The 134595-nt window shown below is 50.4% G+C and overlaps 1 protein-coding gene across 3 annotated transcripts; it reads left to right on the forward strand.

The window, feature by feature from the left end:
• Positions 1–27240: 27240 nt before the first annotated feature.
• On the forward strand, positions 27241–91241 carry LRRN2 (leucine rich repeat neuronal 2). 3 transcript variants are annotated; one of them, XM_060088445.1, is made up of 3 exons: positions 27241–27502; positions 78124–78221; positions 88248–91241. In XM_060088445.1, the coding sequence occupies exon 3, from the start codon at positions 88485–88487 to the stop codon at positions 90621–90623; it is 2139 nt and encodes a 712-aa protein (XP_059944428.1). In that variant the 5' UTR covers positions 27241–27502; positions 78124–78221; positions 88248–88484; the 3' UTR covers positions 90624–91241. The 3 variants fall into 3 exon arrangements, with proteins under 3 accessions (XP_059944428.1, XP_059944427.1, XP_059944429.1); XM_060088444.1 differs by lacking the exon at positions 78124–78221; XM_060088446.1 differs by lacking the exons at positions 27241–27502; positions 78124–78221 and adding an exon at positions 81765–81812.
• The last annotated feature ends 43354 nt before the right edge of the window (positions 91242–134595 follow it).

Here is a 134595-nt window from a genome sequence, read left to right on the forward strand (position 1 = left end):
TCTCCTCTCCCCATGTTTGGAAAGTGTTCCTAATCACTGGAGAATCTAATTACCACTCCTAAGTGAGTTCTCTGTCTCTGTTATGCAGATGTGGCTGTAATTGTGTCAGGCAGGTTTTGTTGCCCTTTTATCTTTCCTCCGCCATGTCTCCAACCCCTTTCAAACTAGAGTTGCAGTTCCCTTTATTTTTTACTGTGAAGGCCCCTGAGGTCCCCAGCTCCCCAACCACTGAAATCGCCTTGATTACCCACTCCGCATCCCAGGAGCCACAAAAGGTCTGCCTCGGGAAAAACAGAAGGAAAAATAAACAGCATTTAGTGGAATTTATTTTCTTTCTTTGGAGATGCAAATCAGAAGGTTCCAGATGAGCTCTGGGAGCCTCAGTGTGGGGTGGGAGGAAGTTGGCTGTGGGAACAGGAGCAGAGACTGTGGGGAAAACAGGTCCCTCTGCAGCCTCAGGGACTGCACTGATTCTAAGCAGAGCGGGGGGTGGGGGGTGGGGTGGAGGGAAGCAATGCCAAACCCCAAACTGTTACATTTGTTATTTTGTCTTATTGAAAGTTTCTGGGCCCTCTCTGAGCAGAGACTCTTGGGAAACTCTGGCTCATTTCAGCCTTGAAATTATCTATTGGCAGACTTGGCCGTGGAATGTGTGCTTCCTGGGTCCCTAGGAGGGGGCGAGTTCCCTGCCCTTGGGATGGTCCAGGACCACCTCCTCAGCTGCCATCTCCTGGTGACCCTGTCTGAGGTTCCATTTGTTCATTTATTCACTCATTAACTAACACACAGAGTGCCTACTATGTGCCAGGCAATATTCCAGGTGCAGGGAATATAGCAGTGAACAAATTAGACATAAGCTTCCAATCTAATGAAGGGAGATAGACAATACACAAATGGGTGGATATATTATAGCAGGTGGCAAGGAGTATGAAGAAGAAAATCCAGGATGGAGAGGAGAGAGAGTGAGAGGGACGACTGACTCAATTTGGAAAAGGTAGTCAGAGGGCTTCCCTGGTGGCGCAGTGGTTGAGAGTCCACCTGCCGGTGCAGGGGACACGGGTTCGGGCCCTGGTCTGGGAAGATCCCACATGCCGCGGAGCAACTAGGCCCGTGAGCCACAACTGCTGAGCCTGCGTGTCTGGAGCCTGTGCTCCGCAACAAGAGAGGCCGCGATAGTGAGAGGCCCGTGCACCGCGATAAAGAGCGGCCCCCGCTTGCCACAACTGGAGAAAGCCCTCGCACAGAAACAAAGACCCAACACAGCCATAAATTTAAAAAAAAAAAAAAAAAGTCAGGGAAGAACTCTAATAAAGGGACATTTGAGCAGAGCATTTTGCAAAAAGTGAGGCTGGAGGTCCAGGCCTGACTCCCCCTGGCCACCCAGATCTTCTACTTGTCCGGATCCAGGGGTGAAAGTGTTGAAGATCCACAGACCTGCCTGGGGGGAGCTCGGGCTCTACCCCAGATAGCTGCGCGACCTCATGCACGACTGACTCCCAGTAATTCACCTGTTAAATGGGACCTAAAGCGCTACTTGGTGATTAAATGAGATACTGTGTAAGTGTCTCTGGAGTTTAAATCCGTGGGCAGTGTGCTAACTTAAAAGCACCTTCTCAGTGCAGGTCTTACAGAAACTTGTGTTGCTTCCTGTAGGGCATAAGGTTGACCCCCTCCAGGAGGAGGTAACTTTTGAGTTGAGAAGCCAGTTAACCCAGGGGAGCGAAGGGGTTGGCAGCCGTGAAGCTGGGGCAGGTGACCGCAGAGGCAGAGTGACAGAGGAGCTGGAAGGGCTGAGGGTGTTAGAGAACGTGGTCTCGCCCTTTCTCTCCCTGAGCCCCATTTCTCACTTTCTCCCCTGAAGAAAGCATAACGTCAGAGGGGTCACCTTGAATGCAATATTTGTGCATATATAAAAATCATTTGCAAATGTGGATCCTTTATTAGTAGTAGCAGATAATTTGTGTCATACCACCCACTGCCTGGACTATCATGCCCTTTGACGACAGAGACCAGATTTTTATTATTTTTATTATCACTTTTAATTTCTGGCACTTTGGTGCATTATGGGTGATCAGGAAATGTTTAATGGATGACTAACCAGTTTTGACACTCCCTTCCTCCCCACTGCTGTGGCATCCACCAAAGGCAGGGGACTCCTTGAAACCAGACAATGTAGGTCTATAACTGGCATGACTCAGCAAAAGATTAAGGGACTTTGGGGATGTAATCCGCCATATGTGACTTCTGGGCAATGTTAGGATGTTGGAACCAATGTCCCAAGTTTCCAAGAAGAGAGTGAACTGCAAGGGGCCTCTCTAAAAGAGAACAGATTCGTCCCATCCTCACTTCTTATCTGGACTTGAATAGGAGAAGCCTAATTGCTGTGATTGCAAAAATTATTCTTCTTTTACAGGGGTGTATGTGTTTGGGTGTGTGTGTGTGTGTGTGTGCATTTAAGTTGTGGTTATGGAAGTATTTCTGCAAGTCAAGTATTAGCTGAAGCTAAGAGTTTGTGTTCAGCTGGTTTCCATGGTAAACCATCAGCTTCCTTTGCTTCCCTCTCTCCCCTTCCTCTGTTATGGGTATACTCCTTTTCTAAACAGGAGGGCCAAGATTAGTAAAAGAGAGAAGGGACCCTCATCCACTCCGGCCTCAACTGCTCACAGACACTGTAGCTGAGGAGGCATTGCTGGAAACCTGAGGTGTCTGCCTGTGGGGCTCAGAGCTGGTGGAGGGACTGATGGGCTCCCTGCTCCAAGGTCACCAGCCCCCAGATTCCTGCTCAGGCCCAGCCCCACCCTGACAGCTAGGCTGGTGCTGTAGGCACAACTGTGCCCAGGGACTTAATTACATGCTTGGGATTCTGTTCTTTCACAGACCAGGTATTTGTTTTTAAAACAGAAGGACAGCAAAGGATTCAGCCAAAGACAGGAGCTGAGAGAGGCAAAGAGAGGGAGGATGACAGACAGACAGGGTCGGAAAAACAGCACAATAAGCTTTGACCCTTTGATATATTGAACAAACAATAGTCCCCAGAGATTACTAGTGAAGGAATAGTCAGAAGATGAGGTCTCAGACTCAGAACAAATGTAGCCTTAGCCCAAACATTTCCCAATTTGCAGGTTACCTATTTTATAATAAAAGGTATATGAACCCATTAAACCTTCCCCTTCCTCCTGCAATGTACATATAAAGAGGGTGCCATCCTTTTTTCTTAATATTTTCTAATATAGCTAACTTCTTAGAGCAAGGAGGCACATCCAAAGAATCATAGACTTGAAGTTCTATTTAGACTAAATGACCATGTGCCAGGTCATGGCATCACATGTGTTAATTAGTTTATTTCATCCCTACAAAAAGCCTGTGATATAGATGCTCTAAGAGCCTTCAGTTTATAGAGAAGGAAAGAGAGGCACAGAGAGGTTAAGTAAATTGCCCAAGGTTACACAGCAAACAAGTGGCAGAGCCAGGATTCAGACTCCAGGGTCTGTGTTTATAACCTCTCTACTAATGTGGCTAGAAAAGAACTTAGAGAACATCGTGTTTAACCATCTCACTTGACCTGGAGTAAGGAAGTGACTTACCCAAGGTCATACAGCTCCTGAGCAGCAGATGCCAAGGGCAAGTGCTCAGATAATTAAGCTACAGCTGGTCCCTCCCCTTCTGAAAAAGATCTAGGGCAAAGATCTCCCCCAGCCCCACCCGTTCTGCCTCCTGTCCCAAGGTTCATACCCCTTGCTCCCTTGCCTTTGGAGGGTCCCTTGCCAGATGTCCCTATCAGCCCTGCCCGGGTGAAGGGGAGGAGGCTCTGCCCGGCAGTCCTCGGAGAGTGGCAACACCACCCACCACCCTGCCATCTCCGCCTCACTCCTCCCTGTCAGATGCCTCCTGGTTCCCAGCTGTCTGTCAGCAGCTGCTCAGGGATATAAATAGCCAGCCGTTGGCAGAGGCAACCCTGGCAGAGAGGGGCGGGGGGGCGGTGGGGGGAGGAGATGGAGTGGGGGTGGACAGGCAGTGAAGAGACTCGGGGGTCTTCTTTGGGATCTGAGCCGCTCATCAGAGGGGCTGGTTGAGGCCTGATAGAAGAACGGGAATTGGGGTTTAGCAGGAAGCAGCTAAGCAGAGGCGGGGGGCAGGCCAGCTCTGTCATACATCCCCCAGGTGCCTGGTACAACCTGCATGACCCCAGTTCTTCCCTCTTTCACCTGATTCTTGAGGAAATATAAGGGGAACTCCTCTCCCCACAGATTTGTCAGGTGTAAGGAAACTAATAAAGAGAAGACAGTTCTGGAGAGGAGAGGGCTCCTGAGGCCTGATTAAAGCCCAGAGTAAGGGCAGAAATAAGAAGTAAAAGGGAGATCTTGGCAAAATTGGGAGGACAAGAAAATAATTAAAAATTCAACTAACATTTGTCAAGCCTCTACCACACGTTGGGTGCTTCCGCACACATCACCCCATTTCATCGTCTCTGTAATCCCAGGAGTGGGCATTCTCTCTATTTTACAGATAAGGGCAATGGGGAGTGAGAAGGAGAAGCAAGGAAACACAGGGCTGGCAGATCACCGGGTGCAGTCCTCACTTGCTGCTGAGGAGACACAAGGAAGTTAGTGACAAGCCGAAAGACACACAGCCAGGCAGGGGCAGGGCTGACTGGAAAGAGCTTGACAGTCCAGCAGTCACGGCACCCTGTGCCCTCCTCCCCGGGCTGCACGGGATACGGAGTCGGGGGGAGCTTAGGTAAAGCTCAGGAAGGGGTTCCCCGAGAGGGGACATTTAACAGACCTATTTTATGGCTTGACAAAGGCTGCCCCTCTGATATCTCTTGGTGGAGGACCGTCTCACACTTCAGTGTACATCAGGCTCACCTGCAGGAGGTTGAAATGGAATGCTGAGCCCCACCCCACCCCCACCGGAGTTTCTAGATCAGCTAGTGTATGTTTATACGTTTTATTTTCTGTATCTTAAGATGTTTTGAAATCTGAAAAACCCTTCTGGCTGGGGAGAGAGAGTCTCTCCCAGGCTAATCAATTCTTAGAGGTAGCAAAAGGCCCAGCTGGGAACACATCTTCCTTTGATATGCAAACTAACTATTCCAGAGCCAAACCTCTTCTGTTTGGCTGGGACACCCCAAGAGACAATCCTTCTGCCTTAATCATCCAAGGCCAGGTACCAGGCAACTAGGGACACCCTATCGCTTAGAGCCCACCAGAATTATTCAAACTAGCCAGTCCTAAACTGTTTACTCTGCCCTGCCTTGCTTTTCCCACAGAAGCCCCGATGGAGGCCATGGCCTATGCTCTCCCCTCCCTCCTGCCCCTTCTGCTTCCTGACAAGGCTTCCTCATGTGGCCCTATGCAGCATGCTTCCTGTTTCTAGAAGATGTGAGTATAATAAACATGTTTTCCTGAGCCTCTCCTGTGTCTCTTCTTGTGGCTGCACCTGACTCACCATCACATAAAAGAACATAGCTCAATAGGTCTGGGGTGAGCCCTGAGAATTTGTATTTCCAACAAGTTCACAGGTGATGCCCACGCTGCTGGCCCACTTTGAGAAGGTGGGTTCAAAGGTAACTGGGGAAGGAAAAGACACATTTGCATAGGGCCCATGAAACTTCTTGAAAGGAATAGGATCAAGTCGCTGATCTCAAGTTCAGTAAGTTGTGATGGACTGAGATGTAATAACCTTAGACATCACTGGTGAGGATGGACACCAAGGTCTCCAAGGGAGAACTCATCCTGAGGAAAGAAGAGTCTAGACCGGGCTACACAGTATGGTCCCCGTACTGGCATCAGTATCCTGTGGGATGAGATGCAGATTGTTAGGTCCCATCAAAGACCCGCTCATCAGAATCTCTGAGGGTGGGGCCCAAAGTCTGTGCTTGAATAGGCTCTGCAGAATTCTAATACTGTACCCAATAAAATTTGGGAAGCACTAGTCTAGACTGGTCATCTGGCCTTAATGCTGGAGCTCAGGTTATCTTGGTGGCAGAGTGGCTGATTCTGGCACAGAGTGTTACTGTGTCTAACAACTCTTCCCAGTCCAGCTACTTAGCTGGTGACCTTTGGGGACAGTGGCTGATCACACGAGTATACACTCATTTGCGGTATATCAGGGGCCCAAGAGTGGAACATCCCCGTGCTGAGCTATGTAGGAACCTGATCAGCAAGGACATCAAAGCAGCAGTGGAAAAGCACCACTGGACTGTGGGAGACCACTGTCGGAGCATCATGTCATGAGGCAGTGACAGGAGCGTGGACTGGTCAGGCCCTCCAGTTATCTACTCCCACATCCCTTCCCACTTCACAAGCCCTAGGACTTTTCTAACAATTACAAGGGGCAGGAGTTGTGGAGGAAGAAAGGGTCATCAAGAAAGAGATTCCAGACTTCCTGCTAAATTGGGCAGATGGATGCTTAGAGGATTAACTTAAATACTAAAAAATCCGTGACCTGTTTTGTACCCTAAGCTGAGGAAGCACATCACACTGGTTATCTTTTGATAAACTTCATATTTTACTTATGTCTCTAACAGAGACTGGTTACTGGTACTTGCAACTGAGAGTTCTGACTAATGGTAACCCGAGGGCGAGGTAAGGAAGGAGGTCTTCTTGTGTGGTGTGCAACCAGCTTCTTCACCCTGCCCTGAAAGACTGCAGAGTCCATGCACCTGAAGATGATTCCATGAAGGTTTGCTGCAAGGGAGGGTCCAGGCCAGGAGAAGTAAAGACGCCCCTCAGTACGAGGGGCGCCCCCAGCCTCATCCTGCCTTCGGCACCCACACCCACTTACACATTCCAAGCCCCCAGGCTACTTCCCACCTCCTGTCTCTACTACCGTCTTCCACCCTACCCAGATGACAAGTGCCTATGCCTCTTTGAGGACTTGGTTTGGGGACCTTTTCTCAGAGTTTCCAGACCTGCCCTGTGATGCTATGGCCATTGCTTCACAGGCCCCCACTGGACACTATCTGTACTTCTGTCAGAGCACAGACAAGCCTTTTTGCCATACTTTAAATCCTAAAGGCAAAGATTACCTTGCCTTTCTCTTTAGGTTCAGCCCCTTGCAGGGAGAACAAGACCATTACTACCCAGGTGGAGTTTATAATCAGGTACGATTTTTTTTTTTTTTTTGCGGTACGCAGGCCTCTCACTGTTGTGGCCTCTCCCATTGCGGAGCACAGGCTCCGGACGCGCAGGCTCAGCGGCCATGGCTCACGGGCCCAGCCGCTCCGTGGCATGTGGGATCTTCCCAGACCGGGGCACGAACCCGTGTCCCCTGCATTGGCAGGCGGACTCTCAACCACTGCGCCACCAGGGAAGCCCTCAGGTACGATTTTTATAAAGTCATCCAAATAAGGAATTAAACCCTGAATGATGAGCCTTAGATGCCTGATATTTTACCAATTAAACTACCAAGACTTTAGCACCTAATCTGACTAAGAAACACCCCTACCTGGGGAGCTCCCTGTTAGATGGGGGAACCCAGCTCCTGTCCCAGGGAACGCCAATCTGGTAGGAGTAACACATCTCTTGCCCTCAGGAAGTTCCCAGTATAATGGGTAAATATATTCGTCATGACACTGTTGCCTGCCATTTATGGGTTCCTTTTCCTGTGGTGGGAAATGTGGCCCCTAGAGGTCCAAGGCTAAATTGTCCTACAGTTCACAGTCCAGAGGGAGCGTCCCATGTCCTAATATCAAGTCTCAGAGAAGGCACTGTGTGGCCTGGCCAGGTGTCCATCCCTTGGTGGGTGGGGCAGGGTGAGGGGGTGGGCTGGTCAGCCCTACCAATGTACACAGAACAGGTTTGCCATAGGAGAGGGCTCTGGTACAGGGGTGGGAGGATGGACAGGTAAAAACGCTGCCCCCGGCTGCTGAGGAAGCTAGACACACACCCACACCCATCCCAGATCATACATGTGGGCATGTACAGCAGAAGCAAGTGCAGATCAATACTCAGGAGTGCACTTAAATGCTGAGGGGGAGCCTGGCATTTGAGGTCAGGTGGAGTTAAACAGGGAATGCTTGTAGGGGGAGGTGAATCTTGACTGGGAATCTGAAGAAAGAGGGCAACAGGCCTCTGGATCAGAGGTAGCAGAGTGGTCCTTTCAGATGCCTGGGATCTGGGATGGGGTATGTTGGGGGTGTACTCTGAGGAAGGAGAAGACAATCTCTCAGAGGATGCTGGAGACGTGAGGCCCTAGCATTCCCAAAAACTGCGCCCAGGTCCTTTGCCTCGTCCTCCCAGTTATAGCATAGGACACTTTTCCTTCAGAGCTTGGAACCGGCTCTTGGGAATCTACAGTCTTGGAAGGACTGAAGAGAAAAATGCACAGCTTTAATCCTTCCAAAGGGAGAGATGGGGCAGGCAGGGATTTAAGTCCCATGGAAATTAGGAATAGTGGTGGGGGAGGGGGAATTGAGACAGAGAAACAGAGACAGAGAGAGGTGTTTAGCTTGTGAAAGGAGCAGAGTATGGGGTGGGAACAAGAACAGGGGCAAGCCTCACTGTTGTCATGGCAACACAGGCGCATCCAACTGTGCTGTAAACACCACTGTGTTCGAGTCTTTTCCTAAGCCAAAGCCCCAGGACAGAAAGGACCGGGACAGCAGAGCCCGGGGTATGAGGATCACCCCCAGAGAGCCTGTGCCCGTCATGTCTGGACACTGCCCTGGCCAGGGGTGTGGAGTGGGCAGGATCATCTGCCCTCCTTTCAGAGGTCAACTCTCCCCTTGGAACAGAGGGAAGCCCCTCATGCGAACTGCATTCATCTACAGAAAGCCATCAAATGGTGTAGTTTGTGCACCCGGAATTGTGGGGCTGTGGGGAGCAGAAGAGGGGTGTCCCTTCAGGTGGGCACAGATGGTGGCACAGCTCTGCCCACGCATATCCCATGAAGCCCTAGGGCTCATCACCAGGGTGAGGGATCTGGCGAGGCGTGGCCCTGCTCTGTCCTCCCTGGGTTGGGGCCTGCGGCTCCCGGAGGGGGATCCCTTCAGCTGGCCGAAGGAGGGGTGGCCTTGGAGGAAGCTCTGCCGAAGCCCGGGAAGCTGAGTTCCCCCCCCCACAACTCGCTCCCCTATTCTCCCCAACCCTTGTATTTTCTTTTCTTTTTTTTTTGCGGTACGCAGGCCTCTCACTGTTGTGGCCTCTCCCGTTGCGTAGCACAGGCTCCGGACGTGCAGGCTCAGCGGCCATGGCTCACGGGCCCAGCCGCTCCGCGGCATGTGGGATCTTCCTGGACCGGGGCATGAACCCGTGTCCCCTGCCTCGGCAGGCGGACTCTCAACCACTGCGCCACCAGGGAAGCCCCACCTTGTATTTTCTTGCTCCCTGTCCTCTGCTTATCTTCTTGCAGCTCTCATCTTCTTTCCTGCTCCCTCTCCTCCCTCCCCGCCCACCATGCTGCTCTCCCTCTTCCTCTTCCCCTCTCCGCTTTAGTCTGCCTCTTGTTCCCTGGGTCGCACTCTTCCCTCTCCCCACCTGCCTTCTCTCTATTTAAATCAATAGGAAGCCAGAAGAGTAGGTGGAAGAACACTGCGCTGGGATCAGCAGGGAGGAACGCTTTAGTGTCATCTTCCTGCCACAGTAGAAACAGAGCAGAGATCCTGGGAGGCATTATCCCAAGGATGCAGGTCACCTACACACCCCACCCCAAAACCGCGTCGTGGCCTGGGCAGCAGGAGACCAAGACTCAGAGGAGGAGAGAGAGGCCACACCCAGCCCCCTCTTCTGTGTCGCCACCCTGCAGCTAACTGCGATCCCAGACCCATGGGAAAACTGGAACTTTCCTAAACGTGGTTCACCTTGGGACCAGCCCCGCAGAAATCCTAGGTATTCTGCATTTGCAGTTTGGCCAAAGTGGACCGAAAGCCTTGTGGACAGCGTCGTGTATTGATGAACATGGGAGGGGCAGGAGGCCCAGGTCTCTGCTGCGGGTGCTCCCAGAGTTGAAGGAACCCCCATGCCAGGCCTCTGCACCGGAAGGCCCTCCAGCTGGGCCTGGCAGGGAGGATGCGGGTCTGTCTGAACGTCTGATGTGGACAGCTTGGTTGGGAAGACTTTCTCTGGAATTGAAACTAAAGGCCAGTAATGAGGAAGGTCCTTTGATTCCCATTTTGCTAAAATAGAAATACTCCTTAAGTTGTAAACCCACCCAGTGAGATGGGGGCTATTCCTAATGGCCCATAAACACATTTCATGAAGCTTACAGATCCTTATCTTTGAGGGGCAACTACCCACCAAGGAGCCCCCCTGACACTGGAGAGCTACACTAGATATAGGATAGCCAAAGGGTGTCCCAGGGTGTCACCCTGCCCCTCATAGAAACTGTTGGCCCAAGAGACCCCTCCAGATGCCTGCAGACTTGTATCCAGAGTCATCTTTAAGTCTCCAGGGTCCTAGAGTATGTATGAAAGGTAGTGAGGAGAGGGACTGTCATGCAGAGAGCCTTCACTCGTGGTCCAGGGCCCCACACTGTGGGGAAATATGGGATCCTGGGTACGCTGGGCAGCAGAGGTGGCCAAGCATCAATCAACAGCATCTGAGACTTATGTGTGCATGCATGTGTGTGTGTGTGTGTGTGTGTAAAATGACTGGATCACATATACCACATAGAAAGAGAAAAAGAGAAGATCAGGATAGCAAGCACAAGTGATGAGAGCATACTCTCGATAAGGCCTCATGGAGCACTTAGTTTCTTTCTGGCATGCACCACAGTCTATACCTGCTGATCATAACAGTGGTTGTGGTTGTTCTAGAATTCTAGACCTTCTAGAGAACTTTGACCTTCCAGAGCTCTTTCTCATCTATTATCTCATTTGATCCTCAAAGCAATTTCACCAGGATCACTTTCCTAACTTCCAAGATAAAAGCTGAACTCAGAGAGGTTAACTGACTTGCCTAAGGTCACACAGCTTATTAGATTCGATAAAGTACTTCCTGGATGTTTCCAGTGGGTCAGAAATGTCTTATTTCTCGAAAAGAGATGACACATTGCCTGGTAGCTCACTGGTCTAAAACACATTAGGTCTAACGTTGGTGTAATACAGCCCAGGAATTTGCCCCTCAGACCTCCTGGGCTTGGGCCAGGGTGGAATGTGTGGGCAGCTGCCTTGCAGGACAAGAGAGTAAGTGAAAAACTAAAATGCCTAGGAAAAAGCAGCACCTATAAGACTTGTGTACTGTACCTCAATGTCAGTTTATTTGCTTATGTGAGTGCACACACACACACACACACACACGTCACCTGGGCGCCCTCTCCCTGGGTGTCCTGGGTGTCCTCTCCCTCCTACTGGCGTCCTGTGGCCAGGCCTGCTTGAGAGCAGAATCCTCCATCTGAACGAGGGAGCAGCCCCGTTCCTGTTCTCCAGGCTCTCCTCATAAGGGGTGGCTGTACACACACAGTGACTCGACACTGGCAAAGAAAACACATAAACAAATGCAGAGGAATAACCCAGCTGCAGGAGCTTTACACAGCCATGCCAGTGCGCAGATAGCACAAGCAGAGCATAGGACTGGGAGTGCTGAGTCCAGGCAGCTGTGTTTGGGGTTCAGGAGCTAACTTTAAGGGTGAGCTCTAGTCGGTACATAAGTCCTGAGGTCCCTCTACAGACAGTCTGCATTGAGCACATTTGGGTGGTTGCTCAGACACCCCCAGGCTCTGACCCAGGCCCTTAGGCTCTCACTGGGTCTAGGGCAGAAAGGAAAAGCCGCGGAGACCAGATACTGTCCCTGCCAAGGGGTAGAGAGGAGGCACTTCCCTAGAGGGCTGGGCCAGCGACCTCCTGTGGCCAGAGAAGCACGGCTACCTGTCCTGGTCGTGTGGAAAGCCTCACTGAGAGCCCATCCTCAGTTCCGTCGGGGGCTCCCTCTTGGCTAGAGTAACTGGCCTTCTGAACAGGCTGAGAGGCCACTGCACAAAGGAGGACACTTAAAGGACGCAGCAGGTCACTGAACTCCTGGAGGCCGGGCCTCCCTGCCTTCTTCTTGCAGCTCTTCCTCCCCCCAGGCCTCATCTGAGATCTTCTGGAGGTTGATTTAAATCAAGCTTCACAGACAAATTCCTACCTTGTATCCCTTGGTTTATGTTCCCTAGGCTCATTTCCTGCTTGTAATTTGGACCACAGTGAAAAGATATAAACATCTCTGTGTTTGAAGAACCTCTGAGGAGCCACAGCCGCTCCCTGGCCCTTCTGTGATTGGGGAAAACACTGGGGGTGTCAGGCACCAGCCCTCCCCGCTGCCTTGCCCGGGGCCAGGGGTGCTGGGAGAGATGGGGTCCTGTCTTGCTTGGGGAGGGCCAGGAGACCAGTGTGGGGGAAAGCTCCCTGCCCCCTGCACCACAGCTGTTTCTGTGTTTTATAGCAGGGCACCTAATTTATAAGCTGTTTTTACTGCTGTTGTCAAACAGCCACAAACCGAAGAAATAAGTAGCCAGAGGAACAATGTCTCCCCTCTGCCTGGGCCCTCCCAGTGTCTCTGCAGGGTCAGGGTCTCTGTCTGAAGGGCTGGGGAGCTGAGGTGCTCTGTGACAGACCCTCCAAAATGACACCCCCCCCCCCCCCGCAAGCCCCTGTGAGGAGGGAGACACATTCAAGGAGGCTGGTGGGAAACGCATTGAAACCTGGATTCCTGCACTGGACACCTCAGCCTCTCCAGACAAATGAGGATGTGCCTAAACCTTGTTGCCGCCTGGCTGAGCACACCTGGACTGCCCTGCTGCCCTTTCTCCCCGGTGCTGCTGGGCACAGAAGTGCCAAGCATGATGCGTGGCAGAAGGAAGGCCGTGATGACATTGTCACCCGGGGCTCCATGCTGCCTGGGGACAGCCCGGCCATTGCTCTGCCCACCCCCAGCCCTCAGGGCCCATAGTGACAGCACTTGATTATGGGCACTGTGCCCTCATGGGGAACGATGTCTTCTACGAAATGATACCTTAGACTGCTCTGGGGCCCCCTTCTTATCACATCTGTGCTGGGCCCATAGTGGGCAGGGGACTGGTACACACAGGGATTAAACGGTGTGATTCTGGGAGGGGAAGGAGAGAGAGCACGTGAAGGAGGCAGAAGGCAGCCAGGAGGGTGCTGAGTGTGAAGGGTGAGGGACGGCCCAGGGAGGAGCTGGGAGCACTCCTGCTGGACCCTGGGGAGGAAGGCCGGGGAGCTGGCCATGTCTGACAGCCGCCCTTCTGTGGTGGGTCAAACACAGGATGTGTTTGGTGAGATGTTGAAGCCCCAGCCGGTCTCCCCTGCAGAGAGAAGTGTTAAGGCCTGGCCTCTTCTCCTTAATCACGCTGGATGAGCAGAGGAGAAGGATGGTGTCTCCCGGGGCATCCAGGAGGGTGTCACCCAGCTGAGTATTGAAAACTGAGGTTCCCAGCTAGAGAAGGGGAGACAGCTATTCAAGCCACGGAAAGCTGGGCAGGTCATGGTTACTCCGTTGCTGAATCCTGTTTGCCGTGGCTCAGCACAGGTAACCGGGTGCAGCCACGGCTCTGAGTCAGGACCACCCTCGCTCTACAGCCACCCAAACCACAAGCTCACCTAAACCATTCAGAAATCCCTCTCCCTAGAACTGCCAGCCTAAGCAACTCCCCTGTCCCCATCCTTTGACCCAGACCCAGACAGAGGTCAGATCAGAGCCCCTCCTGCCCAGGCCAGGCTCTCTCTGCAACTGCACTGTGTTCCGCCGGCTGCCCTCACCACGGTCCTTCACTCTTAACCAGCATCACCCCCTACTTCCTACCCACCTGCCACAGCCCTAGTTAGTCCTGCTTCCATTCAGGAACCTGTGCGGGCCTTCTCTGAGTAAGGAGAATGAGAGATGCTAGGGAAGGAACCCTGAGGGATACTTCATCCCTGCCCTTGAGGGGCTCACAGGGGAGTAGAAAATCCTGGCGTGATAGCAGGATTGATGTCACAGACCATCTAGCTTGACCACCTCGTTGTGAGGCAACTGGGAAAACTTAGTGACTTGTTCAATATCACGTCACAGAGCAAGCTGGTGGCAGAGTGAGGGCTAGACCTCTGTGCTCTTTCCAGAATGATGTTGTGATATGTATGGATTTGGTGTCAGACAGACCTGGACCTGACTCCCCGTTCTGCCATGTTCTAGTTGTGTGACCTTTGAAGAGTTACCCAACGTGCCTGAATCTTAGGTTCTTCCTGTTTAAAATGAGGGGACGAATGCCTTGCTTACAGGGTTCTCATAACTATCAGGGTACGACGAAGCAAAATGCAAGGCAATGGAATGAACTCAGCAGATGGTAGCGCACGGGAGGCAAACGGCGGAAGAAGGCAGAACAGTAACGGCAGCGAAGGTGATTGTGTGTCAGGGACTCCTGGTGTACTTCCTCCCATCAATCCTCCAGAGTAAACACTTTTACTTTTCAGGACAGTTGAAGAAAATGAGACTCTGAGAGAGAAAGTAAACTGCCCAAGGTGAGCCAGCTAGCAGGTGGGAGAAGCACCACTGTGGGGTCCACCCTCCAGGCCTGCCTGTGGCTCTTCTGATCCCTGCACCTCATATACAATTCCTCTGACTCTCAACCTATGAACATTTATTGAGCCCCGGAGGTTTACAGAACACTCTGGGGATGCAGAGCAGAATAAGGTGGCATCTTTGCCCTCTAGGAACTTATAGTTTGGGGAGGAAGGGCATAAATCTAAAAAGATAACTGATAGTCCAAGTCAATGCCAAATAATTCCCATGTGAATTCTAACCCAGGAGGGATCACAGCGGGTTGGGGTAATCATGGAAGGCTTCACAGAGGAAGTAGGCACTCCAGATGGGCCCTGAAGGAGGGAAATGTTCAAGAAAAACAGAAAGGTAGGAACAGACATTCCAAAAGTTGGAAATGGGATGAGCAAAGACCTGGAGGCAGGCTGTGTCTCAGTATGGAGAGGGCATACTGAGTCCTGAGTTTACATACCATCTGTTCATTCACTCATTCATCCCTTTACTTACCCATTTGTTCAACAAATATTTCTTTTCATTGAAGTACAGTTGATTTACAGTGTTGTGTTAATTTCTGCTGTACAGCAAAGTGACTCAGTTAGACATATATATATTCCTTTTCATATTCTTTTCCACAGGATATCAAACATAGTTCCCTGTGCTACACAGTGGGACCTTGTTGTTTATGCATCCTATATGTACTAGTTTGCATCTGCTAACCCCAAACTCCCAATCCTTCCCTCCCCTCCCCCCTCCCCCTTGGCAACCACAAGTCTGTTCTCTAAGTCTGTGAGTCTGTTTCTGTTTCATAATATGTTCATTTGTGTCATATTTTAGATTTCTCAAATAAGTGATATCATATGGTAGTTGTCTTTCTCTCTCTGACTTACTTCACTTAGTATGATAATCTCTAGGTCCATCCATGTTACTGCAAATGGCATTATTTCATACTTTTTAATGGCTGAGTAATATTCCATTGTATATATGTACCACATCTTCTTCATCCATTCATCTGTCAATGGACATTTATGCTGTTTCCATGTCTTGGCTATTGTAAATAGTGCTGCTATGAACGTTGGGGTTCATGTATCTTTTTTAAAATAAATTTATTTTTTTTTATTTTTTTATTTTTGGCTGTGTTGGGTCTTAGTTGCTGCATGCATGTGGGCTTTCTCTAGCTGCAGTGAGTGTGGGGGTGGCTACTCTTCGTTGCAGTGCACGGGCTTCTCATTGTGGTGGCTTCTCTTGTTGCGGAGCACAGGCTCTAGGTGCATGGGCTTCAGCAGTTGTGGCATGCGGCCTCAGGAGTTGTGGCTGATGGACTCTAGGTGTGCGGGCTTCAGTAGTTGTGGCACACGGGCTCAGTAGTTGTGGTGGACGGGCTTAGCTGCTCCGTGGCATGTGGGATCTTCCCAAACCAGGGATCGAACCCGTGTCCCCTGCACTGGCAGGCGGATTCTTAACCACTGCGCCACCAGGGAAGTTCCCATGTATCTTTTTGAATTATAGTTTTGTCTGGATATATGCCCAGGAGTGGGTTTGCTGGATCATATGGCAACTCTATTTTTAGTTTTTTGAGGAACCTCCATATTGTTTCCCATTGTGGCTGCACCAGCTTACATTCCCATCAACAGCGTAGGAGGGTTCCCTTTTCTCCACACCCTCTCCAGCACAACAAATATTTCTTGAGCACCTACTCTTTGTCAGGCATTGTGCTAAACCTTGGAGATAGAGAAATGAACAGGGTGTGGATGCTATTCTCAAATAACTCAGTCTAGTTGGCAAGACCAACAATACAATGTGAAAATAGTAAGGTAGACAAGTTTGAGTGCTAGGGGACCCAGAGGAGTGGTCTTCCATCCACGCCTGTGGAGTCAGGCAAGATTTCTAGAGGAAGTAGTGTCTAAGCTGAAACATGAGGGACACAAATATAGAATGATTTAAAAAACATTCATACTCACCATTATCATAATCAGCATTGTCAAAATAACTTACATTTATTGAGCCCTCACTAAGTACCAGGGGCTAGATTGAGTACTTTACATATATTCTCTTCCAGTACTTGTGACATCCCTAGATGCTATTCATTACCCCTATTTAGAGATAAAGAAATGCAGGCTAAGAGTTTTTACAAGACTTGCCCGAAGTGACATGGCCAGGAAGTGGCAGAGTCAGGATTCAAACTAGGTCAGGTGGGCCTTAAACTTTATGTCCCTAACCATGTACCATACTAGAGGTCAAGAAGAAGTATGCTTAAATCCCATGGCATGCATGTTTGCATACATGTGTGCATGTGCATGTGTGCATGGGTATTGGTTGGGAAGGGTGTTTGTTTAGCCCATTGGAGGATGTTTTCCAGTCTGCCCACAGTACTCCCCAGCATCACTCCAACTGCTCACACCCTTAAGCTCAGACTTCCTGCCCCTGGCCTGGGCTGATCCTTCAGTGTAAACCTGGTGTTCCAAAAGGCCAGAGCACCAAAAAGCAAAGGAGCCTCCAGAAGAGACAGAGGCAACTCCTCCTTTTTCCTGAGCTTTCCCCATCCCTTCATTCCCTTTTGAAGAACTGGCCCCAGGAAAAGTAGGGGGCGGGGGCACAGAGCCACAGAGCTGGCTCTGAGTTGTTGCCAGAGCAGCTCAGGTGAAGTCCCGCGTCTGTTGTCATCAAACTCCCCCAATTAACAAACCAGAACTGGCAGTCAGAAGTAAATTTATGAAACTCATTCTCCAAAAGAGGTAGCATGGAGTCCCACAGCGGGCTCTAGACCAACTCTGCCATTAACTGCTGCAAGCTCTCAGGGTCTTCACCCACAAAATGAGGGGTTTTGTCCAGACAAGCCTAGACAGGAGACAGGAAAGGGGGGACATGCACTCCTGGATGATTGTCTACCTTCCTGGGAGCCCCACAAGATCAGGATGCAAAAGATGAGGGTGGGCCTAGATGAGCAGTAAGGAGATGGTGTGCGACCAAGGCAGGACAAGCCTGTGTCTCTCCCTCCCAAAGACTTAGGGTGGGGAGAGAGAGCAGAGCTCCTGGGGCTGCTCAGGTGGGGTGGCGTGAGGGTGGTTAAATGAATCAAGTCTTAGGATGGCTCTTTCAGGCCCCCCTACCCTGGACCGCCCCCACCCCCGCCCCAGGGCAAGTCACATTTTGTATCCCATGCCAACGGCAGGGTGGAGCCTCGGCTCACCAGGAGCACACCATGGGTTCAGAAAATGCAGACTTAGCCCCAAAATAAAGTGGCAGAAGAAGCAAGTCCTCTGGAAATTCAATTCAGGATCCTCCTTAAACTTGAAAGTGAAGCTGATTAGGCTTAGAATAATCAAATAAACAAAATATGTTTATACTCCTTCTTCACGGGGTAGATAATCCACTTAGAATACAATACCCCAAGAGGAGGCATAGGTTGGAAATAGGTAGAGCTCCCAAACCAGATTATAATGATTCTGGGGAAAATGGATTCATTATAGGTTAGAAGGAGAACTGAAGTATTTTAGCTATATTCCTAATATTTAAGAGTGCCGGGAGAATCTGGTACTTCCAAACCTATCCTGAACATCATGCTAGAGATCAAAGGCAACCCAGGGGTTGACAAACAGTGGTAACAAAGGGTAGAGGTTTTTTTAAAAACCAAAAACCAAAAAACAGGAATTGAACACTGGTACAATCCTCAGACCTTATTCAGATTTCACCAATTTTACATGCACTCCTGTGTGTGTGTGTGTGTATGTATGTGTGTAATTCTATGCAATTTTATCTATCGCATGTGTAGATTCATGTAACTAGCACCACAGTCAAGATGCAGAATTGTTCCATTCACACAGATCCCTCGTGCTGCCCCTTTATGGTCACATCACACCCCTCTTCTCCTCTTAAACCCCCCCTCCTCCTCATACCCTGGCAACCACTAATCAGTTCTCCATCTGTACAATTTGGTCATTTTGAGAATGTCATATAAACGAAATCATGCAGCATGTGACCTTTTGAAATTGGTTTTTTTCACTCAACACAATGCCCTGAGAGCCATCCAAGTTGTTGTATGTATCACTAGTTCATTCCTTTTTTGTTGCTGAATCATATTCTACAGTGCAGATGTACCAGATTGTCTAACCATTCACCCATTGAATGACATTTTGGCTGTTTCCATTCTGGGGCTATTTATTACAAATAAAACTGCTATGAACATTCGTGTACAAGATTTTATGTGAACCTAAGTTCTCATTTCTTCGGGACACACGTCTGGGAAGATGACTGCAGGATCATATGGTAAGTATATGTTTAATTTTTAAGAAATGGCAACTGGGGCAAATAAACAGGCACACCTGGGAAGTGCAAGCACCTTCAGCTCATGGTCAGAGGTGTCTACTAAGTCCAGGCCAGGCCCAGGTGGGAAAGGAACCGATACTTATCGCCCTACAGAGACTGAGACTGCAGCTGACACAGCGGGAAATGGCCAAAAGCAATTGGAAGGAAGAGCTATCTGGACTCCAAAGCTATCCCAAGCAATCTAGAGAGACCTCAGAAACAAATTTTAAACAGCAAAATAATTCTGGCCTCCAACAAGCCCCTAAACATGCTAGAAAGATGGGCTGCCCAGAATGATTTTCAAGCCATAGCTGTGTTCTGGTAAGTCAGAGCCCTGCACATGAAGAGCACAATCAGAAGAGCTTTTACTTGTTCACTAAGGAGCTGCGTCGTGGTCCAGCCCCAACCATTCCCCTGGCTCTGCCTCCCTTGACCAGAGGGGCTGCCAAGCGGAAGGCACCAGACCATTCAGTCACTCCCTCAACAGGCATTTTTTGAGGCCCTACTATGTGTACAGCACTGTGTTAGGCTTCTGATTCAACCAAAAGAAACCAGTAGGTGGTCACCATTTGGAGAGAATGTTGAGGGCTGTCCCAAGGTACCTTAAGAAAATTAGCATCTCAACCAGCTAGAATTTCTTAACAGAGGGCAGGTTACAGGACATGTGGAGAAGGCAGGGTGTTGGGGACCTAAGGGACAGTGGTTAACTCTTATTGAGTACTTTGTCACTGCCAGGCGCCAACACTGTGCCAAGCACTTGATAATACAAATGGTCCCTGACTTATGATGGTTTGACTTAACGATTTTTCGACTTTGCAGTGGTGCAAAAGCAATACACATTCAGTAGAAGCCATTCTTCAACTTTCGAATTTTGATCTTCTTCTGGGCTAGTGACATGCAGTATGATACTCTCTCATGATGCTGGGCAGCGGCAGTGAGCAGCAGCTCCCAGTCAGCCACAGGATCACAAGGGTAAACAACCCATCCACTTACAACCATTCCTCACCCTGCAAGCATTCTGTATTTCACTTTCAGTACAGTTACAATCAATTACATGAGCTATTCAACACTTTATTATAAAACAGGCTTTGTGTTAGATGATTTTTCCCAACTGTAGGCTAATGTTAAGTGTTCTGAGCACATTTAAGATAGGCTAGGCTAAGCTATGCTGTTCGGTAGGTTATGTTAAATGCATTTTTGACTTTAGATATTTTCAACCTATGATGGGTTTATTGGGATGTAACCCCACTGTAAGTCAAGGAAGATCTGTACTTTAATAGTGTAAGATTCATGCAATATATACTTAATGAATTTCCTACTATGTGCCCAAATGACCGAAGAAGACATTGATTTCACGAGATGGGGGGGAGTGACTTGGACAAGAGGCAAAAGTGCCCTTGAATAGTCCCAGCCTGGCATGGCTGATGCTTTTCTGCTTATCCTGTGCTGGATATTAGGGCAGTGATTCAGTGACTCTCCAATGCAGAGGGGTGGGGAAGTTTGATCTCCAATTTGGGACTTACATACAGATTGAAAGAACATATTCAAAATGATACTACAATTTTACGTTTGGAAATTAAAATTATTTTATTTTTATAATAAAAATTAGAGTACGTAAGGCTTGATAAAATGATCTTAGCTAGTACAGATACACAGAAAAATAATAATTCTCAAAGAGGGCAAAGTTCTGGGGCAAGATGCTAGAGAATCTCTGAAGGTGTGTGTGCTATTTTTATGCTCATCACAAAGAGAATTTGAGTAAAAAGAAAAAAATGTATTAGTGGGTTATCATATTCACCTTGACCCTGCCTACTTTCTCAAATAGACCCTCTTCCAACCAAAGTCCGAAAGCACAAGCTTTGGACCACCAATCAGGGGACCTTTGATGCCTCCTGTCCCATTTTTCTTTCACTGACACTGTCCCCTTCCTCCACGAAGCCCTTTGCAATGTCAAGTTGTTCCCCTTTTCTCTGAAGGTTCTACAAAGAGAAAAGCACCTCACATTTTGGAAACGAACTGGAGCCGGCCCTGGCTGAAAAATCCCCTCTTTTGGTGAACTTGTCAGAGGGTCTGTCTGGGTGGTAAGGGTCCTGCCGCATCAAGCATTCCCTTTGGCAAATCTGGTAGCAGAAGGACAGGAAGGCTGGGTAGTGGGAGACCGTAGGGCCTCCATCCTGAAGTACCCACTAAACAGCATCTGGCAGCCCCTAGAATGTTCTAAACCTCAATCAGTGGAAAAGGAGCAAGATCAGCTTCTTTTCTTTGTCCTTAAGAAAAAAAGATACATTCCAGATATTTTCACCGTGATGAAAGAGGAAGAACTGCTGAAGTAGCAAAGGAAATAAATTAACACCATCTCAGCTAAAATCACACACAATTAAAACCTGGATCTGAATGTACTTTCCTGTGCAGAGAGAGCATCTTGAAAATGACATGCATTAGTCATCCACTCCAGCCACCCTACTCAGTGTGTGGGGAGATCATCTCTGACACTGCAGGGGGACAGGGAAGGAGAACGGCTGGGTGCCCGACCCGGGGCCTCAGCTTTCTGTTCTCCCATCTGGAGTCCGAAAGTCCCACTCCTCTCTGACGGGGGCATCCAGGTGAGCCAGGTGCAACTTCTTCCAGTAGCCGTTTCATCCATCTTCCCTTCCAGGGTGGGACCCATCCAGCAGAGGCAAGGGCCTGGGGTCTGTGAAGGGATGTGGACCATTAGCCATTCGTGCAGACATACACAGATGCGGCCCAAGGCTCTAGGCTCTCTGCCAGGGTCCTGGCCTCCAAGGAGCCCAGCATTTTGGTCACCTCCTCGGGTCCTGCCTTCAGGCAGATCAGTCTCCCTCAGCTCAGGAAGAGGTGGCCCTAATTTACATCCTCAACTCTCTTCTTTCTCCTACTTTTCTCCTCCTTCCTCTCCTTATAATTTTTCTTCTCCCAGAAAAGAAAAGAAACCCCCCAGCAAAGAAGATGAGTTTACAGTGCCTGAGGAAAAGAAGATAGAAAAGACTTCACAAAGCCAAAGGACCCGGGATTCCCACATACAGAGGCTGGTGACCAGTGTGACAGGCTGTTCTTCATCCCCGCTGAGGTTGAAACAGGAAGAAATGTGGTTTGTGGCAGGAGGAGCCATAAGGATAAAACATAAGGATGAGTTTTCTGACAGTGAAGATTTTAATCCCTTTGACAAGTGGCTCTCGGGGATTGTGGGATGTCTTCCACGAGAGGCAGAGGAGTTGTAGAGGGGGAAGAAAAGGAAAGAACAACAACAACAAAAGCCAGTGGACTTCGACCAGAGGACATGGGACTGAGTCGGGTCTGAGCTTCTTCCTAGCTGGAGACTAGCTGCTGTGGAGCTCATAAGGACCAAGTGAGACCACACACTGACCACTCCCTGCGCAGAATCAGGAGCTTAGAGTCAATTTTATCCAAGTTGCTTATCATGCAGGACAATGCCTTGGGACAGGAGAATGGACCAAGCTGACCTCTGCCGGAAGAACCATTTAATCTAGGAATAAGACAGTGTCCAGGCCACGCCTTCCTCAGCCCCCTTTCCTTCCGTCCATTTTAAGGCTTAAGTGTCAAGACTTGGGGCCCAGGATACTTGCTTTAGGCTGCTTAGCAGGGCTGGCACTAGGGTGAGGAAAGGTGCCTAGAGCTGAAATTTAAGGAGGTGTCCACTCTTAGGGTCCTGCATGTGTAGGGTCAGCACCCGAGAGTAAGTGCTGCCTTAAATCTTGCTCCCTAGGCAGCTAGCTTGCCTCATTCTGGTTCTAGTCTTGCTGCTCAGCCCTCTGCCTTTGCTGTTCAATGTGTTTTTGGGTGGGGAGCATATAATAGCCTTTGATGAAGCTACTATCCCAGGGGGGTCATCTGGACTCATTAGTTTTTACTGATTCACTTCTCTCTAAACCTATGGAGGTCAGATGGAAAGGACAAAGTCAGACAGAGCTGAAATCACCCAATCAATAACACTGTTTGATCCAGGGAACAACTCAGACACTTACCCCTGCCCTGAGCACTCCAGGGTAGAGACTACCACCCAGGGCGCTAGGGGCTGAGAGGGGCAGGGGGATATATGGGAGGATTTTGTCCTACGCACAGAGAGCACATGAGAAATTTGCCATGAGCAAGGTCCTCTGCTGGGTACTCTGGGGACATAGTAATGAATGATACAGTTCCTTGGGGGAGCTAATAATTTAAGTAGGAAGGCGGGATGCCCAGATAAAATAACTTTTCAGACAAAGTGCAAATGATTGCAAATAAACATAAAGTGGCATAAACAAGACTGTTCCTGCAGAAGGGAAACAGTGGCGTGATCAGAACCGGGAGTGAATGGGAGAAAGCTTCCTGGAAGGAGCTGAATTTTCTCCATGGTTTATAAATTGTGTTTCTCAAAGTGTGGTCCTCAGAATCACTTAAAGAACTGGTCGAAATTGCAGTTCAGGAGCCCCACTTCAGACCTATGGATGGGATCCAGGAAAGTGCATTTTAATCAGTTCCCCAGGTAATTCTTTTGCTCACACAGTTTCAGAAGCTTGAGTTTACAAAGCAAAAATAGACCCAGGTGCTGGCTGCTGGGACAGACCTTAGGAATGATCTCTGGAGAGCCCTGTGAGCTCTAAGATCTATGTTGGAACTAATTCAAATATTGGCAATAAGACCATAAAGACTTCCTTCTCTGAGAGAAAATAAGAAAGAAAATATAGGGGTCAGAGACAGTGCAAAGATAAAAGTACAGGATTAAGATACATGGAGTCCCAGTTTCTTTGCCCTGTCAACCATTTCTGAAATAAAATGTTCAGAAATGAACAGAGTCTGATTGGAAAAGAAGAAAATCACAGAAGTAATGCCATGTGAAAAGGCTGGATTTGAGAAATACTTTACTCTTAACATGTGAGATACCTCATAAGTATCTTATTTGCAGACTTTGGGAATAAATAACCAAGGTTTTATGGAGATCCATGGTAAGAAATACATTGAACACCATGACATAGTACACACATAAGATTTCATGAAACTGGAACAAAAGTATTAATGAAATATGTTCTATCCTATTCTATTTCATTTTTTTTTAAAGTTCTTATTGTAACTCACTAATGGGTCTCCACCTGCAGTTTGAGAAACACTGAACTAGATGGGAGGTGAGAGACGGGCACCTTGGGACAAAGTCTTCTTGGCAGCCTATGGGTTACACAATGAGGTGGGTTAAGAGTCAAATGAAAAGGTCTTTGAGGGTCCCTGGCACTGACCTCTCAGGAAGCCTAACCATTCTCCCTCCTGCCTTCAAGTATCTTCTCAAAAATTTCCTCCTCCAGAAAGCCATCCCAGATCACCCTCATCCAACTTCATGTACTCAAATCCCTCGCAAATGTCCCCCATTTGGGCTGTGCATGTAGGCAGCCCTTAATTTGTCTTAAGAGACATATGCACTTCAGAGTTGGCCAGGTGTACCCACAAATGATGCTGCCTGGTTGGGCTGTTTTCAGATTGCCATGGGGCACAAAACACTTGTCCCCCAGCTTCAGACCTCTGAGAGTCTCCCTCTTGCCTAAACAGATTCCGTATGAAGGGAAGGGGGAGTCTCTCCAGTCTTCTCCATGGCTCCCTCCTTCCCTCCACAAGAGCATTTCTCCCAGGAATCTTTTGAATACGTTACGTTAAACAGAATGGGTATAAAGCAGAAACTAATAAAAAAAATGGAAAAAAAAAAAAAAAACAGAATGGGATTTGGTTACCATATTGCCCAGTTTAGCTGTTTTATGTATTCAAATTCAATTTAACAAATACATAGTGCAGGTGTATCATTTACAGTTGATTAAATATGGTATTTATACTTATTCCTATAAAAAGTTGGGCACCAGGACCTTGGTGAGGATTGTAATCTCCATTATCACATTGTTTCTGGGCAAAACCAGATTCAACTTACATCATTTTACCTTCAGTACCTTTTCCAGGACTATAACCCAAGATAAATTTGAGGACTCCCTGCAGTTCCACACAGCTCTGCCATCTGCAGTATCCTCCTGCCTTTCTGGTTCTCTGTGCTCCAAGGGTGTCTGTGGATCCTGGGAGCTCCCTGAAGGCAGGGGCCAGGGTAAGAGCTAGGTTTTGTGGGGCCCTCTTAAGAAAAAGAACAAATACAAAATTAGGCCCAATGGTGATATTTCTTTAGAACTAGAAAGACCACAATAATTTATGTAAGCCTTGGAAATTCAGATCCCTTCCTTATGACACCTCTTCATTCAGTTCACCAGAAATGCTTGCATAAAAATGCTTCCTGTTTGCACACTGGCCTCCCCTCCTCCCCGCAAGTGAACAACCATAAAGCTTAAGCTTCACCAGCTTCACTGTGAACCTGCCTCTGGCAGGGACCCTGTGTTCTCCTTTCACTGTGGTTCCCCAATATCCAGAATACAGGGCTCTGTATTTGCTGAGCCCAGGCAGGAGAGATCAGAGAGTGATGGGCACACCAGGCCAGTGTGTCTCAAAGCAGGGTTCATCTAGCCACTTGAATCAGAATTACATAGAGAGTTTGTCAAACTGTAGATTCCTGCAGAATCTGACTTTGGGGTAGGACCTGTGAGTCTGCATTTGTTCCCACGCTCTAGATGATGCTTAAGCCTGAGGACCACTGCTCTGGGGCCACACTCCCTACCTAGTTCTCTGCCCAAAGATGATACAATTCCCTTATCCCTTATGTGTCTTACAGGGTCTGCCACTTAGGAACCAGCAGGGTTCAGATTATGCCTGTAGATCTTAAACTCTCTGAGCCTCCATTCTCCTGTCTGTTAAATGGGGTAAGAGTCAACTCAGAGGATAAAATGAGGGAGATGTGGGAAAAGGCCTGGCATCCAATCGTAGCTCTATAAATTCCCTCCCTTGCCCCCTACCTACCAGGCAATCCGTTCTGCTCTGCTGGTCTCCACTTTCCTGCTTTCTGCATTTGCTAGTCCCTGTTTTCTCTGCCAGTTTTACCTGTCCCTCCATCTGGGCTCAGCCTGAAGCTCAACTCCTCCGTAAAAGCTTTCATGAATAACCCTAACCTATAACAGCCTTTTCTTTCTGTATTTCTACGGCACTTCCTTTGCCTTGAAATGTTAAAATGTGTTTCATATAGTTCCAACTTGTCCCTCTAAGCTCCTTGAGGCCATTACACCCCACAGCAGGGGTGGAGGGTGGGGGCATGGGAGTGGTTTAGGAGGTACAATGAGAACTTAATATGTGCTTATTGAATACATGAAGGTGAGAACCCCCTCTGTGCATACAGAACACACAGACCTTCAAGCCGATTTGATAAAAGCCTCCAAGCATGGAGTTACCACCGGCTGTGCCCTTGGAGAAGACAGAGCCAGAAAGCTCTGTCCCTGTTCTCTCTGAAGCTCAGCTCACAGGAGGCATTGAGCGAAAGCCCTGGATGAAGGAAGGCAGACCAGATGCCACTCCTGGCAGGACTCCCCATCCCTTGGGCTCCACCCCCACCTACTCCCCTATGGTTGCTTCTGCAGGCTCTGGTCAGAACCAGAACCAGTAGGGTGTGGCCTGTCATGGACCTGAGCTTGTCACGTCCATTTTGAGTGGTCCAGGTTCAAGGCTCCACGAAGGCATGGGCCTCAGGCAGTTGGCTCCAGCAGGAGACGCACTCTCCTAAGCACCGACCAGTGGCGGTGTCCTAGCCTTTCTAAGCCACCAGGTAGCAGCCCAGCACCTGCCTTCAGCATCCTGCTCTCCTTTCCCAGCGTTCACAACGTCCAGCCTGCAAGAGGGGCATCCCCCAAAGCCAAGCCCCTGAGTGGGCTTGCCAGTTCCTGCCTAACACCTATGGAGATTGATATCTTTGCCAAGAGCCAGGGTGGAATCTTCCAGAAAGCCAGAGCTGCCCATTTCAGGGGGCAATGCTGGAAGGGCATGAGAACTGGTGGGGGTGGGGTGGATATTCCATACCATTCTTTAGGATGCGTGGTACCCGTACCCATGGACAAATTCTAACCCACTCTGCATTCCTTAGTCCGCTGTTAACTTGGGGGAGGATAACACCACGCAAAGCAAAAATGCTATGCTTATGAGTTGCACCTGTGCTCTAAAAGCTGCTGAATTTCTCCTCCGTCCTCCTGGCCTTTACAAGGGAGTAAGAAGCAATATCAGAAGAGCCGTTCCCTTTCCCCTCTCAGATCCACGCGCTGTGCTCCCTTCCTCTTTCAGCCTTGCGTGTAAAAGCACAAGAACACCACGGCCCCAGACGCTCAAGCCTCAGCATCTGGCCCCACCCAACCCCTCCCTCTGGTGTGTGTGTGTTAGGGAAAGGGGCCTCTGGGCACTCTGGAGTTAAAATGGCAGCGGGACTGGAGGGGGTGGGGGATGGCGTGGCAGGCAGACTAGGAGAAGGCGACCGGAGTGGGCTGGGGAGGTTGGGAGAGCGGCGGAGCAGCGAGCGAGAAGCCGGGGGGAGGGGCGCGAGGCGCCGCGGAGGCCTGCTCGCTGCACTAGCGAACGGGCGGCGAGCGGAAGGAGCGCTCGATCTCGGTCGCCAGCCTCCCGCCGAACGCGCGGGCGCGGCGCGGGTGGGAAGGTGGTTGATCTGCCCCGGGACCACTCCCAGGAAAACTCCGCGGCAGGGAAACGCCCGCGACCCCACCCCGGCCTGCGCGAGCGGCGCGCGGAGGGAGGGGCGGACTGGTCTTCCTCAGCCCAGCCCGGGCCGGAGCGGAGCGGTGCGCGGAGGCGCAGGCGGCGGCCGGCGGCCGGGGGTGAGTGTGCGGCTCGCGACCCCGGGCGCGCAGGCGGGGGGCCGCTTGGGCCGGGCGGGCGCTAGGGGAGGGGCGGGCTTCTGCCGCGACGCCCGTAAGGGAGCCGGGGAGTCGGGCGGGGAGGCGGCCGCGAGGGCAGAGGGAAGGAGGGCTGGAGACTGGAAAGACGGTTGCCGACTGCGCAGGCTGGACCCGAGGAGGGGGCGTCCGGGCCTGAATCCACCGGAGAGGCCCGAACCGCCCCAAACTGTTGCTGGGCAGAGCGGGGCCCTGAGATGTCGCGGAGCCGCGAGGTGGCAGAGGTTAGGGAGGGCGTGACAGGGGCGGACTCGCCAGGGGAAGCGCTCCAGAGCCCGGGGACTTTCCCTTCCTTGGAGCTTGGGTGTCCAAGGTGGCCTTGGCGTCCGTCCGAAGTATCTGGAACCCGGAGCCTGCTTCTTCCCGGGCGGCAGGGGTCTGTGCACAGCCTGGGCTGGGACATTCGGAGTGGGGGATGGGCTGGCCTAGGGTTCAGCCTGCGGGCCCCGGGCTCAGCCTGCGAGCCCCGGGAGTGGAAGGCCAGCTCGGGGCCCACCGCGGCACCCAGCCGACGGGAGGGGTTGGCCAGCCACAGGTGGTGCGTCTGTCCTGCAGGCGAAGGGCGGCGCTGGCTCCGGCGGCCCAGCCAGCGGGGAGCCGCCGGGTGAGGGGAACCTGAGCCCCATTAGGGCTGAGCTGAGAAGCTAATAAAGAGGTGCGGGAGACCTGGACCCAGAGGGTGGGCCCTAGGGTTATTGCGGCGCTCCCCCTCTGTCCTTGTCCTTCCTTCCCCATCAAAGGAACAGGAAGGAGGGTGTCAGCTGGGCTTTGTGCTCTGTTCTTCAGGCTGCCGCAGCTCCGGTCTGCTGGAACCAACGCAGCTTCTAATAGGGCACCTTGCAGGGTCTGGAGGGGGTGGGCTGGGCGCAGCGCTCAGTTGCCAGAAATGGACCCGTCGGGCCCTCTACTTGAAGACCCCAGAAGGGGAGTAGAGGCGGCTCCCTGCCAGCTTGGTCATCATCATGGGGCGATCTGGGTCTTATCATGCACCCTGGCAGACGGCAGGCTCCCCCTTCCCTGCCAGCTTGGGGTGGGCTCTGGCCCATGTCCTCTTCCTGAATGAGAAGGCAGGGATCCCCTCCCACTGCCCACTGCTCCTTAAAGGTCCCTCCAACAAGAGCACTGGGCACGGGATGGGCAGGGCTGTGTACAGAGCACTGGGGCCCCCTTGCCTGTGGGCCCTGCTGTTATTAGAAAAAAGTCACATGTGGGTGGCCTGACCCACTTTCCTGGCTGGCCAGGTGTCCTTATGGGGAGAAGACGGAAAGAGAACACAGCTAGGGGTCTGAGCCTTCTAGACCACTTTCCTTCCCCTGGGCTTGGCTCACAGAGTCTCCTCCTTCCCATGCGGGGTGGGAAGGGGTTGTCCCTCTAGACCTGGGATGAGACCTCATTATTTGGAAAGGATGGAACTAAAGGCCTCAGGCTTCAGGGATTGAGACCTGCCCAGAGTCTGGCAGACACCTGGCATCTAGGAGCACCCCCAAATCTACAGCCTCCCCCTGCACAGCCCAACCCAGAGAAGACACTGAATGGCAGGGGGAACTCAGAGGTGTGCTAAGACGAATTCCACCCAGGCTGTAACTCTCCACCATTCCTCTCCACTCCCCATTCTTTATTTCCTGTGCCTCCCCCCCTCCTTCCTCCTCCTCTCTTTCTCCTTCACTCTTCACGTCCCCCTCAAGCATCTCTTCCTCTCCTTTTCCCTCAGACTGCTCTCACTCTTCTCTCACCCTCGTCCTCTCCCCAGACTTCTCCCTCCCTCCTTTGCAGGTCTGTCTCCACCTTTGCCCCGTCTCTTCTATAAACTGCCGCTTCAACCTCAAGCCAGGCGTGTGCACTTGGCTCCTGGCTCCCGAGCATCCTGATGGTGGGAACACATGCACTGTTAGCTTTGCTGTACCCCCTTTGCAGAGGAGGAGCCTGGGTGGAGGGCCTGGCAGCTGCATTCCCCCTGCATGACTCCTGTACCTTACCACTTGCCCCTCCTACCTACCCTCTTTTTTTAATTATTATTATTAGAAAGGGGAAAGGAAATCCATTGCTTTTAAAAAAAATTCATTCATTCAACAACTTATTGAGCATCTGCTCTGTGCTTAGCACTATTTTAGGAGCTGAGGATACAGCAATTAAACAAACCTTTATATCTCAGGGAAGAGCCAAAGTTGTATCTGGACTTCCCAGCTGATTAGGTCTGTGCTCACCAGGGTGTTTCAAAGACCCACTACTTGTGGGGTCAGTGGGGGATGCGTGTGAACAATCCTAGTAAATTGTCATCTTTATCATACTGAGTGGCCTCTTACATGACAGGCCCATCTTCTTACAGTAAACCAGGTACTGCAAAGCTTACAGACCCAGGGTCATCCTGTCCTTAAGACATTTCTGACCTCAAAGGATGGACCAGTTCATATCTTACCATTTATCTGGGAGGGCTGAGTAGAAGGCCAGTGCTTTAGATGGAGAAGGGAGAAAGAAACATATTTGTTTTTGAGTACCTATAAGCACCAGTCTGTCAGGAGCTTTACAGAAATTATCTCATTCAATCCTCCTAATAACCTTCTAAATTCTGGATTATCATCTGCTTTATAGCTGAGGAAATTGAGGACCAGAGAAGGTAAACCACTTGTCCCAGGTCACAGAGGTCTCCGTATTGAAATCACTGATTATCTGCAGTTTACTTGGCCCCTATGTCTGTGACATCTGGTAACTTATACAGTTATCTGAAGGTTACATTTTAACCAAATTTTTCAGGAGCATGCCTTGTCTCCTCAGAATATTAAAATATATAAGGATTTGATGAATGATTGCATGAATAAGCTTTCTCATGGGATCCGGGAAGGCTTCCTGGAGGAGTTGGGACCTTGGGAGAGGAGGCAGGGAGGGCAGTGGATCTTCCTGATCCCACACAGGTCTGTGACAAACTAGGCAAGCAGTCTCTCACACACACACACAGCATCTAAGTAGAGTTGATGAGAAATTGCCATTTCCATTCAAGGTCAGTGTGTAGGAGCTTGGTCCATGGCCAGTCTAATGAGTCAACGTTATTGGTGTTCTCAGCCTCCTTGGGCAAGTCTGGATTCTAGAAAAGCTCCAAGGCAAAGAATGGGGGTGGGAGGCTTTCAAGCCTGCAAGAACTACAGAGAAGGACAGGGACAATGGATGGAGGCTGGGTGGGACAGGAAAGGGGGAGAGTGACCTAGGAACAGAAAAAGGCAGGAGATAAACAGAAACAAAAACCAGAAGGCAGGAGACATGCACAAAAAGACACAACGGGCAGGACAGACAGCAGTGTGCGGTGGGATTGCTAAGAGAGGGTGAATAAGAAGGATGCCTTTATCTGATGCTTTCCGGAGGGCCTTGGTCTCTCTGTCCCGCAGCACAGAGGCTGGAACATTCACCATGTTAGCCTTATGCAGGCGCGTGCTTACTCAGTCAGCCTATCTTTTCTAAGTACCTATTGTGCGTTCAGCCCTGTGCTAGGTGCTAGGGACAGAGAGAAATCAGGTGTTGCCCCTGCCTTCTAGGAGTCGACAGTAAGAGTACAGATTCTAGAGCCACACAGCTGCGGCTCAAATCCACCACTTCTAGCCGGGTGACGTTGGGCAGGTTATGTAACGTCTCTGTGCCTCGGTTTCCTCATCTATGAATGGAATAATACTAGTACCTACTTCATAGAGTTGTTGTGACGATTAAATGAGTTAATACATGCACTGAGTTTAGTAAGTGCCAGATAAATATTATTCTTAAAAGGGGGAGTCAGTCTTAAAATAATGAAACAAGTGCTATAATATAGGGATAAGCAGATAAAGAGGTGACTGTCTCTGTCGGCAGATTAGGAAATGGTCATCAAAGGACATGATATTGGGGCAAGCCTTGAAAAGGAGTCAACCAGGCAGAGGTGGTGGGCCTGGAATCCCTGGGGCCCAGGAATCGTGTGTGGAAAGAGGCTGTGTTGTGTGTGTGTTGCCTTCTATAGATACCAGGAGCATCTCGGACACATCCTACCTCAGCCTCTTTGTTCCTGGTGCTCAGAGCTGAGCTTCCAGTGGGGCTGGCAGGTTGCCCAGAACATCCCCACACTCTACAGCCTAAAGCATTTGGCCTTTGGGCAGGGGACCTGGTACATCCCTGCTGGGATTGGTCTCATGACCTTGGCCTCCTAAATGTTCTAAGCCAGCATTGAGCAGTCTCTGCTCCAAACCCAGAGCTGCCATGGCCCTTGTTCTCTGGCTTCTTGCGCTTCCTGGGGACCCAGGAGAAACCTTGGCCTGAGGGACCTGCCTTTTAGGAGGTGAGTTGACCCAGGCTTGGTTTAGAATTCAGTTTCTCTCTGTACATTTCTTCCACCCACACCTTCCCTGCTGCTCAGCATTCGATGGTCTTGAAGTGAATTACAAGACGAAGAGCAGGCAGAGGGTTCCTGGGGCACTAACTGTTATTCAGCCTCCACCTGGCACATTGTAATGGCACTAATTATAGCAGCTGGCATTTATTGAGCACTTACCATGTGCCAGGCACTGTCTATGTGCTTTACCTACATTTTCCCATTAAGTCCTCAAAAAATACCCCATTAGGGGCTTCCCTGGTGGTGCAGTGGTTGAGAGTCCACTTGCCGATGCAGGAGACATGGGTTCGTGCCCCGGTCTGGGAAGATCCCACATGCTGCGGAGCGGCTGGGCCCATGAGCCATGGCTGCTGAGCCTGTGCGTCCGGAGCCTGTGCTCTGCAACGGGAGAGGCCCGCGTAGCGCAAAAAAATAAATAAATAAATAAATAATGAAAAATAAAAAAATACCCCATTAGGTAGGTCCTCTTATTATCTCTAATTTAAACATGAGGAAACTGAGGCTCAGAGAGGTTCAATAACTTGCTCAAGGACATGTAGCTAGAAAAAAACCGAGGGAGGACTTAACCTTCTTTCTGACCGGTGGGCTCCTCTCCTTCATGCCCCCAGAATCCAGTGTCCCTTGGGCCTGGAGTGTGCTCTGGGGGCATCCTGCCCATTCTCCCACCCCCCTACAGTAAGAAGCTCACCAAGTCCTGTCCAAGCCAGGGGCTGCCTGTTCCACTTTTGGGACCTTCAGAGAGGGTTTCCCTTCTTTTTCCTCCCAGAGGCCACAGCTCCTGGAGAACCAACATTGTTTCCTCTGCCTCAGCTAAATGCCTCGGAAGCCACATGGAGCTAGTGGCCTCAGAGAAGCTGGACCCTAAGAGTCAGTCTGCAGGGCCACAGTAGTGGAACCAATGCACAAGTGACTTATGGGAGATGTCTTCTCCCAGTGACTGATGTCCCAGTGACTTCTGGGAGGGTGGACTGCAGACCCCAGATGAGGCGGAGGGAGGTGGGGAAAGCTTGAGATTAGCATTGTCAGTGGGGTGTCTCTAACAAGGGAGAATCCTGTGTCTTGGGAAGAACAAGTACAATTGTTCCTATTTACAAACATCTCACGGGACAGATTCTTCAGGAGCAAACATGTGGAAGAAGGGGCAGCAATTATTAGGCAACCAGCATAGGTCCCCCAGGAAAGGCGGGTCTGTCTTCCCTCATGCTACCGCGGGGCGGGGGTGGGGCATGGGGAAGAAAGGGGCGAGCAGAGAAGAAAGTCAGGGAAGGTCGTGTTCCTTTACAAAGCGTTCTCAGAATGAGCATCAGAGGCAGGTGACGAAAGTATCTGTCTTTGGCCTGGGAGGGCAGGGGTTGTGATGCCCAGGAGACGGAGAGACCACAGAATGCTGGCTGTCCGGCACGCTAGGAACCTAAAAGCTGTGCACACGGAGGGGAGGGACTTGACATTTTACCTTGCCTGGCAGTCACCCCTGCCCCCTCACCTCCTACTTCTTGGACAGACCTCCCAATGGGATGAAGGTCACTGGGGCTCACACAGCTCCAGGCCTCCGAACCTCAAAGTGTTTCCCCAGAGCTGGCCCAGGGGTGAAATGGTGGAATCCCACATCTAGGGGGAACCTACAGAATTTCCTGTCCATTGCCCATCTGTGAGCACAACTGTGCCGTGGCCATCTCAGACCCAGGGTGGGGCTGGGGTCTCTTCATTCAACAAGTATTTATGAAGCATCTGTGCCAGGCACTGGGCGTATAGATAACAATGAGCAACCAGAGATCTCTAGAGCTTATACTTTATTGTCTGAGGACAGAGTAAATAGTACAGTTGACCCTTGAACAACACGGGTTTCAACTGCGTGGGTTTTTTTTCCAATAGTAAATACTGCAGCACTACATGACACTTGGTTTAATCTGTGGATACGGAGGAACCGCAAATATAGTGGGCCGACTGTAAATTATATGCAGATTTTCAGCTGTGCAGAGAGAGGGTCAGTGCCCCGATCCCCAACCTCGTTCAAGTGTCAACTGTGCATTAGAAAGTGGCAAGTGCTAAAAAGAAAAATAAAGCCAGGAAGGGGGATAAGTGTGTATTGTTAGGAAGAGGATACTTTGTAGCTTTGTACAGGGAAACCTCGCTGAGAAGATGACATGAGCAAAGATGAAGTGGAGGCAGATGGTAAGGGCACGCCTGGCAGAGGAAACTGCAGGTGCAAGGGGTCAGAGGCAGGGCTGTGCCTGGTGGGTTTGAGGAGGCCAGATCTTGGAGAGCCTGGAGCTGGGGTGAGGAGTTTGTTTCCTCAGAGTAAGATGAGGCTTTGCAGGGTTTAGGGCAGGGGAGATATGATCTGACCTTTTAAAACCCCAGGGTTTGGGCCATCCATTTCTGCGTTTTACTTAGGTGGCTGGTCAAGAAGTTTTCCAGGCATTGAAGCTAATTTAGTCAATCAGTATTGACCCACCAAGTCCTCACATGATGGGCACTGCCTCCTAGGCAGTGGGGGTGGGGGGTTGGGGTGGATAGGGGGGAATAAAAAGAAGCATAAGACGCACTCGTTACTGGTAAGGAAACCTACCAATCAGCTGGAAAGGCAAAACTTATACTCACAAGAAATAAGGAGGGAATAATACCAGACAGTATTTAAAACCAAGTGCTAAACTGTGTGATTTAGACTATAAATGTTATCAGAACTGTGAGCTCTGTGTGGGAGTATATAGGGAACGTTTCCCCGAGGAGGTGCAGCTGATTTGGGCCTTGAAAACCGGGTGGGGTTTGGATCTGCAGAGGGGAGGATTCTCAGAAGGGGAGCTTGTGGGTGTGGGGAAGAGTGGCCAGGCCAGGGGAGGGCACGTTGGTGGGAGTAAGGCAGCAGGTGAGTAAGCTGCCGAGGGCAGGCACTTTGTCTCTGGAGCAGCCCCTTCCCCATCACCCAGGTTTCTCGTGTCCCCTTTATTCTCCCAGGAAACAGGAGAGCAGCCCTTTAGAGAATGGAAACCGTTGGCCAGTACTCTGGGCCTCTCCTTTGCAGAGCTAGCTGATCTCTGTCCTTTGAAGCCCTCTTGCTCTTCTCAGGTCCCATTTCCAGCTCTCGAGTTGTTTTCATAGATGTGCTCTCTTCTAATCTGGTGCCATCCACCAGCCCCCACTCAGCCCCCTGTTGTCTGGGGCCCAGTTCTCTGGAATTCCCTTGAGCTCCATTTCTCTACCCTGTCTGCAGCCAGGTTCTCTTCTCCCTTCCTCTCACTGCCTGAGCTCCTCTTTGGTAGGTTACTCCTAGAACATTCCAATTAGTTTCGTGTATGGCAAAATGGAAATGAAATTCTGTCCAAAAGAGCATCCATCCCCCATGAGGGGTGAGTCTCTCTTTCCCCTAGAGAGGCCGCCTGGGTCCTGGGGGTTGGGCTTCCTTCTGGAGTGTGGAGAGAGACTGCCCTGAGGTGGAGTGGGAGCGTTGGTGGGGCCGTCCCGGCCCCCAGCCAGAGAGCCGGAGCCGAGAGTCACAAGGGCTAAGTGTTCTGCTCCACGGTCTGCGCTCCCTCTGCTGGGCCCTCAGCAGCCTGAGGAAGGAAGGCCCACCAGCTCTATCCCCCGAGGCTCCCCGGCACAGCCACCTCCACGATGCAGGCCTGAGCCTGGGCTCGCCTGCAATCCAGAGGAGCTAGAATCAGAGCTGGTTAGAGTCCCTCCTGTAACCTTACGCCCTTGGGCGGTTTCTTAGGTTCTCTGAGCCTCAGTTTCCTCACCTATACATCTGGGTTAATAGCACTCACTTCATAGGGTTGCTAATGATAAGAGCTAAGTTGTTGAGTGTTTATGATGTGCCAAAAGCGTTACTGCATTTATCTCACTTAATCCACAGAACGCTGTGCAGTAGATATTATTTTCCCCCATTTTACCATTGAGGAAACCAAAGCTGAGAAACATTAAGTAACTTGCCCGAGGCCAGCAAGTGGCAGAGCCAGAATTCAGCCCCACATCTTTCTGACTCCAGAGCCCTGGTTCTCAACCACCCCATTAAATGAGCTAATCTGCGTACAGTGCCTGCTACAAAGTAGAAGCTCAGTAAATATTAGTTCCTTTTCTCCTCAATCTCCCCAGGGCCGTACCTCCAAAGAATAGCTTTCCCCTCCTGCATCACATTTCTTCTCCAGGATCCCTTGGGACATATGATAGAAGTAGGAATGGGAATGGTTTATACCAAGGGGGAAAAAAGGGCTGAGAGAGGGTGAGTAATTTGCATAAAATCATAAAACACTAGGGCTGTGATTAATACTTAGGGCACCTTTCTCATAAGAATCTGGTTATTCAACCCCACTGGGTTCCAGGCAGTCAGCAGAGAGTATCTTGCAGAGGTGAGAACAGAGGTTATGCTATGTGGGAGGAGAACGCGAGGCCACTATCTCCCCCAGGGGCAAGTGTTGATCACTGTGGGCCTAGAAATGTGCTAGCAGGAAGATTCTAAAACCTGTGCCTTCTGAACTTGGGTACTGTTTCTGGAGTTTATTACAAATAATCTGGGGGCTCCTCTGGATGGATTTAGGAAGGGACAGTGTTGAAGGTCATGATGTGGGAAGAAGGGCCACTGTCTCAGTTTTTTTACTGTCAAATCAGTACACCTTTTGCACCAGGTGCAGTGCCAATGGATGGGGACAGGTAATGGGGAGCAAAGGAAAACAAGGACATGGCCTCAGGGATCACCCACTCTGATGGGGGAAGCTCATTCACATGCATGCATGGATGCACATGCACACACAGCTAGCTCCATCTGACCTTACCTGGAAGTAAAAACAAGAACAGATGACTGCAGGGTAATCTGAATATATGGGTACAGAGGGAGGGGAGAGGAGAAAATTGAGACTGGTGGGGTCTCCACAACAGCCCTCATGCTTTCCTCCCTGGAGACCTCTTTTCTGGTGGACACAGAGACCCACCTCTCTGCACACCGCACCAGGACAGCCTAAGCCTGCGAGCATTCACACTCAGTGGGCAGACCCCAGAGTTCCTCTGAATTTCCTTGTAAGGATCCTCCAGGGAGGGAAGGAGGAGTCCAGGCCAAAGCATTTAAAACTGATGGCAACTGAGTCCTCTGGTCATGTGGCTTTCAAACATTTCTAGAAATTGATCCATATTTCAAGACAAAGCTATAGGTGTGGTAGGCAGAATAATGGCCTCCCAAAGATGCTCACCTCCTAATCCCCAGAACTTGTAAATTTATTATGTTACAGGGCAAAGGGAATTAAGGTTGCGAATCAGCTGACCTTAAAATAAAGAGATTATCCTGGATTATCCACCTGGGCCCAATGTAATCACAAGAGTCCTTTAAATGTAGAAGAGGGAGGCAGAAGTCAGTGTCGGAGTGATGAGAAAGACTTGACTGGCCGTTGCTGGCTTTGAAGATGGAAGGGGCTGCGAGCCAAGGAGTGCGGCAGCCTCTAGAAGCTGGAAGAGGCAGGGAAACAGATTCTCCCTTGGAGTCTCCACGGAGGAACACACACCTGCGAACACCTTGATTTTAGCCCAGTGAGACCCATTTTGGACTTCTGACCTTTCAAACTGTAGGTAATAAATTTATGTTGCTTTAAGCCACTAAATTTGTGGAAGTATGTTACCTCAACAACAGGAAATTAATACAGGGTGCTGTAGTTGAAGCAAAGCCAGTGGACCAGAACCCCACTACTTGGCCTCCTCCTGCCCGTGACCCTGGAGGAATCGCTTTCAGAACTCCGAGGCTCTGAAGAACCAGGTTGAAATACACTGTGTCTGAAACACAATCTGTTTATTTTCGCCACGATGAAACCGAGGCCCAGAGAGAAGTGGCTTTGTCAGAGGTCACACTGAACTGGTAGACTTAGTCCAGGGCCTGCTCCTGTCCTGTCAGATCTCGGGTGCTTACCCGCGTTCGTCCTCTCATCCGCTTATCCATCTGCAGCAAATACGTGTGTGCTTTTACCTACAAAGAGCTGGGTGCTATGCTCAGCACTGGTCAGAAGCACAAGTGAGTTCGACGTTCAAGAATATGGGAGAAAGTGGTTGAGTGCTGGTCCTGCCCTCAGCCCCTAACTTAGGGGCTTCTTCCTCTAGACATAGGCCAGCAGCTCAGGTTGCTCAAGGCTGTCAGCCTCCCTCACCCTGGGGCTGGTCCCCAGGTGGGCTTGGTCACAGCCACCTCCTCTGGACAGAGATGCAGTTCTATGAAGGGAGGGGGCTTGGCCCGCTGGCCCTGCTGCACCTGCCCTCTTGTAGCACACAGGGCCTTGGGGGAGGGGGAAGCAGAGGTGGCAGAGCCTGGTGCCCCACCTGAAGTCAGCACTCCGCTAGTGCCTTACCTCCCCTCTGCCAGGCGTTTTGGCCTACCCAGCTCTCCCCCACAGCACACCTGAGCCACTGGCCGGCCCCCAGGGCTGCCATCTCCCGGTGTTGGTCTCCATGGCAACCACACATTTGCCGTTCTGGTTTCTAATGACTTATTGGCATGTGTGGTAATTTGCAGAGCTTGGCAGGCAGAGCTAGGGGAGCTAGTCGGTGGCAGGGGGAGTGAGGGGGGCTTGACAGTGGGGAGGACGTTCAAGTTTGGGATGGTGATAGAGGCACACTTTTCTTCCCTCCCCACCCTTCCTATTCCCTGCTGATTAATATCTGCAGTAAAGGAGCTGCTTCAGGTCCAGGGCCTCCCCTCTCTGAGAAGCATCAGCTCTCTCCAGGCCCCTAAGTTGGAGACAGATGGACAGACAGATGCCGAGCACAGCTGCTCACCTGTCAGGCAGCAGCGGGCAGGCGTGGGGGGCTGACAGCCGTGTTCATCCGTGCAGTTCAGACCACTCGTGTTTTCTGACGTCTCCTGCCGGCTCCCTGGGCCCTGAGAACAAGGGTCTCTGCTGGGACCTGTAGTCTCCTCACCTTGTGGGGAGGGGACAGGGGTGGTATATCCACAGGACAGGTCTTTGCCACGTCTTGACCTCTCACACGCTCAGAGAACCAAGCTAGGCGGTGGCTGAGCGGGATGCCAGATTGCATAGGCAGTGGGTGAACCAGCCAAGCAATCAAAGGCAGAGAGATGAGCGAGGCCCTGACCCTCTCCACTTCTCTTCAGCAAAGCTTACCCAACCTCAAAACCACTTTCCCAGGGCAAGGCAGCAGGGAGCCTCACCTGTGTGCCACACAGTCTTCCACACTTCGCTGCCTCCTTCTTCGCTTCTGTCTCCATCCTGGTCTCTGTTTAGGCAGAGAGGCAGCCCGGTGTGCTGAAAAAGAGCACCATCTTTTAAAGTTAGATACATCTCGGTTAGAATCCTGGGGCCGCTGTCTACCACTTCTATGACCTTGGACATGTCTCTTAACCTCTTTTTGAGCCTCAGTTTGCTTATTGTAAAATGGGATTTACATACCCATTTCACAGGGTTGTGGAAGTGAAACCAGCTCACACTTCAATACTTGGCATATAGTAGGCACCAATAAATATTAAAGAATTTAAAAAGTAATCTTTTATCTACTCCAATAAATAGGAGCAAAGTGATCAATAATTTAAAAAATTCTGGTGGGCTTGGTAGGGTTTTCTTTTTGTTAGTATTCGAGAATAGTCTTCATTTATTCAGTAAATATTTGCTGAGTATCTACTGTGTACAAAGTTCTGGGCCAGGTGCTGGTCTTTCCTAATATTTTATGATTAGGGTGCAGTTAGGTTGCCTGTGCATTCTCTAAGCATATAGCATCTGATGGGAGGTGGAGGGGGAGGCCAGGGAGGGCTAGTGGCAGAGAGAGGGTGGCCCAAGGTCAGCCACATAGTGGATCTTCCATGGATCTCTGAGAAGTGGCTGGCCCCAAGAGAAAGGTCAGCATTGTGAAGGCTCTGTCTGGGTCATGTGCAATGAGACATTCTGCCTGACTCCTCAGAAATGGTGAGTCTGTTTTTAGAACTGGAAAGTGGATGAAGTGCTCCTCCATTTTCATAAGCTGCTGCTGAGGCTTGAGGGGGCTGCCAGCGACCACCCAGCCACCAGACAGAAGAGGGACACCTGCCCCTCACCTGGGCAGCTCAGCGGATCACAGCTCGCTCAGCTGGTGCTGGGAGGGAGGCGAGGAGAGCAAGAGGGAGCTGGGAACTTGGCTTCCATCTCTGCCAGCAGATGGACTTCTGCCTGCAGCAGGAGTCTGTCTGTTCTTCTATCAGCCTCCCCGCAGCCTCTTCCAAGACTGAGTGCCAGAGATGCGCAAACAGAACGTCAGAGACGGCTGGGGCCCTGGAGAGTATCTGGCCCACGCTACCCCGCCCTCTTGTTCACAATATAGCACACAGACACAGTGATAGCGGTTCAGGGACTCTGACTGACCCGAGGGCTAAGGGGGGGGTCAATGTCTCAGCACACCTGTAACCCATCTGTGGCACCCTAACATCGATTGGGGAGCTTTAGGTTAGCCAGTTCCCCCAACCTATCTTTACTGATGCAAAATCTGAAGCCCAGGGAGGGGAAAGGACTTGCCCAAGGTCACACAGCATGTAAGTGTCATTAGGACTAGGTATACATCTCCTAACTTCTGACCGTGCGCCATATCTATTCCCTCTTCTCAAGACTCCTTCCACTTTCTTTTCTGACCTTTCACTCTGGAGAACATACTTAAGGTACAAGGGAATGTAATTTCTCTAAGAGACCATTGTTCCCCTAATCTCATAAAAGTCAGGCTGCATTTCTGCTTCCCCCTTATCATCACCAACCACCCTCTTGTTCAGTGAAGCCTTTGGCATCTGCCCATAGACATCCTTCCCTTTCCAAGTCTGTCCATTGTTTTGGGGGAGATCAATGACTAGATGGGCAACTCAGTCTACCCCGAGACCCATCAGCCCCTTCACCAGCTTCCCGGCCTCAGCCACTCACTCCCAAGGTCACAACCTATATCTTGCCATCACCTGGAAATCACCTAATAAAGCACCCTGCTTTCTGGTCGCCACGTCCTGGTTCCCCAGCTTGTTATCTCAGACTCCCACACAGCTGTTTTTTAACCTCTTTGAGACCTTTGGTCCATATGGACGTAGGTCCATTGGGACCTATGTTCTAGATCCTTTGGTCCATTGGCACCTCCACTTTCTTGCCGTCCGTGACCTTCCTCTGACTTGTCTGAGTCCAGATAAATTCCATGTTCCATCACTTTGAGAACTCTCCTGCCAATATCCTAAACTCTCCTGACCCTCTGTCTTTATTGCCCTGGTCTGGCAAAATCCCAGTTCCAGATTAATCACTCTATCTGCTGCTTTCTGCCTGCATCCAGACAACACACCTGGTAGACAAAGACAAAATGAGGCAGGTTGGGACCTCTAAAAATTCACCATTACCAACCCAACTTACTCTTCAGAAGTGCCTGGTGTTCCTACCACATTCCTGTGGTTATCTCCCTCCTGACTCTCCACCATGACTGTTTCGCACCTCCCTCCCCAAAACTCTACCTACGCCCTCACTCTCAGCCGAGGACCTCACCTCCTACTTCACAGAGAAATCGAAGCCATCGGGAAAACACCCTCAACTCGTTTCGCCAAAGCCTCAGACCCAGCTGCCTGTGCACCAGTCGTCTCCCCCTTCCCTCCTGTCTGAGCAGAGGAGGCAGCACTTCCATTGCAGCCCAGTTCTTCCTCCACTTGTGTCCCAGGTCCTGTCCTCTCGTCTTCTCAGGAACATCCTTCCCGCCACGCTCAAGCTTCTCCCATCTTCAACAACAACAGAAACCTTCCTCAAGTCCAACTGCACCGCCTGCCGCCTTAGCTCCTTTCTTCTTAGGGGCCAGATTTCTTGAAAGAGCTGGCTCTACTAGCTGTCTTCGCTTCTGCACCTCCCACTCCTTCCTCTGCCCCACTTCAGTCTGGCCTCCTCCCCCATCGCTCTACTGAAACAGCTTTCCATATCACTAAGTGCAGGAAACAGTTTTTAGTTCTCAGAAGCATTTTTTACTCCTTTCTGACACTTCTTTTCCCTCGGCTTCTCTGACCCCATATTCCTGGCTTTTCTGGTTATTCCAAGTCTTCTTTGCTGACTCATCCTTCCCTTCTCTATCTTTAAACATTGGCATTGCTTATGGTCTGGCTCAAGGAATTCTCTTCTGACTGCATAGCCGTCCCTAAGCCATCTCATGAAAGGCTTCTGTTATCAGCCACGTGCAGGTGACACCCAAAAGTACACCTCTAGCCTGCATCTTTCCCTCTGAGTTCCATATCCTTATGTCCACCTGCCTAGTTGACTAAGTTGGGAGTCTCAAGAAACTTCAGACTTGGCATATATAAAGACACAGTCATGATTCTCCTAATCTTCCACTGCCTCTCCACCTGCTGCCTGATCCCCCTTCAGCATTGCCTGATGTTTGAATGGTACCACCTCAAGCTAGTTCTGTGTACTGGAGTCATTGTCAACTCTTCCCCTTACCCCCTTATAACCAGTCCATGCCCAGGTCCTGTCTGATCTCTGGAACAGCATCCATGTCCATCCACTCCTTCCCATCCTCACAGCCTCCACTTCAGGCTGCCCTTACCTCTCGCCTGCTCCCTGGAATCCCCTTCTGATTTGGGTGTCTACATCTGCCCTTGCCAATTCAGTCTCCAAATAGCTGCTAGAATGCTCTTTTTTTTTTTTAAGTGTTTTTATTATTTATTTTTTTGGCTGCATTGGGTCTTCATTGCTGTGTGCGGGCTTTCTCTAGTTGTGGTGAGCAGGGGCTACTCTTTGTTGTGGTGCACGGGCTTCTTGTGGTGGCTTCTCTTGTTGCGGAGCATGGGCGTGCGGGCTTCAGTAGTTGCAGCACGCAGACTCAGTAGTTGTGGCGCGGGCTTCAGTCGTTGCAGCATGCGGGCTCAGTAGTTGTGTCACATGGGCTTAGTTGGTCCGTGGCATGTGGGATCTTCCCAGACCAAGGATGGAACCCATGTCCCCTGCATTGGCAAGTGGATTCTTAACCACTGCACCACCAGGGAAGTCCCTAGAATGATCTTTTAAGGACACAAGTCTGATCTGGTCACAGTCTCCCATACTCTCAAAACTCTTCAATGATTCCCAGTGCGCCCACCACTCTCATGCTCTACACTCTACACATTGGCTTCTTACCATGGTTTGCTAAGCTCTTTGCCTCATGGTTTTCACACATGCTGTTCCCTGTCCCTTAATCACTCTTCGTATTCCATATTTCTCCCTCAATTCTAGTTAGCTTTCAGATCTCAACTCAAATAACCCTTCTTTAAAAAAGCTTCCCCAGGGTACCTCCAGAATTTTATCAGCCCCCTGTTAAACACTCTCATAATGCCCTACATGCTTTCTTCATAACACACATCATGATATCTAATTATATAATTGGGTGTGCTTATTAGATAAATGTGCGTCTCTGCCACTAGGCTGTGATCCCATGAGGGCAGAGACACTGTCTGTTTAGTTCACTGTTGTAACACCGGCACAGATTAGGCATTCAAAAAATATTTGGGGAGTGAATTAATTAGTGAAAGGTCTTTAAATACAAAAAGGATCTCGGGCTTCCCTGGTGGTGCAGTGGTTGAGAGTCCGCCTGCCGATGCAGGGGACGTGGGTTCGTGCTCCGGTCCGGGAAGATCCCACATGCCGCGGAGCGGCTGGGCCCGTGAGCCATGGCCGCTGAGCCTGCGCGTCCAGAGCCTGTGCTCCGCAACGGGAGAGACCACAGCAGTGAGAGGCCTGTGTACCGCAAAAAAAAAAAAAAAAGGATCTCATGGAAAAAGCTGAGAGTGTGACCAGATGACCACTGCCTTGCCTGTGTTCTGCAGTAGAAGGAAGCAGGGCTGCTTCTCCTCTCCCCTTTCCTTTCCCTTCACTGTCCTTCCCCAGCTAAGGACTTTGCCCAGCTTCAAAGGAGATTTACTCTGATTTTCCAATCAGAGGTGTAGACTCCTCTTTACCAATAGTTCTTTCAGAAACAATAGCAATAATTTTTAACAACCTACAAAACTCTTTCACATATATCATGGTGTTTTGATTTTTTTTAATGTCCTTTGAGCCACCCTTATGAGGAAGCTGGGGTATGTGTTACGATCACTCGTTTCACAGTGGGGGAAACTACTGCTCAGAAAGGTTTAGTGGCTTGCTTGCAGCCACGGGACTGGTCAACAAAGAGTTAAGCTCAAACCTGGTGCTTGTGGCCCCACTTCTGTGCTTCTCTGCACCATTGCATATACATGCTTGTAGAAAAGAGGCTGCCCCAAGTTCTGGATTATCCACAGTAGTGGAAGGAGGAGTGGTACCAAAAAAAAAAAAAGCAAAAAAACCCTACATGGAGTGGGAAGGAGGAGGTGGGTGGAACGTGATGTGCAGTTTGGTTTGTGTAGATATACCTCCTGTGCCGTTAAGGCCAGTCTACGTGGGCTCTGCAGAGCCTGTACTGGGCCTCTCACTTTTCTCAGATACTTAGAGTCCCTCATTCAGTGCCAGGACAGAGTGACAGATCAGGCTCTCTGGGTCCCAGGAGCAGGAGGGCCTGGAGAATCCAGAGGAGAGAACGAGGGTGGTTGAGGAGGGTGTCGGACAGTGGCCCCCTCACCCTCACCTCCAGAGGGAGGATGCCTGGGCTCTTGGGGCATACACAGCCTCCCTGGAGTGGCTTCTGCCTATTTTGCAGCCTCTCACCCTGCCACTCTCTGCCTTCTAAATGCCCAAGTAGAATCAACTGCCTCTTGGCCTTCCCATGCTGCTCCACACCGGTAAGCTTTGCTCGACTGTTCCTTCTGCCTGGGTGCCCTTCATACACTCCTCACCTGGTTGACTCTCCCTGTACTTCAACACTCAGCTCTGGTGACATCTTTCCCGGGAAACCTTCCCCAAAGCCCAGAGACCTCCTCCCATGTACTGAGCACACTCAGCATGCCGTATTAAACATGTCTTTGCTGCGTCTTCCTATCATGCTGGATTGGAAGCTCCTTGAGAACACAGACCGTGACTTACTCACATTGGTGCTCCCAGCGCCTGGCAGGTAGTAGTAACAGCAACAACAGCATGTAATGAAGGCTTGCTGTGTGCTAGATATGTTAAGTGCTTTATATTAATTCACTGAACCTTAAGAATAAACTCATCTTGTGGGTACTATATACCCTATTTTTAGAAAAACGTTTTGTTTCAAAATAAGTATAGATTCACTGGAAGTGCAAAGAAATGTAAAGGGAAGTCCCGAGTACCCTTCATCCAGCCTCCCCCAACATTCACATCTTATGAAGCTATGGTTCAATATCAAAACCAGGAAACTGATGTTGATAAAATTCATAGAGCTTATCCAAATTTCATTTGTGTGCGTGTAGCTTTGTGTAACCACCACCACAATCAAGATACTTAACTGCACCATCACAAGGCTCCCTGGTGCTAACTTTCATAGCTACTCACCCCCATCCCTAACTCCTGGCAACCTCTAATCTGCCCTCCATCTCTATGATCATGCTATTTCACAGATGTTATATAAATGGGATCATACAATCTATGTCTTTTGCTATTGGCTTCTTTTCTATCAGCATAGTTTCCTTGAGATTCATTCAAGCTGTCCCCTGTATCAGTAGTTTGTTCCCCTTTGTTGATGAGTAGTGTTCCCTGATAGGGGTGTGCTACAGTTTAACTACTTACCCACTGAAGTACGTTTGCATTACTTTATTTTCAAGTGAGAAAACTAACTTACCCAAGGTCACACAACTAGTTAAGTGGCATTTAGTAAGTGTTTAGTAATAGGCACCTAATCGATTTGTTTGTTGTACTGAGCTCAACTGATGGCTCTTCATGCTCTTAGTGCCCAGCCTAGTGTTTTACACACAGTAGGTGCTCAGTAATGTTTGCCAGAGGGGATGTGGATGAAATAGCATCTGTGTTTACATAGGTAGCAGTAATGTCTAGCTTGTCCCTGTGCCTAGACATTCACAAGAGAGAAACACATCCCTCTCGATATCTTATGTAACTGCACTTTCAGTTTTACTTGGAATATCAGAAAAGGAAAATCGAGGCAGTAAATATGATCACATACAGTGCTGGCATTTTATTGCCTAAAATGCCCAAAGCTATTGGTTCCAAATTACTATATGCCATATTTGCATGGTGTTTTGCATCTGATTTGCAGGTTGCTCATTTTAGCACAATGCAGAGAAGTCCTTCCAGCCCCTGCTTCTTGTCACCACCGCCCTCTCAGCTGCTCCAGGCAGGCTGTGCTGCTGCAGGCTGCAGAGACCATGGGTTGGGTCCAGAAAGTGCCCGCCCTAAGCCAAGAAGGCCACCAGGGCGTTTTTGCCTGTAGAAGAGGAGCTGAGTTATTGCCACTCGGCAGGGGCCTCAGGAGGTTTAATTAAGGAGGATTTGTGGAGCAGTTGGAATCCTCAACCTCAGGTGTGGAGCCAAATGCAATTAAGTGACTGGAAAGGCCCCACGAGCTAACTGGTTTCGATCCCGGGCACCGCACCCCGGGGACAGCTTGCTGGAACCCCTGTGCCATCCTTCTGTCTGTAGAGGTGAGGGGGCAAGAGAGCTAACCTCAGCCTCCAGGGACACAGTGGGGACAAGTGGGGTCTCCAGGGCGGGACTTTCTTGGAGGGAGTTTGGAAATGTGTCCCATGACCTCAGAGGGAACCTGTGATTTTAGTCCAGTCAAGGCCTTAGCAAGGGCCCTGTGCCGGAGGGACAGACAAAAAGGGTGGGACCGTGGGCTCTGCCCTCAAGGAACTGCTAACGGTGTTGACCCAGCCTCAAAGCAATTAATTAAACACCAAACTAAATGGTATAGGCCCTAAAGCCAGTGGTAGTTGGTGGAAAGAGAGACGGTGTTTCCTGGGGAAGGTGTCCTAGAGGAGGTGCGACTCAGCTGGACACGGAAGAACAGGCCTGGGACCTGCCTCTCGGGAGCGGTACCTCCTTGACTCCCGGGCTCAGGGAGGAAACACTAGAGGAAAGCAAATACAGTCTGGCAGAAGTTCACAGAGGTTTAACCAAGACTCCAGAGTCATTTTGACCTTTCTGCAGGCCATTTGGGACTATGTCCTCAGACCCCTGGGAATGTATGACCACTCTCTTGTCATCAGGGCCACTTCAAAGGAAGAGTTGACTCCTCTCCCTAAAGAGAGCGGAGTCATGGGTGGGGAGGCAGAATGGACTGTTGAGAGGATGGGCTTGTTAGGAGGTGCAGCCAATACTGGGGTAGAGGGTGTGGCGTGTCTGATTTAGGACCACTGTTCTAAGGACTCAAGTTGAAGTTTGGTAGCTTAGGGACTGAATGGAGAGAAAGGACTTGATGGTCACTGTGATGGTGCTGCCAGTGGGACAAGAGAGTACCGGGGAGGCGGCCAAGGAAGCGGGGGGATGAGCCTGCAGGAGAGGCTGGTCCCGGAGGGAGGGTGAGCACCGAAGACAGGGAGAGAGTTCCGAGAAGGAAGGACTTCTAGCGGTGCTGGATGAGTCCATCAAGAGCTCCCGGAGGCTGAAAGTGGAGAAAATGCTGCTGGGTTGAGAAGAGCTGTGAGATTGAAAAGCGGCTCACAGGTGGCTAAGCAAGAAGGCTCTGCTTAGGAGGAGGACCAGACAAAAGTGGCATTTTTATTGTTGGTTTTAAAGGCAGAGAGAGGGTAAGTGAGGGACTGAGTTTCCTGAGCAAGTGGGAAGGGACGAGGTTGGTTTTTAAAAGGAGAAAACCTCTTTCCTTAAGACAGAGGGAAGAGAGGACTAACTAGCAGCTGGGCAGAGGTGTGTGTGGGGAGGGAGGCACAGTGCCGGAGGGCACAGGAGGTCATGCCTGCCCATCCCATCAGCCCCACGAGTCGGCAAGGCCACCGGTCCAGAGGACAGGGTGCAGACGGGGGCACAATGAGAAGCAGGTCTAGGAAAGGGCTCTGCAGAGTGTGCCAGGGCGGCAGCAAGAGAAGAATAAAAGGATTGCAGCAGAGAGGGCCTGGTGAGGCTGGTATCGTGGGTCTACTGTATGGCTGGTCTGTAGGCTTCTCTATTTTCTTCCTACAGTGCTTTGGAAGGGGAGGACCGGAGTGGGATAGGGAGAATAGCTAATCTTTTAATTGAGGTAGGGGCAGCATTGATGTCAGTAACCTTTGCCTCACTTCCTCGGGCCTGGGCTCCTAGGAGGCCCAGCCTTCTACAGAGGCCCTCCCAGCCTGGCCTCCTCCTGTGAACAGCCCAGCCAGGAGGTCCACTCACCTGGCCTTGCCATCTGGGGAGCTCTCTCCACTTCTCAAAGCTTAAGGCTATTTCTCCTTGTCCTGACTTATCAATGGATCCGGTTCTAAAAGAGTCCCATTTGCCCTCGCTGCTCTCTGTGCACTGTTTTCATTTTTCTCCCCTCCTCGATCTTGCAACAGCAGCTTAATAGCCTGCAAGAGGGTCAGACCGGGAAGATGAATGCTGGCCTGTGGGGGACTGCGTCCCGCCTCTCCATTAGGGAGGTGATGGAAGGCGGTAAGCAGAGAATGGATAATCCAGGGAAACACAACAGACACAACAAGCACCTTGCAGGATAATCCAAACAGCATTTCCCCTTGTGCTTGGAGTGTGCTGTGATGACTTGAGTACACCGATTTGCTGGTCTCATTCGGTCTGCTTTGGAGAGCACTGGTTGCATCGCCTAGAGGAAAGGCAGCAGCAAGGAGAAACCAGGATGGGCAAAGAGTGATTGCTGGAGTCGTGGGGAGAAGCCACCCAGCGCATAATCCCCAAGCGCACGCACAAGCAGAATGGAGGGGCCGTGATGGCTGCCCCTATGTGAACACTCAGCACCTCAGAGCCGTCCAGATAGTGCAGGGCACCCCAGAACACTGTACTCTTCGTGTGTTGTGTGTTGACCTCTGATGACCAGGTGTACCAGGGAGAATGCCTGGGAAAACCCCTGTGGGTGGAGTCAGGGCAGATGTCCAAGGTGACACATCCCTGTGCCTACCTGCCCCTCACTGACATGCCCCCAGTCTTCAAGCTGATGCCTCCGGACACTCTTTGCCAGAGGAACTTTGAAGACTCCCAGGGCTGCTGCCCTGCCCTCCCAACCCCACCGTCAGGGATGGTTAATGCTTCTTTTGCACCTGTGGCATCACTTCATGGTTCAAGTGAAGGATGGAGGGGAGGGCCCCTGAGGCAAAGAATATGAATGAGATTGAAGGAATATCCCAAAAGGCATCTGGAAATGATCTGTTTGAGGAAACATGGGTTCTAGTCTCAGCTCCGGCCTCAGTGTCCTGTATAATCTTGAGTTCTCTGGGCCTCCATTTCTCTGCTAGGACATTTTTCTATCTCAGTTCCTAAAGGGCTTTAGCAAAACCAGTCGTCATGAAACCAAGCTGTGCTCTAAGCAGTGGTGTCCCCAGATTCTCTGAGACTCGTGACAGGGCTGGACTGTGTTTCTCAGTGTCCAGACAAGGGATTGTGGCAAATTTAGAGCCATATGACTTGTGCTTAAGGCCCGAGTTCCCAGCTGCTTACCAACTGTTTGATCTTGGGCAGGTTATTCTTTACCTGAAGGTCAATTTTTCATCCATGAAGTGGGACTTATACATGCCTGACACAAGGTGTTTGTGAAAAATCAAACAAGATAACGTGTGAGAAAGCGTTTTGCAACTTCTTAAATGTCTGACCGCTGTTGGAGGTTGAGAGGGAGAGGTAGCAGGGAATATGGAAAGGTCGTGGGGCTCGAGTCATACGGACCCGAGTTCAGATTCCAACTGTTTGTAAGTCTGTGGCCTTGAACAAGCTGGTGAACATCTCAGTCTTGGTTTCATCATCGTAAAGTGGACATGAGTAAGCCAGTCAGAATATCATGACAATCAAATGACGTGGTGTTTGGAAAGGGCCCGACATGTGGTAGATGCTCCCCAAACGTTGCACCCTTCACTTTCCCCACACCCCTGTCTATCAATAGCTCCCCTCCCAGGCCTTCAAATCAAGGACGGCTCAGAAGACATAATTTACACACATTTCCAGACACTCCTGCCCTGCGTCTGTCTGCAGAAATGCCACGTTGTCTGCACCCTCTCCAGGGTCTCCTCTTTAGCTGCATGTCTCAGTCTTGGGTTTCTGCTTCCTGTCCAACAGCAGGTGCTTGCTGAGGAATGCATGGCTCATCGAACACAGTCTCTGGTCCTTATGGAGTCATTAGGCCATTCTGTGGAGCTCCATCTCTGCTGGGGACCAGCTCTCCCCACCACTGCATCTCCATGACGTTTGCCTGGCCATCCTGGGGCAGGGTGCGCAGGGGACAGGAGTGCTGGAGAGGGCTCTCTGCTCAGAGTAATTCCCTCCCCTGATGAGGGGGCCTACTCCCTGTCCTGATTTGAGTTAGCTCATGGAGCTGCCCCTCATTTCCCACCACCATTTCTGTCTGACAGCGCTTCCTCTGTGCCGCAGCACGGCAGCCCCTAACCCTTCCTGCCAAGGGTGTCTGGGAGCCCTTAACCACGCAGCTGCCCCTCATGGCTCCCAGCAGGATGGCACTTAGGTCATGACTGGACAGACGTCCAAGCCCCATGTGGTCTTGTCTGTGGACCATTGTCTCAGAATCACTCTTGGTGGGGGAGAGGGATGTTAACAATGCAGATTCCCAGACAGCACTCCAGTGTCCAGAAATCTGCATTATTTATATTAATTTTTATTGGAGTATAGTTGCTTTACAATGTTCTGTTAGTTTCTGCTGTACAGCAAAGTGAATCAGCTATACATATACATACATCCCCTCTTTTTTGGATTTCCTTCCCATTTGGGTCACCACAGAGCATTGAGTAGAGTTCCCTGTGCTATACAGTAGGTTCTCATTAGTTATGTATCTTATACGTAGTATCAGTAGTGTATGTATGTCAATCCCAATCAACCAGTTCATCCCACCACCATTCCTTTCCCCTTGGTATCCATTCATTTGTTCTCTACGTCTGTGTCTGTTTTTCTGCTTTGCAAATAAGATCATCTATACCATTTTTCCAGATTCCACATATATGCATTAATACACGATATTTGTTTTTCTCTTTCTGACTTACTTCACTCTGTATGACAGTCTCTAGGTCCATCCACGTCTCTACAAGTGACCCAACTTCGTTCCTTTTTATAGCTGAGTAATATTCCATTGTATATATGTACCACATCTTCTTTATCCATTCCTCTGTTGATGGGCATTTAGGTTGCTTCCATGTCCTGGCTATCGTAAATAGAGCTGCAGTGAACATTGGGGTGCATATGTCTTTTTGAATTATGGTTTTCTCAGGGTATATGCCCAGTAGTGGGATCTGCATTTTAAATAAGCTCCCATGTAATTCTTATGCATTGTAAAGTTGGAAAACCCTTGGTGTGACTTTTTTTTTCTCATTTTTATTGATGTAGAACTCATACAGTGAAGCACACAGACCATAAGTGGGCAAATTGATGAATTGTCAGGGTGTACCATACCCCCCCCACGTTACCATAGCCCAGATCAAGATGTAGAACACTTCCAGCCCCCCAGAAGCCTACCTCATGCCCCTGACACTCTGACACTGTTCAGAGTTCTAGCAACATACTTTAGTTTTGCCAGTTTTTGAATTTATATGATGGGATTTCTTGGCTTCTTTCGCTTAACATCGTGCCTATGCTGCCCACTTTTAAAGGCCCAAACAACGTATCTTCCATTCCCTGCACTTTACTCTCTCCCTCAAGATAGGTAGGTAGATAGGAACAAAGAAAAAAAGGGAAAAAAGAAAACAAATTTTTCCAGGGCCTAACCCTAACCCTGCTCATTGCAGTTTCCTCCCTGTCCCTGCCCCACCCCAGGCCTTGGAGAAATCACTCTTGGTCACCATCCTTCAAGCATTAGCACTTCTGGAGGCTCAGGACCCAGGGCTGTGCCACCGTGGAGGACCTGAGCCTGTTCCCCTGCCAGACTCCCTGTCACAGCTACAGGGGACGCACATTTGTTGTGTGCGGATTGCCAGAGTCCAGGCACATTCCAGATGAAATTCGCCAACTTAAGCTACAAATGAAAAGACAAATGAGATGGAAATTGCACAGCACAAGCCTACTCCTCATCAATAGGGATCAGTTCTGACACACTGAGCTATGCAACCTGTTCAGGCCTTTCTCTGCAGCTGAGGTCAGCAGGGCTCTTCCGGCGCTGGGAACACTAGCTCCGTTGCACCCAGCCCAGCAGAGGGGCGACCCGAGAGGCTTTGAGAGGAAGCCAGCCAGGGTGTGAGTGGGGTGGGATGGGGTGAGGGTTTACAGATAGAGGACGCAAAGCAGATACAGAAACAGGGCAATACAGAAAGAAGATTCCATCATTCCAAAAAGAAAAAAAAATATTTTGAACATCTCCTATGTGCCCGGCCCCATGCTAGGTGTTCAGACTGTAAAGGTAGAGAAGATCTGCTTTTAAGGGGCTCCCAGCCCAGGGGATGAAAAGAGAGAAAGTGAGATGATGGGGACAGTGAGTGAAAAAGCAAGAAGACACATCTGGAAATGGGGGGGAGGCGCTGGAAGGGAGAAGTAGGGATGGGCAGGAGAGCCGAACAGAGGAGCCAGAGCCCTACGGCCAGCCAAGGCCGGTTCAAGACCAGGGATGTACTGGAGCCATAGGTACAAAGCAGGGAGGAGGGGGCTTCCCTGGTGGCGCAGTGGTTGAGAGTCTGCCTGCCGATGCAGGGGATGCGGGTTTGTGCCCCGGTCCAGGAAGATCCCACATGCCACGGAGCGGCTGGGCCCGTGAGCCATGGCCGCTGAGCCTGCGCGTCCGGAGCCTGTGCGCCGCACCGGGAGAGGCCACAACAGTGAGAGGCCCGCGTACCGCAAAACAAACAAACAAACAAAATGGCAGGGAGGAGGGAACTGGGAGGAGGAGGAGCTGGGCCTGCCTGTCCCGCCTGGACCAGGAAGGGGCAGCCATGAGGACAGCCTGGAGAGGGAGCACTCACAAATGGCTTTACAGACATCAACTAATTGGTTCTTGGTAAAGCGTCAAGGAGTAGGACTGACGGAATGAGCTCACCAATCTCGTGAATGGGGAGAACTAATAAGCAGAATATTTGGATGATGGTTTACTTGCTCTCGTGTGAAGAGGGGTCAAACACCCAGGAGTTCTCCATCCCTGGGTCTCTATCTTATGCATTTTCTGAGTTGAGGGAGTTACAGAGAAGCAGGCAGTGCAAATTTGTTTTCATACGGATTCAAGCTAAATACAATTTTTGTAATAATAATAGCAAACACTTATAAAGCACTTACCAGGAGCCAGGCTGTTCGAAGCACTTAACTGTATTAATTCATTTGCATAGTAAATACGCTGGGGACGGGGGAGTAGTTCAAAGCGGAACACTAGTGACTTTTTTTTTTGCGGTACGCGGGCCTCTCACTGTTGTGGCCTCTCCCGTCGCAGAGCACAGGCTCCGGACGCACAGGCTCAGCGGCCATGGCTCACGGGCCCAGCCGCTCCACGGGATGTGGGATCGTCCCGGACCGGGGCACAAACCCCTGTCCCCTGCATAGGCAGGCGGACTCTCAACCACTGCACCACCAGGAAAGTCCATTAGTGACTTTTTAAAATTATCCATCTCTTTCCTTCCTCCCCACTCTGAAAGTTGATTAAGAACTGTTGGCCAGGGGCTTCCCTGGTGGTGCAGTGGTTAAGAATCCACCTGCCAGTGTAGGGGACACGGGTTCGAGCCCTGGTCTGGGAAGATCCCACATGCCGCGGAGCAACTAAGCCCGTGCGCCACAACTACTGAGCATGTGCTCCAGAGCCCGTGAGCCACAACTACTGAGCCCGCGTGCCACAACTACTGAAGCCCATGCGCCTAAAGCCCGTGCTCTGCAACAAGAGAAGCCACCGCAATGAGAAGCCTGCACACTGCAACAAAGAGTAGCCTCCACTTGCCACAACTAGAGAAAAGCCCGCGCACAGCAAGGAAAACCCAATGCAGCCAAAAATAAATAAATAAATAAAATAGATACAACATTAAAGAAATAAAAAAATGTTAAAAAAAAAAGAAAGAAAAAGAACTGTTGGCCCCTGAAAGAACTCTGAGCCAACTCCCCCTCGCTTGGGTGAGCATGAAGCAGAAGTCCCGGGGGGCTGGATTCGGGAGCAGTTCCAGGAGTACTTGAACGATTCCAGATCTTGGTGGGTCAGACAGGCTCACCCTCTGCCTCCTCTTTCTCTGAGCTGAAGTGCTTCGAGCCAGGCCCCACGCTAGGTGCTCAGGAAGAGAGGAGACATCTTGAAGGATGTAGGTGGTCATTAGGGTGAGTGTAGCCAACTCTCCAGGGACTGCTCTCTGCCTGTTACCAGAGCCAGAATCCATGTGCATCCCACCACTGTGATGCCTCTAAGCCTGGTTGTCACCAGGGAACTAGTTTCCATAGCGATAGAAATACACTAGACCCTTGACATTCTCAAGAGAGACATCATAGCCTGTCATGAATCCATGGATTAGAGACTACCCTATAATTTCCCCCATAAAATGTAGTAAAGTATGGCTGAGAAATGTAATGAGGATGGCTAGTGAGGGCAAAGTCACCTTACTGTCAGCTTGCCAGGAGGTTTTCCTGAATCAGACTCACAGTCTGCAAGTCAGCACTGTGCACTATTTCATGTCAGATCGGGGTGGGTTGGTGCAGTGGAAACCACCTTATGGTAAACTTGAGAATGCCAAGTGTCTGCTGCTTTTCGAATGACAGGAAGCAGAAAGGGACTGCGATTGAACGTGGTAGACTGAACACACTCTCCACTACCACACGTAAACAAGAGTAAAGGAGAAGAGGTGCCAGCCCATAAGGGCAAAGGAGAGGAGACCAAAGTGAATCAGTGATGTCTGTGCAGCTTTGGAAGTCGAGAAGCTAACCGACTTGGCTTGATAGAGAAAATAAAACCTAAAGGTCCGCAGTGGAGAAGCCAATGAGAAATGGACAGACTCCTGCCATTGAACGACACATAGGCTCAGAACTCAGTGACGTCTGAGGATAGAATGTGGAGTAGGGCCAAAAACAGGAGAGTGATTCCTCACCCCTTTTCACCACAGAACTGTCCCTGCTGTACCCTAGCAGCATCTTGGAGAGAACTTTATTCTCCAGAGAGACTGAACCCAAGAAAAGCTGGCTTGGGAACATGGGTACAAAGTATGGGTGGAGATGAGGCAATATATTGAAAAATGGGGATTTTCTGAATGTTTGCAAGCCAGATGGGGGAGCCCCTTGACCTTTTCCTCCAATTGGCTCTAGGAAATGTTGGTAGCTGGGCAAATAGTGACATTTGGGGGACTCCACTGAAACCTCCCATGGCGAGACCCACACATGCACACAGAGCTTCCAGTCAGCTTCTAAATGCCTCACTTGTAAATACGAGCCATCAGCCAAGCACTACAAGATTTTTAAGGAAGGCATCCAATATGAAAAAGCATTAGCCAAGGGAGGGTGGGAGGAAGACACAAGAGGGAGGGGATATGGGGATATATGTATACATATAGCTGATTCACTTTGTTATACAGCAGAAACTAACACAACATTGTAAAGCAATTATACTCCAATAAAGATGTTAAAAAAAAAGCATTAGCCAAAATAAGACAAATTGAAGAAGGTAAATATATGCAGGGAGCAAAAGAAAATGTAGACACCACCACCATCACAACTGATATCCTCAGAGAAATAAGGGAGGATTTTATACTCACAGAGCAAGGGGCCTTTTTAAAAAAAATGAGATATCAGGAAGTCCCTGGAGGTCTAGTGGTTAGGACTCGGTGCTTTCACTGTTGAGGGCGCAGGTTCAATCCCTGGTCAGGGAACTAAGATCCCGCAAGCCACATGGCATGGCCAAAAATGGAAAAAATTTGAGGTATAACTCACATACCATAAAATTAGCCCTTTCAAGATGAACAATTTAGTGGGTTTTTTAAAAAATTATTTATTTTTGGCTGAGTTGGGTCTTTGTTGCTGTGCGCGGGCTTTCTCTAGTTGCGGCGAGCGGGGGCTACTCTTCGTTGCGGTGCACGGGCTTCTCACTGTAGTGGCTTCTCTTGTTGCGGAGCACGAGCTCTAGGCATGCCGGCTTCAGTAGTTGAGGCTCACGGGCTCTAGAGCGCAGGCTTAGTAGTTGTGGCGCATGGGCTTAGTTGCTCCACGGTATGTGGGATCTTCCTGGACCAGGGTTCAAACCCCTGTCCCCTGCATTGGCAGGCGGATTCTTTACCGCTGCATCACCACGGAAGCCCTTTAGTGGTTTTTAGTATATTCACAAGGTTGTGCAACCATCATCACTATGTAATTCTAGTTACATCATCTGTTCAGTCTACTGCATTCAAAAAGAAACCCCATACCCATAAGCAATCACTCTTCATTCTTTCTCCCCAGACCCTGGCAACTACTCATCTACCCTCTGTCTCTATGCATTTACCTATTCTGGAAATTTCCTAAGTGGAATCGTATAATATGTGGCCTTTGTGTCTGGCTTCTATCCTTTAGCATAATGTTTTCAAGGTTCATCCGTGTTGCAGCATTATCAGTACTTCATTCCTTTTTATGGCTGGATAATATTGCATGTATGGATATTTCACATTCATCCATTTATCACTTGATGGACATTTGGGTGATTTGCAGACAGTGAAAATGCAGAGAACAAGAATGAACTCTTAGATATTTAAAATATATTCCATTTCCTTAAACGAAAATGATTACATACTTTCCAGATCGCAGGGATCCATTAGGCACCCAGCACAATTAATGACAAAAGAGCCTCACAAAGACACATTTTAAAATTTCAAAATGTTGGGGATAAACTGAAGATTCTACAAGTATCTGAAAGAAAAAGACAGGCTTTAGGATAACAGCAGACTTCTCAATAGAACTCTGGCAGCAAGTAGGTAATGGAAAAATTCCTCCAAACATATAAGGGAAGGTTTTTTTAATCTGAAATGATATTTTCAGTCAGTCTATCAATTAATTACAGAGATTAAATGAGGACGTTTTCAAACATGCACATTTTCAAGAAACTCACCTCTCTTTCAAAAGTAACTTGACAGTGTGCTCCACCTAAACGAGCAAGATGATGTGAAACCCAGTCAGAGGGACATAACAGTAAGAATATTTACTACCGTAAGAAAAAGCTTGAAAGGACATGCACCAAAATGTTAATAGCAGTTAGTTAGAATTGGGAGGTGGGAAAGGGGATTATTTAAATTTTTTCCATGTGTTTTTCTCATTTTTCAGTAACAGTGCTGCATTGTACCTCAATGACTATATATTTGTTGGCAAATGCAGAGAGCCAAAGGCAGGAGAGAGGTACAAAGGACAGGGAGGGAGGATATGGCTCTCCGAGGGCCCTTTTGGCTCTCACCTCCGCCACCCCCCACTGTGGGGGCCCCTGTCTAACACATCTCACAGCCCCTGGGCCTACATGAGACCTATGTCTGTCTGTCTGCCCTGCTAGGCTGAGAGCTTCCCCAGGGCAGAGCTGAGTCTTGTTCATCTCGTGTATCCCCAGTGCTAACAGCGAGCAGGCACAGAATCAAAGCTTGAATGAATATGTAGAAAGAGAAAGGGAGGAGGAAAACAGAAAAATAGGAAAGAGAGAATTCCCACCAAACACAGACCATAAAGTGAAGGAGACCTGGGAGTTGGGATGCAATCAAAGTTTTACAGACCGCCTGACCTGGAAATCAGAGAGGTTGATTAGAGATCAAAGAAGGCAATCAGCCCTGGGCGTCCTCAACCTGGGGCGAGTGGAGCCAACTCCTGGAGTAAATAATCCCCTAAACATTAGAGTTGAAAGGGACCGGTGGTCCCATAGCCAAGGACTTTTATCTTGCAGATCAGATTCAGAAGCCGAGTTCTGGTGAGTACTCTTGCATAAGTCCCTTGGGCCTCAGTTTCTTCCATTGAAAAGCAAGGAGGCAAAATGAAGTGGCTGAGGTGAGCTCTGACCACCTGAGGCTCTTAGAACATACATCCCAGGAGGTAGAGGACCAACTCACCTTGCTTAGGTGTGGAGGCTGCCTAAGGCACACACCTCCACGCGAGGGTAGAGGGTGGGGGGAAAGGCTCTACCTCCCAGCCAGCTCTTTTCATCTGCGGAGGCAGCTTCTGAAATGGATATGGTGCCGGACAGTTTGGGGCCAGCGCTTTCCCCCCCAGGAGGCAGACACTGGCCTGGGACTGTAAGTGCAGACCCAGGCACCTACATCAGATTCACCTGCTTGGAAGTGAGTCAATCTTCAGGTTTCTGGGCTCCACACCCAGGCCTGCAGAATCAGGGACCAGAGGAGTGGGATGGATATTTGCATGTGAACAAGCACTCCAGCTGATTCTTGGGCACACTCTGATTTGAGATCTGTTGGATTCAGGGGACTGGGATTCGGGATGGGAAGTTCAGTGCTCATAATGGAAATAGCTACCATGTATCCAGTACCTACTCCATGTGGGGCACTTTTCGACATCTCTAATCTTCACAACAACCACCCTGCAAAGTAGGTATTATTACTCTAATTGTACAGAAGAGAAAACTGAGACCCAGAACTTGCCAGACATCACACAGCTAACGAGACAAAGAGCCAAAATTTTACCTGGGGTCCTTCTTTACTCTCACACTACGCAACTCTCGCTCCTTGCTTAGGCCAACAGCTGCCTCTTGCATGCCTCCCATGTTGGAGGTGACCTGCACTGAGAAGGGGACGGGTTCGTGTAAAGGTGGGGCTGCCGTGGGACAGCAGGACAGAGGGAATAGAGGAGCCCCGTGCCCATCTCTGCTTTTCCCTTTCCCTCTACTTCTCAGGCTTCCTCAGGCTCCCAGGCACGTCTTGATGGGGCATGAAGCCATCCATGACCTCTGTCTTCCCTTCTTTCCAGCCTCCTGTTGTCTCACTAACTACAGACATCTCAGATAATTCCCCCTGCTGTGAGCCACGTGTGGTGCACCAGCATCCCACTAGGGAAAGCAGCAGTAAGCACCTGCTATCCTGGCACTGAGGAGACACCTGGGCGCTGGCAGAGGCCAGCTGGGGAAGGGGGCAGAGCAGGGGAGAGAGGAAGTAGCCCAGGGACAGGACTGGAAAGGCAGTGGTAGTTAAGCCCCGCAGCTGGAAGGAGAGGGTTCTGGAAGGAGCCAGTGCCCCACCTCTGGGCAGGCCCCCACCTTCGCTAGAACTGCTCAGTCCCCATTCTGAGCGAGAGTCCCCACAGCTCCATCACCTGCTCCTGGATTTGACAGCACTTCCCCCAGGATGCTTTTAGTGGTGACTCACTAAAAGCCCCCCAAAGCCCCCCACCTCAGAGCCTTTGCCCTGCTATCCCCTCTGCCTTACAGTGACCGACCATTTGGTTTGCTTGGGACTGAGGGCTTTTTGAGATTCAGGACTTCAGAGTTAAAGCTGAGATATGGGGACAAATGGATCATCGTATTCTGCCTCCGCCTCCTCATTCAGGTCTCAGGACAGGTCCCTCCTCAGAGAGGCCTTCCCGGCCACCCAGGGTACAGCAGCACCAAGTCACTATCCTATACGTTTAGTTCCTGAATTCGTTTTTTATTGCTGCTGTAACAAATCACCAGAAATTTGACCGCTTAAAACAACACGTATTTGTTGTCTCAGCTCTGTAGGTCAGAAGTCCATGGCTCTCCTGGTCTCTCGGCCCCAGGTTCCAAAAGGCCAAAATCAAGGTGTCAGCCAGCCTGGACGCTTCGTCTGGAGGCTCTAGGGAGAATCCACTTCCAAGCTCATGCAGGTGGCAGGCGGAACCCAGTTCCTTGCGGTTGTAGGACTGAGGCCCTGCTTCCTCGCTGGCCGTCAGCTCCCGGAGGCCTCTCTTCAGTCCTTGTGCGTAGCCCCTATATCTCAGAACCAGCAACAGGACGCCAAATCCTTGCATGCTTGGACTCCCTTTATGCTTCCAGCTGGACAAAGTCCTCTGTGTTTAAGGACTCCTGTGATTAGATGTGCTCCACCCAGGTAATCCGGGACACTCCCCCTTAAAGTCCACAACCTTAGTTACATCTGCACTGTCCCTTTTGCTATGTAAGGTAACAGATTCCACAGATTCCAGGGATTAGTGTGTGAAGGTCATTGGAGGGCCGTTCTGCTTACCCTGTTCCTTCAGACCCTGTCACTATCGGGTGTTCTATTTACCTACGTATCTATTCTCCATTTATTGTCTATCCCTCTCCTCCCCATGTAAGCTCCACGAGAGAGGGGGTGGTATCTGTACTGTTCACTGCAGTGTCCCTTGTCCTTTTTTAGTGCTTGGCACATTGGTGTTTGTTGAATGAATGTTCTAATGACTATTGGATATGGCAACTTCTGGCAAATCCAAAGAGGCTTCTTAGAGCCCACCCCTCAGCTGGGCAGATGGCAGGAGGTCAGGCAGGGAGACTCCTGCAGCTACAGTGGGCCCTCCTGGCAGCTGGGCTGGAAGCCCCTAGCACTGCTGGCTTCTGACCGGCTGCACCTTCTGCGCAGCTGCTTCCCCAGCCCAGCCTCTCTGCCAGTGTTCCCCCCTCCGCCTACCCAGGACCCCCAGACCCTCAGTCTGTCCCTGCCTGAGGATCCCAAAGGGCAGAAGCCTGAGGCTAGGTGGCTGCCCTGAGGGGTGGTGAAGAGGGGGAGGACCAGTCCAGGAGGAGGCAGGGACTGCTTGCCTCAGGTGGGTTCAAAGCCAATCCACCTGGGACTTCAAACAATTAATTTCCCCAGTCTGCAAAACGATCCGCTTCTGAGGGAAAAGTTAGCCCACTGCAAATTGCAATTGTCGTCTTACTCCTGATTTTAAGTTGGACTAATGGAGGGCTAAGTGATTCTGGCTCCCTCCCCCTTCCACTGTCCCATGGCCCTGGGCCCTCCCCTGCCAGTGGGCATTTAACCCTTGGCTGCCCACCTTGCACCAGAGACTGAGGGACATTTGGTGGCTGGTACAGGCCGGGGTTGGGCTGAGCCGGTGCTGGCAGGAGGGAGAAGGAAAGAGAGTGCCTCGGGCCCACAGGGGAGCTGCCTGTTTACGAGGCTCCTAGGCAATCAACGTTTTATTGATGGAATTGACTACTGACTCGCTCCTCTGTCACAGCCAGTTACCTCTGGCTGCGCAATCTCTGGGGACCCAAATTCCAGGAGCGTCTGCCTCCCTTGGGCCGGGGCGTCTCTGCGTGGCCTTGCCCTTCTCCACCCCCTCAGTGCCCCCGCTGTGGTGAAGCTGTGATTCTCTGCAGCTGGGAGAGGATCCAGTGCCCACCACCTGCTATTCATGGGGTCGGTGTGAGTGACTTTGCATCATTTAGTTCAGCCCCGCTCCTACGAAACAAACTAAGGCCTGGAGAAGGAAGGGACTTGCTCAAGGTCACACAGGGGTCCGGCCTCAGGAGGAACACGCAGCCCATCATGCTTATTGCTTACTTGTCTCTCCTCTCCTTGGGTGCTTCTTTGCTCTCTTGCCCATGGCTTACCCCCAGCACAATGCCGGGCATCCTCCCAGAGGCAGGAAATGAGGCACATGCAGAGTCCTGAGTCTACCAAGCCCCTCTCCCGACTTAGCCTCACACATTAGGCTGGTTTGATGCATTCATTCACACATCCCTTCATTCATCCATCACTGCCACTGGGAACCATGCTACGTGCTGGGATCCAAAGACAAGACCCATCCCTGCCCTCCAGGACTTCACAGCCTCGTAGTTGTGCTGTGTGGAGCTGTTCAGTCCTGGGTCCCAGCCTCCAGTAGGTCACTCTTCAGTGAGAACTGACTAATCCTGAGCAGCAGCGGGTGAGGGAATAGCTGCTGGCCCCTGGCCCCTGCCTCTGGCTGTGGAGCGACCCCGAGCTCAACCATGTCGTCGCGTTGCTGCTGCTTGAGGAGCTAGGTTTGGAACCAGGAATTCAGGATCCTCATCCTGGCTTTGCCACTGGCTCTCTCTGTGACCTTCCACAAATCCCCTCCTCCTTCCTGAAGCCAGGGCCTTGGCTCTGGTGCCTCCACCGCCGCCTTTGGGGACTCTGGCAGGAGCTCACCCGGCTCCATGCTAGTGGAAGACTCCCGTCTGGTCAGGGGCAGCCTGGGTTAGGGCTGCCACCACCACCGGGTAACCTGAGTCTGTGAGCCTCCCGTTCCTCGTAGGTAAAGCAGGGCGGATGGTATGAGGCCGGCAGGTGAAGGTCTGCACGTCAGCAGGCAAGCATGGAGCACCTTGCATGACCCCTGGAACAAAGCCTGCGGTGCTGCACGAGAGGGCGTCTTTGGTGTGCCCTGGGGGGTGCCACCGCATCTGAGTGCCATCCTTTAGTTTGGTGGGAGCACTAACTGGAGGCTCGTGGGGAGGTGGAAAGCGCATGGAAGTGGGAATCAGGAGGGGAAGGGATTTCCTCTCAGAGCCTCAGCTTCCAGGCCAGTGGGTCACGTCCTCTCCCAGGCTTCCACTGTTAACAGGCGGGTCAGCAGCTGAGATTTATCCCCCAGTGAGGGCAGCCTTGGGAGAGGCCACAGCTTCATCTGGGTTCCACCCAGGCCCCTCTGTCACCACCTCCTGAGGGACACACAGACGGCAGCCCTCTCCAGCATTCTCTCTGCACCTTCCCCATTGCCTGCCCCTCCCGTCCCCCCTCCCCTCCCCTCCCCTCCCCCTCCCCTCTCCCCCTCCCCTCCCCTCTCCCCCTCCCCCTCCCCCCCCCAACCAACCAGCTCCAGCCCTGTGTTGTTTCCCCACTGCTCCTCTTGGCTTTAGCTGGGCCACCTGCCTGAGTTCCTCCTCTCCCTCCCCCACCCGTGTCTGCCTCCACCTGCTGCCAGATCTCCCTCCTTGGCCTGACCTGAGGAAAAGGCGTGGGAAGGTTGGGTCCACAGCCTCAGGACCCCTTCCCCTTGGAGGGCACTTAGAGCTCATCCCCATAGGCCTGTCTGTTGTCACTAAAGAAAAGCCAGATGCTCCAGTGTGGCTGGCTCCTCATGGCAGGACATTCCTATTGCAGCCCCTGCTGCTGCAGCTTGACCCATTTTCCTCAGGTGCCTGGGAACCGTCTTTGATGTATAGGGCTGCACAGATGCGAGAAGAGGGGTGCATTGACCCCAGCCTTCCCTTCCCCTTGCAATGCGTACCTAGTCTTTCACTTTCTGCTCGAACATCTCCCGCTCGCCTGCTGATGGGGTTGACAGAAATGCAGCCTGCTCCGGGCTGGGGGTAGGGAGGGTTCTCCCCCTCCCGAAGTCATTACACTAACCCTCACTGGGATCTCCCATCAGTGCTTACCAAAGACCACCTCCAGAGTGTGTTAAGCAGGCAGGTTCCTGGGTCTCACCTCCAGAGAATCCAATTCCAGAAGTCTGGGTGGATTCCAGGAATCTGCAGGATTAACAAGCACCCTGTATGGTTGTTCTGAACCTAATTCTGGTTTAAGGGGACAATGGACCACCCTCTGTGAAAGGTTGTTTGATCTGGATGTGACAAGAAGAGCTCTGTCCCCTGCTCTTTAAGGCCTTGAAGTTCAGAGTCTGAGAGAGAAGCCATCAGCCCCCAGCCGGACTTGGTCAGAGGCCTGGAGCACCGGCTAACTAGGTCTTCAGGTTGCTGTCAGCACCCTCTTCCTACCTTGGTCCCCCTGGTAATCCTGATCTTCGTCCCTACCCCTGCCCTGGCCTGGGGAGGTGGGAGCCTTAGGAGAGGAGAGGGGCTGGTTGTGGGCAGCAGCTGGGAGCCCGGGCTGGCTCTGTAGGAAGGATATTTACTTCCCCAGGGATTAGGCAATGCCGTGATGCTCCTGGGTAAAGATTTTAAGGCCTCGCCCACCTTCTTTAGACACACTTCATGACCAGAGCACTTTGAATTCCTCACTTGGGCTTGCTCGGCTGGTCACAGCCCCAGGCTCCACACCCTGGTGGCGTGGGGGCTTCGGCACAGCACCCCATGGCCCAGATCCCAGCCCGGAGGGCATTGGTGTCTGCCGTAAGGCACAAGCACATCGAGTCACCCTAGGAGGTCAGGAGCATCACTACTGCACTTCCTTTAGCCCATAGCCCACTGCTGCTGCTTGCCCCTCACAGAGACTCACGTGAGGAAACAGGTGCGCCGAGGTTGGATAATTCATACTGTGGGTCATAGAGCTTTGGGGGGCACTCAGAAGTCATCTGCCCTAATCCCTTCATTTTACACTTGGGAAAACCAAGGTGCCAAGGGGTAATAGTTTCCCAGATTCTCATGGAGGGCCAGTGGAAAAGCTGAGCGTGCAGCTAATAATTGATGAGGCTAGGAGAGTGTTCAGTCCTGGCTCCCAGGAATGGGACGGGGGAGCCTTGAGTAAGTGGTGGAGGTGGGATTGAACCTACATCTTTCTGATCCACAGTCTGTGCTAGTACTGTTCAATAGAAATGTAATGTAAACCACACTTTAACATACGGAGTAGCCACATTAAAAAAGTAAAAAGAAACAGGTGAAGTTAATAACATATTATTTAACCCAATATATCCCCCCAGATTATCATTTCAAAATGTAATCAGCGTAACAAAATTATTAATGAGATATTTTGCATTCTTTTTGCACGTTAAATCTGTACAAGCTGGTGTGCATTTACATGTACAGCACTTCTCAGATTGGACTAGCCACATTTCAAATGTTCAGTGGCCACATGTGGGGCTGCCACATTGGACAGTGCAGGCCTGTGTTCTTGCTGCTGCTCCTTTCTGCTGAGTCACAGAGTGACTCGGCATAGAAATCAGAGCCATCTCCCTGGCCTCTGCTGCCCCTGACTTCCTACTGTTCCCAGGGGGCAGTCCTCCTCTTCCTCTGGGCTCTTTCAGGATCGTGCTGTTCCCTTCCCTCTCCCCTGCCCATCTTCCAGTCCACCTCTCTCACTCCATAGCTCTCTCCTGAGGACTTGTTGTCAGACAAGAAACTTTAAATAGTTGAGACAAAGGTGACAAATGTTCCTCATTTACATTCAGGTTCTCTCTGGCTTTTTGGGCCCTGTTGAATGGCACCTCTATCAAAACATCTCATTTGGAAATGTCAGTGTGGCTCTTGATAAGTCATCAGTCACTGTGATGGCGACTGACAGAGAACAGTGTGGTGGTATCTAATATGCTGCGGGACGGCTCTTTTGCAAATGCGTAGTTATTTCGTTTATTCAATGGGGCATGAAATCTCTCTTGAAGGAAACTATTAACCCTGCCACACCAGGTTCCTCAAGGCCTTCCTTTCCCCTTAACTTTCTAGCCTCTTTTATTGCCTTCCTGCTCCTTGGCTACCTGGAGTCAGAGTCTTGCTCCTTCTCCCACTCCAGCAGGAGGCAAGCCAGCTGCCCTCCAGGCACCGGTACGGGAGCTGGAAAAGCTGCTCAGCTGCTGCAGGGCCCTGGCTCTGAATCCAGGTGCGGGGGTTGCCTGTGAAGCTCACCTGGACCTGAAACAGTTCCTGTGTGCAAGGAACGCCAGCCTTCTTCACAGCCACTGTTCACTCCTGGCTGTGATTGCTGGTCCTCCCTCCCTTTACCCCTCTCTCCTTCCTGCCCTCCCCAGCTCCTCCAGAGTCCCCAGCAGACTGTGCTGCTCCCCGGCTACGCACTAACCCAGGTGCTTACAATCCCAATTTTCTCTCAATTTCAGTGGAAACGAGTAGATTTTTGAAAAGGAGCACTAAAAATTTAAGAGAAACAATAACACATGCCAAAAACAAAACCCCAAAAAGCATAGAAGTCCCAAGATTTTCCAGATCATATATTTCTGATAAAAAATAAAGGTACTTAAATCTCTGAGATGGGCTGGTTCAGTCCAAGCAGCTTGTTCCCGGCTCCTTCCCCTCATTTCACCCTTGTGTCTGGACTCCCCTCTTTTCTCACGGTGGAGGGCTTCCTCCCCATCCCTGCATTTCCTTCCCATGCTTTTGGGGTTGAGACTTTGGCCAAGTAGTGCAAGTAACCAAGCATGTGGCATAGAAACAGGGATGGGCTGAAGCCCCCTGAGTTGTTTATTGCTGTGCTAAGAGAGCCGTTCCCCACCTGTACCTGGAGACTGTGACGCCTGCTCAGAGGCTTGCCTTGTGAACCTGAACCCCAGTGTGGAATCCTCTGACCCGCATCCAGACACGTGGGAGGAAAGGCTGTCCAAACCTTCCTCCATCCATTCTCTCTGTCTTTGTCGTTGGTGAAGAAGTATCACGCACGCACACATGCATACACACAATCTTTCAGTGTGAGCCTTTCTCCATTCCTGTTCCCTCTGGATGCTGTTATGATTTCTGCAGAAGACAGTATCTTGTGAAGAAAAGAGATCTCGTTCTAGAGCTGGACCAACCTGGCTCCAGTTTCAGCTCTGTGCAGCTTCTTGCCTTGCTCTGGGCCAGTGAGTCACCTCTGAGCCTCAGTGTCCTCATCTGTGAAATGTCGAGGACGCCAGCCTCACAGAGCTCACCCTAACACTGCCAGTGCTCACGATGGTTAATTCCCCTCCTCCTCCCCTTGAGTAGCAGGTGCACCTGCAGGTGCAAGGTAGAGAAGGTTCTGGGGTGATTGGCAGGAGCCCTCTGCCCTGACCCCGTGGCTTGAAATAGACAAGTGCAGAATCCAAATGGAATGGGCACATCTGCCTTCTCATTGTCACCTGCTACTCATCTAGTCTAGGCACAGGGTTAGGCCTTCTCCAGCAGGACCCAAGCTCGCCACCTTTTACAGATGGGGTGGGTCTGCCCCCTTTACAGGAAGCCTCCTGTTAAGGACAACCCCACTGCCAGCCATGGGCCATCACACCATTTGTTCTTTTACCCCAACTGGCATTTGTTGAGCACCAACCATGTGCCGACCCCTGTGTGAGGCAAAGGGGAACCAGGCTAGAGCAGGCCCAGCCCCCTGCTCTGGAGAAACTCAGGCTAGGGAGGCAGACACTCCACAGCTTCTGCTAAACTAGGGTAGGTTCTTGGAGGAGCAAGAGGGGGGAGGGCAGGGATTGTCACCACGAGGTGACAGTTGAGCTGGCACTGGAGGGTAATTAAGAGCTCCCCAAGCAGAGAGTGGAAGGGCATTCCAGAACAACAAGTTCAAAGGCCTTGCAAGCACAAAAGAGAACAGCCAGTTGCTATACAGTTCAGGGAAAGAGAAGAGGAGGGGAGGCCCTGGAGAGGTGGGTGGGGATGGATGAGTGGGGGGCTGCTGCTAAAGCAGGCAAGGGGTGTGCCCTTTGGTCAAGGAGAGCCAGTGGCCTCCCTCATCACAAGGAGAGAGAAGGAGAGGAGAGGCTGCACGATACAGATGGAAAACATAGATGGCAATTATGGGATGTCAGGAAAGAGCACTGTACAGAGGAGAAGGGGGTCTTCTGGCGACCCATGAAGGATTGGGAGATTCGGGTCAGTGTGGGCAGATGTGGCTTCTGACTGCCATTCACGTGTTACCAAGAAGCCCTTCTCCCCTGGGGCCCCTTTTCTCTGATATTGCAGTAGTGCAGCAGGAGGGTGTAGGTGTGCACGTCCCTATCCATGCCTGCTGTGAAAAAGAACTCATTTATTGAGCTCCTGCTGTGTGCCAGCACTGTGCCACATTCTTTGTCAGTATTACCTCATTGAGTCCTCAAGATACCCCTTGAGGTGTTATTCCCATTTTACAGATATAGGAACTGACTCTCAGAGAGGTTATGTAATTTGTTCAAGGTCACACAGCTAGTTAGAAGCAGAAGTAGGACTTGAACTCAAGTCCTTCCTATTCTGAAGACTTCATTCTCTCCACTCTGCTGTGTAGAGCATTTGGCTCCCAGCTTCCTGAACCTGATCTCCTTCTAGCCCCTGGGGTTCTGGAGGGATTTTTATGACATTGATGCTGCCTTCATCATTAGAAGGCTGTCACTGGGGTGACAGAGAACAGCAGATATGGAGCTGTCACAACGGGAAAAATGAGGTGACGAGGAAGGCACTTCAGCACTGCAGCTAGATTAGAGGCGACCACAGCTCCACCTGGCAAAAGACTCCCTGTCATAGTTCTGCTTCAGCTGTGTCCCCAGACTCGTCCTATCCCCTCTCTTCAAGCAGGTAGAATCCAGGCCTCAAAATCCACTGCTGGGGCTTCCCTGGTGGCGCAGTGGTTGAGAGTCCGCCTGCCGATGCAGGGGACACGGGTTCGTGCCCCGGTCTGGGAAGATCCCACATGCCGCGGAGCGGCTGGGCCCATGAGCCATGGCCGCTGAGTCTGCGTGTCCGGAGCCTGTGCTCCGCAAAGGGAGAGGCCACAACAGTGAGAGGCCTGCGTACTGCAAAAAAAAAAAAAAAAAAATCCACTGCTGTTTCTGAAGGATGAAGAGACCTTTATGGAAAGGGGCCAACCCATCATCTTTAGAACTGACCAAGGAATCAGTAGAGCAGTGCTCCTTAGCATTTGGGGGTCATAGACCCCACTGAGGATCTGATAGAAGCTATGGACCTTCTCTCCAGAAAAACGCACCCATACGCTCACGCTCACATATGTGCACACAAACACAATTTCAGGTGTTTTCTAGGCTCTTCAGTCCATCTGTGGACTGAAGATTAAGTAGGCTTTTTCTCTCTGGAGATGCCGGGGGAATATGTTTATGATAAGCACAGTTGCTGACTGTGTTTACCCTTCTGACCCTTTCCTTGTCCTGCAGCTCCTGGAGGAAGCAAAGGAAATGTATCAATAACTCAGATCCAGTAATTGCTTTTCAAGAATGTCTTTGGGGAGGTTGAAGCCACAGGCCACAGGAGAGCTTTGGCTTCTCTGAATTTAAATTGCTCAGAGTCCTTCATGTCTATCAGGGCGTGGGTGGGCTGCCTGGACACTGAGGAGTGGGCTCTGTGTCTAAAAATCTGCCAGGGTGCTGGCTCCCGGAACCCTGGGAGCTCCTCCTTGCACTGGGTTCACTGGAGAATGCTTTGGAGGAGAAAGCCCATTGCTGCAAGGCCCTGAGGTCCTCCGCCTCCTCTGGAAGTTCCTGTCCCTCCCTGGCGGGAAGCACGTGGGCTCTTAATAAAGCTGCCTAATCACTTGTTTAAACTAGACATTTGGTGCGTAATGACTCCTGGCTGGGATCAGAAAAAGCCATCAGCCATCCTCTGCAGGGACCAGACCTGCCAGACTTGGTTCCATTGGCTGGAGGAGCAGGGGGTCGTTCTCCCTAAGGCAGTGCCCACTGTGTGGGAGCCCAGAGATGGGGGAACTTCTTAAGGTTGGGCAAACACAGCTGACACCTTGCTCCCTTCCTTACCTGTTCTCCTGCTCCGGGACACAGGGTGATCCCAGAACGTGATGGAGTGAGAAGGTGGAGAGCCAGAGCACCTGGGGTGGTTTCCCAGATCTGCTAGGGGCACGCAAAGGGCAGCTTCTGGGACCAGTCTCCTGTGCACCTGACTTGCCACCCAGCTGGAGGAGACAGAAAATCTGCCAGTACCTAAGGCTTCCCAGGCTCTTGGGTATGGCTAGAAAGCCAGCAGATTTGCTATTTGCCCAGAGTTTTGAGATCTGGGGAGAGAGATGCTGGAGAAATATAAGCTACAGCTCAGTTAATTATTATTATTTTTATCATTATTACAGACGAGAATGTTCTCCTGTTAATTCCCTGGGAAAATGACTGAAAACGAGCTGGCACCACCCAGGCCTTGAGCCCAGGAGAGCAGGCAATGGCAAAATACAGCCTCCAAATCTGCTCCCCTCTTAGCTGGCTCACCTGGCCGGGCAGCGCGCCTCTCCCCAACACACAAGTGCACACACGCAGACACACAGACACATGCACACAAACACGTGCAGCCCAAGCTGCTCCAGCAGAAGGGAGGGTACGTAGCCCCTGGAGCACTTGTTCTTATCTCGGTGGAAGAAAACTGGCCAGGCTATATAGCAGAGCCCTGTGAGAGTTGGGGGAAAGACCCTCTGCTTTAGTTGTTCTGGAGATTTCTGTTGATAAGCACTTTTGCACACATCCATCCCGTAGGCTCCCTCACAGCCTGGCAGTTGGTGTGCTGAAGAGTGAGGGCTCAGCATCACACAATGCTGGACCTGGATCATGGCTCCTACATGTACTAGCTGTGGGACCTGGGCAAGTTGCTTAACTTCTCTGAGCCTCCATTTCCTCTTCAGTAAATATAACTGCCACTCTCAGGGGGTTGTTATGGGGGTTAGATAAGAATTAAGCTTCGTGAAAGGCCCAGTACAGAGTAAGTATTCAATGAATTTTACCTACGAAAATACAGAGCAGATATTCTTATCCCCATTTTACAAGTGAGAAGAAACGGGGGCTCGGTGAGATAGTCCCATAGTTGGTAAGTGGTGGAGCTGGGATTAGAATGCTGCTGTTTCCCTGGGAGATTTACATGGTGGCAGTATGGACTTGGGCATCCGTCGAGTTGGCCCTTTGCCCTCCTGCTGCTGCCAGCTCTGTCCTCCCTGGCCTGCCTGCACACTTGGCCACCCCTCTGGGGACTTCTCAAAGGGGTCACCTGGACAGCACCTGCAGCTGTGGCTCAGTCTCTGCCAGGTGGGGGTGAGGGAGTGGGGATAGGTAGAGGAGACCCGGAAGCCAGAAGGAAGCATCAGGGCCTGGTGGGGGCGGGGAGACGATGGTGATGGATGAAGAGCAAAGTGGGGGAGGGGTGAGAAGAGGGGGGAGCATTAAGAAAAGAGGTGGAGGCTGGGAGAAGACACAGGCCCCACAGCTGGCTCCTGAGGAGCCCCATGGCTGGACTCGTGTGGCGCCGTTTGCTGAGACTACTGAATGCACCTTCCAAGAGGAGCTTCCTGTTGGGTAACAGTAAAACATCCTTAAGCTTGGTGGCAAATCCGGCCATTAAATTTATTTTTCAAATATAATGTGATTGAATTTATGGTACATGAATTATATCTCAATGCTGTTAGTTATATATAATTATGTAATAATTATACATGTATATACATATATATACCTACATATGCATATACATGCATATGTATAAGTTTATATATATATAAAATGGGGTTGTTAAGAACACTGGTTCTTGCCCCTTCCTAGTTGTATGAGCTTGGGCCCGAGGCTTAACTTCTTTTAGTCTCAGTTCCCACATCTAAGGATTAAAAGAGGTGATGAGTGGCAAGTCCCTGGCAGAGAAAAAGCCCTTAATGAAATTAGCTAATTGTTTTGTATCTGTTTTAGCGGGACGAGGTGTATGCCGTTGCCCCTAGTTTAGGATTAAGGAAACTGAGCCCAAGAGAACTGTCTACAGGTCTGGAGGGCAGGGAGTGGGTGGAGCTCGGTGAATGTTTGCAGAGTGAAAGGCGTTTCGCCCCTCGCTGGCACAGCTCCGGGCACCTGAAGAGGCTGAGGAGGGAGGCCCTGTGGCCCAGGGGCCAGCTGGATCCCAGGGGGACAGTGGGCCTCCCCAGAACTGCTGGGGCTGGGCTGGACTCCCCTAGGCTTGCTCACACAGGAAGGACTCTTACAAGCCAGGAGCTGAGAGGGCTGCCAGGGAAGGGAGGCCTCAGGGTGGGATCCTTGGCAGGCATGCGAGCCCCAGACATGCTTCCGCAGCCGGGAGGCAGGAGCCTGGGTGGGCTCCCTCTTGGGGCAAATGAGCTAAAATGCAGTTTCTTGGCAAGACATGCCTTTTTTATTTCAACCTCTCTCTCACCCAGGAGATTCTTCCCCACATCCAGCCACAGCAGCCTATGGTCTTTCATCTGGTTTCCTGACCTCTGGTCCTTAGAGGAGATGGACTTGGCTTCAGGTCCCAGCCAGACACTCTCCCTGAGGCGGCCAGGAGGACAGGTTGGACTCCCTGAACGTGCCAGCATGTTTTTAGCGCTTGGGTGTGACCTTTCGCGAGGCACATTCACACATTCTAGGTGTGGTGGGTTAGGAGGTCAGGGTCCTGGAGAATGCCTAGTTCCACCCCAGCTTCACACTGGAATTTAGTTTCCTAGCTGGTCACCTGGAGTAGAACCCATTCCGAAGGTTGAAACAGGAAAAAAATCACCAACCTTAAGAGGTAACAGGGAGCAGTGTTGTGAACCCTGGCCTCTGCAGTCAGCCTGTCTGGGCTTGCTCCTCTGCTACATACTACTTACAAGATCCTGGGCAGGCTTCGTAACATCTGTAAGCCTCACTTTCCTTATCTGTAGAATGGGGCTGCCAGAAGTTCCTACTCCGAGGGTGTGGGGGGATTCAGTGAGACCCTGCATGGGAAACACTGAGCTTGGTGCCGAGTGGATACAGAAGCTCGGGTTGGAGGCCTGGCCCTGAGATAACGCGCTGAGAGTGCCCTGTGAATGGTGATACACACACGGGGTCACTGCTGGCGATCATACTGCCCAGACTGCAGCCAGCAGACCTTATGCCAGGGCCTGACGCTTGGGCTGGGGGGAGCAGGCAGTCACAGTTGGGGTCCCCCTACGTTCAGTGAATGCATTCATGAAGCAGAAAGGAGGCCAGAAAAAAGCAAAGAAGACAAAAGAAACCCCAGCAAATTCTCCTCTGTCCTCCCCCAGCTCTGCAGCTCCTGGGGGAACTGAGCTGCATAATACAACGGGATTTAATAAAATGCCTTTAACTCACAAAGTTTGTCTGCTGCCAGCTCCTTAATTAAATTGCCTAATGCCGCTTTGCGATGGCAGCACAAACTCCTGTGTTTAAAGAGCACGGTGTTGCCATGGCACTCCCCCGCCAGGACGAGCCAGCTGTGGAGGAGCATACAGATGAGACGCGGAGCCTGGCCCCTGCCCGCAGTATCCAACGCACACACACACTCTGCAATAGACTCTGGTCTGGTTTTCCTGGGAAAGGATTTAATCCTTGCTAAGAATGCTGAGCCGAGGCTTTAGAAAGAGGAGACTTGGGGCCATCTGAGCAGTGCAGAGCTGGCCAACTGGTATGGCAGTGGGTCCCAGGCCCAGCCCTGCGAGGCCTGGGCAGCCAGGTGTCTCCCTAGCCGCCCACTCCTACAGCAAGCAGCTGCCTCCGTTTCCCCTGGTGCACCATCCAAATCCACTTGTCTACGTGTGATGAGACCCAAGAAGGGTGGGTAATGCTGGACAAGAGTCTGATTGGTTTGATGAGAAAGGGGTATGTTTTTTCACACATGGAGGGTGGAGGAAAGAGAAACTCACTTGCTTATGGATTTTTCCTTTAGATGCAGTGTTTCTCAGCTCTAGCTTCACAGTAACACCAATTGGATATTTTTCCCAATATTTTATTATGAAAAATTTCAAATATACAGCAAAGTTGAAGGAATTTTACTGTGAGCAATAATATACCCACTACCTAGATTCTACCATTAACCTTTTACGAGACTTGCTTTATCACATCTCTTTCCATCTATCCATCAATCCATCTTATTTTTGGTGCATTTTAGTAAATTGCAGACATTAGTACACTTTTCCCTAAATACTTTAACAACTATGGAGTTCAACTCTTATTTTACTGTTTTGTTTTTCTTTTCATGTAAAATTTACATACAAAGAAATCCTGGGGAGTTTTAATTCCATGCCTGCGTTGTACCCCCAGAGATTGATTTTAACTGGTCTGGAGTGGGATGTAGGCATCAGTATATTTTAAAAGATCCCCATATGAATCTATGGTGCAGCCAGAGTTGGAAAACAGAGATAATAGGAGACAAAGGATTGTAATTTTTTTCTCCTAAGGAGAATGTGGAGCTCTGGTTGACCTATCCCCTGCCTGTCCTTCCAACCCCACTCCCCTTCCCCCCGGTGCTCTCAGTGTGTACATCACATGTCCATGTTTTTGCTTATGTTAGGATGGATCTCTGTGTACATGTGAATCCACCCATTCTCACGTTAGCCTTGTAAGGTCTCATATGTCCCAATGGCAAAATCCATATATGTTTCAGATACTGAATAAGTCACAGAGATGAAACCAAACAAGTTCTCTACCCATATCTGTTTCAGATATTGAATAAGTCACAGAGATGAAACCAAACAAGTTCTCTACCCATATCTGTTTCAGATATTGAATAAGTCAAAGAGATGAAACCAAACAAGTTCTCTACCCATATCTGTTTCAGATATTGAATAAGTCACAGAGATGAAGCCAAACAAGTTCTCTGACGATGATCAGGGTTCTCTGATGACCAGGATTGTGGCAGAGGTGGATGGAGGGATAATGATGCTGGTGGAGGGTGTTCAGAGTGATGTGTGGTGATGACAGTGAGCGTGGGGGTCCTAGTGATCACGGCTGAGGACAATGATGACAATGGGGTGGTGATATTGATAGAGATGGTGTGCTGCAGGTGGGGTGACCCCCGTGCTGGTAAATCTCAGGTGACAGCATCGTGGTGGTTATGTTGATGCTGATGTTTCCCTTCCTGTGAGGGCGGCGTGCAAACAGACGCTCATTTGCCACACGGATACACATCTGGGAAGAATGTTGGTTGTCATATGGCAGGAAGCTAGCTTGGTCCCCACATTTGAGAACCCCACTGCTGCAAGGTGCAGCTCCTTCCAAAATTTTGAGAGGCCACCTGAGAACCTTATCCCCCCTGGAGCCCTGGAAGAGGCCCCGGCAGAGAGTCAGCAGCCCCACATTTGGCCACCCTGTCCCGTTGCACTTTAACAAGACAGCCCCAGCATTCAGTGTGAGCGCATCATTAGGAACGTTTATCGAAGATGAACAGCCCTGAGCCAGCCGGACGTGGGATGCCAGCCATCCCATGATCGATAGAGATTTTATCTGCTGCCTGCGTGGTTTCCTGTTCCTTTCACGCCCGGTAAGCTTGAGGGAGGAGAGAGGAAAGTGCTCTGGTTCCTCTCTTAACCCAGGCAGTGGAGGGCAAAGGGATGCAAAACCCCAGCACTCCTATCTCTCACCACAGTACTTAGCTGGCACCCCTCTGCATTGTCCTGGGCTACTGGGATGAGAATGAGGTTGGGAGGCTAAGATATACTACTTTAAGTATATATATCAAATATATATTAATATGTATGTAGGAATAAGCCCAGGAATTGATGCTGAAAAATACCTTAATAATGTTGTCCAACCCTTTCATTTTACAGATGAGAAAGCTAGGGCCAAGTGGGCAACAAATAAAATCTCTGTTGAGAACGACAATAAAAATACTCCTCATGTATATAATATCTCTAATGAGGCAAAGACGCCTCACACCTGTGATCTGATTGGATCACAGCCCTGTGAGCTGGCAAGGAACTTCCTGCCCCTCTGACAGCTCCTGAGTCGTTCCCAGATTGTCTCCACTAGCAGTGAGCCTAGGTGGTATTTGTGTAGCACTCACAGCTCATAGCATATTTCACACTCATGTTTTCATTAGATCGGAACCAGATCTCTGGACAGAAAAGATGGAAGGGACTAGTCTTATCCCCATTTTTCAGAGGCGAAAACTGAGGTTCACGGAGGTTAAGCATTTTGCCAACCTTGCACAGTTAGTAAGTGGTAGAGTGGGAACCAGAATCCAGGATCCCGGCATGAGTTTACTGGGGCTGCCGTATCAAAGTACTACAAACTGGACTGGATGGCTTAAATAACAGAAACTTAATTGTCTCGGGTTCTGGAGTCTAGACGTCTGAAATCAGTGTGTCAGAAGGGCAGCAGGACCAGGCCGTGGTCTTTCTGAAACCTGTAGGGGAGACTCCCTCTTTGCCTCTCCCAGGCTCTGGTCCTGGCTTCCCTGGCTCGCAGCTGCAGCACTTCAGTCGCGATCTCCATCACCACATTGAATTCTTCCTGTGTCTCTGTGTCTGTGTCCAAATTCCTCTCTTCTTATAAGAACACCAGTCATTGGATTAGGGCCCACCCTAACCCAGTATAACCTCATCTTTACTTGATTACATCTGCAAAGACCCTGTTTCCAAATTAAGGTCACGTTCACAGGTTCTGGGAGTGGGACTTCACTGTATCTTTGGGAGGGGGCACAATTCAATCCGTAACGATCCCTGACCTAAGCCAGTGGCTTTCCACAATGCAGTTTGCGTCCTGTGCTCCATCCCATTCATCTTCTCCTCCTCGTCTTCTGCTACCAAGGACGAGGTGCTCCCCTCTCCTGCAATGCAGAAAGTGGGGCTGGCTGGGAGCGCTTTTCATCTTCTGCTCTTCCAAATGATTACAAGCTACTAAGGTGGACTCATGAAATATGGGCAGGCTTTTTGTCCTTTTTATTCCCAGGCAGTAAAAATCATTAAGGCTTGCTCTTAATTAGTTTCATTTCGAAGCTTTTAAATATTGATTTAACCTACACTCCTTTGTACTTGCTGCAGTCACTGAATTATGCCTGTTATTGATCATGAGATGGAAGTGCTTCTATCCACTGGGCTCCGGGTCCTGGAAGGCACTGGTCCCCCAGCGGGTGTGTGGGGCTCAGAAGGCATTGATGGGCTTGGAGGAAAGAAGGCCCTGCCAGATTGGAAAGGGCCTTCCCTTAAAGAAGGGCTGTTCAGCTTAGGTTGGGGGCCATTTTCTTTCTCTTGGGTTGGCCCAGGCTCAAGAGAAGTTGAATAAGAAGTCAGCTGGAAATCTCCCATTCCATCCTGGGCCTGAAGAGAGCTGGGCAGTGGGAGCTGGAGGAGGGTGATGTGGGGTCGGAGTGTAGAGCATGGGCTTTGGCAGCCAGCCAGACCTTGTCTGAGTCCTGGCTTTACCAGCTGGATGTTCTTGTGCAAGGTACCTACCTGTCCTCCCCATCTGTGAAATGGGGCTATTAATCCCCATATCTTACTGTGGTTTTGAGCATTGAGTGCAACCACTCATTTCAGAGCCCAGCCCAAGGCCTGGCTCATAGGCAGTCCTTGGTCAATGTCTACCATTATTAACATTGCCATCCCACCGAGAAAGTAAGTCTGGACTTGGAAGCATACTGTCTTTTAGCCCTGGCTCCATTACTTGTTTGCTGTATGATCTTGAGCAAGTCACTTAATATCTTTTCCATTAAAATGGGGATAATGGCATCTATGACCTTGCAAGGCTATTGTGAATATCACACAGGATCGTGGAGATGGAAGAATTTAAATTGCAAGGTGGTGCATCCAGTCATAATAGATATTATTGATGGCTATAGTAGTCACTGCCTTAGATGCCCTCTTGTCTGCCCTCTACCTCCAATATCATGTCCAGACTGTTCTGGCTCCAGCCTCTTCACCTCACCTACACTCTTGGAAACTAAGGGGGACCACTCAGTTCTTAGAGTTCACTTCATCATTTTTATCCCAGCACCTTTGCTCTTGGTGTCCCCAGTATGTATAGAATGGTCTTCTACCATCTGTGCATCTGCTGACCTAGGCAACACTTCCCTGGGAGGTTTTTTTAAAAAACAACTTTATTGAAGTACATTGCATACCAACAAATCTACCCATTTTTAGTGTATAATTCAATGACTTCTAGAAATTTCCTCACAGAATTGTGTTCTCTCCTCCAGACTATGCCCCTGTTGCCCTTGGTAAGTACTTCTGTGACAACTCTTATCATACTTTAGTAGAGTGTTTTGTTTTGTTTTGTTTTTAAATTTGTGACTCCCGCCTGCCCTCCCCATGACCTTGTATCCCTATCCCCTCACAGCGCCAGCATACAGTCAGGGCTCTATTAATGCTCACTGGGTAGAGAGCTTCCTTGTGGCCGGGACAGAGAAGGTGAGAGGGGTCTGGAAAACTCAACTCTTACCTATCAGGATAATGATAAGGAGTTCATCATACACATAGGTTTTGGGGTTTTTTTTTAATAGCTTTTAATTAATTAATTAATTAATTAATTAATTAATTAATTAATTTTTGGCTACATTGGGTCTTCATTGCTGCATGCAGGCTTTCTCTAGTTGTGGTGGGCGGGCTTCTCACTGCAGTGGCTTCCCTTGTTGCAGAGCACAGGCTCTAGGCGTGTGGGCTCAGTAGTTGTGGCACACGGGCTTCAGTAGTTGTGGCTCCCGGGCTCTAGTGCACAGGCTCAGTAGTTGTGGCTCATGGGCTCTAGAGTGCCGGCTCAGTAGTTGTGGTGCATGGGCTTTGTTGCTCTGCAGCATGTGGGATCTTCCCAGACCAGGGCTCAAACCTGTGTCCCCTGCATTGGCAGGTGGATTCTTAACCACTGTGCCACCAGGGAAGTCCCCACATAGTTTTTTTTTTTTTTTTTTGGCAGTACGCGGGCCTCTCACAGTTGTGGCCTCTCCCATTGCGGAGCACAGGCTCCGGACGCGCAGGCTCAGCGGCCATGGCTCACGGGCCCAGCCGCTCCGCGGCATGTGGGATCTTCCCGGACCGGGGCACAAACCCGTGTCCCCTGCATCGGCATCGGCAGGCGGACTCCCAACCACTGCGCCACCAGGGAAGCCCCCCACTTAGTTTTAACTGAGCGTTCCTAGCGGGCACTGTTCTCGTTTACAGAATTCTAATCTCATCTGGAGGGTCCTTGGAGGTTATCTAGCCCAGTGATTCTCCATGCGCATACATCAGATTCACCTGGATGGTTTCCTCAAACACAGGTAACTAGGCCCCACTCTCTGAGTTCCTGATTCTGGAGGTCTGGGGTGGGCTTGAGAGTCTGCATGTCTAACAAGTTTCCAAGTGATGCTGATACTGCTGGTCCAGGGACCTCAGCTTTAGAACCACTGCTCTAGCCCAACCTCCTCATTTCACAGATGAGGAGCCCAAGGGCTAGAGAAGTAAGAGGACACACTCCAAGGTCTGTCCCAGGCCAGAACTAGAACCCAGTCCTGTCCTGTCCCATGTCCTCTACCACCAGTTCTCATGCCCTGACCTCTCCTTCCCACCCTGACTTCAGAGAAGCTGGATAGGGGCACAGAAGGTTGGACAGGGCTTCTGACAAATGCTCTCCACAGGCCTGACCCCGAGCTGGGGAGGGATGATGGGGGGGCTGCTGAGGGAGAGGCCAGTGGCGCTGAGGAGGGGAGCAGGGGAAGAGGAGGGCCACGGGAGGGGAGCGCGTGAAGGCGTGGGCAGGACGGGCCTGGAGGAGGCGATGACGACTGACAGGCCATTCTTACTGCGGTTGGGGATGGAAAAAAACCCACTGCAGGGCCTCAGCTGCAGCCATTTATCTCTCAGGCTTGCCCGAGACAGCTGACAGAAGGAGAAGGCAGTGAGCCACACCGAGACCAGGGCTCCTTCCGCCTCGTGATTTATCTCTGAGCTTCATCTGGCAAACCTGCTGATGAAACGAGTCTCCTTTTCTCTCCGCCTCATCAATTTTCATTCTGATTTCATTTTCTTTTTCCGCTAGAAGAGCTTTGGCCTTTCTCCTTGTTTAACTGGTCTGTTCCCCATTTGCTCAGCCTCTTTCTCCTCAGCCACCCAGGCCCCAAGCCCTCTCCCCAGGCATTCCTCCCACCCCCACCCTGCCTTGGTGCTTCTCTCACTGTTAGTTCTGGGCTCATGAGTCACAGAGTTGCCCTCGAGGGGCTCACAGTCTGAGAGAGGAGTTGAGCATCACAGTGGATATGGGTTCTTCAAGGATGGGAGAAGGAGAAAGGGATTGATTAATGGGGTGTGGGCGGTGGTCAGGAAAGACTTCAGAGGGGGCCAGTGTGAACTGAGACTTCAGAGATGGGAACACACAAGCGGTGACAGGGACTTCTGGGCAAGGCCCCTGCATGTGCAAAGGCACGGGGGCAGGAAAGAGCACTGCTTGCATCTATCTGAAGCCTTCCCTCTCCTTCCGCTGCACCTAACTCCCAGGGATCCACTGTGTCTGAAGGGCTACAGGAGGTAGCCTTTCAAGAATGCTGCAGGGTCTGCCCAGTACCCCTGGCTAATTCTAGGAAGGGTAGGGAGAATTATAGGGAGAGAGGTGAGAGAGGCTGGAGGTCAGTAGCTGGGCTTGGCTGCCCCTCTGGCTTGCGCCTGTGGCCAGTGTGGAATGTCCGCAGGCTGCGGTCAAGCTGGGACATTTAGAGCTCTGCTAGGAGGGGCCCTCTCGACCCTTCCAAGGAGCACCTGGGCAAATAGAGGAGCTGCTCACCTAAGGCAGGAAGAGTGAGCTGTTGGGTGAGAGTGTGTCAGACATTGGTGACCTGTAAATGAACTGAGTTCTAGAGCCTTCCCGAGTCCTAAAGACTAGAACTGGACCCTGGTTGGAGGCCCCGGGGAGTGCTTAAAGTTGACCCAGGAGAGGGCAGCTCCGTCAGGAAGGAGTGTCAGGCTGAGATGGAAGGGTTCCTAGGAGAGGCTGCCTGTGTTACAGGCCACATGACCATGGACAGGCCATCTGGTGCGGGCCAGGTGGCCTGGAAGCCAGGGACTGTGCCTCAGACAAACCGAGGTAGATGAAAAGGGCAGAGCGCTCCAGTGAGCGCCAGGCACTTAGCAGGCCTCATTCTTGCAGATTTCCCCCCATGAGGTAGGCTTTCTCCCCGCATTAGAGAGGAGGAATCTGAGTAAGGATGCTCGAGGTCACATAGCCAGCACCAGGATTCGACTCCAAAGCCCTCCTTTGAACCGCTAACCTAAGATCTCAGGGTGTCCACAGGGTTTCCAGAGGGGGCGCCTGAGGGAGCTCCAGAGGGGGAGGATCATCGTAGGGTGGAATCCAGAGGCAGAAAGTTAAGTCAGAAGTGCGTTCTCCATCAGGGGAAGGGCTACAGTGGCCGTGCAGTGGCCAGAGCCAGGGCAGGGGAGCCCGGGTGTGTGCCTACAGGAGGTGCGCTCTGGATCTCCTTCACGAGGCCAGACTCAGGTCCACCTGCTCTTCAGGAGCTCTGAAGCAACCAGCCCCCTTCTGTTCTCGTGCCCTGCCCTTCCTTGCCTTTCTCTCTCTCCTTCCGCAGGTGTCTTCTGAGCTCCTACTGTGTGCCAGACTGTTGGAGGAACTGGCAACTTGGAGCACAGTTCTTCCCCCGAGGGCCTCACAGTCTGGAGGGAGAGGCAGACAGACAAGTAAACAGCCAGTGTATGATGGAGGGGAGGGACGCTGAGGCACCAGAGGAGCCCAGGAGAGGCATGGAGGGGTCAGAGAAGGTTTCCTGAGGATGGGCAGAGAAGTCAGCAGAAGGCTGGCGGCGGGTGGCGGTGGAGCTCAGCCTGGCGCTGCTCTCCAGGCCCCTGCAAAGCTGGCTCCACTCCCCTGAAGCCTCTTTGGTGCAGTGCAACCAGACAAAAATGACTGTGGGCTACCTACTGGCGCCCTCCACTCCTACTTAAGAAATAACGAGGCAGGCTCCCTTCCAGGCAGTAGAATTGCAACACCCTCTGTCCAGGGCCAGTCCAGAGACCTGGGAATGTAGATATTTCTTCCTGGGAACAAGTCCCTTCCCTCTCGGGCCAGGAAAGGGTTTTTACTGGAACTGACTCTTCTCACTCCAGAGGGAAGGGGAGGGCAAGGGTAGACAAGAGAAACCTCATCCTTTCACCAGGAGATGCCCTCTCATTTTCCTCCCTTCTCTCCTCCAGTCTCCCCAGTATCCTCCACTCTTGGAATTCAGCTTCTGGCACCAGAATCATGGAAGTAGAAAGGGCTGGTGTGTGAGACACAGCTGGGTTCGCACTCAGGCTCTTCCACATTCTAGCTGTGGGACCTGGGTCTCATCCCTTGTCTCCACTGAGCTTGAGGTTGCTCTTCTAAAAAGCACCTACTTACAGGGTTGTTGGGAGGATAGGATGAGGTATCTCTAGAGTGGCGAGCAAATAGAAATCCTGCACATAGAAGGCACTCGGGGGCGTCGTATCTTCCCTCTGACACTTTGATTTATGTCATCCTTCCAGCGGCATCAACTAGAGTTGAAGGGACTCACCTCACTCAGAGAGAGGCTCTGCAGACTCATCATTTTCAAGCTTTTTTTTTTTTTTTTTTTTGTGGTACGCGGGCCTCTCACTGTTGTGGCCTCTCCCGTTGCGGAGCACAGGCTCCGGATGCGCAGGCCCAGCGGCCATGGCTCACGGGCCCAGCTGCTCCGCGGCATATGGGATCCTCCCAGACCGGGGCACGAACCCGTATCCCCTGCATCGGCAGGCGGACTCTTAACCACTGCGCCACCAGGGAGGCCCCCATTTTCAAGCTTTTATAGCTGCGACTCAAGGGCAAAAATGCATGATTTTGCATCACATCCGTCTGTACACAGGTGTGTGTGTGTGCATGTGTGTGTAAAGCAGAGGGGAAAAATTTCTCAAAACAACACTTAGTCTAGCTACATACTATGCACTCTATTTTCTATTTCATTTTTTTTAATGTACATTGTTATCCACTTTAAACTGTTTTCATGACCTACTAATGGGTTGCGATTCATAGTTCATGGCTGTAGAACACCTCCCACCCTTACCAGGAAATTCTGCACTGCACTAGGCTCTGAGAAGACAAAAATAAATAACAAACCATCCTTTCCTCCAGGAGCTCACAGCCTGGTTGAGAACACAGGCTCTCAGAATGACAATAAGGAAGGTGCTGTTACCGTGGAGGTCTGTTCAGAGTCTCCGGGACTGCGGTGGGTGTAACCACCCTTCTAGGAGGCCCTCTGGGAACATGTCACAGAGGAGGTGGCATTTGGGATGGGTTTTTACGGCTGAAGAGGAGTTTGATAGCTGAAGTTGGGGAGAGGTTTTGCTGGTTGAGTGAGAGGCCCGCAGAGGAGAAGGAAATAGCAAGTCTAGTCTAGGAGGAGCATGAGGTGCCTGGGAATGAGAGGGTCACTCAAGGGTGAGGAGGCCGCTGTCACAGTCAAGACAAGAAATGAAAAGGGAGCGTTAGCGTGAGCACTGTGGTGGGTGTGTGGGAGGTGGGAGGGACGCGTCACCATGGCGGAGATCTCCAGTCTTGGAGACTGGTGGACGGCAGTGCCTCCTGAGCAGGTTTGGTGGGAGATGTTGGGCTTGGGACAAGTTGAGTGCAAGGAGCCTCTGAAATGGGCGAGTGGAGAGGGCTGGGGCAGTTACAAGTGCGTCTGGGTCTCTCCTTCCTGGTCACTCCCCCATTTGTCCTCTGCCTGGTGCCCCAGATTCTGTAATCAGAATACCGAGGGGTCTGGCAACAAAAAGGGCCAGGCAATGCTGCCCCAGGAGGTGGCCAAGACCCAGCAGGGCTTTGAGGAAGGGCTGCCAGGAGGTTATCCTGCCATCTTCTTGCCTCAAGGCAGCATGACGCTCACAGGCCCAAGTCATAGGATTCCAACCAGAGAGGGGACCCTAGGGCATAGAGCAATTTCTAGATATGGGAATTGTAAAACAAGAAAGAGGAATAAGAGGAATCAGTCTCCCTTCCTGGAGATCGCGGATGAAGTGTGAGACCCTGAGAAGCTATAGCCACTATGAAGCAGGAGGATGAATTAAGTGAATTTCAGCTCTGAGGTTCTGGCGTTCCCTAAAGCCAGAGTCAACTGTTTCCAAAGACCCTGGTTCCAAGTTGTGATGGAGAAGGAAGGGGAATTCTGGGTTTAAAAGATGAAACTGATTGATGATGATAGAAGTCAGGACAATGGTTAACTCCAGGTGGGGGCTGGACATTGACTGGGAAGGGCCACATAGGAACCTCGGGAGGGCTGGAAATGCTTATATCTTGCTATGGGTGGTGGTTATACTGGTATCTACTAAGTAGATATCTACTGGTATCTACTAGGTATCTACTGGTATCTACTGGTTTCTACTAAGGTAGAAATCCATCAAGCTGTGCACTTGGGATTTGTGCCATTTATATACTCTCCTGTACATAAATTATACCATAATAGAAAGGAAAGGTTTATGACGAAAGGTGACAGATGAGAAGTAGGGGCTAAGATGGGAGGACAGGCAATGGTGAAGGGGGCAATGAAGGCAACTAACAGGCACGTCATAGACCTTGCATCCTAGCTCCGCACAGCAGTTCTGTGAGAGGGTCTCATCCTCACTTCCCAGCTTGGGTCGTCTAACTTTGTCCAAGGTCACACAGTGAGCGGCAGAGCCAGACTCATACTCTGATCACAGCGCCCAGGCTCCTTCCGCTCCACCACTTCTCCTTTGCATAAGTTATTTATGGAATTCAGACTCTGGAAGACTAGATAAATGCCGAGGTCTCCTCCAGCTCTGAGGTCCTGGCTGTCTGTGATTAAATGAGAGGTGGGAGTGAGGGGCCATGCTCACCTCTCAGGAGGAGTGGAGGCCAGGTGTACAGATGGAGCGATGCCCCCCCCACCTCTGCATCCCCCAACCCAGCGCTTAGCTGCTGGTGAGGAGGCCAGAGTTTATCAATGCTACACTCAATTATGCTGCCCATCTGTCTCCGCAGCTCAGGGGGACCTGGCACTGAAGCAGCAGCGAAGGCCAGGCAATTGATCACTGCCGCTGGCTGTTCCTCCCTCCGGAGGGCTCCCAGCTCAGAGGGGCTGGGCAGAGGCTGTGGGGACGGGAGAGGAGTTGGGGGAGGGAGAGGCTCTGGATCCACCAGCCACCTGGAGGAGCAACTTGCTGTCAGTGCCGCCAGGAGGGCCAGAGATGGAGGAAAGGGAGGCGAGCAGCTCCGGCTGCTGACGTCAGCTTCTCCAAAATTCTTCATCTGGGGCTTTGCCAAGGGTTGGAGTTTAATGGGGAGTGTACGGGATCAATTCCATACTTTCTGCTAAATCCAGAGCCGCTGCCGGGAGGAGGTGGGTCCGCTGGGGCTTGCAGAGCCAGCCCTTCCAAGAGAAACTTTGCTCCTGCAGTGGGCAACCCTGCTTCCCCTGTCACTGACGGTCATGGCTCCAGCTGTCCCTGAACAAAGAGGAGCACCCAGCCCCCAGTCCGAAGGCAGGCTGAGGTCTCTGTGCAGCCTGCTGGCTGTGTCTGTCCCTGTGCTTCCAGGCCCAGCCACACACTCAGAGGAACAGGGTCTTCCCCATGTGTCCCCCAAGGAAGTCACTCTAGCCAGAAATGAAGGAATGGTGTCTGAGGGGCCCCCTCAGGTAGCGTTGGGGAGGGGCAGGGGACCCATTCATTTCTGAAAGGACAGGCACCTGAAGTAGGCATTCTGGGCCACCAGCCCTGCACTCTGCTTCTGTTAAGGCGGGCGTTGAGCTGCCAGGCAGTGAACCTTGCCTGGGCTGGTGGGGCAGGTTACAGAGCCAAAGACCTGGGTTTGAATTCTGACCCCACCACGTCAGAAGCTGTGCAAGCTCTGACGTGTCAATTAACCTCTCCTTGCTTCAGTTGCTTCCCCTGTAAAATGAGACTAAACAATCCCTTCTCTGTCTGCACACAGGGTTGATGGGAGAGTTACACACTTCACAATTTGTATCCACTCACCAGTACCCTCTGCATGCTCAATCCTACACTTGGCTCACCGGGAACACAAAAAGCATGCAAGACATAGCCCCTACTGCAAAGAGCTTGAAATCCAGTTGGGGAAAATGTACGCGTGGTAGTCTGAACTCCTGCTCACCCCGGGAGATTATAGATAAAAGACAATTAGCTTTCTCTACAGCTCTGGCTCCCAGCAGAAATTGCTAATCAAGCCTGCATGAGTGGGCCATGTGCAAGACAGCCTTAAGTGGTGATGGCAGGTGAGTGGGCAGCTCTGAGTTCTATCTTGGAAGGGGCTGTGTGCTCAGCAGTGAGGGGGAGGACTTGTCTGGGCCTTTGCCAAGCCTTGGGACCAGAGGTGCGTACAGACATGAGTCATCGTCTCTGGGCCTCTGGATGCCGAGCCCCAGCCCGAGGCTCCTGGCTGAGGGGCTGGAGCTCTGGCTCACCACCCGCCCCCCAGCCCAGCCACAGGGGCAAGGAGGAGGGTGAGCCTGGAGTGGAGGGAAAGGCGAATCTCTGGACGTTTTGAATGAACTTTTAAATGGCTTCTCGATCCCATCCATACAGTTGAGCATCTGTAGGACAAAGGTGCCAGGACAGAGATGTTGGAGGAGGAACCTGGGGCTCGGGCAAGGTCTGAAGGCACTCTCCACCCACTGCAGCCTCCTCTCCCCTTAACGAACTGTCTTGGGCTCTCCTAATCATTTTACATTTTTGGTCCTGCCAGAGTGGCACTCTTAAAGACGTGACGTTTTATCTAGTCCTGCTCACAGCTCCCCATCCCACCTGGGGGCGACACTGGGCCCACGGTGGGCAAGCTTAATAAGGGCTTGTTGAGTCCTGGGATCCAACTTCTATCCCCCACTAAGAAGTCCTGTAGCTGGGGAGCTTCCCAACCCTGGGAGATGAAAGAGAACTAAGCCTTGCTGAGCTCTCTGTGTGCACCGCACCCAGTTCCTTTAATCCTAATGACAAGCTCATTTTACACATAAGGAACAGATGCTCAGAGCAGTGAACTTTTCCCAGGGTGCTCTGGTAGGAAGTGGTAATAGTAAGATCTCTTTGCTGGTGGGTTCACCTTTCTTGGGTGAGGCCTGGGCAGGAGACAGGAGCCTCTGGTGTGCACGTGTGGCAGGACCACAGCCCTAGTTCCGTGACAGGGCCATCCCAGGGCTCAGCTTGTCCCCGCTGCCTCTCCACTCACATAGCACACGGCAGAATCCCCACCACTCTTCCTGACCACCGCTCACCGGCCTGGGTGGCTGAGTACTCCAGGCTCCCCTCTGCACGTGGATGCGGGTGTGCACGTGTGTTTGCCCTGAGTTTTATGTGTCAGTGTACACACACCTCCACTCAAAACCTCTGTGCATTTTAAGTCATGTTGTTTTTCCCACCTTCCGAAATAGCTGCAGAGGAAGGTGGGAAGTAGTCAAATGTAAATAGGCATGCCGCTCCCTTGCTCAAGGGAGGCCTCCAACTGCTCCCCTCCCCGGGCCCAGCATCCTGGAAGTGGGATGAGGTGGGCAAAGAGCCCCGCTGGCCAGCTGAGAGGCACTTGCCTGGAAGGTGGTGGAAGACACAGCTCCCAGCTTCCTGCAGCTCCCTGATAAGGAGTCATCTCCTCAGGGGACAAGAATGGGCACGCAGCCTGCTGCTTCAGCAGCCAGTACAGCTCAGGGTATCCAGGGCAGGGTCGGGCCAGATCTGGGGGCAGAGAAGTACAGTGTAAACGGCACAACCTCTGAATTCGTGTCTCCTGACATTTACCAGCTGTATGGCTTGAGCCAAATTCTTTAACCTCTTCCAAACCTCAGTTTCTTCATCTGCAAACTGGAGGTATTAATGCTTATCTTGTAGACTCTTTATGAGGGTTAAGTGAAATAAGACATAGTCTTTGAAAGGTCCTGGCAAATAGCAGGCATTCAATAACTGTGCACTCCACTGATGTCTGCAGCTGGAAAACTACCCAGTCAGACCTCCACTCAGGAGTCAGACCAGGCCCAGGGGCCCCCTTTGGTTCGCCCATCTCGGTTCTAGGCCAAGGCTGGACTTTCGTCTAGGGCGAAGCATCCTGGCCATGGGTTCTTCTAGAGAACCCAGATTGATTGTTCATACCCAGGAGGAAGGAACAGCAGGGGCTTGGATTCTAGACTGGAGTGGGGGTAGGGACCCAACCTCCTGGAGGAAGGGGCCCTGGGACCATAGAGATTGATTTATACGATCAACCCTCACTGGGCACCTGTCCTGGGCTACAAGCATGATGATGAGTGAGACAGGTCCCCAGTTGGGGAGACATTTCCGAAACATGATGTGATCAGGGCTGTGACAGAAGAAAGCATGGGGTACTGTGAAAGCACAAGGCAGGCCCCTTAGCCACCCAGAGGTGGGGAGGGTTAGAAGCAGCTTTCTGTAGGAGGTGACTGACCTTAGGTTGAGTCTTGAAGAACAACTGGGAGTTGTCTGGGAGACAGGGGTTGGGGGGGGGTGTTGGGTAAATCTGACCTGAAAGGTTGGTCACAGTGAGTCAATAGGATGGCAAAAGCCAGGAGAATTGGCTGAGGCCAGATCACATATGGTCAGGACTGAGGTGCTCAGACCCAGGCTTCTTAAACCCACCACCTCCTCCTGGCAGTTCGGCTAGGCTACAGGGGAAGGGAAAGCCCCTGCCTCCAGGTAGGGAAGTTGGCAAAAGCCAAAGCTGTCCCCTATCCCAGGAGAGCCTAAGCAGACCCCAGGTGACCACCCCACGCCCCCAGCCTGTCTGGGTGTGGGGTCAGGGTCCACTGCCTTTCAACTTTCAAAGTCCTGGGAGCGCACCCTGGCATTTAGAAGCCGCATTTGTTTCTACCACCCTCTACCCACACTGCTCAGAGGGATGTCTGAAAACTGTCGCTTTATTTCCCATTTACTCAGTGAGGAGAGATGTAAGGAAGGTTGGAGAATCTACTCCAGATCTCTCTGGGCTCAGAAGGACTCTGAAGATGACAATTTCAGCCATCCCCTCACATGCACGCGCACACACACACACACGCACACACACACACACACACCTTCTGCGAGTTATCCTGGAAGCTTCCAAGGCTCAATCTCTTGCGCCTTCCTTGAAGACTCCCAGTCACTCCCCCAGCAGATTAAAAAAAGGACAACAAATCCTGAGGACTGTAGGACAGAATCCAGGAGCCCTGGCTCTGATCTTGTCCACCCCCCTCAGCTCCTTTGACCTCTTGAGTCAAACGGGGGAGACACAGGAGGAGGGAGTAGATTCTGCTTCTCTGCAACCTCCTTAACTCTGCATCCTCTTCTTCCAGGGCTGCCCCGATGGGGCACGGCAATGAGTGAGCAGACCGAGCGCCAGTGGACAAGGATGGAGAGCCGCACCCGGGAGGGCAGGAAGTGATGTCCACCCATCCCCGCATAGAATGACTGCCCAGGGAGAGTGGTTCCCCGGGCCCTGGCAGGGCTGCTGACCCTCAGCCTGCAAACCGCTAAGAGCACAAGGACTCCAGACTCGTCTTGTGGATGGTCCCCTGCCCTGCAGCTCCACCATGAGGCTGCTTGTGGCCCCCCTCTTGCTAGCTTGGGTGGCTGGTGCCACTGCCACTGTGCCCGTGGTACCTTGGCACGTGCCCTGCCCCCCTCGGTGTGCCTGCCAGATCCGGCCCTGGTATACACCCTTATCGTCCTACCGCGAGGCCACCACCGTGGACTGCAATGACCTATTCCTGACAGCCGTGCCCCCGGCGCTGCCCGCAGGCACGCAGACCCTGCTGCTACAGAGCAACGGCATCGTCCGCGTGGACCAGAGTGAGCTCGGCTACCTGGCCAATCTCACAGAGCTGGACCTGTCCCAGAATAGCTTTTCAGACACCCGAGACTGTGATTTCCGTGCCCTGCCCCAGCTGCTGAGCCTGCACCTGGAGGAGAACCAGCTGACCCGGCTGGAGGACCACAGCTTTGCAGGGCTGGCCAGCCTTCAGGAACTCTATCTCAACCACAACCAGCTCTACCGCATCGCCCCAAGGGCCTTCGCCGGCCTCAGCAACCTGCTGCGGCTGCACCTCAACTCCAACCTGCTGAGGGCCGTGGACAGCCGCTGGTTCGAGATGCTGCCCAGCCTGGAGATCCTCATGATCGGCGGCAACAAAGTGGACGCCATCTTGGACATGAACTTCCGGCCCCTGGCCAACCTGCGCAGCCTGGTGCTCGCAGGCATGAACCTGCGCGAGATCTCTGACTACGCCCTGGAGGGGCTTCAAAGCCTGGAGAGCCTCTCCTTCTATGACAACCTGCTGGCCCGGGTACCCCGGCGGGCGCTGGAGCAGGTGCCTGGGCTCAAGTTCCTAGACCTGAACAAGAACCCGCTCCAGCGGGTGGGGCCCGGGGACTTTGCCAACATGTTGCACCTCAAGGAGCTGGGGCTGAACAACATGGAGGAACTGGTTTCCATTGACAAGTTTGCCCTGGTCAACCTCCCTGAGCTGACCAAGCTGGACATCACCAACAACCCCCGGCTGTCCTTCATCCACCCCCGCGCCTTCCATCACCTGCCCCAGATGGAGACCCTCATGCTCAACAACAATGCTCTCAGTGCCTTGCACCAGCAGACGGTGGAGTCCCTGCCCAACCTGCAGGAGGTGGGTCTCCATGGCAACCCCATCCGCTGTGACTGTGTCATCCGCTGGGCCAATGCCACGGGCACCCATGTCCGCTTCATCGAGCCTCAGTCCACCCTGTGCGCCGAGCCACCAGACCTCCAGCGCCGCCCAGTGCGGGAGGTGCCCTTCCGGGAGATGACGGACCACTGCCTGCCCCTCATCTCCCCCCGCAGCTTCCCCCCCAGCCTCCAGGTGGCCAGTGGAGAGAGCCTGGTGCTGCACTGCCGGGCGCTGGCTGAACCAGAACCTGAGATCTACTGGGTCACTCCAGCTGGGGTTCGACTGACGGCTGCCCGGGCAGGCAGGAAGTACCGGGTGTACCCTGAGGGGACCCTGGAGCTGCGGAGGGTGACGGCGGAAGAGGCAGGGCTGTACACCTGTGTGGCCCAGAACCTGGTAGGGGCTGACACTAAGACGGTTAGTGTGGTTGTTGGCCGGGCTCCCCTGCAGCCAGGCAGAGGCAAGGGATGGGGTCTGGAACTCCAGGTGCAGGAGACTCACCCCTATCACATCCTGCTGTCTTGGGTCTCCCCACCCAACACGGTCTCCACCAACCTCACCTGGTCCAGTGCCTCCGCCCTCCAGGGCCACAGGGCCACTGCTCTGGCCCGCCTGCCACGGGGTACCCACAGCTACAACATCACCCGCCTCCTTCAGGCCACGGAGTACTGGGCCTGCCTGCAAGTGGCCTTTGCTGATGCCCACACCCAGTTGGCATGTGTATGGGCCAGGACGAAAGAGGCCACTCCTTGTCACAGAGCCTTAGGGGACCATCCTGGGCTCATAGCCATCCTGGCTCTCACCATCCTCCTGCTGGCAGCCGGGCTGGCAGCCCACCTTGGCACTGGCCAGCCCAGGCAGGGAGTGGCTGGGCGGCCTCTCCTTCCAGCCTGGGCTTTCTGGGGCAGGAGCACCCCCTCAGCCCGGGTGGTATCTGCACCCCTTGTCCTGCATTGGAATCCGGGGAGGAAGCTGCCCAGGTCCTCAGAAGGGGAGACACTGTCACCACCATTGTCACAAAACTCCTGAAGCTCAGCCTGTTCTCAGCAGTAGAGAAATAACTAGGACTACTTTTTACCAAAAGGGAAGCAATCTGGGCCAGGTTCCCTGCCAGGAAGGTAACATGGATCCACGTGCTTGAGGCCTGGCAGCTGGACCAAGACAGCCAGCTTTGTGGCCCTAGGGGGTGCTCCTGCAGCCTCCAGAAACTGCCCTCACCTTCTGGGGGCTCCTCCGATGCCATTCTGAAGAGCATCTCCAAGGAACAGGAAGGACTCTGGCTAAAGCTGCCCACCTCCCCAGTTGTCTGTGTGCCCAGAGGCTCCTGGGCCTGGATGTCCCCTGCCTGTGTCCTCAGGCCCTTGGCCCACAGGATGCGCCCCCTCCTCTTCTCTGTCTCTGTACAGTCTCAGTTGCTTGCTCTTTCCCCTTCTGGGCAAGAGCTGAAGGAGGCCTCTCCTCCCCACCTCGGGGGACTGCTCCCAAAGTGGGGCCCCCGTTGGAGCAGAAGGACATGTGGGAGGGGGATGCCCAGGAACCCTCTTCTCGGCACCTTTCCGGTCTGCACTCTGAGGCTGACTTTCTATAGGCAATTTTGTACCTTTGTGGAGAAATGTGTCACCTCCCCCCAACCCAATTCATTCTTTTCTCCTGTTTTGTAAAAAATAAAAATAAATAAGAAGAACAATAATAAGGGGAGGGGAAGGAAACAAAAGAAAAAGAATCCTTTGAATACTGAGTATAATGAAAGAGCTCTCTGCTCTGAATCTCTTCAAAGCCTGAGGGTGACAGAAAGAGGGGCTGGAATGGGAGAGGAGGGAGGAGAGAGAGAGGAACGTGGTGCGAGAGAGCACAGCTTTTCCCTTTAGGTTTGAATTCTGACCTGCCAGGTGCCTCTGGGCCTGCTCCCCAAAGGGCCTGGAGATCTGGAGAAGAGGGACAAAGAGCAGGAGAGGCTGACACGAGAGGCAAGAAGAGACAAGGAGAGGGCGGGAGAGGAAAATGGAGGAAAACCTGGAGATGGAGAGTGGAAATTTCCATCACCAAATGTTGTCACCCCTTCTCCTTCTGTGATAAGCAATTAACATGCCAGTGCATGGGAAGCACTTCCCATCCTATTTCTAATTAAACAAACCCAAGAGGCAGAGTCATGCAGAGAATTGCAGATCATCAGGACGGCAAGAACTTGGGCTCACTGGGGCAGGAGCGGGTTGTGGGGTGATGGAGGATTTGGGGAGGGGAGGGCTGTGGGACAAGAAAATTGCTGCATTTATCTTTCTGGTCCATTTCAGTATAATCTGCAATGAGCCTGGTTTGCTTTTGCAGTGTTTTTTTTTTTCATGGATTGACTTCTTAGGACCAAATGTGAAGAGAACCATCTTTGGAAAAGCAGAAGAGCCAAGGGGAGGGGCTGCTGTGGCCAGCCGAAGGGCGGTTCCAGAGCAAAAGGCCGCTGGGCCACAGCTCTTGTTTCTGAGATGGGTCTCTTGAGACCGAAAAGAAGCAACACGTGAACCTGACGTCTCCTGCACTACAGACACGTTTAGCAGACTCGTAGGAAGCGGCGTCTAAGTCACCCTAAGGTTGCAAATGTAGACACAGGTGGAAGCCAGACCAATAGAGCATCAGGCCCCATGGAACCTAGAAAGAGAACACTCACCCCAAGCCAGAGGATGATGCTTCTCTCTCGGCAAGCACAAAGAGAGCAGGGTTCTCTGAAGACCTTCAGCAAACAGCCACTTTAGAAGCCTTTTCCTCTTGGGCAGAAGGGTTCTCACACATCAGCCTGCATCAGAATCACCTGAGGGCTGGCTGAACACAGCGGGCCGGTCCTACCCGCAGAGTTTCTGATCTAGATTTGGGTGGGATCTGAGAATTGCATTTCTAACAAGTTTTCGGCTGATGCCAATGCTGCTGGTCTGGGGACCACACTTGGAGAACCATGGAGCTCCAGCCTGTGGTGGCTAGAATGTTTCACTTCCTCTGCTCAGGGTCCCAGCTTTTTTATACACAGCAGTACAGGTTATGGTCCCGTGAGAGAGTTGGGGAGGGGCTGGAGGATGGCCCCTCAGCTCCTGCCCCCTCTACTGCTGGGCTACTCGGCCCCATTTCAAATGACAGCCCACTGCCCTGAATCACCAGGCTCCATCCACATGTGCTCTTTCCCATGGGCAACTTACCTGTTCTTTAGGGGAGGGAGCTGGGAAAGCTTTGGGACCATCATAGCCAAGTTCCGGGCAGCCGCGCCAACTAACTGGGGCTGGCCTGTGGGATCCAGCCTATTTGCCATTGGTGAGGGTTCATCCTCTGTGATCCAGAGGCTCTGTGGGGAAGAGGCAGGCCAGGGCCTGTGCTGATCATGGAAAACAAGTTAGAAATCAACGCCTCTCCTGTCTAGGATGAAGGGGAGGTGCTGCCTTTCTTGATGGGCCCACATGGCAAGGAGAATCCTGGTGCTGGTCCCTTAAGTACCCTGAGCCCTGTAAAGCCTGTGAGCCCTGCAACCCTCTCCCATCAACTCCTCCCCTACCAACCCAGAACTCCTCTAAGACCTCAGGGCTCGGTCATAGCAACCCAAAAAGTGACCCCGGCACACATTAGATCCTGCAAGCACGAAATACTTGTAAAGGTACCTGCGGTTGGAGGATGGAAAGGCTGGAAGTTGAAAGACATCCTTGCTACCCTCCTTTCCCGAAGACTCCTCGGTTATAGGCAGGAAGCCCTGAGGGAACCGTGGAAGCTGTGAGCCCTGAGGAAAAGGGGTGCAGCCCTGGCTCCCAGTTTCCATGTCCTCAGGGGCTCCCTGCACTGAGCCCTTAAAAATGAATCCCTTCTTGGCGGGGAAAGGCAGTTATGATGATTTAGCCTTTCTCTCAGCTGAATTCCCTGGTCCTGAGCATGTCGCTGCCCCAGAGAAGTGAGGTGAGCTAGAGAAAGGATGTGAGTGGCCTCTATTCTCCTGGAAAGAGAGCTGAGCTGCAGTTAGCTTTTAAACTAGTCTGAGTGCGTGGGCAACTAAACACGCTGGGTTTAAAACAAACAAGACAGCTATTTAGCCTGGTCTCTTCTGGACATTTAAGGTAGCTTTTTTTAAACCCTAAATAGAAAGGAATATTTATCACTTTGAATTTTAAGTTGTTACAGAGAGCCTGTCATTTCCATCTATTGAGATGATTTCAAAATGCAGCTCAATTGTTGACTGTATATGTCCCTGGCGGGAGCACACCACTGCAGGATCCTATCCTGCCTTTCTGTCCTCAGCCGCAGCCCAGACAGACTGTGGAGCAGACTCGGGCCAGGACACAGTTCTGTGGCTCACCACAGCAGCCTTCCTACCAGCCCCACACGGGCCCATCAATCAACCCATCTGCGGTGGCCGCTCAGCCAGCTGTCAATACAAGCCACTTAAATACACTCTCTTGCAGCCCACATTCCTGCATTCTCCCAGGAGGCGGACTTCCTGGAGGGCTGTGCCAATAGGAGGAGAGAGTGAGCGTGAGCCAGTCCCGGCGGCTCTCGTACGGGTCCCTGTATCGCAGACGTCAACGAGGCCGGCCGATCTCGTGTAGGGTGACCAACTGGAACTTCCCTGGTCTCGGCACTGAAAGTCCCTTGTTTCAGGACCTCTCTCAGTGCTGGGAAAACCAGGATGGTTGGTCACCCTGGTCTAGTGACCTCTTTCTAAGTGTACCCGGTCACCTTCCTTCTTCCCATTTTCCCTTCTGCCTCCCAGTCAACAAATATTTAATGAACGTGACTATGCGGTTGGCACAGTTCTAAGAACTAGGGATGCAGATAAAAATCTCTGAACCCAAGAACCTTGTATTTTAGTGAGGGAAGGAAGTTGATGAACAGGACAAATAAGTAAGACTATATAGCATGTTGGGCGGTAGTGAGTACTATGGAGAAAAACATAAGGAAGAGGATGAGTCGGGATAGGGGGCGTTACATGCAGGGGGTTCAGGAAAGACCTTGTTGAGAAGCTGACATTTGAGCAATGCTGTGGGGGAGGGAACCAACCAGTTATCTGGGGGAAGAGTGGTCCAGAAAGAGAGGAAAGTAAGGGAGGATGCCAAGAGCAAGGACGCTGTGTCCGGAGCAAGGGGGAGGGGGGCAGGGAGAGGACCTGTGAGACCTGAGGGCAGAGAAGTAGCCGGGCGATCATGCTGGGCCTCATAGGCCGCTGGAAGGACTTGGACTCTTCCTTCCAGTAAGAGGGGAGACACTGGAGGGTGCTGAGCAGACGTGGCATGATTTGGCTCAAGCAGATCCCTCTGGCTGCTAGACTGAGAACAGAGCATGCACGTGTGGGGTGGCCGAGGGCAGAAGCGGAGAGGTCACTTAGGAGACCACTGCAATAATCATCTCCATTTAACCATCGCTTCTAGAACTTTGCTGGGGATGGACACGAAGTGTACCTCTCTTTCCTGAATCTATCTTTTCCCCTCTTTTTGAAAATCAAAGCCACATTTACTCTTCCGCAGGATCCTGACGGCTCTCTCTCTCCCCCCATGGTTCTTCAAGGCAGCTCATGCAGATCAAGGCTCCTCCGTCACATCTGCTACTTCTGTCAGTGCCTCATAACAGAGACGGGAACTTATGTAAGGTAGTGAGGGATGATCCTCACTGGCTTTAATTTCCATCTTCATTGTGTTTGTCGTTCAAGCAGTCAGTCATTCCAAGGGAGAAACAGCAGTGGCAGGAGTCCTTATCCTGCCTCTTCCCTGACAGCACATTGCCGTGGACACTGCAAATGCAATGTGCTGACAACGCATTGGCTGTACCAGGCCTGACGTCTACCTTCCTGCTTGATGATTTTACCAAAAGAACGCTTGTGTGTTCCTCATAAGTTTCACACATGTCAGATCAACCTGTCCTTAGCCTTCCCAGTACGATGGTTACCCATTTGGGCTCTCCTTTTACAGATGCCCTTTGGTTAAGAGTATCTCCTTGTAATTTTTATAGAATGGTAATAATGCCTAAAGTCAAGCATTTACTATGTGCTAGCCCCTCTAGTAAGGATTTCACACGCACCACTTCATTTCAATCACAGCTACCTTATAAAGTGGTTACAATTACCCCCATTTTACAAATTTAGATATCAGAGCCCAGAAAGGCTAAAGGACTTATCCAAGGTCACAGAGCTAGTAGGTGGCAGAGTCAGGATTCAAACGCTGTCTGATTCCAAAAGCTCTTTTCTAACTACCGCTCTGCTATATTCAAATTTATACGCTTTAAAAGTATGTCAGTAGTTTTCGAGAACATGAGAACTTCTAAAATCTGTGTGCAGATTTTAGAGCACTCTCTGTGCAGCCACACATATTTTTAGATGCTGTCCTCTTTTTTTAAACTCAGGATAATTTGTGGCTTTATTGTCAGGACTTCAATTTTAAAACCTCTTGAACTATATTCCCTTGAGAATCATAGCTTATAATTCTTTTCTCTGAATTTTTGGAACATGCATTTTAGAAGCCTGGGTGTCTGATTTTGCCCCCTCATCCTTTCCTTCCTTAGATACTGTGAACTCTAAACTTCCACAGCGGCTTCCTCTGGAGGTTCTGATCTCTCTCCTCACCAACTGGTTCTTCTTTGTTGATCAGAACTGCATCCAGAGCAGCCCTTACCCACGGGCTTCCTTTTTTTTCTGAGCTCAGACGTCGGCTGGCCAAGTCAGGAGCTCATCGGAGGCTCAACATTGAGCCAAGCAACGCACCAAGCAAGTATCTAGGTGGCAGGAGTCCTGTCACTGCTTCCTCTGGCCTCTGTGCCCATTTTATAGCATCAGTTAGAAAACACGGTCCCCATGGCCTCCTTCTGACCCAGTGACCCGTATCATTCTCATACCACAGGGCCCTCCTGAGCCATTCTCCTTTCATCTGCATCCAAAATCTGGTTTTGCTTCTTGTGAACGTCCATTGCCTTGCTACAGCTATGAATCAGCATCCCCACTCTCCACCTCCACCACACACTCCAAATCTTTGTGCCCCTCCATGTTCCCTTTCCTATAGTCCCCAGCCAGGGAACCAAGAGCTCCCCTCTGCCTTGTTTGTAGAAATTTCCAATTGCCATAGTTCCCACCCCTACTGTGCACAAAAAGAGACCTGGTTGTCTTGCTTGTGGATGTCTTAGAGCACGAAGGGCCAGTGTTGGAAATGGCAGCTCCCTTGGCAACAAGAGAACACAAGTAGGTTGAGGAAGTGCTAAGGCACTATTCCTCATTCCTTCATTGCTACCCTCAGAAATAAAAAATGATCTGGCTATCAGCCTGTGAGAAGGGAAGAAAGAACCTAGGCTCAACCTACATGATAAGAATAAGTGGCAGCATGTGGTGGCACATTACTAAGCTCATTGATATTTACTCTCTCTTGCTCTTAGTAATAACTCAGTGAGTTATGCTGTATGGATATGATTTTTATTCCCATTTTACAGGTAAGGAGATCGAGGCTTGGAAAATTTAAGTAACCAAGGTCACACAACCAATAAAGGTAGAACTGGAATTTGAACCCAAGTCTTCTAATTCTGAATTCCCATGCTCTGCTCACCTACCCACACCATGTTCTCCATCAAAAACAAGGAGTGAGTGGCGTGCACTCCTCTCAGGGTGGGGGGACGCAGTGTGAAGCTGGATGGAAATAACCAGGTACTGACGACAGAGAATAGAGAGGAGATGGAATCACTTGTACTGACAAGGATCACAGAAGCTGGGTGGGCAGGAGCCAGAGCCCACAGATGGACTCCAGGACCGTGGAGGCGGCACTGGCCCAGGCAGAGGAGCCACAGCTGAGAAGGGTAAGCGGCGGCAGTGCCTGGCTCCAGGGCTCAGAGGCCACTGCTTGGTGAAGTCCCACCTCTCACAGCTGAAGCCAGCCTCACAGAGTCATCTGGTTTAGGCCCCTGCCTTCTAATGGCCTGGATATCATTATCTCTGTTGATTTCACAGTGAGAAGAGGAGGGGAACCAGAATCTCAACCTTTTGGCTCAGGGCAGGGCTGGACTAGGGCTCTCCATTAGAGCCAGTCATTCAAAGATGGAGAGTCCATGGGCTGCTGTGAAGGCTAGCAAATTTTTCTGTGCACATGCATACGTAACGTTTTCTGGAGAGAGGGCACCTTGGATTTAATAAGACTCTGAAATGGGTCAAAACCCCCAGAAAGATCAAGAATTACTGCATTAGAGGGTACTACAGTCCCACTCACAGCTGTAGAACTCGAGACTCCAGTTGGGAGTTGCCAAGGGAAACAGAGCCACCCACAACAATTTGCAGGTCTGTCAGGGAGGATTCGGTTGATGAACATTCGCCATCTCTGCACCTAAATGGATTCAGATTTGCTTACATAGACATTTCCTTTAAAATAAGGAAGATGAAGTGAAGTCTCAGTGTTGTCATTTGCAAAGCAGGGGCTCCTATGTCTGCTCCTAACGTTCAATCAAAGCTTCAAGCTTTTAGCCCATCAAAACCTACAAGCTCGGGCTTCCCTGGTGGCGCAGTGGTTGAGAGTCTGCCTGCCGATGCAGGGGACATGGGTTTGTGCCCCGGTCCGGGAGGATCCCACATGCCGCGGAGCGGCTGGGCCCGTGAGCCATGGCCTCTGAGCCTGCGCTTCCGGAGCCTGTGCTCCGCAACGGGAGAGGCCGCAATAGTGAGAGGCCCGCGTACCGCAAAAAAAAAGAAACCTACAAGCTCCCTAGAACTCCACTGCCCCTCCCACATCAGCCCCATGGGTCCCCCAGCCCCGAGAGCCACAGGAGAGCTCGCTCAGCCACTTAACAACATCCGTCTGACAAGCATGTGCCCAGGGAGGGCACAGGATTCACCCAAGTGCCTTGGGAAACCCAGGCTCAAGCCCTTCTCTTTAATCTTGAGTAGATTAGAATCATCCATCATGTTCTATTTCTCCTTTACTCCCCTTCCCCAATTCCTCAACTTCTCTGACCACCCCCCCACGCACACACATGAGCTGTGTGCACACGTGCGTCCATGTGTTTGCACAAACACACACAACTTTGTAAATGTCATTTGCAGCTCTGTTCCAGTCCCCATTCTACACGCCATTTGCCAGAAGCTATTTTAAGCACCTAATAAGACTGTTTTAGAATGAATCCCGGGATGTTCTGCCCTTTGCTTCCCCAGGGCAAAAGCATTTGGACTCCAGGTGGAGCGACGTGTTGGCACCAAGTGAAGAGAAGGAGAAAGAATCGACCCAGGATCAGCAAGATATCTCAGTCTCCTGCCCAAAAGCAGTGTGGTGTTTCTACACAGAGACATACACCTGGATTTAAATCCCTGCCATGATCTTTACTATCCCTGAGACCCTGGGGTGCTGACTACCCCTGTCTGCCTCATCTGTGAATGAGAGCTGCTCGTACCTCCACGGTTCTCAGCCTGGAGCACACATCAGAATCACCTGGAGGGCGGTCAAAACGCAAATTGCTGGGCTCAACCTCGAATCTGGAGTGAGGCTTGAAAATCTGCATTTCTAACACAAGCTCCCAAGAGGGTGCTGCTGCTCCAGGACCACTCTATGAGAAGCAATGACCTAACTCATGAGTTCCCGTGAGGATTAAATGAGAAAATAGATGTAAATCACCTGGCACTTAGTCAGGTAGCAGTTCTCAACCTTGGCTGTGCATTAGAATCACCTGGGGAGCTTTGAAAACTAGGTGCCCAGCAACTGCAGACCAATTAAATCAGTCTCTAGAGGCTAGATACAGACATTACTACTTTTTAAAAAAGCCTCCCGGTGACTTAAATGTACAGTCAAGGTTGAGAGCCACTGTAGCAGGAGCTCAATGCATTTGAAACACACTGTATGAGCTGCCCGGCTGCGCCTCTTTCCAGGACCTCTAATCTTTCCTCAGAGCCCCATTGCCCACTCTGCTTCCCCTGGGAAGGACTGGGGGAAACTTAACCTTGGCTTTGGCTGCTGGAGTGGCCAGGTGCTGAGGACCATTTGGAAGATGAGAACTGGTTCATTCATTCAATCCACCCGGTCAGTCATACGTTCCCTAACACTCAACCAAGCTGCTATGACTGTATTTATGAGGTGCTTGGGGACATGGGGATGAAAAGAATCCAGTCCTGTCCACAGGAGTTTGTGCCCTAGCACAAAAGATGTAGAATAATCGCCTCTCAGGTTTGGAAGTGTTCTCTAGCCTCAGCTCCCACCCACCACAGGAGTTCTCTCCACGAAGGCCCCATCATCTCATCCCAGATTTAATACTTTAAGTGACAGAGAGCTCGTTACCTCGCAAGGCGGCCCATCAAGTTTAACGATTCTACGTTTTAAAAAGTTTTTCCTTAGACTGAACTGAAACCACAGCCCCGTGACTCCCACTCATTAGCTCTAAACTCTGGAAGACACTCACCCCTTCCACATGCAGGCTGAGCTGTGTAGAGATGCCTTCCATGGTCGGGAAATTACAACTGCAAACTCAGAGTATGTTCCTAATTACCATCAAAGTGTCAGAAGGGCAATACAGAGGTTCTTGTTAACTGAGTATTAGCTCGCGGGTTCTCACAGGTGGTGCTGGGACACAAAAGTCAACATAACACAAAAATACTTACTAACGAACCTACCACCCTCTAACCTTAACCCCTCACTCAATTTTGTTCTTTCCCGTTTAACTGCAGTCTCAGCCTGACCTAACACCTGTGGCAGAGGTCTTTGTCAGCCTCTGCTGGCTGTGGGCAGTTACTACCACACAAAACAAATAGAGACAAAGCAATTGCAAAGTGAAATTGCGTATCTTGCCTCCCAAAATGCAGGTTTTAATGATGTTGACCAAATCAATGTTAGAGAAGTATTTAAATCACCCACAAAGCTATTGAAAAAATAAGACTGGGGTGGGGAGACCAATTAACAACTGAAGAAGAGAAAATCAACAAGGATCATACACAGCAGTCACCTCAAAAGTAAATGATTTGGGGCTTCCCTGGTGGCGCAGTGGTTGAGAGTCCGTCTGCCGATGCAGGGGATGAAGGTTCGTGCCCCGGTCCGGCAAGATCCCACATGCCGTGGAGCGGCTGGGCCCGTGAGCCATGGCCGCTGGGCCTGCGCGTCCGGAGCCTGTGCTCCGCAACGGGAGAGGCCACAGCAGTGAGAGGCCCACGTACCCCACCCCACCCCCCCAAAAAAAAGATGTAATGTGGCTCCTGATGCACAGAAGAGAACGAGGGTGAGAGGTCTTGGACACTCTATCTGACCCTCCCAAGTCCCCAAATGGGTAGGGGTCGGGGAGCCAAAGGTGCCCACAGGACGAGGAAGGGCGGTGTGGCCTCTGCTTGCCCTCACCTACCACAGCGCCGTTCGTGAGTGAGGGCGGGCGTCTTGGGCATTTGACCCGACGTTGCCCTTGGCTAGCTGTGTGACAAACGAAGGGCCACATTTCACCCACCTGCCACACAAGAGGATGGCACTGGAGAGCAGAAATGGCGTGGGCTCTGTGATAATGACAGTGGTATGTACACAAACTTCCCTAATGCTAGTGTTCCCAGGGTGGCAGCTCTGGGGGCTCTGGGGAGAGCACGGGCATAGGGGGTGGACCCCCTTCTGTGCTCCTCTCCCCTGAATCACTGCTCTTCTCTTTTGATTGTTCCCAGGTCTGGGACTTGCTGTTTATCAGCTACAGGGGGAAGATTCAGGATGCTGTAGGGGAGAATTTTGTCTTGCTAAATCTCTACACTTCATGGGGAATGGCCAGTTAGAGCTTAGCTCTAAGAGTTGCATCACTTTTGTACCCTGGGGCCTTGGGTCCCTCAGCCAGGCTGGCTCCCTGGGCGAATGGCCATAGATCATAGCCGTCTCCTAGCAATGGGGGGAGGACCAGAGCGGGGCAGGAGGTGATGACTGGGCAGAAGCTGGGAAGCCAGGGAGGGTGGAAGAAAGCACAAACTCTTCATTACTCGGTGTCACGGAGTAGGGGACAGCCAGATAAATTCAAATATCCTGATAATCCAGGGTTTTGGAACAGCTTCCCAAGGAACTCCAGGGTTTGTGCTTCACTTGCATGGTCCCTGCCCCCTTTTGGGCCTATCCTCATTTCCCTATAACTTTGGGGACACTAAAGGCCATAAGACAAGAAAGAGGTCAAAAGGTGGAAGGTGGAAGGTGGAAATTGCCAGCCCCCTGTACCTCCCAGGTCTCATCAGCCTCAGGAATCAAGCCTTCATGCCTTCATTCACACATTCATTCACTCATCAAAAACTTGTAACGAGCACCTACACTGAGCCATGCTGTGTTCTAGGTGCTGGGAGGCCAGGTTGCAGGCCGTTGCACAGAACCTAGTGTCAGGAACACGGGCGAGTCTCCAGGGAACACACCAGTGGCAGAGTCCTGCCATGACCCCCATGGTAACACTGAGACTCAGAATCCGGGAGGTAGTGGGAGCCTTCCTGGAGGAAGCGACATCTAGGTTGGGACCCAAAGGATGCCTAGAACTACTTAGAGGAAGAGAGGAAGGAGGGTGATGTGAGGGAGAATGTTCCAAGCTGAGAGAACATTGTGTACAAAGGCCCTATAGAGGCAGCGAGTGTGGTATGTTCTAGCGGTTGGAATGCATTTGTGCGGCTAAATCTCGGAGTAGGAGGGAGTGACACAGCAGATGTACCGAGAGCTCGGCAGGGCTGGGTCGTGAAGGGCAGTGGCTTTGTGTCAAGGAGTTTAGTCTGAGGGCAGTGGGAGCCATGAGACATTTTAAGTAGGGAAGTGAGAGGACCGGATTTGAATTTTTTTTTTTTTTTTGCGGTACGCGGGCCTCTCACTGCTGTGGCCCCTCTCCCATTGCGGAGCACAGGCTCCGGACGCGCAGGCTCAGCGGCCATGGCTCACGGGCCCAGCTGCTCCACGGCATGTGCGATCTTCCCGGACCGGGGCACGAACCCATGTCCCCTGCATCGGCAGGCAGACTCTCAACCACTGCGCCACCAGGGAAGCCCCCGGATTTGAATTTTTGAAGGAGCCCTTTGGAGGCTACGTTGCAGGCCATTGCGGTGGTTCAGAGGAAAGTTGACGGCGGCCTGGACTTCCATGTTCACTGAGAATAAGGCGCTCCCCAGCCAGCCTCTCCCCCGTCGCCCCTTGCCCTGTGCTCTGTTTGCCGGTGCAGCGAGCTCAGGGTAGGGGTAGCAGCTCACTCTTGTCCTCACCCAGATCTGTCCCATTGCTGAGTGCTCCGGTTACTTGAGCGCTAGTGTTCTTGGGCGTTTGCTCGCTACCTTGGAAGACTTTGTTTTCTTTGTTCTTCCCTGGCCTGCTGGAGAGCAGGGCTCCTCAGGGGCTGAGGGATGACCATGAGACCTCTGAGAAGGCCAGGAAGGGTAGGATCGCAGGCATTCTGAGGTCCTGGATTCTCATTTCAAGTCCAGAGATTCTGGGGAGCCCCTCATTCTCAGCAACTCCTTAAGAGCAAAGCAGGGTGGAGAAATTGGAACCCTTGTGTGCTCTTGGTGGGCATGTAAAATGGTGCAGCTGCTGTGGAAAACAGCACAGCAATTCCTCAAAAAAATTAAAAATAGAATTGCCATATGATCCAGTAATCCCACTTCTGGGTATATATAGAAAAGAATTGAAAGCAGGATCTCAAAGAGACATTTGCACACCCATGTTCACAGCGGCATCATTCACAATAACCAAGAGGCGGAAGCAACACAAGTGTCCATCAACAGATGAATGGATAAACAAAATGTGGCGTATACATACAGTGGAATATTATTCAGCCTTCAAAAGGAGGGAAGTTCTGACGTGTGCTACACATGGATGAACTCTGAGGACACTATGCTAAATGAAGTGAGCCCGTCACAAAAGACTGTCTTGTTGTGGTATCTAGAATAGTCAAATTCATAGAAGCAAAAAGTAGAATGGTGGCTCCCAGGGCCTGCGGGGAGGGGGAAATGGGGAGTTGTTGCTGAAAGGGGATAGAGTTTCCATTTTGCAAGATGAGGAAGCTGTGGAGGCGGTTGTACAACAGTGTGAGCACCTCGGGCACTTCCGAGCTGTACGCTTAGAACTGTGCACAATGCTACATTTTGTGTTGTGTGTTTTAAACCACAATTTCAAATGAAAATTTTAAAAATCAGGTCATTTAAGTTTAACAAAAGGCAAAGCAGGGACAAGTGGGTGGCGGTGGTATAAGCAGCTCTCCCTTTCTGAGGGCGGTAGGAAGTGAGAGGTCAACCCAGATTCTGACTCTCCTCCCCTGAGCAGCCCCAGGTAAGGACATTTGATTCCCAGGTGTCCCCTTGCCCTCACGGGATTGGTGAGGACAACGGGCAGCTGTAGGGGCAGCAGGAGGAGAAGTACTGAGCTTTAGCTGGTACCCAAATGGCCAAGGTCACAGCTGCTATTTCCCCTAATGCACCACACACACACACACACACACACACACACACACACACACACGAGTCTCTCCTCTGAGCACATATTTTCAACTTACTCTCTCCTTGATATTAGTAAAAATAGTGGGGAGGTTGAGAGGTGGGACACGAAGTTGCCTTGGTTCCACACTCATCTAGGGGTGTCTCCACCTCCCTGTTTCTCCTACTTTCCAGAAAACTGTAGCTGAGGTCCAGCTGGAGGCCAGGGATGGCTGGGATGATGAATAGGAAACCCTTTTCACCCATATGGGGAAAAAGCAGCACGGAGGGGAAGGTTGCCACTGATTTCCCCTTTGCTCAGTTGCGCTGTTGCCTTCCTCACGTCCCCCTCGGGCTAAAGCAGCCAGACCCACTGGGGTCTTGGGCATGGGCCTACTGGCAGAACACACAGGTGGGCTGGACTGAGGTCACCCAGGGGCTCGAGTGTTTTCTCCGCCACCTCAGGGGTTCCTCAGCCTTCCTCTGCCATTTGGTGTGGTCCATTACATGTTTATGTTCCCGGGCTCTTGACCTTAAACACTGCGGTGTGCTGGGTAGGTTAGATGTACTCGTCTTTCCTAAGCTGTTGGGCCTCTTGGCTAGGACATGGTGAGTATCCAGAGGACTCAGGAAGGAAGACAGGTTGTGTGTGTGTGTCTTTCTTGAAAAAGAAGCTTTTTCTTGGCAGCCGCTCCACAGCATGTGGGATCTTCCCGGACCGGGGCACAAACCCGTGTCTCCTGCATCGGCAGGCGGACTCTCAACCACTGCGCCACCAGGGAAGCCCCTGACATTACATCTTAATTAGGAGGAAATCCGAGGCAATTAGTATGGGGTCCCCTGCAAGAAGCACGTTAGCTGAGAGCGACAACCACCCCCACACATGCAGGGGCCCCAGAGCACTCCACCTGGGCTTGCATGAAGCTGCTGCCAGCCGATGCCTGCAGCCTTGGCCCAGGTTACAAGAGCCAGGCTTTGGGGCCCCCTGAGTTCCACGCAAACGCAGCCTCCTTGGTTATCTATTTGCACTGGGGGCTGGAGGGATGGGGGAAGAGTCCAAAGGCCATCTCATGTGCAGAGCTCAGCTCAGCCTGGAAGAGGGTTTTTCCAGTGAAATGAGATTCAGTTACACCCCAAGTGAGAAAGAAAAGGCCCAGATAGATGAGGTTACGACAGGTGCTCAACAGCTGTTCTAAAAGATTACTCTGCTACCTCACACACAAACACATGCACGCACACACACACACACACACACCCCATAGCTCCACTACAGAAAGTGTCGCTTAGCATCATCTCACAAACCAGGACCAGCCAGCTTGTGTGCGACCTCTCCTCCCTCCCTCTCTGCCCAATACATAGACCCAGAGACCGGAGTCGCAGATGGCTCAGGCCAGACCCGAGGGGGCTTGCGGTTCTTGCCCTCTCATAATAATTCCTGCTTTGAGCTAAGCTTCACAGTCATTCAGCCACGCAGGCCAGAGCCGTGGAAGAATCTGTCTTGCCAAACAAAAAGCTAATGGGAGGTGAAATGGCATTAAAGACAGTATAGTGTCCAGACAGGCGGCAGTGGTCCGGAGCTCTCTGCCCTGGTCAGGCCTCTCCTTGCCCAGCCTGAGAGCCACACACAAAGGGCATTGGTAACTTGGGCCCCCTTCAGCAAGGGCTCCGGAGATCAGGGTGAGGGTCTAGAGGAGAGCTTCCCCCAGTTGCAGCTGGGAGAGCCATCTTCAGATGGCTGGGGGCAGAAGAGAATGGTTCTCAGAAGGGCCTGTGAGCTATAGGGAGGTAGGTTTCCACTCAAAGGGAGAAAATTGTCTAAGAGTCAAAGCGGGCTAACGATAACACAGTCTTCTTGTAAGGCGGTGAGGACTCTGTCACAGTACGTATTCAAACAGTACAGCATAGTGTTTGGGAGCTTAAGCCATGGATACATCTGGCTTCAATTCCTGACTGTCATTTACTCATTGTGTGATTTTGAGAATGTAACTTGAAACTGTTTGTTCACTGGTACATAAGCATAATACTTACCTCCTCAAATTTTGAGGCATATGTGAGGGAGGTTGGTGCATGTAAAGTAGAGTACCTCACAATAGTAAGCACTTGATAAATTTCAGCCAGAACTATTCTTATATGTAATAACAAGCAAAAACTAGGTGGCTACCAGTTGGGGGATGCCAACAAAGAGAGTCTCAGAATGGTTGGGGATGGAGTAGATAATCTCTGAGATCCCTTCCAACTCAAAGGATATACAGATCCACTCATTCATTTCTTTTCTTTTCCTTTTTCTCATTCAACAAATGAAACTACTCTGTGACAGAAACTATACTAGACCCTGAAAAGACAAAGATCAGAGGATGCCTCACCCTCTTCCTTCCCTCTGAGAGCTCTTTAATCATTTCTTGCCTTAAAGCCCTCCCCAGCTGGTCAGAAGGATGAGATGTTGGCATGCAACACACACACACACACACACACACACACACACACACACACACCCCACCACCACCACCACCACCACCACACTGCTTTGCCCTCACCAACCTGACAAACACTGAGTCCTACACAAAGCACAGATGTTTCTACACTTGGCTTTTCATTCCTGTAGCTAGCTCTGGCTCATGTGCCACCTCACAGGCTGTCTCTGGACCCTCCTGATGGCCCAGCCATGGCAGTAAGAACCCTCTGCCACAAACTGGTTCACCAGATACCTATTCCTTGGGTAAACAAACAAACAAAGGGCTGCAGACCTCCACCATTACAAATGTGACCCTAGTTTGCAGGGACTCTCATTCCACTAGGAATAAGCATCTGTTCCAAGAGAACAAACCGTAGCCCCTCCATGGATCAGGAGCTACATTATATCTTAATTAGGAGGAAATCTGAGGCAATTATCTGAATTAACCAACGTGGTCTAAAGCAGCCGACAGGTCCCCCTAGATTATGGTACAAGTCAGGAGCTCAGGGTTGGTTCCTGCTTTTGGAATGCTGGGCATTTAACAATGGCAGTAACCAGCTTGGTTTTGGTGAGAGGATGTGGCTGAGCTATGCCAAGCCTTCAGCCTGGCCACCACGGCCACTCTGTTCACAAGTCCACTGAGCAAACCCTGGGGGTGCTGAGGGAGAACCCTAACTAACATCCACAAAGTGGACCACCTTGTCCACCTGGCTACCAGTAGGAGCTTGGTAAAATCCACACGGAACACAAATAGTTTCATATTCTGCGCCCATTCTAAGAGGCCTGTCCACACATCTTTTTTCTAAACTTCCTTGTCACGAATTCTTGAATCTTATCCCTTCCGAGTTTGCGACCATCTGGCCAAACCATTAGTAAAGCACATGAATCGGTGAGAGACTTACCTCCGGCCATCTCTCTTTCCAAGTAAACTAGTCAACAAGTTGTCCTGCTCAAAGCACTCCCACTGGGCCGCATCTGTTCCCCACTTCAGGGGCACTCCAGAAAGAGCTCCAGCGCCAGGGGAGTTCCCTTCGGGTGGGTGTCAGTGTATCAGGCAGAGTTCTGAAGAGCAGTCTGGGCTGTTCTCCCCCTCAGTCACCGCCTCTTGAGGCCACAGCTGTCGACTGAGGAAGGGGTGGCAGAGCGGCAGTGGGCACCCTCAGAGCGTGAGTGACGTGTGACGAGAACTTAGATGCGCCACTGGTATTGGCGCAGTCCCGCCATTACCACCTGTACCTGATTACGTGCGGAGCGCCTCTGGGAAGCCTGAATTTATGACTTGTCAACCGTGATGAGTAGCTTTGGTTGCAAGGTCATGTGGTACCCAGTGGTCGGAGATGTAGTCTATCAGGGCTGACAACAAGCCAAAACTATTTCTCAAAAGAATAGTGAGCTGACAGAGTGTGCTTGTTCCCAAAGCCTCAGGACCTCCACTGGGATTGTGCTACTGAGTTTGCCACAGGTTCCACAGAGCATCCCAAAACTGGTCCCCAAAATCCAGAGACCGGCTCCGAGTCAAGATGGAGTAACAGAGTCAGGATTTACCCTCCCACCTTAAACAACCAAAAACCAGAAAAAATATAGGAAACAAGTGTTTATAAGACATGACAGGGCTTCCCTGGTGGTGCAGTGGTTAAGAATCCGCCTGCCAATGCAGGGGACACGGGTTCGAGCCCTGGTCCGGGAAGATCCCACATGCCATGGAGCAACTAAGCCCGTGTGCCACAACTACTGAGCCCACGTGCCGAGAGCCCGTGCTCTGCAACAAGAGAAGCCACCGCAATGAGAAGCCCGTGCACCGCAACAAAGAGTAGCCCCTACTCGCCACAACTAGAGAAAGCCCGCGCACAGAAACAAAGACCCAAACACAGCCAAAAATAAATAAACAAAATAAATTAATTTATAAATAAATAATAAATTTTAAAAATTAAAAAAAAAAAGACATGGCATACCAGGCAATGAAGGGCAATGATCTCTTTGAAATGGGAAATAAATACGGTCATCCCTATAATTGCCCCAGCTCACTACCTTAAGCGAATCTCCAGGCCACAAGTGGGGAGAGGGAACCCAGATGGATCCTGATGGGCTTCCTGAGTTAAGGAACTGATGCTGAGAGTACAAGGCAGGTAGAATTCATAGGAGAGAAAAGAGCTGCACAGAGGGAGAACTCTGGAGATCTAAAGCAAATCCCCTTCAGGTACTCAGCTGAGTGCTGATCAGCACGTACATATGAGGAACCTCTTCAAGGCTGGGGGAAGAATAAACCGAGGATTAAAGGGAACAGTGCTGAGCCCTCCCACAAGCTGGGAATAGTGCTCGTTCCTACAGGCCAGACCGGAAAAGCCCATGATTCATGAGCACTGAAGAGAGTACATAAAAGCATCTTGCCTCAGTATCTAGAGATGATTGCTTAGCTTTCTCAGTTGACATTTTGGGCTGTATTGCTTTATTGTATACAAAGCAATATACAATATTGTGCTTTATTGTACAATAATTCTAAATATTATATATCTTATAACAGAGCCTCAAATACATGAAGCAAAAACTAACAGAACTGTAAGGAGAAATTGACAAGCTCACAATTAGAGATTTTCATACCCCCTCTTAATAACTGATAGAACAAGTCAGATAATTAGCAAGGATATAGAAGATTTGAACAACCCTATCAGCCAACTTGACCTAATCCACAATTACAGAACACTCCACCCAACCACAACCAAGCATTGATCAAGTAAACAGGAAACTGTTATCGAGAGAGATTATCTTCTGGGCCATAAATAAAACTCAATACATTTAAAAGGATTTAAGTCATGCCAAGTATGTTCTCTGACCTCAATAGAAATAAATTAGAAATCAATACAGAAAAATTCCTAGAAAATCCCTAAATATTTGAGAACGAAACAACACACCTCTAAATAATCCTTGTGCCAAAGAAAAAGAAAACTAGGAAGTATTTTGAATTGAATGAATATAAAAACACAACTTATCAAAATCATTGGTTTCAGGATAGTGGGACTTACATGATTTTTATTATTAATCATAACAACTAAAATTTGTTGAATAGTTACCATTATGTGCCAGGCATATGTAAGACCTTTACATATATTATCTCATTTAATCCCTATAAAATTTTCATATTACTAGGGTACTATTATTATTCCCATTTTATACATGAAGAAACAAAGGCTTAGAGAAACTAAAAATAATCATTGAGGTGCTGCTAAAGCAGTATTACGGGGGAATATACAGCACTAAACACATAGCTCAAAAAAGAAGAAAGGTTGGGGACTTACCCGCATGGTACACTGGTTAAGACTCCAAGCTTCCACTGCAGGGGGCGCAGGTTTGATCTCTGGTCAGGGAACTAAGATCCCACATGCCTCACGATGCGGCCTAAAAAATAAAAAAATAAAAAACTCAGAATGAAAAAAAAAATAGAAGAAGAAAGGTTTTACATCCATGCTCCAAGCTTACTTCTATCACATGATCTGCCTGTATCTGCCCCACAAGAGTAGGTGCTCTGAGGACTGCATCATGGATTGTATCCATCCTTAGTCTACAGACCCTAACACGGCGCCTGGTCCACCACATGCCTCCAGAAACATGACTTGACCAAAATTCCACCCTCACTGGTCTCCCTATCGCAGGAGCTAGGAGAATGCCTCTGGACCTAGGCCTTCTATTCTGTTCCATCTGGAATAAACAAAATTCTGGCCCCATAACGTGGCCCAGGGAGCCTCTGAGGACTGGCGATGGGCCCGTTCCCAAGCCAAGTCTGTGAGGGAAGACAGAGCCAGCCACCCTGACCCTTGAAAATCCACCGAGCTTTCCCACCACAGGGCTTTTGCACCTGCTGTTCCCTCTTCCCCTGGCTCTTCCTGTGTCTGGCTCTTTCTCACCGTTTTGGTTTCAGTTCATATCCTCAGAAGGGCCTTCTGTGCCCGTTACCTATAACCCCATCTTTTAGTATCATCACTGGGATTTTGTTTTGGATAACCACCCCTCCCCCAGTGGATCCAGTCCTGGTGAAGCTATCAATCAAGGTGGCTTGATCTCCCTTGGCCAAAGAGTTGAGGACTTTCTGTCCCTGGACTCACAACAAGAGAACACTGTTGGGGGACCTCTCTCCCAAAGGCTACCCCTGAAGAGACTGTCTATTGGTGCCACAAAATAACCCTGGTTCCTGTGCCTTCCCTTATTCTTTCTCTCTTTTACTCTTTCCCTTGATCCTGTGAATTCCCCTTATCCTTCCAGAAATTTCCTTTTGCTGAGTCAGCTTCTACTGTTCGCAGTAAAGAACCCTGATACTAGTGTCCCATCCTCGGTCATTACCTGTTTATTCCTCTTACAGCATTTTCCAAAATCCAAAATGATTTTTTTAAATGTGTTGACATGTTTATCGTCTGTCTCCGCCACTAGAATGTAAGCGCCATGTCAGGAGGAGCCTTTTCTGTCTTGCTTCCTGCTGTCCCCCAGCACCTAGCCCGAGGCTGAGGCTGGCACAGGCAGAGCCTCCAGAGGAAGGCAGGGCCACACCGCGGCCTGTGTCTCACTGCCAGGCCCCGAGGCCCACTGGCTAGACCGCCAGCTCCGGGCTGTGTGAAAGGGGGCAGGAGAGGGCCATGGGAACCACTGAGTGAGCTCCCACCTTTGAGTCAGATTCGAATTCTGAGCGGCAGATTCCAAGACCAGATCTCTCTTCCCCTCCCACTTTGATCTCTACCAATCCTTGGTAAATCTTGAGCAGTGTCTTCTAAATCTTTAATTACAAGAAAATTGCAACCCAACCGGTGAACACAGGAACAGTGTTGATAAATACTTTAAATTGCTACAGCAGCAGATCTGAAGGGATTACGAAAAGATATATTGGAGTGGCAGTTATTAAATACTAAATCCAAGTAAATGTTACCGAGCAGATACATAATGCAAACTCCTGACAGCAGCTCTGTTGCTGACAAGACAGGAGAGATATCTGTTCGGGGCCATGGTGTTGGGGGAGGGAGAGGCCCTCCCTGCCTGTGGCACGGGTGTCAGGGGAGAGGACAGCATGGACTTAGCTCCCTTCCTCCCAGAGGTGTGCCCTGCCTCGCACACCCTCAGTGCCACTGTGTCCATGAAGGGGCAGTGTATGGTGGCCAGAAGGACAGGGAGAGTGACTAGTCTCCAGGATGGTTGTCCCTCAAGCCACCCCAGCCCTGACTCTTCCTGAGGCTCTGGAACTGGACCATTTGGGCTGTCACCACCACACAACCCTTCAGAAGGAAGGAAGCCTACACCCCTTCATTCATTCAATTCTCTCCCTAACCACTAATTCACCATTCACCTATCCCCCGACTATTCCTTAATAGATTCATTCATTTATTCATACATTCACTAGTTTATGCATTCTTTCACACATTTATTCAGTTACTCATGCATACACTAATTTACTTATTAGTTACTCACTCACTGGTCAAACATTTATTGAGCACTTGTTATACCTGGGGAGATACAGAGCTAAGCAAGACCCAACCCTCACCCTCAAGATCTGAGAGCCTAGTTTTGGGGGATGGGTGGAGACCAGAAAGATAAAAATATGGCAATATAGTAGACTCCTGGCATTTGTAGATTCCATACTTGCAGTTTGACTATTCAATAAACAACCACAAATGTCTGTGAGTGTCAGAGATGTGCACTGTTGTTGAGACACAGATTTGAATTACACATGCACTGAGGCTGGTGTGTGGGAACGAGGAAGGTACGTGAAATGGTCTGGAGAAGCAAGCAGGGAAGCCTTCCTGTAGGAGGTGATGTTTAGGCACCATCTATATGTCAGGTAATTTGCTATATGGCTTTTTAACTTATCATAACAATCCCCCAGACCATCTTAAAGATTAGAAAATCAGAGATCAGCTTGTCCAAGGTCACAATGGTAGTGACAGAATAGAATTGGAACCAGAGACTACCTGACTCCAAAGCCAACGCACTTTCTACTACACTCACTGCTTTCCAGGGGGCCTAGCAAGGCACCCATCTACAGTGAAGAAGAGTGGGAAAATCTCCTCCCACTAAGAACAGCAAGACAAGTTTATTTTGTTTATTTACTTGAGATATAATTTACATTAAGTAAAATGCATGATCTCAAGTATACAGTTCAGTAAGCTTAGACAGATGTATACAACCATGTAACCAATACCTAAATCAAGACATAAAATATTCCCAACACCCCAGAAAGTTCCTACCAGCAGCCACCACTGTTCTAATTTCTCTCACCATAAATTGATTTTGCCAGTTCTTGAACTTCCTATAAATGGACTTAAATGTATAAATGGCTTCTTTCCCTTAACATAATAAGAGAAAGTTTTAAAAAGGGACTTTTTAAAGGAGTTAAGGGGAATCCCTCAGAAATATCCAACACAATGAAGTGACATATTACCAAGTTCTGACTGAACTCTAGAAAAGGCTAGATTGTTGGGCACTGCCCAGGCCACTCAAAATCCCTAGTTCCATTTCCTTGCCTCAATCGTCTGCGGGGTGGGTATTAACTACAGAAGTTCAGGGGTCAGGCCCCCAACATTCTGGGAGCCTCTGACCCTCCTGGGTCTGTCCTCTTACCTCTTCTCAAGGTGTAAGCACCTGGGGCACACTTGGGCTGTGCTGGCCATCTGCTCTTCTTCTGCCCTGGGCCTCAGCAGTCACCCCAGCTTCCTGAGTAAGAAGGGCTCATTCCTATCTGGCCTCCAGATTCCTTCCCTGTATTTTAGGCTGTCCTGTACTTGCCTGGCCACACCTTCCTCGTGTCTCCATGAAGCAGGAATCCAGACTGTTTCAGGGATTCCCACCCTCTCCCTAGAGGTTCTGGGCGCCATCTTGGTTCCGGCTTTCTAGGTGCCGAGCAGCCTCTACAGTGGACGCCATCTTTTCAAGGGGCTTCTGGAGTCACATCAGCTTCTCTGTGAGTCGGAACTTGCCTTGTGCCTCTCGTCAACGTCCAAGCTGTGTTCTCTTTCTGGAGGCTCACCAGGTTCCCGTTTGCCATGTGAACAGTGCTTCTCTTAAAGAGCAGGGACCACAGAAATGGCTTGACTCATGCAAAGAACAAGTTAGCTCAGGGAACCAACCCTGTTGATTGTGGGTATGACATCCAGGTGTTCCCCAGGGAGAAGCAGAACATTCCCCAAAGCTGCTTGATTATATTTTCACCATCTGGAAAAATTACTTTTATGCGTGACAACTGGATAGCAAAATTTTCTGATACAGGGTGACTGGGAAAGGCAGGGGCGGTTCTGGGGGGGATGGATTCCCCAAGTGTCTACAACTACAGAGACCCCAGATGTGGTCAGGACTGGGTCAGATGAGGAATGGGGGCAATGACCTTGGGGCCTCTTGAATGCTCCACTGTCTTCCCCTACAAAGGGCTGTGGCTGAGTCAGAGCTGCTGGGGATGACTGAATCTTTTAAACTGATGTCCTAGACATCTCAGCAGTAATTATCTCCAGCTTAGGCTGTCTCTACCCAAGGCAGCTCAGTATTAATGTGCCCTGTGGCAGCCTTCCAAGAGCCCCTCGCAAAGAACTCAGGCTTTGTCTCACCAATTATCTGCCTGGGCTGCTCATCCCAGAAGGAAGGAGGGGCTGGGGCTGAGTAACATCTCTCTTCCAGAGTCCGTTCATCAGTCAGTCAACAGCCATTAAGGAGCCCTTCTGAGGCAAATGCCTATTTCATTCACTCTGATCTTTAACCACCTTCTCTCTCAGACTATTTCCTAGTTGTCTCCTTCTCTTTCTCTCTGAGTCATTCATTCAACAAAGATGACTTTAGAGCCCGATTTTCTGGGTTCCGCCCCAGCTCTTCCACTTACTAGTTCTGTGATCTTGGGCAAACTGTACCTCGGTACCAATTACCCACTCATGGAGTTATTGCAGAGAGCAGATGAGTTAAATGTGTAACCTGCTTTGGAGGGTTTCTGGCACATAGCACTGTAGATGTATTTGCTATTATAATCATCATTACTAGGTTCCAGGCATAGCACTAGCTCTGGAGATAAACAGTGACCAACAAAGAAATTCCACCTGCCCTCATGGACCTTACATCTTAGCAGGGAGCCGCATCTTATGATTGTGACAAGTGAAAGGAAGTAGAAGTACACGGGCTGGGAGAGATGTAATGGGGGTGGCACCTGAGCTGAGCTCTACCCTCCCCAAGGAAGCCTCATTGAGTTGACTCCAGAGGATGGTGGAAGTTGGCTGGACAAACAGTTGGGGGACCTGAGGTGGGGAGGAGCATCTAAGGAAGTGAAAGGCCTATGTTAATGGAGTTCTCAAAGAGCAGGGCAGGGAGGAGATGAAGAACCTGAGGTAATCAGGAGACGTTGGTGTGGGCCACATAAAATTAGAGTCAACACCAAAGGCATGAATCACAAAATAAATAATTGATAAGCTGGACTTCACTAAAAATAAAAACTTCTGCCCTGTGAAAGGCAAATCAAGAGAATGAGAATACAAGCCACAAACTGGAGGAAACTATCTGCAAAGGATATATCTGATAATGGAGTGTTATCCAAAATATACAAAGAACTCTTAAAACTCAACAATAAGAAAATAAATAATCTAATTGAAAGATGGGCAAAAGAGCTGAACAGACACCTTACCAAAGAAGATATACAGATGGCAAAGAAGCACACTAAAAATTACTCTGGGGAGGGCTTCCCTGGTAGTGCAGTGGTTGAGAGTCCGCCTGCCGATGCAGGGGACACAGGTTCGTGCCCCGGTCTGGGAAGATCCCACATGCCGCGGAGCGGCTGGGCCCGTGAGCCATGGCCACTGAGCCTGCGCGTCTGGAGCCTGTGCTCCGCGGGGGGAGGAGCCGCAGCACTGAGAGGCCCGCGTACCGTCAAAATAAAATAAAATAAAATAAAATAAAATAAAATAAACAAATAAAAATTACCCTGGGGAATTCCCTGGCGGTCCATTGGTTAAGACTCTGTGCTTCCACTGCAGAGGGCACGGGTTCAATCCCTGGTCGGGGAACTAAGATCCCACATGCCGCACCGCACAGACAAATAAATAATAAAAAAAAAAGTTACTCTATGTCATGCTAATTAAAACAATGAAATATCACTACACACTACACGTTAGAATGGAAAATACTGACAACACCAAATACTGGCAAGGATGTGAAGCAATAGGAACTCTCATTCATCACTGGTAGGAATGCAAAATGGTGTAGCTGCTTTGGAAGACAGTCGGCAGTTTCTTACAAAACTAAATTTATTCTTACCATGTGATCTAGCAATCTCACTACTTGGTAACCAAAGGAGTTAAAAACTTACATTTACACATAAATTTGCACACAGATGTTTACAGCAGCTTTATTCATAATTGCCAAAACTTGGAAGCAAACAAGATATCCTTCAATAGGTGAATGGATAAATTGTGGTCCATCCAGACACTGGAATATAAATCAGTGCTTTAAAAAAAAAAAAAGTGGGGCTTCCCTGGTGGCGCAGTGGTTGAGAGTCCGCCTGCCGGTGCAGGGCACATGGGTTCGTGCCCCGGTCAGCGAAGATCCCACATGCTGCGGAGCGGCTAGGCCCGTGAGCCATGGCCGCTGAGCCTGCGCGTCCAGAGCCTGTGCTCTGCAACGGGAGAGGCCACAGCAGTGAGAGGCCCGCGTACCGCAAAAAAAAAAAAAAAAAAAAAAAAAAAAAAAAAAAGTTAATATAGTACAACTCAGTTGTTCTCAACCAGGGGTGATTTTGTTCCTCAGGGAATATTGGCAATATCTGGAGCCATTTTTGGTTATCATAACTGCAACTACTCATCCTACAATGCACAGGACAGCTCCCACAACAAAGAGTTTTCCAGCACAAAAGTTGATAGTAGCAAGGTGGAGAAACCCTGGTGTGACTGAATGTACCATGTATGTCTAAGGCAAGAGCATCATCATATAAAAGTAAGTTCTGTGTCTCCGTTTAAATGGTAATATTCTGGTGGTGAGAATTCTCAAGCATTGAGAGTGAGAGGAGTGTGGGTTAGTGCAACCTCTCAGAAGAATCATTTAATGATATGTATATCAAGGTCCTTAAAATGTTCACTCTTAGGGCTTCCCTGGTGGCGCAGTGGTTGAGAGTCTGCCTGCCGATGCAGGGGATGCGGGTCCGTGCCCCGGCCTGGGAAGATCCCACATGCCGCGGAGCGGCTGGGCCCGTGAGCCATGGCCGCTGGGCCTGCGCGTCCGGAGCCTGTGCTCCGCAACGGGAGAGGCCACAACAGTGAGAGGCCTGCGTACCGCAAAAAAAAAACAAAACAAAAAAATGTTCACTTTTAGATCCAGTAATTGACTTTGTAGAATTTATTTGTGGTAGAAAATCTTAATTCAGAGATATACACAAATATTTATACGGAAGGATGTTCATTGCAGCTTTATAATGGTGAAAAATGGAAACAACTTAAATATCCAAACATTGCATATATATTATGCAATATATTGTATTGCATCACAGAATAATATATGTAGCACTGAAAATTATGTTTGTAAAGATTATTTAATAACAGCGAAATGCTCATTATGTTAACTGAAAAACAAGAATATAAAAATTTTGATACATATATGCTATAGGGAAATGTATCAAAACATTAATCATGGTTATATCTAGAGAGTAGGATCACAGCTAGGTTTTGTTTTCTTAATTTTAAGAAATATTTTCCAATTTTTCTACAATGAAACATGTATTACTTTTATAATTAGGAAAAATTAATACCAAAAATGAATCCTAAAGTCAGAATTGAGCACAGCGTAGATTTATTCAGTTATCCAAAAATAAATATATACATCAAGAACCTTCCATGTACCAGACATCGTAAACAAAAGACAAGGCCCCTGCCCTCGTTGGGCTCCTAGTAGAGAAGGGGAAGCAGCCTGGAGTTTCCAGCCACTTTCAAATTCACCCTCATAGAAATCCTTTAAAAAGACTTCATTATTAACAGTTAAATATCTACCATTTATTGAGAGATTATTGTAGAAGTATTAGATGTCTTACAGTTTGGATCTCATGATCTCTGCACAACACCCCAGTGAAATATGGTCAAGTCTTGATCAAGGTCACGTGGCTGTTGGCAGTGGCCAGGATTCAAACCAGACCCATTTATGCGGTGAACAAATTACCTGTCTAACCTGCTCCCTTCCTCAGTGGCTAGGCATTTGTGAGCCTGAACCAGGTGAGGTGGCAAATGGGGGTCCCCAAGGAGATTTTAGAAAGGGACATGCAAAGTAGGCCACAGACCAGGTATCAGGCTAACGGGCCAAGGGTCGGTTGTTTGTAGTGTCAGGGAAGGCGGCAGAGCCAGGGGTCAGCGACACTGTCACAGCGGTGCTTGAAGCATCCTATGGGAAGGAAGGATGAAAATCTCCCTCTTCCTTGGTGATGGAGAAGCCCAGGACAGGTGGGAGTGGAGAGACTGGGAAGCCCCAGCAGAGAAGCTACTGGCTTGGGATCACCGGGTTAACATTGTGAACTGAATTAAGTAACAAGAGTGGATGCCTGGAGTGAAGCAACTTGGCTGGTTTGTGCCCAGGACAGAGGGGATGGTATCTGCACTTCCAACAGCTGGCTGACCGGGTAAAACACTCCCCTCAAAGCCCAGGTCACTGCGGTTGGCGGGGACGTCCTGGCGCCTTCAGTGGCAGAGGCATAAGTGGAGAAATACCAGGCAGCCTGAGCTGATTTCCAATCACAGTCTGGCTCCTTGGTTCAGATATTTTGTCCTGAGAGGCAGAGAAACTTCCAGGAAAAAGCCCCAGGCTAGGAACCCAGAGGCCTGAGTTGGAACCCCAGGTGGACCTCATGTCAAAGGACCAGACCTTGTCACAACCCCCTGAGCACCCATGTCCTCAACTGCAGACAGAGAATCACAGAGCCCTCCCTGACCCTCCCGAAGAAGCCAGTTCTCTTGGGGCCTTAGTGTCCCCTTCTGTACAGGGGAGGTGATAACAGCACCTCCTTCTCCCGAAGTAACACATAACACCCGCCCTGAGAAAAAGCCTGGCGCAGAGGGACTTTGCTGCTGCTGCTGCTGTTTTTAGGCTAATTTGAGATAGATGTGGAAGTACTTTGAGAAACACAAAGCACTCCATGTTCAAATAAAAGGTGTTATTTCCATTCTTCCTTCTTCCCACCTGGGTCCTCAAAACATCCCTCTCCACACCAGGCAGCTGCATTACTGACCGGTACAATCATCCCAAAACCTGCCTTGAGCTCCCTCCTGCCCCATGTTCTCCCTAATCTGACCACTCCTTCACCTGGCTGACTCAGACCCCCTCCCCCTGGCTGACTCAGACCCCCTCCCCCTGGCTGACTCTGAACCCCCTCCCCCTGGCTGACTCAGACCCCCTCCCCCTGGCTGACTTGCTCCTGCCTGGCCCACAAAGCCCCGCTCTGCTTCCTCTACCCTGGAAGCCTTCCCTGACACCCCCAGACTGGGCCAGGGGCTCTTTCTCCAGGCTTTGCCAGCACCTGTGCTGACTCCTAGCTGAACATGCTGTAATTTTCTGTTTTCACCTTTTGTTTTGTTTTGTCTTTTTTTTAGTCTCTTGCCCTCACCAATTCCCCTCCCCTCCCCTCCCCACTCCCGACCCCCACCACTATGAGCTTCCCGTGCACAGACAGGTGTCCAAGGTGTCTTTGTGTCCCTGGAATCTGGTGAAGTCTCGGCATATGATTGTAGGCTCAGCAAATGTGTACGTATTTGATTGAATGGGTAAATAATGTAATGTGTATGAAATCACTCTTGACAGTCTTAAGAATGATTATTTTTAATAGTTCATTCCACAAATACTCATTGATCACCTGCTATTCTTTGCAAGACCTTTCCTAGGTGCCTTAGGCAAGGCACATGAGTCCCTGCCCTCAAGGAGTTTGCAGGGGAATGTGGGAGAAGCCCTAGTGTAACTTTATTCCCTACAAACTACAATAGCATATATATATTAGCATAAAGATGTGCTATGAAACAGGCCCAGGCGACATGTGGAAGTACATTGAGGAACAGCTCTGCGGGGTAGGGGTGGGGGGCTTCGGGAAGGCTTTCTGAAGGAGGGGGTGGCTTGAGCGCTGCCTGTCAAGGAGCCTCGGCAAAGCCTGTGGCAGGACCCAACCCTCCCCCAGCCCTGGCCCATTCAGTTTCACAGCCTGGCCCTGCCTCCCTGAGGGCGGCCAGCCCCCCTCAGCTCCCTGAGGCAGCCACCCACAGACCACAGGGAGCCCTTGCTTGAGACCTCTGAAGCGCCCCCTCTGGCCAGGGCCTCAAGGCCAGCAGAGGCAGAAGTCGGTGGAACAAGGCTTTGGAGATACCAAACCCCGGCCCTGCCACTCACTGCTGTGTGGCCTGACATGTTGACTTTACCCAAGGCTCAGTTTGCTCATGCATAAAATGAGGACAACAACTGTAACTGGTGAAATGGTGACACAAATGAAACAATACATATAAAGAGCCTGAAAATTAAAAAAAAACTCTGTAAATGTAACCTCTTTACCTCTAGGATCCATCAAACTGCAGTACTTCTCAGGCAGGGTGGGTCTCTGGGCCTAATGGGTGTGTCACTCAGACATCTTACAGGCCCTGCCCCTCCCTCTGGTCTTCAGGCTTTTCCTGGGATCCCAGGGAAATGATGCAGGTTAGTAAAGCCCAGACCTCCTAAATTTTACAGGTATATTTAAGAATCTCTCCCATCAGCTGGGTCAAGAATTAGCCTGTAATTAGACTGTAGATGTCTGAAAAGAGAGAATGGTCCCGTCTGAGCCTCGGACCCTGTGAAGCACAAGAGGGCAGGCGGAATTACCCCAGATGAGGAAACCAGGTCTGGAGAAGGGAAACGACTTGGCCAAGGTCACACGGGGAGTTAGCAGCAGAGTCCAAAGCAAATCTACTCCTGCTTCTACCACGTAGAATTACTATCTGACAGGCTTGATGCCAGGGCTGAAGGCCCCGGCAAACACAAGTCACACCTACAGCCACCCTACCTAACTCAGGGATTGGTTAGGTTTGGGGGAGATACTTCTGGGAGCTAATCAGAAATGTCTAAAACCCTCAGCAAATAGATCTAGCTCTTAGCTCTGCAACTTAAAGCCCTGAGACCTTGAGCATGCCCCTTTCCCTCTCTTGGTCCCCCCCTTCCTCCTTGTGGAATGAGGCAATTTTCCTTGAAGTCCCCAAGATGCCTTGTCCCCTGACTCTCCGGGGCTCCCAGCATTCAGCAGAGGGGGTGTAAGGCCAAATCTCCAGCCTTGACCTCATTGTCTTTCAAAGGACACAAGTATCTGGCCATTCATCCTACTCCCTGCCCCACCCCCTTCCCCTGCCTCCTGCTTCCCAGATGGATCTGTCCCTAGTCCCCTGGTTGTCAGTGCTACAGCTGGCTGGCGGGGAGGGAAGGAAGAGGCCGGATTCATAACAGCCTTGCCTGTATCTACCAAGTAGATAGATACCCCACCCCACCCCCTTCACTCTGCAAACGTATCATCTCCAGTCACGCCTCTCCTCCCTGCACCCCATTCCCCAACCGCAGGAGCCTAACAGAGTCCCAGGTCAACAGTTCTTTGCAGCTGGACCCTTTGCTGGGGGGATGGGAGCCCTCTGAGCTGCACATTTCAGGGAGAAGACGACTTGGGCCTCTGGTAACTGGGTCTCCCCTCTGTTCCATTTGTCCCTGTGCACGAGGTTGGTAGGAACAGTCACAAGTCACCTTGCCTGACGCATTAAGGAGGACGCAGAAGCCCAGGAACGTTCAATGGCTTGCTCAAGTTCAGGGTAGGAGCAGGAGGGGGAAGCTGCTCACTCAGTGTCTGGGAGGCACCTGGCCAGGACACCAGGCCTCCCCTGTACCCACCCCACTCCCGCCATAGCCTCACCCAGTATGGTGGTTGGGTAGATATGGAGGAGGAGAACTCCATCTTCTAACTCAGTTTGCTCCGCGGATTCAGGGAGAACTCCAATTTCAAAACTGCCGGTGAGGAGTGGCAAACGGGGAAAAGATAAATCAAAGACCACACACACTAAAGAAAGGAGGCTTCAGACCCACTGATACACTCCCCCGGCCCCCTGCCAGCTCCCAGAGCCTGATACAACACCCTCTCCTACTGAATCTTTAATTAAAAGAACCAGGCTTACGTGGGGACGGGTGTCAAGCTACATAATTAATCTGCACCAGAGACTGCCCCTCCTGGAGGGCTCAAGCAGATCAAAGCTCCATCTGCGGAGCACACACTCTCCAGGGGAGCCAGAAGCAAAAATAAGATTTGGAAAACCAAAAAAATAGATGAGGAAAGAGAGGAGACTTGGGAGTGAGGGAGTGTTTGAGGAATGCTGGACAAGGAGGGCACAGGGCTCCAGGCCACCCTTGTTCCCTTGTGTCTCTCTTCACCCCCAGCCTCAGTGACAAGACAGTTGGTGTCCTCAGCTCCAGGTCACTGCAGCGAGCCCCCTGTCTCTGTGCACCTGACCCAAATGAAGATCCATCTTATGACTTCCTTTCATCTCTGTTCCCAGTAACTTACAACCCTCCCTGACCACCCACCTTCTCTTTCAGGCTTCCTAGCCTTTGCAACTGCTGCTTCATCTGCCTGGAGCGTCCTTGGGTTGGGTTTCTGTCACTGGCAATCAAGAGTCTAACATAAGAGAATGCTCACCTGGGGGCGTGGAGCAGAATGGATAGTTAAGTGTGTGGACTTTGGAGGGAAACTGCCAAATTCAAATCCTTATGCCACCGTTTGCTAGCTGTGTGACCCTGGGCAAGTCATTTAACTTCTCTGTGCCTCAGTTTACTCATCTGTCAAATTGGGTTGTAACAGTACCCAACTCACAGAGTTGTCATTAATGAGTTAATATCTGTAAATATCTGATTAGAAGGATACATCACGTAAGCACAGGCCGTTATTACTGCTATGACCACACCCCACTGGACTGACAGGCAAGGGCTCCTTTCCAAAGTAGGTATGCGAGTTACTCATTCAGCCAGATGGGCCATGCCTGGTTCTGTAACCCAGGAGCATCCCCTTGTGTGTTGTCCTCCAAGGCCACATCTAAGAGTGGGAGGATTGGACCACCAGTGGGGGAGGAGTTAAGTGAGAGAGGACTTTGGACAGAGAGAGAAGGGAGGGTTGGGGAACAAGGGAGTATGCACATGGGACATCTAGGAAGTCCTTGTCTTCCATGTGGTACCAGGAAAGGGACAGCCGCAGGCTCTGCAGAGGACAGGGCTGAGCTCTGGTCTCAGCGATCCTTGCAGGGGGACTTCTAGCCCCCTGAATGCGGCCTCCTATCCCCACAGCAGCTGGTTTCCTCCTAAAAAGTCTTAAGTCAAATATACCTTGCCACCAGAAGATTAATTTCTCTTCAGAGCCCCCCTTTGGTCTATTGGAGGTATTCACATTCCTCCGGCTCTCATAACTTTACTGTCTCACAAGAGCTCAGACTCCTGGCCTTATTTTGCAAATAGAGCATTTGTCCCCCATCCTTTACCTTACAAATTACTTACAAATTTGCTCCTCGAACTGAGCAAAAACATTTTAATCTGCCCTGTATAGGAAGGGAGGGAGGCAAGTGGGGAATGGGGTAGGATGAGGGATAATTAAATACATTCTGCTACGACATGAAAGAAGGAACAGCATAAAGCTTTTTTAAAAAAATTAATTTATTTAGGGCTTCCCTGGTGGCGCAGTAGTTGAGTCCACCTGCCGATGCAGGGGACGCGGGTTCGTGCCCCGGTCCGGGAAGATCCCACATACCGCGGAGCGGCTGAGCCCGTAAGCCATGGCCGCTGAGCCTGCGCGTCCGGAGCCTGTGCTCCACAACGGGAGAGGCCACAACAGTGAGAGGTCCGCGTACCACAAAAACAAACAAACAAAAAATTAATTTATTTATTTAGGCTGCATTGGGTTTTCGCTGCTGCGCGCGGGCTTTCTCTAGTTGAGGCCAGCAGGGGCTACTCTTCATTGCGGTGTGCGGGCTTCTCATTGCAGTGGCTTCACTTGCTGCGGAGCACAGGCTCTAGGCTCTCAGGCTTCAGTAGCTGTGGCACGCGGGCTCTAAAGTGCACGCTAAGTAGTTGTGGCGCACGGGCTTAGTTGCTCCGCAACATATGGGCTCTTCCCGGACCAGGGCTCGAACCCGTGTCCCCTGCTTTGGCAGGCGGATTCTTAACCACTGCACCACGAGGGAAGTCCCATGAAGCTTTTTTTTTTTTTTTTTTTTTTGCGGTATGCGGGCCTCTCACTGTTGTGGCCTCTTTCGTTGCAGAGCACAGGCTCCGGACGCGCAGGCCCAGCGGCCATGGCTCACGGGCCCAGCCGCTCGGCGGCATGCGGGATCCTCCCGGACCGGGGCACGAACCTGTGTCCCCTGCATCGGCAGGCGGACTCTCAACCACTGCGCCACCAGGGAAGCCCTTTTTTTTTTTTTTTTGGCCATAAAGCATTTTTTTTTTTTTTTTTTTTGCTGTACGCGGGCCTCTCACTGCTGTGGCCTCTCCCGTTGCGGAGCACAGGCTCCGGACACACAGGCTCCGCGGCCATGGCTCGCGGGCCCAGCCGCTCAGCGGCATGTGGGATCCTCCGGGATCGGGGCACGAACCCGCGTCCCCTGCATCGGCAGGCGGACTCTCAACCACTGCGCCACCAGGGAGGCCCCATAAAGCATTTTTAATGTGCTGCTTTTCCCAGTGAATTAACACAAACAATCCCTCTCTCCTATCTGGTACTCAGTAAATAAGACAGAATGACTGTCTTTCCTTGCTCTGATAAGTCGTAAAGTCCATGCAGCCAAGTCAGCAGTAAACCTAGTTTATATGCAGTTTTTGTTTTGGGACCCCAGGCCAAGGTAAAGAAAATATTTGTTGAAAAGAAGTGAGAATGTTCATTCACTGTCTGTGTTTGGTAGGGGGATGGTCTACCTGGCTTGGTGTTGGGAACTGAAGGGTGGCCTCCCTCTCCTCCAAATGCAGTTCTCTGGTTTCCAGACAAACCAGGGTTAGGCTACCCATCCTTATGTGGGACCCTACAGGCAGCTCCAGTGAATGACTGCGATGTGGGACCTCATTCCAGCTGAGCACAAAAGTGTGCAGGAAAGAAGGGGAGATGCGGGCAGGACAGGTTCTGGCCTCAGTTGGGCCGTGCTTTACTCATTACAGATATTTCAGGCTCTCCCTAGTGCTGTGACCAGTCTGTCTGTCCTTGGTTCCACAGGGGAATCGCACGCAGATCCTGGTTACTACTTGTACATTGAGCGTGCTGGGAGATTCTAGGGACAATAATTTCTGAGTAAATTACCTACGTGCAGTGGGTCTAACATGGGAGCTAGGAGAGCACAGAGCAGGGACAGGAAGTGGGAATAAGTGACTTGTGCATTAATCACAAAGCAATCAGTGGATGACAAGAGGCCCTGGAGCCACTGGGTCTGTCCAGCTGGACTCGACAGAGGGAAAGGTCACACTTGCTCCATCCATCACCAAGACACCCACATACCTGGCTTCCATGTGCCCAGGCCTCCTGTTTCTGGCTCAGCAGAGATGCTGCTCTGACCTGGCTCATTGTCCTTGATCCTCTGGTCCACCCCAGCATTCACATGCCCTGCCACACCTGGCACAGGCCACGGGGTCCCCTTGGCCAGCACAGTGCAGAGGAGGGCATGGCTTTGGCCAGTTTACCTTTAGGAAGCCGTTTTGGGGGTTGGCCCTCCTCAGCTCCCGAAGTCTGCACCCTCCTCTTCCTACACCTTGTATCTTCCTGGGTGTCACGTGGCAGGGAGAGAGGGCACATTTCCCACTGCTCTGCCACCAACTCACTCTGCTGATCCTCCCCAGCTTCCTCCTTCTCCTGTCAGGTCCATCCCTACCCCTCAGTCCCGCAGAGCACAGAGGACCCTGCTGGAGGGAGCTCCTTGCCTACCTTCCCCGGCTCCTCTCTGGCTGTGCCCTAACCTCTTGGTTCCCAGGTTCAGATCAATTTGTTTCTGACATTATTTTCATGGCAAGTGTGCTAAGCCTTAAAGGGCATTTCCATTTGAACGGGAGCACTGTCACTGCCCAGATGTGACACTTGGCAGTGGATCTCAGCAGTGGTGACGGTTTGGGGGAGGAAAGAGTCTTGACTATAAGGGCTGGTTCATGGTTCAAATCCACAGCTCTGGATTCAGACCCTGGATTTCAATCTGGCACAACAACTTCCTAGCTGTACAACCTTTGGGCCAGTCATCTAACCTCTTCTAGTTCTCATCAGTAACAGGTATAAACATACCCACCTCACAGATCAAGGAGAGGATTTAATAAGTGTATATTTTAAGAACCTGGTACAAGTTTGAAACTGTTCCCCTTTGCATGGTAAGGCTGGTGCTTCTGGCATTGGACGGGGGTGAGGGGAGGTGAATCAAATTGTCCTCTGAAGCTGAATGCCAGGAGGGCAGGTTATTTTAAAGGTACTTGGCCCCAAATATCTATAGCACAGCACTGCTCTGGATTTTCACCATTATAGTCATTTTTCAGGGTAAGCATCATCGTTCCCCTAGGGTCCTCTTTTGAAATGTGAAAACCCTTGGGAAGTCAAAGTCACTAATACTGTACTGTGAGAAGTTTAATCAGATGATTTTGTTTATTTCATTGGAGAAAACACAGGGTGCCCTGCAGCTCAGAATCCAGAAGAAGCAAGGATTGTCCCAGCTGTGGAAGGCACATTATGTGCCAGGACCTGAGCCAGGCACTCGCTTACCCATGACCTCATTCCACTCTCACGACAACTCTCGGAGGTAGTTATTGTAAAACGGTAATTTTTTAAAAAGGTAACATCAAGATCTTGTACAAATATAAAATTAACACATGTCAATGATATCATTTAACTCATCAATTAATGAGGGATCTAGTAAGATGTTACAACTGCTCAAAAGAGAATCCAAAGCGCAGATGTACATAAGCCATCAGGAATGCTTGCAATTAACTTACTTAACAGACACAACACTGGTCAATATCCACAGGGCAATAATCGACTGCATCTCCACTGGATACAATCTGTATTTTTATTGGCAAAATCATTTGCACTATGATCAGTTTTCTACAATTTACAGAGTGGTAAAAGAGCTCAAAGACAATGGAAGGTAAAGATAATCCAAAGAGAAACTAGACAGGACACCCAATAACCTTTTTTGCCCATTTCAAAGTCTTTCACAACTTTTCCTAACATGATGACTATCCTCCTTTCATGACAAAGCAGAAACGACAGAGACGGGCACAGAAAGTGGAAAGGGAAAAGCCATCTAGTGCCAGCCCCATCGGAGTGCTGAGGAAGTCCATGACAAAGATGTCACATCTGGGATGAAATTAGGAAAATAAGAATGAGATAACTTTCGCATAAAGCTATAAGATTTTATTCAAAGGACCATCCTTTATTAGAGATTATCTCCTTCACACATTTGTGGCATTAAAATGTACTTTCCTTTATGAAAGGATGGCAGTAATATATGGTAGCAGTAGTTGTTCTTTTTTTTTTTTTAATTTATTTATTTGGCTGCACTGGGTCTTAGTTACGGCACACGGGATCTTCGTTGCGGCATGCAGGATCTTTTAGTTGTGGCATGCGGGCTCTTAGTTGTGGCATGCATGTGGGATCTAGTCCCCTGACCAAGGATCGAACCCTGGCCCCCTGCATTGGGAGTGCGGAGTCTTAACCACTGGACCACCAGGGAAGTCCCGAGTAGTTGTCCTTTTTTTCATGTACGTGTTTGATGAAATAAAGGCTGGCAACCCTATGTAAGTCCCCATCTTAAAACAAAAATGTCATTTTTATCGCTGTGTTTTATTTTTAATTCCATTCATCTGTGATAGCCAAAATTCTGGAAACGCTGATCCTGTTCACAATTCTGAAATTTTGTGCTGTAGGTAAATTCCTTAGAGGATGATTTCTGAGCAATACTACCGAGGTCCCCTAACCTATCAGAGTTCTCCTTGTAGTGGAGGATGGGAAGCTGATTTGGACAGGGCATCCAGATACGAGGCTGAATAGAGAAGGAAGAAGAAAATGATGACCCATGGTCTGACTCCCAGGGATGCCAGAGGGAGGTTAAGATGGAGTCGAGCTAGAAAGTCACCTTCCCTGGTGCTGGCCTCAGAATTCGTCCTGTGCGTTGTGCTGCAGGCCTGACAGCAGCCTTTACCTACACCATCCTCCCTGCCCGTAGCAGAGAAGTTTTTGAGGCTCAATAAAACCTGGCCTATGCTGGATGTGGTCCAGGAAGGATAGACAACAGGGCTTGGGACCACCTCCCTTCTGAGAGCCCACCCTAAGGCCTAGGGTATAGGGATGTAAGCAAAGTCAGGAAGGAGAGGGGTTACAGTCTGAAGCCAACGACTGACTAGACCTGGAGGACTGGAACAGAGATTTCCCGGCATGTTAGATATTAACAGTCGCAGCCTGGTTTTCAACTTCTCCGTATCAGGAGTTTCCTTGGCAAAGCCCTGCTGCCTCCCCCACATTTGCCTGCCCCACTGCTACAAGTCAGAAACAGCAGAGGCGCTGCTTTGAAAGGCACGGTGCTGCCCGCCTGAGAGCAAGACGCCCTGGCGGCCCCTCCCCAAAGATCAGGGAGGGCAGGCGCTGGAGTTTGGGGTTTCATTCCCATCACCGTCCAGAGGGGAAGGTGGGTTGAGTCTGAAAGAGGATCCACAGGCACAAGCATTCTGTGTTAAGTGCCTGCTTTCTGCTGGACTCACGGCAGAGAAAGAGAGCAGAGGGAAGGAGACAGTTCCTGAAGGTTTTCTTTAAAAGTGCGTTTAAACTTAAGACTATAGTGCACCTGAACAGCTGGATTGGAAAATGGGTTGTTTAGCTCTGCAGTCGGTGTCAGGGCCCACTGGCTGAGAGAGAATAAAAGCTGTTTGAGTTTGTAAACTGCCAGGGCTATGAACCAAGGCAAAGGGCCTCTAGGGAGCGGGGACTCAGCGACCTCTTTTCTCCATTTCCACACATCATGGGGAATGACAGCAGAGCTTAGGAACCATTGCCAGGGGCCTGGGCTGGTAGCACAACAGGCAGTGGTCCTGCTCTAGAGTTTTCCTGTTCTCAGCTCTGCCTTTAAGGAATCACAGCCCCAGAATTCCAGAATCTCAGATCCAGAGGGGACCAGAGATTGCACAGAATGCCCGCTTCAGCTCCCTGGACAGATGGTCCCCTAGCACAGATGCCCAGTGCCCCAGGGAATGCTCACAACTCCTCTGCCCCGATGTCTGCCAGCTCAGATGGGTAGTATATTTCCTTCCTGTGTGTGCTGAAACCCACATCCCTTCCACCAACCAGCATGGTGGGTATATCCCTTAAATGGGAATGGCCCCTCAGATGACCTGACCCACAGGTCACAGACTACCCAAATTCACCTGCAGGCATTTTTTTCTTGGCCTAACCAGCGCTTAAAACTCTTTTGTTAAATCCAATATTTACTCCAGCCCCTGCACTCCCTGTTGTCCCCTGGCCCAGCCACTTTCCTTTTCTGTGAGACCCGGCTGGTCTCCAGAGGTACACTATGGGTTTTTGCAGTGACCATATGTGAAGAGCCTCCTTGGTCTAGTGTTCATTCCCTTCCTTTATAAATTAGCCTCTTCCCATCCAGAGCTACACTCACCCCAGGGATTTCCTTCCTCTTGTCCTGCCCTTATCTCCATCTTGTGACCTTTATTAATATAAAACCAACCAAACCAGCAGAGCAATTTTACTATTCTTTTTCCTGTGCAAGTGCATTTAAGTCAGTGGTTCCAATCAGCAGCAGTATCACCTCTACCCTACCTTCTGGGATTTGGGGAAACCGGGGGTGTTATCACAATGACTGGGGCAATTAATGCTTGGGGGCCAGAGATGCCAAGTATCCTGCTGTGCAACGGATAGTCCCATTAAAAAAAAAAAAAAAAAAAAAAAAAAAAAAAAAAAGCCCTCATGGAGAAACACTGATTTAAATGGAACTGGCTTAATTTTTCCCCTATATCTTTTATTTAACTTCTTTCTCTGTGCTTCTTTAAAGTGGGGATAACTTATTTCATTCACAGAACACTACATTTCCTTCATAGGGTTGTTGTGAAGATTACACAAGATAAAACAAAACAGATGCCTGACACATCTGAGAATGTAATAAATGTTAGTGATGATGGCTGATTTAAAAAATTGAGTGGTGAGACAAGAACAGGTGTGTCTACCCATGGATCTGGAGTCTAGTCCTACTAGAATAGCTAGTCTGCCATTAACCAACCATGTAATTCTGACCATGGCATTTCTCCTCTCCAAACAATGAGGGGTTGTGTAGATTTCTGGAGACCTGTTCTTCCCAAATATTCTATGGTTCTGTGTTACTAATAAGATGCATGACATACCCTTTTGATTTTCTTTCAGGCTTTCCTAGTCTGGGCCAGCACTCCCAGGAACAATGTTGAAAGCTGATCTGAGGCTATATTTCCTCCTACATCAGATTAAAGGACAAAGAAGACAGGTAAAGAAGAAACAGTGTGTACAGGACAGATACACACGGGATAGCATTTCTTCCCTGAAGTCTGTGATATTTTGAGGGAGGCTGTTGGCTGGTGGCCTCAACTTTTTCCAGTTGTCTCCCTCCCTCAAATGGAGAAAGAGCTTTCTCTCCAGAAAACATCCTTTTGTGCTGATCACTAGACTCTCACCACAAAGGGATTCAGGGAAGCAGCTTCTGAGGCTCAGCAGTGAGGTAGAGACTCAGAAATAGATCCCCCCACCCTCCCTTCCCGCCTGCTAGAAGGAAGGCTGACCATGATTGGAGGCAAGAGGACATCAAAGGGAAAAAACAGCGGTTCAGCTCATTTGAATAAACCAGGAAGAAGGGAACTGCAATAGCTTATTATTGAGAGAATAATTCGTACCTAGGTTACATATAGTGTGAGGAGATGGAGCATGGATGGTAGAAATTAACAAAATAAAAATCAGAAATATAATCTTCTTTGTGCCTGGTGTGGAGTTAGAGTACCATTTACTCCAAGTTTCTTACTTCAGATTTCACTCCTGGATATTTGAGGAATCTTACAAATGATTCCTCCAAGCACCAGGAAGACGAATATTCAAATAAGACTTGAACCTAGGGGGTTATCCTCAGGCAGATTCAAGTATGCTGTTTTAATGGCAAAGGGACCTTCCTCTTAGATTTTATAGATTGCTGGGGCCCTCTGGTGGAAGATAAAGGTTACATCTGCTGCTTAAAGGCCACAGATTTGCTTGGTCGCTCACGTTTGAGGAAGCTGCAGCCCCCAGTTCTGAGGTAAGCAAGAGAAAGAGGAAATATCAGGTGCTAAGTACCTCACAGGCATTACTTCATTTGTTCCTTAACGCTCTGTTTTCTAGATCAGGGAGCTGAGGCTCAAAGACCCTAAGTGAGCTGCCTGAGGTCACCTGCTAAATAGCTAACTGGCAATCCTAATTCAATGCCAAGGATTCCAGAAATCCTGATGGTCACAAATGTTTTAAATATAGACCACACACACACACACACACACACACACACACACACACACAGAAGAAAAAGAACACAGATGCAGTTATCCCCAGAATGTGTCCCATATTTAGGTAACAGCTTTATCCAGTTTTAAGCCATGTACTTTGCTGGAGTTTGAATTACGGTTTTTCAATACAGTGCACCAGAAGTTTCATGTTTCTTTAAATTGATTTGAATACATGGCTTATTTCCCACTTTTTTTTTTTTTTTTTTTTTTTTTTTTTTTTTTTTTTGCGGTACGCGGGCCTCTCACTGTTGTGGCCTCTCCCGTTGCGGAGCACAGACCCCAGACGCGCAGGCTCAGCGGTCGTGGCTCACGGGCCCAGCCGCTCCACGGCATGTGGGATCTTCCCGGACCGGGGCACAAACCCACATCCCCTGCATCGGCAGGCGGACTCTCAACAACTGCGCCACCAGGGAAGCCCCCAACTTTTTCTTTTAAAGGTCAATGATGAAGGGGGAAGAGCCACAGAGGGAGAGGAAGCAAGATGGGGCTACCCAGACCAAATGTGTTAATTAGCCAAGCAATGCTTCATATCATTTCCCCTCTTTGGGTGTTGAAGAAAATGATCTTTAAGGACACGTTAACCTAAAACATTTTTTTTGCACACCTTGCCCTAAACCTGAAATGACTGCTTATTCCTCTCTCCCTTCTTTTCTCCACCCCTGAAAGGTTTTCTGTGTATGTGTGTGGCAGAAACATTTGAGTATCTAACTGAAATCTAGGAGTCTAGTAGGACAAAGCAAAAATCCATTCTTATACTCATGACCTTGACCCCAGCAATTGCCCACTGTTCCTCTCCCTCCCAAAACTTTCTATTATAATTACAGACTACAGCAGTGATTCTCAGAATGTGGTTCCTAGACCAGCAAAACCAGCATCACTTGGGAACATGACAGAAACGCAGGGGCTTGGGCCCACCCACACATACTGGTCGGAACCTCTGGAACGAGGCCTAGCAATCTGCTGGCAAAGCCCTCCAGGTGATTATGATGCTGGCTAAGGATTGAGAGCTACTGCTCGAGAACAGGGCTCTTAACCTAGGGTCCACAGAGAGTGTTAGGGGGTCTGAAAGTTCCTTGGGTTTGCATATAAAATTTTACATATGTATTTACCCTTCCTCTGGAGACAGGATCCACAGCAGCCACCTCTTGACCCCAAACAAGTTATGGACTACTTACGACCCTACAACTCTGTTTATGGTAAACATCCTCCGGCTTGCGCCCACAGACTCTTCTCTTTCCTCCACTTCTTTACCTTAAAAGATACCTGGCTTTCCCCCAAAGAATCTTAGTGGTCATTTTCCCACACCTCATCTACCTTCAGTACAGGAGATGGGCCTCCCCTGTACTGCACCCCGACCATTATCCCTCTGCACATGTCTCTGCTCTTTTAAGACTTAAACGTATTCTTCTCTTTTCTCCTCCTTTATTATGTCACCTGCTGACCTTCCAGATACCTTCCCTCATTCATTATAGACTTTGGGTTCCTACAGTCCTGCCATCATCCTGGGTGATATCATCATATGAATGAATGATTCATCCAACACCCTAGCCTCACAGGACTGTCACTGACACATCAACATCAAAGAATTTCACCCCCATAACACTTCAACCACTCACTCTGTGCCACGCCTGGGACTTGCCCTTACCTGGGATTGTACCAGACGGCTAAGGCTGAGTTACAGTGTGGTAACAAATCCCCAAATCTTGTGGTTTCCAGTCAAACGTCTGTGTCTCTGCCCACTGCAGGCCAGCTGCAGCTCTGCTCCCTGTTCTCGCCCATCTTGGAGCCAGGCTGAAGCAGCAGCCCCCATTCTGGGGTGCACTAGCCTTGTGCTGAGAGGAAGCAGCAGACTGGCCCCCTCAATGGTCCCCAAATCTCTCCTCAGAAGTAACATGCTTCATTTCCACTCACATTTCATTGACAAGCCTGCTGCGAGAGAGGCAGGAAGCTCAGTCCTCTCCAAGGCCTGGTGGAGAGAAGAGGCAGACGTCTTTGAAGTCTTACTAGGACATCAATCTCTCTCAGAACGTGGCAACCTGTCTCTTCTGCTCTCGGTCCACTCCTACTATGCCATTCTTCCAATTTCATTAAGGCTTTCCATTTCCTATCAGCCCCCTCTCCTGGAAACAGTGAGAGTAGATACCCTGAACACTTAGTCAGTGCTGACTTGACATCTGTTATCCCGTGAGGTATCTGGGGCTTAGAGAAGCTACATAACCTGTCTTCACTTTCTTCTCATGATTGTCTTCTAGATTAGAACCATCACTTCAACTATTAGGGAAACCGAAGGACCAGGCAGAATTGCAAGCCCAGGTGGGGCACATGAATGTGTAGTAACAGCAGACTGCAAGTTGTGTGATTTTCCTCCTGCAGCACTCAGCAGCTGGACCTACTGGTTCTCAACCAGGGGCGATTCGCTCCTTAAGTGACATTTGCCAATGTCTGGAGACATTTTTGATGATCATAATTGGTTGGGCAGGGAGTGCTACTGGCTGCTGGCATCTAGTGAGTAGAGGCCAAGGATGCTGTTCAACATCTTACAGTGCACAGGATACCCCTCCCCACAACAAAGAATTTTCCAACCCAAAATGTCAACAGTGCTGAGGTTGAGAAACCCAGGTCTAGAGATGGGGTAGTCTCAGGCACTTGTCTTGCAGAAGTTTCCTACTCTGTTCTCTCTCCTGTTCTCCAGAGTATCGGTTTCAGACCTTCTCCATTCTCTTCAAACTCTTATCCCAACTACATCCTCTATCATACTCAACTCTCTCCTTTCATGCTTTCAGCTACAGTCTTCTCAGATGCCATTGTTTCCTCACCTAAAGGCCCTTGCGTGTCTCCTCTTATCTGTGACATTCCTCCCCACCTCTTCAAACTCCTATCCTGCCTTTAGATCTGTTTCTCATTTCTTCAAGGAGGTTGTTCCTAAACCCTTGATTAAATGAGGCCCCTCTTCTATATTTCTCATAGCAGCATGTATTTTTCCAACATAATTCTTCACATAATAGTATGTGCTTAACTAGTTAGTTTCCCTAAGCCATGAGAGCAGGGTCCACATTCATCATCTTCACCACTGTATCCCCAGTACCTAGAAAGTATAAGATACGTAATAGATACTTAATATTTACAGCCCAGGGCTTTCCTGAGTTCCTTTTCCATTTGAATCTCCTCAATGCACAAAATCAACACATCCAACTCATGATTTTTTTCCTACCTCATCACCACCACCAAAAATCTACACTTTTACCCATATTCTTTATCTCAATGAATGGCACCACCATCCACCAACTGTCCAAACCATCCTTAACACCTCCCTTTCCCTCACATCCACATTCATTCATGAAGTCTGTCACTTCCACCTTGATTTCTCTCAAACCCATGCACTTCTTTTGGGTTTTTGTCTCAGACACAATGGTTTTAACTGCTGACTCTTCACTTCTTAGTTGCCTTGGACATATTAATTTTGCTAAGCCTTAAATACCTCCTGGGATAATAGATGCCAAGTCAGCACATACTAAGTGTTCAGTAAATGTTACCTATTATTGTTTCCAGTTCCACTGCTTCGGAGTATCATCATTTCCAGCCGAGATTGCTGCCACAGCCTAATTGTTCTCCCTGCCTCTGATCTAGCCAGCACTCCAGTCTCTTATCAACAATGCAGCCAGAATGATCTTTCAGAA

This window comes from Mesoplodon densirostris, chromosome 2 (assembly GCF_025265405.1).
Source record: "Mesoplodon densirostris isolate mMesDen1 chromosome 2, mMesDen1 primary haplotype, whole genome shotgun sequence".
Taxonomy (NCBI): Eukaryota; Metazoa; Chordata; class Mammalia; order Artiodactyla; family Ziphiidae; genus Mesoplodon; species Mesoplodon densirostris.

What these genes read in the sequence shown, in the direction of transcription:
- LRRN2 (XM_060088445.1), top strand. Translation starts at nt 88,485, where the DNA reads ATGAGGCTGCTTGTGGCCCCCCTCTTGCTAGCTTGGGTGGCTGGTGCC.